This window comes from Chaetodon trifascialis, chromosome 13 (genome assembly GCF_039877785.1).
Source record: "Chaetodon trifascialis isolate fChaTrf1 chromosome 13, fChaTrf1.hap1, whole genome shotgun sequence".
In the NCBI taxonomy this organism is placed as follows: domain Eukaryota; kingdom Metazoa; phylum Chordata; class Actinopteri; order Chaetodontiformes; family Chaetodontidae; genus Chaetodon; species Chaetodon trifascialis.
The window spans coordinates 19,109,960-19,211,634 of record NC_092068.1 but is presented as its reverse complement, the minus strand read 5'-3'; the positions used below and the strand labels follow the sequence as shown (position 1 = coordinate 19,211,634).

At 42.0% G+C, this 101,675-nt stretch overlaps 1 protein-coding gene across 3 annotated transcripts; it reads left to right on the top strand.

Moving 5' to 3' along the window:
* The first annotated feature begins 24,413 nt into the window (after positions 1–24,413).
* chrm3a (cholinergic receptor, muscarinic 3a) lies at positions 24,414–101,429 on the top strand. Of its 3 annotated transcripts, none has more exons than XM_070978373.1 (3): positions 24,414–24,596; positions 49,895–50,009; positions 97,044–101,429. In XM_070978373.1, the coding sequence occupies exon 3, from the start codon at positions 97,063–97,065 to the stop codon at positions 99,016–99,018; it is 1,956 nt and encodes a 651-aa protein (XP_070834474.1). In that variant the 5' UTR covers positions 24,414–24,596; positions 49,895–50,009; positions 97,044–97,062; the 3' UTR covers positions 99,019–101,429. The 3 variants fall into 3 exon arrangements, with proteins under 3 accessions (XP_070834474.1, XP_070834473.1, XP_070834475.1); XM_070978374.1 differs by lacking the exon at positions 24,414–24,596 and adding an exon at positions 25,696–25,754 and having other exon boundaries at positions 97,044–101,422; XM_070978372.1 differs by lacking the exon at positions 49,895–50,009 and having other exon boundaries at positions 24,439–24,596; positions 97,044–101,422.
* The last annotated feature ends 246 nt before the right edge of the window (positions 101,430–101,675 follow it).

The window sequence follows — 101,675 nt, the reverse complement described above, 5'->3', positions numbered from 1 at the left end:
TGTTGTGGAGTCCTGTGGACGGGAAGTTTCTCATTTCACTCGTTTCTTGAGTCTGCAGCAAAAGTTTACTGTTTTGTGCATCATTATCTCAAGCAGTCAAAGCTGGCAATCCACATTCAGCTCCACGCCACTTTGCTGCCTGGATGTGTCTCTGTAGAGCTCATGTTTTGTCATTGAAGTGATTTGTCTTTCTAATCACAGCCTCCCATCCCTTCCCCCTGCGTGACATCCAGATAAACACTCTCCCTCTGGCATTTGTTCTTTTTACCCTCTTCCCTGTTTCTCCAGGCTCTCTCTTGTCTGTTGTGCTCATCTCTCCAGGATCCTTCTCCTCCTCCTGTCCTTGCATCTTATTTTCTTTCTCCCCCTCCTTCTGCTGTCCTCCCGTCCCTCGTCTTCACCTCTCTTCCCTTCTAATTGCCGGCCACCATGTCGCATGCCAGCAGGTGTCTCAGTGCTCGTGTCATAATATTGCCATGGAAGTGGATCACCAAGCTTAATAATACGATTGACCTCTGTCACCAATGGCCAAGAAAGTCTTTGGGGAATCCTCGGGTGTAACTCGCCGATTTAAGGAGGGTGCCGAAGTGTTAAAAACTCAGCCCTGAGTGTGCATGTGTGCACGGAGCTTAACAGCGGGATGACAGGAGAGGGAGGGACACCTACAGATATCGTTGTCATTATGCAAAGGTCAGACGCTGAAAAACAGTGCTGCTGATATATAGCCATGCTGCTTTGAGTTACGACTTGTCCAGTGGTTATAACTCAATGAAGGACCAGGAAAAAAAGACAAAAGAGGCAAAAGACAAGTTCTCTTTTCTGACAGATGTGCACAAGACAAAAAAATTTGATTATGTTTCTGTCATAAACACAAATCTTTGCCAGGTGGCCAAGGCGTTATTTAAAGTCAGGCTTTATAATTATGTAAAAGTGCTTCTGTCTGAATTAATAAAAATCAGGGTGCTCAGTTACTGCCCTTTAAAGAGCAATGGTGGTACAGATAAGGGCTTAACAATGTTTTAATTAAATCTTTAATCTACAGTATGTGACAGACATCACTAATGAGAACTGACTTTCTTTATTAGCTTCTTGTGATGACTGATGGGGTTCTATGTGAATGCACAGTTGTCTGCCAGATTTGGCGTTTTTGGGTTTGCGCCTTGTGGCTGGTTCTTGTAGGTGGCAGCTGATTTGGAAAAATACATTTCATCCATCCGCGTGATTATTAGTTCAATCTGGATGGAGGCCTGTTTTTACTGTCCTGTTGAAATCTGAGAGGAGTGTGACTGGACTGTTAGTGTTTGCTCCACATATTTTGACACATTTTCTGAGACACTGTATCCTTAAAAGGTGCAAATCGAAACATTTGATTAATCCTGTGATACATGTCATTTTTTTTATTTTAAGTTGGATTACTGTATTATTATTATTATTATTATTATTATTATTATTATTATTATTATTATTATTATTATAATAAGTCAGAATCACGTGTGAAATCACTTAGCCAATCGCTATATTTACATTTCCACACACTTAAGTCTGAAATGATCTCATATAGCCTCTTAGTTTCACTCTGTATGTTATATATGTTGTTTATAATATATGCTGAACAAATTAGGTCACTTGACCATATTGTCTTATTTTCCTTGGTTGAGTGTTGTGCCTATAAAAGAGATATCACCAATACAAATACATGTGAGGACGATTATATACAGCGACAGAAAAAAAAAATTGTTGCAGCATTCCATTTCACACCGGTATAATCTTTAGGACAACGACCTTGAAGCCCGTGAACCTGTTGAAGATTCATAAGGATTGTAGCTGTCAACTCTGGAGCTACCAGAGACTGAAAACTAGCTGATCAGTGGCCATGTCAGCCTTAGCCCCAAGGTCAGAGAAAAACCTCTCATCAAAAGCCCATTTCATTTGGAATTTTATCCCATTCCAGTGTGCAAAAAAATCAATCACACCGTCACAACATCAAGCCCACAGACATCCAACCCCACTCTGCAGTTCTCTCACACCACAGATCTGCAATAGATACGGAGTACAATTTCAGAAGAAGCCCTCCACCGGTTGATTTACTAACACACCATGTATTCGAGGCAGGACACTTCACTTCCCCTGAAACAACCCAAATTAAATATACGGACTGTGTGCATAATTGCGACATCCGCTCGATCAAAAGATGTAGTGGATAAGATGGATGTTCGCCTGTAGCTGCCAAGCTTCCCTCTCTACCCTTAATGATCTTTCCATCCTGTGGTTGAGTAATGCCGAGGCCAGAAGGTCTGGATGTAGTTTAAGCTTTTTCACACTGCTCAAAGTATGAATGGTAGTATAACAGAACGGTAGCGCTACGTGACAGATCAGATCCTGGACTTCTGAGAAGAAAACATTGTGCATGAAACTGGGTTTCCACTGTAAAGCGAGGGATGAAACTGATTTAGAACTGATGTGTGTGTCAGGCTGGACGCTCAGCTTGATGTCCTCTGAGGACAGTGCAGCCACCACATCACTGTGTCTATTCATGAAACAAACTGCAGCTTCCCTCAGTCACATCCTTCTCTCATAAACCCCCACCCAGACATACTGATATTTAACACTTACGCATGCTTTTCTGAGATTTATTTTTATTTTCACAATGGCAGGAGCTCACATGAATGTACAAACCAAAAAAGAAAGAAAACTATCCAGGCAGTGAGGAATCAAGGAATTAAGCATGGGCAGGTGGCTTTAGGTTGGCATGCAGCAGCTGGGTGTGCATAGAGGGCATTGTAAGTATGGATTATGGATAAGGTGCCATGTGGCTGGATCATTCAGAGCATTGCCTCACGCACTCATGGTTGTATGGAAGATATTGCCTCTGCACCGAAATATCATGGCAATGTAATCTGAGGTGTAAATCAATAAAAGATGACAGGAGGAAAGAAAGTCGGGGAGACTAGTGCAGCTGTGAGTTTACTCCTACCTGAGGCCAAGTGTCCTGAATTAAATATGACTCCTTTTTGTCACGGGCTCTGGTTTCAGTTCGGGAGCTCTTGTCTGCCTGAAACTGTGACTGTTTTGCAGGAAGGATTCTGTAATTGTCAGTTTAGATTTCATTTTAATACTGCTGGGCAGCCCTTTCTTGCTTGTTTGTTTGTGCGTTCTCATGAAAATTTAATAGTTTTGTCTATTTGCGGTGCTGGGACCAGACATGCTGCTTGTGTTTCACTGTAAAAGGACATATTTGGTGACATGAACAAATGACCAATTTCATCCTCTCCAGTACAGTATATGAGTACTGTGTGTGTGTGTGTTTTATGGACAATTGTCCTTTTGAGATTAAACTTTAGAAATGGTCAATTTTTTTTTTATCTATGATGTCATCCCCAGACACTCTTTGCAAAGCCATTTTCTTTGTTCAGTCTCTTTCTTCTCAGTTTCACGAACCTGTCAGGAAATCACTTGAAGCCTTCTGGCTGCTGTGTAGCTTATGAGGGCGTCTTAGGGAGGGACACAGGTTGTCTTGGTCACGCATTGGCAATAGGTTCTTGAAGTTCGAGAGCTCTTTTAGTTGATTAAATCCTTCCAGACATTTGAAGTCATCAGTACAGCTTCTAAATTGAAAAGTGCTGCACCATGACGCATGTCTATCCCCTCACATCACACTTGTTCAATAATGGCCAACCAACACCAGACTGCTAAACTATAACAAGACAAAATAGTTTGTTTTTTATTCCATCAAATTTGGCCACTGCTCTCAACCGTTGATGTGATCGATTGGATGTTTAAATGAACATGGGAGCCTGGAATCTGTTATCTTTGCCTGTAAAATGTATCTGTCTATACCATCTACAGTAGATAGTGATGTAACACAGAAGATCCATACAGTCTCCACAGTTTCAAGATGAGCACCCAGATTAGTGTCACCAATTCAGTATCTGACCGAATGTGTAATATGGTCGCAATCTGCCCCTCTGATCCCTAACCCAAACCAGTCATCACCCCCCAATCCTAAACCCTTCACCATTCGAATTCGTAATTTAGAGTTCTTGAGTTGCAGTATTGAATAATGACCACAATTAGGTCATTATTGGTCACAATTAGCATATTAATTCATGCTAAAATCCTGTGTTTTGGAGGTCAGACTGACCTTTGAACATCAAATTCTAATTCATTCTTGATTCCAGTGAACATTTGTGCCAAATTTGAACAAATTCACACATTTTCATGAGAATGGGCGACGGACTACCTGAAAATTAATGCATCTGCCCACAGCGGCCGCCAGCGCTGAGGCATAAAAAAAACACGCATAGGTGTTTTTACAAGGACTGTGGCGATGAAGTCCTGTTGTGATTAAGTATCAGGTGAAGACAGTGATGCACCAACCAGAACCCAAAGTCTGCAGGGAGATCGCCCTGCTCTCGTTATTTGTTCACCACATTGATTTATTGTCTTTCTTCACTCCATTAGTTCTATTTAAGTTTCTGGCTCTTATACCAAGATCTATTTGGGAGGAGGCACGGAAGCACCTCGGACATGTCGCATCCATCACAGCCAATACAGAGAGAATGAAAATGTGCACCCAAGAGATTCACCTTACCTTACACCTACCTCGCATGTGTGTTTCGAATGTGGGATGAAACCAGAGCGCATGGGGGGAAAACAGGCAACATGTACACACTCAGAAAGGTCTTCAATAATAGATTCAATTTGAAAAAAACAAACAAACAGCAGATACATCAGTGTAGGCTCTGCTTCATTTTTCTGGGATCACAACTGCCTTGCTTCATTCAACATGTTGATTACACGAAGTGCTCTAGACCATATTCTCCGTTTTGACATGTATTGTCTCGTGATGGTCAGGCGGACCCCTGCCTTCTCATTACAACTCTAATTTTCGTGTGGAGTAACTGCCTTCCAGCAAACAAGCATTACCACCATTGACGAGAGGAGGGCCTTCCAAATTACCATTTAGATTGGACAACTCATGCCAAGAGAAAGCCAATTACTCTGAGGGGCTACTAAGGAAAGGGACAGAGGAAGAGTGAGAAGATATGCCGGCAGATGAGGTGTGTTTGCATCATTCCACTTTGAATCCCGTATCACGCCAATATCTTCTTTTCATTTCGACGGCTGTTACTTTAAAACCAGCACACAGAGTGGATTTTGTCTCCGTACGGCTGTTCGCACAGCGATCTGAGCCACTGAAATTTGAAAGGAGACAGGTGCTGCCTTTTAATAATTGAAACTGGCAAATTGGCTCACTCAAAGGTAAGCTCCAGCAGTCGGGGAAATGACCCATTTTCCAGCCGAGGGGAATTATGTGCATTTCAAAGAATCCAGTTTGAGCAGCACTTGTTTATTGGCAGGAATTATTAGTAATTACACATCAGTTTGGTTTTTATTGTTGCACAGGAATGGGGAGACTAACCTGAAGCCCAGAGAGATGAATATCAATATTATTTTTAATCATCATTGTATTCAATTTCCAAAGACTTTAATCGGGACTCTCAAGCCTGGCTTCCTTTAAAAGAAAGAGTCGTCAAAACTGTTTTTGTATCCACAGCTGCCTGGACAGCTGCCTGCTCAGCTGTTATCCTTTGTGTGTGTGCGTGCGTGCGTGCGTGCGTGCGTGCGTGCGTGCGTGCGTGCGTGCGTGCGTGCGTGCGTGCGTGCGTGTGTGTGTGTGTGTGTGAGAGAGAGAGAGAGAGAGAGAGAGATAAGTAATGTCTGTTTTTTTACTTTAACCAATTAAACTGCTCAAAAAATGAACTCTTCATGAAAACGGCATAATATTGCACATCGTTCAAGTAAGATGCTCATCCACCAATAAACAATCCACAAACAACATATATGAACTGCAGATGATGTCATTCTGGCATGTATATTTGCACATCAGTCATGCTTCCTTCAAGGTTTTTCATTTAAACAATGTGGATATAATATAATTGAATATGGCCGTGCATTGTGCATTCAAGTTGGCATGCAGCCAGTGAGACTCATTAAGTCTCATTACTCATCACTTTAAGAGCAGCTGAAAAAAATAATTTTTCATATGCTGCCACGGCATGGTGTCAGTCTGTCTGCTGCCATGTATTATTCATGTTGTGGGGACATAAATCTTGTTACATAATAATGTCCCCACAAGTGATGAAAGCCTCACGTGTGTGTGTGTGTGTGTGTGTGTGTGTGTGTGTGTGTGTGTGTGTGTGTGTGTGTGTGTGTGTGTGTGTGTGTGTGTGTGTGTGTGTGTGTGTGTGTGTGTGTGTGTGTGTGTGTGTGTGTGTGTGTGTGTGTGTGTTGTAGTTTTTCCTCTTTGAGCAGCTATTGTTCATTCTCTGCTGTATGTCCATTTGTTCTTCTCTGCTGGTTTTAATTCACTTTCGAGCACAAACTCATCCAGGCCAAACGTCCTAGCAGAGCTAATCTCAGGCTGTGCTGTTGCCCTTTCACTGTTTGGAACAAAACAGAGTATTTGGGGTACTGGTTGAAATATAGTGTTTCAGCTTTTGGTACTGTGGTATTATGATGTTCTTATTAAAAAACCCTCAAACAATGCTAGAAACTACAGCTGCAGCTACAATTACTTTCACTTTCAGTTAACCTGGTGATTATTTTCTAGCTTACTGGACGAATTGTTTGGTCTTTATGAGAAAATACTTTGAAATGCATGCAATAATTTCCCCAAGTTGATGTCAGGCGTCTTGTTTTGTTCAGCCAACAGTCCAAAACCCACATGTATTCACTGACCTATGATAGAAGATGAAGAAAGCTGCTTTGACCACTGAGTTTCTGGCAGCTGATTAACTGACTTTTCGGCTAATTGATTTATCAACTAATCGGTTTATCTCTGCAATAAACACAAATGTCCAATTAAAAGCATAAAACGTAAATTTTCTTTACTCTCTGTGATTGGTGTTTGAGTGTAGATTTCCTTCTTCTGTGGTACTTTACCCCCAGTCCTGCCTCCCGAGGCGTGATCTCATAGCACATGCAGGATAATCTGACCCATGAACCAAGACCTCTGAAAATCTCACAGAAAATCTCTTTCGTTGATAGAAATTAAAATGATACAGATCTCAAAGCATCAAGGTTGATCAGGTTTGATTTGGATAATCTGAGATCTTCAGTGTTTTTCAAGTGGAAAAAGAGAACCGGAGAGAGACAGACGCTGCGGTTCTGTCAGCCAACGCTCTTGTTTGAAGTGTTTTAAATGCAACACAGAGGCTGCGCCTGATAAGAGACATGGATGCAGAAATCATCCTGTTCATTATGTCGTGAGGTTCAGTTTTGCATAGAAATGTGACGGCGCTCACATCCCAAACCGTCCCTGTACCGCTCCTCCACGAAACATGTCGCTTTTTGCCAGACTGTCATTGCAAAAATAAATAAATAAATATGTATATTTGACACACTGCACAAAAAGCTTGCAGAAATGGAAATTTTAAAACAAATGCTCCCTCATGGTCTGCGAATAAATGATAAGCCTGCACCAATTCTGCACTACCTGGCCGCTGCTCGGTGCAGGGTGGCAGATGGCTTCAGCTGGCTTTGATGGCAGCACAGTTGAATGAGGGCAAATGTGGTGTGAATGGCCTGACTTCTGGCAAACGGGCTTGTTTCTCGTGTCCTAAATTGACCCAGATATTGCCAAGGGGAACCCACATGTGCACACAGTCATAATTAAGCTTAGTGTTACAATGAACTACACACACACCAACAATTTTCTTTCCTGAGTGGACCAATTAAACCCTGTGAAGCAGAGATAGCCCACTAGAAACATGTCATTTTGACTCCAATAATGTCTTCTAATAGTTAAAAAAAAATACAAACAGCTTTTTAGAGTCTGTGTGCCTTAATTATGGCTCAAGGCAATGACAGACCTCACATAACCTGGTGTAATTCCCAGTAAACCCTCAAAATTCACTTCTGAAAATACCAAGTACTATTGACTTATACAAGCCAGCATAGTTTCTCAGTTTGAGTTTCTTTCATCATGTAGCCGTTGGCTCTGAATACCTGCCATGGCTGATTGCTGTAAATCAGAAAGGCAACAATGCTGCATGCAGTCACAGAGAGGAACCGAGGACTAAAAGATATCTGCTCCTCTGTCAAGGTCATGGAGAGACCCCGGTAGAAAGCCTGACTGGAGGTTATCATGGCGATATTATCACACGCCACACACAGACTTGACTCTGTTACTGACTGACGCTAATCTCCAATGATTTCCTCAGGGGTCAGAGTTCAGGCTGGCTGCCTTGAGATGTTGAAGCATGTTTGATTAGCAGTTCCCATTTAAAGCCTCTAATCCAGCAGCTCTTTTCTGTCATTCTTGTCGTTGTTTTTCGGTCGCTTCTAATCTGTGTGATCAATATCAATCTGTAGTACAATCACTCATCAATCGTTTGCTTGCATTTTCTTTATTTGTGTCGCTTTGCGCAGCGTGACCGGTTTGTGTCCGATGACCACGGATTAACCGGACTGCATCTGACTGACCTCAACAGAAGAAGTGACGCTTCATCAGTCACTCCGAACATTTGTGTCCACTTGTGTAACTACCGAACAAAAGTCTCATCACATCACTTCAACACACTGAGCGCGAGTCATCGTCACGCTCGATCTGAGCTCTGTGCAGACGTCCCTCTCTGAGTAGTCCTGCAATCAAAATCTGCCTCTTGATTAAGCTCTGTGAGCGAGCGAGCAAGTGTGTGTGTGTGTGTGTCTGGCCTACGGAGGTTTCTCAATATAAATACAGGCTCATTGTTTTGCCTTGTGATTTGGATGGATGACTGCTGCTGTCTGTCCCTCTTGCTTATCTTCGTCATTATTTTCAGATCATTACGCTACCTTCTTCTTATACAGTGCCAAATTGATTGATCTCAGTTATCACGGACAGCTTCGCACAGGTGCTTTGATGAGGTGGCAGTAGTCTTCAAAGTTATTTAACTTAGTTCCTTTGAGTTTGTCTCTCACTCACTGGCTAACGCTTAATGAATGAGAGGATGTGACAGTTGGAATAATGCCAGACTTCTGTCCATGCGTCCATGCCTTAGTTTAGTGATAATCCAGCACCATCATACTGTGTCAGACTTATCAGTCGCTATCAGAGGCAACCGTAACATTTCAGTCAGTCAGGCTGTTTAGAGGAAGAATGCTCGAAGTACAAAATGACTGGAGGGAAAGCAAGCTGCCGAGTGACGTCAAGAACAAATGATCGCTGCCAGGCAGGTGGTGAGGGGATGATTGAAGTCAGTACAGTCCACGTTAAGTCACTGATGATGCCAATCGACTGGAATGCTGCTCAGCAGTGCCGCAAGGTGCAGCAAGCAACAAACCAACTGCATGCATCAGTATTTTGAGCGCTGGCGAGGTATGACTTTAAACATCTCTACGATCTGCACATCAAAAAAAAGAAATCTCCTCGTGCTAAACTGCTAGCAGTCATGAAAATAAAGGGCTAGCGTGCAGCATTCAGGGGATCTACTGTCATTAGTGTATAATCACCTGCATATAAGAATTGTTTTTCATTACCTTAGAATGAGCTCTTTGTATCCAAGAGGGAGCCTCCTCCACAGAGTCCGCCATGTTGCACTGCCGTGATTCTACAGTAGCCCAGAGTAGACAAACCACAGATTGGCTCTAGCCCTTTGTAAAGGGTTAGGATATGCAGTTGTTTACAATCTGCAACCTCACCGCGAGATGTCACTAAATCCCACACACTGGACTGTTAAGAACAGCAATAAAATGACTTTGGAAAGAATTCACTGAAGCTGAAGTCTAAAAACAACTAATGCAGTAGAAAAAACTAAACTCTAGGAAATAAATAATAGAAAGATTGAATGGCCTTATGAAACACGTCTTATAAAATAAGCCACCACAGTTCATGAGTTTTCTCAAAAGAATGTAATTACCATAGCTTTATTATTTTAATTGATCCACACCTCTCAGTTCACTCCTGGTTTGCGTCAATATTGTAGTCACATAATGTGTTCCTTTAATTATTCCTGCACCCTGGCCTATGAAAAATGTTGGAATTTGTTTGTGATCTAATTCGATGCAGCCCCCTGTCTGACACATTGAAATTTTCCTGGAACAAAGTGAAATTAGATTCTCTTTTCCTCATCACCACCTTCCATTAAGTATGTGGGCACATCAGCACCTGCTTTCAGTGCAGGTAATTTTCCATACAAAACTGACCCTTGCAAATTGCATGGACCTTAATAAATCCAGCAGAATGTGCCATCAGCCACACTTCTACATCTCCCTTTTTTTTTTTTTGCACAATCCTTCCTTAAATGCTTGTGCAATAAGAAGGACTGGTGCACCTCACTGATTGCATGCAAAATGTGCAAACTGCTTCCAAGCGACTGCCCCTGTTTGATGAATAATCAACATATCTTTAAGCGTGAGGATCTGGAATAAAACGCAGAAAGCTGAACACCTGGAATCTCTCACCTTCACAACTGCAATTAATCAGAGATCCAAATGGCCTGTTGTACCATGCTGCACCAAAAGTTGTAAAAAGGACTGTTATGAGACACTGTGACAAAAACTGCAGCTGTAGTGTTTCTACCAAGCAGCCACTCAGACATTTCAGTTCTTAACCCAATTGCCCAAAGCTGTTCCTTTTTCAATATTTGTACTTCTGGAGGGATTTGTGGTTATGAAGAGTAAGACTCTGCAGCTCTACAATACTAATACGTTTGGGAAAGAGGCAGGGAAAAGTTTCAATATTTTTTGCCCACGGGTACTTTTCAGGGACGTTATGTGATGTACGACTCAGGGAACATTCTGTGGCTATGATAAGAATGTGTTGCCACCATTGGACTCACTGTTCCCAGACGACTGTAGCTGCTAGCCTCGTCTGTCAGTCCGTCCGTCCATCCCTCTTTGTCTGTCCGCCTGTCTCTGTCCACCACTGATGAGGAATGAGGCCTTGCCTACAGTCAGACAGAGGGGAGAGAGAGTGTCAGACAGTCAGACTGAGCGTAGCAGTCAGTGAATATGTCAGGTTAAAATGCTGGGACATTGCTCCCCTGTAATCCCTTTGGCTTCCATAGATTAGGACAGACATGGTGTAGTGCCAACTGCCAAATTTGTATTCCGTTCGTCTCCCTTTCTTTCTACAGGAGGTGACTTTTGGCCATATTTACTCCAGGAGGAAATATGCAGATTTTCCCCTTTGGTTTCACAGGAAAATCAAGCAAAAATACATAGTTTGCATTATCAAACGCTTGAACCTTGTCTTGAGTTTACAGTACTTTTGACCTCTAGAAATACAGCAGTTGTGTTCTGCTTGTTTTCATTACAAAGAGCCAGTGTAGTGTGACTTCTTCATTCATCAATGTCGGAATGAAAAACAGGAAATAGCTGTCAGGAAAAAGAGGAGGTCTCAAAGGCACAACATTTAGGACAGTGATGATGATTGGAGTGGAAGATATGGTTTCATGGGAGCTGCAGTAAAAAGTGGAGCAAGAAGAGTCCTCAGCCGTGCTGGCGGCTCTGCGAGGCCGAACCAGAGACGGTTCAGAGACGAGACAGCGCCCTTAAGAGTCATTTCCTGTGTGTGTGTCATGTGGATTTCGCCACTGTCCCGTCTCTTTAGAAGACTATGTCCTGAGTGTGTTCAGTCCAATGGGAGAAGTGCAAATGAACCAGGAAGTAGGAAGCAGGAAGTGTAACTAGTCACATCCTCAGAATGATTTTTCACACATTTTCTTACCATAGTCACCATATTATTTTAGCATGTTAGCATGTTTGTATATGCTGATGTGAATGTCATTAGAAAAACTGTTTAGTTTTTCATAAACCGAAGTGTTGGACGTTTTCTCCTGATGGTGGTGCTGGTTGGAAAGTCAGGCCAGGTGTGACGGTTCATCCTGAGGGGATCACGAACGCTCTGACCGACAGGAACTGCCTTTTGAAACCTTGAAGAAGCGGCTGAAGAGTCGGACTCACCTGGGCTGGTTAGCCGTCGCGTCCTTTCAGATAATGACACTTTTCTTCCTCTGATCTGATACAGACCAGCATTCAGACTTCTGTTGATCACTATTATCTGTCCTGGACACTTGCCTTTCATTTCAACTGTCCATCCAAATAGGATTACTGTTATCACTCTTACACACACACATCCACACACTTCACTATGTCTCTTATGTAGCCCCTTTGTGTGCTGTAAATAAGCTTCACGCTGGGCACACACACGCTTACTTTATTACTGAAATTGTTGAGCTACGCTGACCAGTGGCTGCTCATCTCCAAAGCATCCATTCTGGATCCAGTCGTGATTTCCTCAGCTGTGTCTGCCTCTCTCTTACTCCGTCTGCTCCTCTGTCTGTGTGAGCGGGTAGTACAAGGAGTCCTATCACAGAGTGTGACTCAGGTAGAGGTTTGTTCATTTGATATCTCCTCTCGAAAAGAGGGAAAAATACACACATACTGTTACTGAAGCCCCGAGGGTGGAAGAGGGGGGGGCCAAACCTAGTTTCTGATTTTAGTTACTTTAATTGTCTCAGTAAATTGGACTTAATTTGTCAGCTGAAACTGCATTATGATGATTGGCACAGGAGGGGATGAGGATTTTAACTGTTCTACGCAGCACTAATTGGTTCCTCACCCAGCCCAATTTAGAGTGAGCAGCCAGCACGTCACAACCCTTCGTCTTTCTAATAAGGAGCACAAACATATCACCCTGCTTGTTTATGGCATTTTGTTTATTTAAGGCACACACACACACAGGCACGCACACACACACAGCAGTGTTGAGAGTTGTTCAGTTTAGCAGCTTTATAATTCGATGGTTTTGAAACTTGGCTCAGTGTTGTTTACAGTTGTGGGGGTTATATTTTATTCTCATGCATGTGATGTTTGAGTAGGAGAGGGAGAGAAAAATGTAAATTTAATCATGGAGTTCAACTTTAAAATCAACGTAGGATTTTTGAACTAACCCCAGCTAAACTACTAAGTGATGTGGGTCAAAGCAATAATTGTTCTAGTGTGTTTCTGAACTGGGGGGGGGGGGTCACAATAATAATCAAGCATGAATGTTACAGCAGCTGGTTCAGTGGCGTGGTATTGGATGACATTATCTATATTAATAAAAAGATTAAATGCTATCCTTAAGAAATACCTTGTTTTAACATGTAGTTCATGAATGTACCTTGTACCAGAACACCTTAGATGTTCAGATGTAGAGAGGAGCTGTCAGAGCTGACAGACAGTCCAGGAAAAAACAAACATGCAGTGAGGGTCAGCTGGGAGCATCTGGCTTAAAAAGGCTCCAAAAAAGTTTTAAGGAGGGGGGTGGAGAGATGGACGTGAGCCATTCCCAAAATTCATGAGTTTGGTCAAAAAGGCCACTGCATAAGAATTAGCCTCTAAAATATGTTAACTATTAAATATTTAATGCAATAATTCAGATCCTGTTTCAAACAACAAAAGAATACATAATAAACATAGAAAATAAATAAAATCCATAACCCTAACAGATAACCTGCCTGCCTGCCTGCCTGCCTGCCTGCCTGCCTGCCTGCCTGCCTGTCTGTCTGTCTGTCTGTCTGTCTGTCTGTCTGTCTGTCTGTCTGTCTGTCTGTCTGTCTGTCTGTCTGTCCACACACAGACAGACAGACCAATGTCTCTGCGTATGTACGCTGAGCCGGGACTTGTCATTCTGAGCCAATGAGACATTACTTGTCAGGAGAGTAACAGAGCACTTTCAGACATTTCAGGCTCGGTTGGCCACGTCTGCCGCTGCTGATTCAGGGGACTCGAGCTCAACCATCTTCATGACATCTGAGCAGCTCCATCAGCTGAAAAATGCCACAACGTGCAGCCGGAAGTTTTGGAACGTCAGCTGCATCTGAAATCAATTCCTCACTCACTTTCTCTAGTCCCTGCGTAACACACAGTGGTTTTCAGTCGGAGCACTGAGAATTCACATTGCAGACACTTGATCATCATCTTCTTGCTGATGGCTGTGGAGTTGCACAACAGTAATTTTCACATCTGTAAAATGTGATGCGTTGCTTTTATTGTAAGCAGAAGTAAGCAGTGTTTCTGTTGTTAATGTTAGCATGAACATCTGCAGGGTGGAGCTGTCACTGTGGTCATTTTGATTTCAAAGCGAGTGCTTCATACTTCCTCCAGAATGGTGTTTTTATATAATTATCCTAAAATTTTAAGTCGATTTTTAACTTTCATCAGAAAGATGAGACATCTGCGCATCCATGCGTGAGCGTGTGGGTGTCGGAGTCTATTTCTGTCTTTCCGTCTGTCTCTTTTTGTCTCTGCCTTTCTTTGTCCTCTCCCTCGCAGATGTTATTTGCACCTGCGCTACATGCTGTGGCTCTCCTCCCAGTGGCGGCAGTATCTTGGAAGTTCTTGATAGAGAACCAATAACAGAGTGTCAGAGCGGTATTAATGCGCACACATGCATGCACAGACTCTTATTTTTATTGAGGCTATGTTGTGAGAGACAAAGACTTTAGTCCCCGTGCAGTGACTGCTTACATGCCACAGTCTCGAGCAAGTGATAGAAACAATTTAGAACATATTCCTTTTTTTTTTTTGGAGAATGTGTTGAGGGATGGGGCAGCCACAGCGGAGCTTTGTTAGAGAATTACCAGAGAGATGCGACCCGACTCAGATGATTTTCGTTCATGCATTTATTTATTTATGTTTAAATAATTGGGATCAAAAAAGTCTTACAATATTTCAGTTATTATAGTCCATTTGCTGTGGTTTTACATAATCTGCTTCCTTATTTGCTTATTACTGCTCTAACAAGAAGAAAGACGTTTGCTTTGTGAGCAAAGGGAACTTCCATGTTCCTTTTTGTTTACTTCGTTAACTGATATTTGTTCGGAGGAGATGCAGAGGATGGCAGTTTGTGTCATTCTCAGTGTGTTTCATTTTTATTTCCAAATTTAAAAATCAAATGTAAATTCAGCAGCAGATATTGCTCATCTTTAATAAGAGCTGTGGGCTTCGGTGCAAACATAAACTAGTTATTTGGAGTTTTTAAAATGCATCTCAGACTGTTTACATTGGTGGAGGCCATGCCAGGTGGGAGATAAGGGGATCATTTGGACTTTGCAGCAGGATGCAGGTCCAGCTGCAAAGCAGGTTAACAGAGGCATGTTTTTGGAAGTTGCTTTATCCATTGAGGAACTATTGGAGAGAAACTGTCTGGTAAGTGGAGTTGCACTGCATGTTGGCATAACACAGCAGTCATGGTGGCACAATCTAGGCTAATGAGGACCAAGATGAAAATGACAAAATAACCAGAATAACCTTCACCAAGGAACCAGCCTCCACATTCCAGCTAGTTCGGGGCTACTTCTAATATTCACTGATGGATGTAAAGTTTAGTTGGTTGTGACGCAGCCAGCTTGGGACTTTTAGATTTGTCTTTCTATTCCAGTCATTCCTGTCTCTCTTTATAGCATATACATGGGCCTGATTTAACTAAAAAACAAATGAAAATCTGCAAGTGTTTTAATTCCATATTTAAGAGTCAGAAGCAATTTGGCAGCAGATACATCTACTTGGCATATGTGTATCTAATCTACTTTCTTAATTAACTGAGGTTAGTGCTTTTTAATCTTTAATCAAATCTCTAAGTCTGCATCTAAAGGAGGGGTCCCGCTGGGGGAATCATCTGAGGAAGGACCACACAGTCTAATTTTCCACTGTTGAAACTTATTTTGAGATACTGAAGGAAAGAAGCTCCTTTCTAGTGGTAAAATGTGTAAACACTGAAGTTGACTTTGATTTACATCAAAATTACCAAGCACATGGGAGTCTTTTAAATGTGGGTAAACAAGGCAAAAATAGGTAACTGGCTCAGATGAGCTGAGCTTTTCTGTTTTTTGTTCACGTTCGACGTCACAAACACGCTGCAGCACATCATGAGATGATGATGATGAGATGGAAATTGAGAGCAATGTGTTGACAGTTCTGTCTGATATCAGGCAAAGTTTACGCGGCAACATCCAGAACTTCTGCGCACTTCAAATGGTGCCGGAAGAGGGACCAAAATTAGTGTGTCCACCCTCATGTTTGCATCACTTCCAGTCGCAGCTGGAGCAGATAAAAACCTGTGACTGCTGCAGAGTCATTTGACCCGGGAATAAAAGCTGATTGGACCTTTTCCCTCTGAAGACAAAAGCCAGATGTTAGTGGGCATTAGTGGATTTGTCCAGTGTGAAAGGGACTATAGTTAGTTTAATTGGTAGGAAATAAAGTGAAAGTGTCACTTGTGTCATCTGCTCTGGATTTAAAAGATTAGCTCTTGGTATACTGTATGTTGTCGGGAAAGTGAGAGGCTGAATATATTGTAGAGTGAGAATGACTTACAGTGCGTTCTCCGTTGTTTTCCTCCTCTTCCTCTTCGTTCTTTTCCACTCACCCCTCTCTCTGTTTATCATCCGCAGGGATATGATAAATAGTCTGTCAGTTTTCATAACCTGATATTATTGTATGTTTATTGTGTTATGTTGCCTGTCATGGGTAACTGAAATAGACCGCTCAGCTCAGCTCAGCTGTGAGACGTGTTTCTGTCGTTTTTATGGTGATACTGTAAATACATGAGACATTTTTCATTCTGGAACATGAGTGTGTAGTATTGAATCATTCATCAATGACCTGTCAACTGGGACACTGCTAGGTGTCACTAGGTCTAGCACAAAAGGGTATACATTGTTCGGTGCAGTGTACACACAGCGGATTTATCCCTGAAAAATAAAGACCTCTCCAGACATTATATTATATGTATTGGGCTATTTTTCACCAAGCTACTGGTGCAGCAAGAGATGGCCGTATAAGTCCAGCGTATCTCCACAACTTTTGGGTGGATTGCGATGGAGTTTGGTGTAGGTACTGGTGCTCGGAGGAGGACTCCTATTGACATTGGTGAGTCCCTTTCTAGCTTCACCATGAGGTTGACATTTGTGGTACTGAGTGAAACTACTTAACCTCTCCTCTTGCACCATCATCAGGTGAAAATTTTAATTTAGAAAACTGGACTTTAGCTTTGCAGGCATTTAGTCGAGCGTTGGTGGAGCTGAGGTCTGTGTTGGCTTGATTTTTCACCCACAGGTTGCTGCTTGGTCGTAAACCAGCGTCCCTCTCATAAACCTCAGCTGTAATTTATGATCAGTGCTACTTAATGACCTCATGCTAACATACCTAACTAGGACGGTGAACATTGTAAACCTTACTTGCCAAACATTAACGCGTTCCCAGTGTCACAGTGGGCATGTTAGCTTTCTGTGTAGCCTCACAGTGGTTAGCATGGCTGTCGCCTCTCAAGGCTTAATCCACAAACAAGGTCTCACAGAATAGATATGCTTTCACCAAATGCATCACTCGACCTTGAGCTTTTTTTTTTTATTTGCGTGCTGAGTGAAGTGTAATCTTCACAGACACAAACTTCCCACTGTTTATATGTGACTTTTTAACGCCGTCTGAAATCATTGATCCATGTTCTATGAGCTTTTCACTTCAGACAAATTTCCCACGCTTACTATTGTGGGCAGGGAAATAAAATCATTCAATCAATAAGTCAAGACGATGCCAAATTTTCCCTGTATAATTCCTCATGGATCCTATTTGAAAACTACTTTTATCCATTACATTTCTGTAGCCAGTCAGCCAGATGAAAACAGTTTGGCCTATGTGATAGTAAAGCTCCTGTTACACTAGTGCATTTGAGTCATAAGCGTCATATCTACCCTCCTGTTAGTGGTAGTGATGCTCGTGCAGACATCACAGGGTCTGTGGATGTCTCCTCATGAGGTAATGAGATTTGAACTGTTAGCGGAGCTCTGTCTTCCAGTCCATCAAAACAGTATGATCCAGAATTATCCTGTAAGACTGGCTGGGATGGCTCTGATTAGTCCTGCATGAAGAGCTAATATGAGTCTAACAACCAAGACCAGATGTGGTCTTTCTTCAGAGGGCCGGGGAAGAGGAGGATATTTATCAGCACTTAACCTGATTGTATAAGTGCAAAGAGATCAACAGAGTAAAATTGGGTGCTTAAAAGGTAGACATGCAGGCAGACTTGTGCTGCATGTGTGGGCAGGCAGCACACACGCACACACCCCGACTCGTTATTACATTGCATCCCTTTATTTGCCTTTGTTTATCCTGATGATTTCTCCCATGCCTTAGATGTCTTTGGGATTTTTAACATCTGGCCATTCAGAAAAAGGAACCAAGCCAAGAATCTGCTCGAGACCCAAAGATGAGCACCTTCATTTTGGCCATTTGGAGGTTCGGCTATTATCCAGGACATACAGTACAGAGGTTCAAAACGCTGTCAGTATCCATCCTTCCACTTGTTTTTCTATCACTTGTTTTCTCTCTGTCACACTCTCAGTCCTTATCACTGGCGCACACACTCGCCCCGTGAGTGCTGGCGTTTTAAACTGTACCCAGTAAAACCCCCTTTGGGTGTCTTTCTTCTATGAATACTGGGAGATCGGTATTTGACCAGCCAGGTGCGCGGTTGGTACATCATTAGGAAAGAAGCGGCGCTGGCACTCAGGGAGGAGAGACAAAGCGGCACATGGCGAGCAAGTGGTCGGTCCGTAGCATCCTGATACAACTAAGTGATTTATGCACTTTGGCATTGTGTTGTTGGATGTGGGGAAAGCCCTGTTTTTGTGGCTCGAGGAGGAATTAGTGCAACTGGGTTTGTCAAAGCTCTGAGCCGTGCTGGTAAGTTATCTCAAGCATGTTTGCGAGACAATGAATGCCAGCGAGCACGATTCATTGGCGGATTCTGCAGTGAAATTTAGCAGAATATTTATGTTTGACTTTCAAGTTCATGCGTGTCGTGTGTTGACTGTACACTTGCTGAGGAGCTTACTGAGGGGAGAGGGAGAGGTCAAAAGATAATTAGATTCGGTTTCTTTATCTAAAGGGATGTTCCATACCACTGATAGTGGTAATTAATTAGCTTATGCCTTTAGCGTAATTAAAAGGCTTGATAATCTGACTTTTGTTCTGACTGAATAGCTGCTGACTAGTGACAGATGGGACATGGAGAAACAGGGCGACACAGGAAAGTCTGGGGTGACTGATTGTGTTTGTCAACTTGTGTGTCTGTTCTGTATGTTGCTCAGTTCACTTTAGCAATCATTTTAATTTGATCTGATTGCACAGAGAAGAATTTGTGAGATTTTATGAAGGACACTGTGCAATTTGCGTCACCACCAAACGCCGGTGACCGGCTTCTTCACCTTGAGTCTGACAAAGGAAGCATGTGGTGATTAACAAGGCTTCAAATGATCTTGTGTCTGGGGGTGGAGGTGGATTTGTGTTAGGGTATGAGTCACACTGATGACAGGAAGTGGAAATTCAGCAAACAAACACAGAGTTGTTTGAATTTTAAAGGGATAATCCCGCGATTTCACACATGAAGGTAAGGAGCACCTGCGACCACAGGCCTGGAGGTGTAACACACCTTTAATGAAAGAGGATGTGTATGTCAGTGCAGGATGTGTGTGAGGTAGTGTGTTTGAGATATTGAAAACAGCTGTAAGTTAAGCAGCCAGACAGGTTATGATAGCATAGCATAGCATAGCATAGCAGCATATTGGCCTACAATTTTCCTCATAGAGTTATTTCATTGTTTATTACTCGCTCCACATTATGATGCGTCATCAACTGGTGAGGATGCTAACATTTTGCCCGCAGCTTTAGCTTCGGTCTTTTAGCTGCTGAATCATGTATGATCACTGGTATCATGTATGTGGCCATCATTCAAGACTCATTTTAAAGGATTTTTGCTTTGAAAGAAATCAGCTGGAAACACTGAAAAAGCAACTAACTCATTGAGCTAATATTAGCTTAACGAGCTAGCTAGTAAGTTAGCTTGCTGCTAGCTTAGTTGTTATTTCAGCCTGCAAATTCAACAGTTAGCAGCTTGAAATGATATAGTTTAGTCTGAAATCAAGGCCCCATTGTTTAAAAAATTAGCAAGACTGTCACATGGTAAACCTGCTACCATTATCGTCTAACACAAATGTAATTCTCTGTCTTAAGTTTCAATAAAAACCTAAACTAACCTGAATTAGAGCTGAGTGGCACGTTGATTGACTAGTCAGCGTGTCACCTCTCCTGTCTGAAGAAGCACTTTCTTTACACTTAACTCCATTTGATTGTGATTACTCTTCGTCACAACGTGGCACAATCTCTAACGACAGGCTGTTGACCTTTGAGCAATTACTGCCTGATTGCTGTCCCCATGGTGTCCCCGCAAATGAAACAAGCAGACTTGGACTCTTTTGACGTGCCACAATCGCTCGTTGCGTTTCCAGCGATTTCTGCTTGTCTGAGCTCACGTGAGGGGTTTCAAAGCATGCACGGAGTAGTAATGAGAAATAAAGCAGCCAGATATTTTGTGTAGCAATCTTCACTGTGAAGAGCTTTCACAGTAAAGGACTGAGGATCCTGTTGACAGGCAGAATGGCAAATAAGCTCTGCAGGGAGACGGCGAGAGACGGCCTGCTTGTATATTCTACTAACAACTTGCTAAATGATGGGGATGACAGTGGAGATGACAAGTCAGGCTGTGATCAAGGTCAGCGCTCAAATGTGTACGAATTCTTTGGACATCGTGAGAGGATTAGTTTTTTTTTTTATTCATGCGGAGGGAGGGATGAAGAGATGCCATAAAAGGGAAAATACTGGGCTGAATGTGTATGCTTGAGGTCAAAAAATGTTCGAATCAAAGTAGATGTTGGAGGATGGAGATAAGATGACAATGCAACGTAGAGCTAATTCAACACTTCATTGGTATTCAGATGCTAATATCTCATTGTACATGTCAGGGAAGGACATAGACACAGTCACATGCACACAGACCCTCCCACCAGCACACACACACATAGAGAAATCACCCTCAGGGCGTTAGCCTCTAATATTCTGGAAGAAAAAAAACATGCATCCTTAATTGAAAAGCCCTCCAGAAATTCAAAGACTGTTGGTATTCAACATGTCATCGGCACAACGCCCGACCACCAACAAAACATGAGGATGCATGGTCTTAATTTGTCTTTCTGTAAATACTGCTGGTGTACGTATTAACAGAAAGGTGATGTAAAAATGTGATAATTAGTTCTTGGTGGTAGTAATTTATTAATCAGCACTGATGTTTTTCCAGGAATATTTGCCAACATGATGTTTTAAAGCTTTATGACAGAATGTCTGAGCTGTAATCATTGGTGGACATTACTCATGCTGTGAAATCAGAAATGCAGGATCAGACAGGCAGTATTTCCTCTGAGTATAACCCTGAATGACCCCAACTGTGGTTCCTCGAAAATTTCACGGATTGAAGCGGATGTATGAGGATTTCATGCTGCGACTTTTCTTTTTTTTTTTTTTCATAATTACCACATCTAAGCCAAATTTTTTAAATGAAATTGAGCCGATCCAGTGCATTTTTCAGGCTTTGGGTTTTTGTCTGGGCAGACTGACGTCGTTTTTTTGTTGGCACCCATCAAATGCTGTTTCTCGTGCACAAATGAGAAAAGTTTGGAGGAGAATATTACATTACTGTCGTTCATGTGATTTTCCATGCAATTGATCACTTTATTGATCAGTCTTGTTATATCCTTTATGTGGAAGAAGCTGTGAGCATTTTCTAACTGAAGACTCAGCAAGGAAGAAATTAGACTTATTGTTATGCTGGCTTAACTTTAAAACTCTATGCATTATTTCAAAACTCTTTATTTGATGCAATTTTCCTGAAACAAATAAGAGCTAGTCTGCTCACATAGATAAAGCATGCAGTCAATTTGTATTTACAGACAACAGAGCAGCTGAATCTTATTGAATGTGTAACATTCAATATTTATTACTCTGCTAAATGCTTTCTTAATTAATCAATGTTTTATTTGTCTAAGTGTCAGAAAATAGTAACAAATGCTTATTAGAATTTCCCACAACCCAACGCGATGTCTTCAGATGTCTGACCAATACTCCAAAACCAGATATTCACTTTACTTATTTAAGAAGTTGGGACCATCAAAGATTTTTGGCATATTTGTTAACAGAAGCGACTTAAGTAATTATTTACCCATCAAAATAGTTGCAGATTAATTTTCTATCACTCCGCGAATCAGTTATTTGACTCATGGCTGCAGCTCTGGTCCAGTGTGAATCTTATGTAATAAAAAATAAACCTTAAGTCCTTTTGGTAGCGTCTGAGGTTGCTGATCATATATTTTTTATGTGCTGAGCGTGGTTCATTTTTTCTGACTACATGTTCATCTGGCAGTTCCCAGCACCTCTTGCCCTGCGGTACCCCTCATGGGCAAAGCTTTTTTCTCTATTTCGCTGAATTGTATATCCCGCAGAAAGTCAGAATAGCCGAAGCCCAAACTCTTTTTGTTGAACTCTTCACTCCAGCTCTGATTGTTTATGAAATGTTGAAGTTTCCAGCAGAAGGCAAAGATTTGGTAGAAGGTTAGTGTCAATGTTTCCACGTTGTTTCTTTGTAACTGGGTATTTTGTTGACAGTCTTGAGAGTGAGAGATGGATAGAAGAGGCTATTATGAAGTGAAAACTGTCTCTGTAGACCAGTTGGCGACAGTGACTTGGTTATCAGTGTGTTCATGCAGTTCTTGAGGAATCAGACAGTGTGAAATTGCAGGAAGGTGACTGTTGAGGCTCAGCTTAGAGTGTGTGTTTATCGAAGCCCACATAGCAGGTGTGCTGGACTAGAACCACTCTCTGGGTTCTCCTTAACATTTTATTATTTATGATTTGAAAAAATAAATCCTGTGTATCTCACTTGGAGATGTCTGACACTTCATTACATTTTTTTTTTCTATTCGCTGCTTACACTTCTGGCATTGTGTGTGTAATGCAGTGATCATTGCTGCAGGTTATACCCAGTGTCCCAGATGTCATTTGCAGCAGTTATTTGCAGTGTTTGCTCTACCGCCTGGGCGTAGGCAGCGTTGAAATAAAATAAACTGGCTTTTACGTCAATATTTGCCCTCGTTCTACCTTGATTTATTTATCTCTTGCTTCTCTGCTTTGCATCTCTGCAAAGATTCTTTCAATACCACCCAGATTAGCAATTATGTGTGACGCTATAGGAGAGTACACAGCACACCCAACATGAACGCCAGAACATTAACTAACCAGATCAGCAAGTGTCCAAGCCATCTTTCTCATCTACTTAGAGCAGGCAGAAGATTATGTAAGCCTACACATGTGTATACACACCAGCATCCAGATGGAAAGAGCTGGTTCCACACTCACAGGATGCAAACAAGCCGCTGTTGGGAATGTACACACAGACACAGTGTCGAGTAGCCTACAAGGCATTAGGCTGATGAGAGCGCTGCATGTTGGAGGAAGTCGGCACAGTATCCTATCCGTGCCTCGAACCGTTCTGTATTTTCATAGAAATATTGCACTGGGAACAGGAAATGTGGTCCGAGGGTCTGCAGTGAGACTGAGCAGGAAGCTCCGAGGCTCCATTCCACAAGTCCCCGCAGCCAGCCGTAATTGGCTTACGCATTCCTCCGAGGATTACCACTCGCCCCTTATTTGTGTTTATAAAAAAAATTATTAAAACATTTGCTTTGGCTGCCTGAATTAGACTCAAACAAGTGTCAAAACACACTCACTTTCCATTTGCCTTGTTTTTCCCACTTTGGGTGACATAAACAAGTGAAATGATTTTTTTCCAGCTCTGATTAAACACCGTCATAAGTTTTGTTTATTGTATTTATGTGCAACTGTCTGCAGTCGTCCTCAGAGTCAGACCACATCTTTGCTTGCATGCATGCTGCTTTTTTCTTGTTCTCCCTCTCCTACTCGTCCTCCTCCTTTCTTGGTGTTATTTGAGAGCTCCTCAGCCCCATCAGAAGGTAAGAAATGCTAAAAATCATTTAAAAAAAGCACTTTTTGTCTTCACTGTTGCATGTGTGAAATAAATCATTTCCTTGCAGAAAAGCAGAAGCACTCTTTGAGAGCTGACTGCAGCAGTCATGTCTGGAAACAGACTGCAATTAGAAAAAAAGAACATTCCTTGTGCCAAATGTAGCTCAGTGTTTTGTGCCAAATTAAGCAGCTTGAAGCTTTTGGTTGGTGTCACTGTCCCATTATTAAAACGGAAAAAATCGCACAGACTCAGCATGTAAAGAGACAAGATGAATTAAGGATCCTGACATTTGTGATCTTGTGCGGCTCCCACAGAGTTTTCTGTCGCTTTTATCTGCCAGTGTGTGTGTTGAGCTCCTATAGTTTCCCAGAGCTATCATCAATGAATGAATCTGGCCTTTTTTTTTTTTCTTTATTCGCCGGGTGTGCCACCTGCCGGTGCGTCACGGCTGCTCTGACCAATCCCGACACAATTGCGCCCTTGGAGATCCCGCGGTGCTCCTCGCATCGCCGTCCAATCTACGGCTCGGTGACGGTGGAAGGTGGCTGTGCGCCGTTAACGCTTCAGATGTGACTTAGATTGGACTGCCGTACCGCTGCCGTGCCAAGCATGGACCCGTGACAAGTTTGACTGGATTGCCATTTTCACATCCACTTGTACTGCTTCTGACCCGCGCACAATTACATGTGATGAGGTAGGTGAAAATAAGACAAAAAAAACGTAAAGTTTTGGAAATATTTAGTCACAGCAAAGTATTTGATCTGCTCTCAGAACCGATTCCCAGCTGCGGTGGTTTTGCCACGTTTTTCGCCGCGCCACGCTGCGCTTTGAAGTTGCAGACGCAGACAGCGGAATATTATTAATGACTTGCGCTTGACTCCAAAGCGGATTTACTACATTCAGGGTAATTTTTTTTTGTTTTTTTTTTGAGAGCTCGTGTTAAATGTGCTTTTGTTTAAATGCAAGTTTGGCAAAGAAGTGCTGCTGCTGCTGCTGCCGCCCGGCGCAGCATCTCTGCCCAACCCTGTGCGCTCTGCACTCCTCAGATGCTTCTCCTCCAAAAAGGCGACGGGGCTTCTCAAGCCAGTGAGCTCTCTTCAAGTTCATTAAAAACACAAGAAAATACTTGTTTTTCTATTTGGATCGGCCCAAAGTGAAAGTTAATCAGAGAGAAGAAAAGCGTTGTCACCAAATGGGGTAGTCTTAATGCGTATTCTCCCTCTTGTGGCACATCTGCTATAATTTTGGTGATCAGATATAACGCATTTGTTGCTGCATTGCTGTGGACAGAAGAGGAAATTAATTGTGTCCTTACATGGCAAGTGGAAGGCTTTCATGAATTGGGGTGACTGTTTATTTATGATGTCCATAGATGGCAATGTGAAGGAATGTTCCCTCTGAGTGACCTGGGGCTACTTTGACATTGTGCTGGATAATGAGTAAGAGCAGGGGGAATGGCATCTGTGCCATGGTGCAAATATTTTCCTTTTAGTCCACGGCTGCAGTTATTCATCACACAAGCCAGAGTGTGAGTTTGACAATACAGTAGCTGTATCTGAATCACAAACTCTTCCACCATGGCTGCAAACCTCGATAGTTTAACATTTTAATATGTTGCATATATCAACACAACCAGCATGTTTTCATATCAATATATCAACAAAGCCATTGTTAGGGAACACTGCAGTCAAGTTCTGTGTCACGGTTAATGCACGGTCTGTTACTAGTCCGTTAAAGGTGGAGCAGGAATGTGTTTGGATGATTACGACTTTCCATTGCCTGCTGTGTGGAGAGACGCAGCGGAGGGCATTCAGAGAAAAGAGACACATGAAGGAGAAGATGGGAGACAAAGGTGAACAGCAATAGAGCTTTCATGGCTTGATGTATTGTTGGAGCCCCGGTCAATATTGCTTGAGTAATATTTTTTCATGCTTTCCTCTCTTGATAGATGGTATTGTTGTGCACCGTGCCACTGCCGTATTGATCATTGTTATGACTTTCCCAAATGGGCTGTGGGTGGAGGATAGTACACTGACAGTACTGGCCGTGGTGACAGAAGAGTAGATGGCTCCAAATGTCTTTGCTTTTTGCCTTCTGCACTACCTGTGGTTCTGCGTGGGCGCTGGCATCAGCACAGATGCTGGTGCTTTTGGTTTATCAGTCACAAGGTAGTGAAAATGAAAAAAGACACTCTGTTGAGGAGTGTAAGGTTAAGCTCACTGCTGAGGGATGATATATGGGGTATTATTCTGCTGTAGTTTACCCGAACTTCTGAGAGTTAGATGCAAAGATCAACACCGCTCTCATGTGTGTCCAGTAAACATGAAGCCAGCAGCTGATTAGCTTAGCTTAGCGTCAAGAGTGGAAACTGGGGATAACAGCTAGCCATACTCAAAGGTCAAAAAACAATCTGACCATTGGCACCTCTAAACAATATGTTTCTTTAATCCATACAAAAACTGAAATACAGGTTTGAAAATGTACATCTTGCATTGACAAGAAGACTCCAGGAAGTCACTGCTTCCTGCCGTGACTCCGTGTAATTACCCCTCGTAAATCCACAACTTGTCGATTTTACACTGAGGCGTTTGCAAGGAAGAAACAAATGAGATAAAAATTGATTAGCGTGTGTTAGAGGTGCTTTTAGGGGGATTTTTTTACCTTTGCACAGAGCCTGGCTAGCTGTTAACCTGTTTATGCTAAGCTAGGCTAATTAGGGTTCTTATTGAACTCTTGGCAAAACAGCAAAAAGCCCAAAATGCTGAATGTTCCTTTAAATAATATGAATATGGTAAATATCAGGCCTCTCTCTTTGTAATGTGAGCGTGACAGACGTCTTAGGCAAAGATACTGACGCAGATACTTGAGTGTTATCATTTAAAAAAACAGCTAAAAAGGCAAGTTATGTGGAATAAGCATGCATGATTAAGTGAGAGAGGATTTCAGCTGCTGTTTGATCCACACAAAAGCGTCAAACAGTATAACCCTCAGGCCGCAGCGTACGCTGACTGGCACCACCGGGCTACTTTTAGAGCAGGCAACAGGAGACAGTGATGGGTATTTTACAGGAGTCAGCTGGCCAAACAGACTGGCTAACTCCCCCATTGGGTTTCATTAGAGCTCGTCTTGATGTTAAAGCCTGTTTAATCCACTTTCACAGCCACGCAGACCACAACAGAGCAAAGCAGAGCCTCTATCTTTAGACAGTGCACGGACAGAAACTTTTCCATCTCGCTTTCATGATTAAAACAATGGCACAGATTCGCTGTAGCTGGCCTTAAAACGTCTCATCTGATGAGTTTTGGGAAAGGTGATCTCAGCATCGGATAGAAAACTGTCAGTCAGTGTCCGCTCAATTAACTTGTCCGTAAACAGCCGAGTTTATGTCGCCTCGCTCTCGCTCGCCCATCTTCTCATGTTTCTCCGGTAAGTAGATAGGCTGCTTGAGGGTGCGATTACAGTAAAGCCTGGTGGGTTGAGTGTTTGGCCTCTTTGTCTGTCTGGGCTACTGTCATTGTTCCATGTTCACAGCACCTGCTTAGCGTCAGAGGCACAGTGCTGGGAAGTCAGCCTTTGACATGTTTTCAGCAGATATTTTATATGGGCTGTCATTTAGATGCAATACCTGAAAAAGGGTTTGATCATGATTATATTGGTGCCTCATGCAAAGAGCATGTCATCGACTTTCCAGTTTTTTTTGTTGTGCCGTGGTTATATTACTCGCAATAATGTCGTCCTGCGGATGCAATTGAGATTTTTATAGCCAACACAACATGTGTTAAACTGACACTCATCACTCCCTGACCTTTACAAGTGGTCATAAGCTTAGCTGGAGCTGCCCCTTATTGGTGGCAATAAGGTGCTCAGTTGAGGCCTGTGAACAACGCTGCTCCGTGTTTACTGTAGGATATTGTGTATGTTCAGCACACAGCAGTCCATGCACACACACAAATCAAGATAATGCAGGTGAGTTATAGTTCAGAGGTCATGTGTTGGGCAGGAAGGCACAGGTGATTTATAGAGGCAGAGTTGAGGTCAGCGATGTTATGGACAGAGGTTCGTGTAGGTCTTCAAGGTATATGTAAACTCTGCAGGGTGGTGCACATTTGAATCTGTCAGCCGTCACTGTAAATGTTGCACTAAGAAACAGCCCGCAGTGCTGCCGTCCATACCGGCGTTTCCATACAGTCTGGGAATATCTAGCAAGCCCTGGTACGCTCCGCTGCACTTTCAATCTTTGTTCTGAGTTATTTCTTCCTCTTTTAATGTGCTCTCTGTGCATCATTTTTCTTTCCGAATTTTGCATCGCTCTCTCTCTTTCACCCACTCCGTCTGTCACGTGTCGCCGCCTCTCGCTCTCGAACGGTCTCACTCTCTTTAGTTCGGCTCTCTTGACAAAGTAAACCTCACTTGAGGGAATTCCGTTTCATGTCTAATATATGACTGCTCCTTTATGTCTGCTCTTTGTTCGTAGTAAATAAATCAATAACAACTTGCTCCACATCATTTTCAGGGAGGTCCAGAGGGATGGATTCAAGGTAAAAAAAAAAGAGCGCTGTGCACACAGAGAGTGAGAAAGAGAACAAGACAACAGAGAGTGATAGAGCTCTAGTTAAATATGTATATTGTAAATAAAAAACAGCTCATGTATTGGACAGAAGTAGCTGCTGTAACACACAGAAAGGGAGAAATTATGACGATGATGGATGTTTGACTGAGCCTGGAACAGCCTCAGACTCTCAGTATTCAGCCTTATGTTTCTTTGTTCCGATTAATGTTGCTGTCATTGACGGCTTGTTTATTATTCTGAGTTAATGTGGTTTCACACAGTATTGATTGCAAAAAAGATTGCTTTGTAAATGAAACTAACATACAGCACAATTCATTTTCCTCACTCAAACACTCTGATCTATGAAAAAGTGGCTCTGGAACATTGAAGTTTATGTAAACTAAGACATATCTGACATGAATGTGCTCTTCCTAAACATTTTTATGTAATGTGAGCAGAATGTCTCCTTAATGAACTCCATGTCTGGTCCGCCACATTAATTTTTCTCAGCGTCTGGTCATTGCAAGTTAAGTGTTAATAATAGCAATTACCCTTTGTTGACGCATTTGTACCGGCTCCAGTGACACCTGTAAGTATGAGTGAACTGCTACTGTGGGTGAAGGGACCCTGAAATGAGGCAGGAGGAAAGAAGGAACAAACGTAAAATACTTCAGACACCAGGGAAAAGAGCGACAAAACAAAAACAGTCATGTTTTAAAGGATCTGTATTTACTGACAGCAGTTTCATGAAGTGTTCCTGAGCTCATGTAGTGATCTCCTTTATCCAATCATGTGTTCACAGAGAGGTGAACCTCGCTCCTTCCTCGCTTGTGACCGACTGAGCCTTTCCAGGACGCCTCTTTCATACCCAATCATGACACTATGACCTGTTACCAATGAGCCTGTTTACCTGTGGAATGATCCAAACAGGTGTTTTTGGAGCGTTCCACATCTTTCCAGTCTTAAGTTGCTCCTGTCTCAACTTGTTTGAAACATGTTGCTGCATCAAATTTAGAATATATATTAACCTTTATTTAGACTCAAGTCCATTAAGAAAGACAAACAAACATACAACCCATATTTAAAAAAGACAGTCATACCAGTGTTTCCACATAGCAGACTGGTATCTAACAGCACTGAAAGCAGGGTTAGTCAACATCATTAAAAATGGCATTACAGGAACTGTTAAGTCGACATATAAATTTGAACATCAACCGTCTCAAAAGAGCATGAAAAGTGACAACTTGTACTTTACAGAAGAGTTCACTTGCACTATACCATCTTGGTTTGCCAAGCAAGATACGCAGACAATCATTATATGCAACCTGAAGTTTGCGGATGCTGGCCTTTTTAAATTTAAACCATAAGGGTGCAGTATAAAAAGGGGTACAGTAAGACCTAAAAAGATCCACTTTAACCCTCTCTGAACACCAGGAAAATCTTCTGGTCAACAAATTTGCCTGCATATATAAAATACGACGCTGTCTATACATATCATCATCATCTGTCAAATCATCAGTAATGATGTGTCCCAGATATCTAGTTTTAGAGCAAACAGGAAGCACTTGCCCTGAGAGGTAAAAGGATGGAAAAGTAAGGCTCGTATCCCCTTTTACTCTGCAAATCATAACAGAACTCTGTTATGAGCAGAATGAGCAGATATTTACAAAAATCAATGAGGCTGATGAGGTCAAACTTTAAATATATTGTCTTTGTGCTGTTTTTAGTTGAGTGTAAGTCAGCAAGGATTACAGATTTAGAATCACGGTTGTATCGTAAGTGTGGAGCTCGCCATGTTTCACCGCCATCTTTTGGACAAGCCTCACACTGACTCTAGAGAGCCACGTTGAAGTGAAGGCCGCCGTAGGGTCTCCAACATGTTTGGCAACGGAGGGGTTCCAGTTTGACTGCTTGATGGCATTAAATCTGCATCCTGGTCCTTTAAAGTGTTTTAAAACATTTAAAACACAATGATGCCGTGTTTTCTTCAACTTTTCTTTGTCTCCAAAGAGTACGTCTGCTCTCTGCAGTCCCCGAACAATGCAGCCTTCATTGTCTTTTTTCATTTCCACAAAAAGATATGTTGTCTAGAGCCGACATGTTTATGTACAATGGGATGAATTCTCACAATCAGCTGCAGTGTTTCCACTTATCAAACGTATTGTCTGACACGCACAAGGAGGCTTTTTCCTCAACATCAAGGCAGCACTGTGGACCACGAAATTTGCAGTTATGGGTTATGATTCCAAAGCGAAGATGTCTGTCAGCGGGACGTTTTATTGAATTTTCCTAAATGAAGAAATCCAAAGTTTACCACAAGCTGCGACGTGTTCAGTGCATTGAATAATGGCATGGTGGGGTTAAAGCAGATGCTGTTCTGCACAGAGAGGAGTGGACAGATCCCTGCCCCTAATCAATGGTTAATGATGATGAATTCTTGTGACAGATGTTGGTGCAAACGCACATCTGTTGTTAGTTCAGAGCTTCTTTAACTCTCACATGAGTTCCAGTGAGCCTGATTACACGTCACTTAATGTGCTCAGGCACATATATTCCTGATTAGTGAGGATACCTTTTCATCATCGGCGTGAGATGATGGCTGATGAATCATGTTTCGCTAATGTCACAACAAGAACCACTTGATTTAAAACTAAATGAGAGCGTTTGAAGTCTAACCACTCCAACGTAAAGTTAGACGAGATGCTGCTGTGTGATTAGGCTCCTGTCAAAATGAATTTGTCAGACTTTATCAGCAAGTAAGCTTTTTAGGATTCTGCCGTGACACGTTCGGGCACATTACAACTGAAGAATACACCTGCTGAGCCTTTTTTTTCCTCCAGTTGTTTTTTTCGGTCTGACTCCGTCTCGCTTATCAAGTGAGTCAAATTGTGTGTCAAGCACAACACGCATCCTTAATAAATGACATTTTTTGGCTTTGTTTTGCTCCATCTCCAAATCATGTTTGGAGTGAGGAGAAGAACTTTCTAACGTCAGTGATTCACCTTTGATACTTTCTGCCTCCTTCATTTCACGTGATTTTTGTTTGTTGTTTTCCTCTGGAGGAAACCTAAGACCATGTGATGAGGAGGTGAACCGCATCAGTTTAGCCCAAAGCTTTTCCCCTCAGGGTTTAGACAAGTGACAGACAAGCAGACAGTATAGCCAGTGTGATACTCACCCCATAGATTTGGCCCTTGGATGCATTTAGGATATGTTTAAGAACATGGATCATCCCTCTGTTTCATCTACGTTCAGCAACATGTCTGCACTCTTTATTCATTGTAATTTAGAGTGAAGTATAGGCCTTTCTCTGCCACTCTTATTTAACACCTGTCACACAATAAAAAAAAAAAAAAAAACTGCTTGCAGAGCAGCATATGGCACAACAGAGACGGGATGGGCTGGCTATTATCTCTGCAGAGAGGATCACAGCTCTGGATGTAGATAAAGGACACTCTTACCGAGCTCATGGGGTGCAGTTGTAAAAAGGTGAGCGAGTGCTTTTACCAAAGGGATTTGGAGTCGCTGATTGGCTGCTGTGCCAACCTGTTAGAGCTAAGATCTGTGCTGAGTCGCTGCCAACTGTGTTTTTAAGAAGATTTGGGCAGAGCTGCTGTGCAAAACAGCAGCATTTCTATTAGCTAACCATACTGTGTGCGCTGTGGTCTAAAATCCTGCACCTGTGCTCAGCTCAGTGTCTAAACCCCAAAACCCGTCCGGTCAGTGTGTGCGTGACACAGATATGTCTTGAGGTGGAGGGCCCGTTCTACATTTCTCTCAAACCGCATTTTGAACTTATCATGAGCCATTTTGAAAACATCTGTCCTTCCTTTTCCCTGATTAGTATTATGATGTTAATGCAGTCATGCTTTGGGGATCAAATATTGATATTTAATGTTAGAGTCACAGAACTGGTTAGTTGTTCACACAGCGGGTTGTCATTATAAGAATTCAGCCAATTAATCTGTTACCATAGTTTCTTTGTTCTGCTTGCAGTCTAAGTGATGCTTAAAAGTTGCCTCTCGTGTAGCTTTATGCCTCTTTCAGCTTTATCACCTGACCAAGTTCCCACCAAAACCAAAGTTAGAATGACGTGTTCAAAGTAAAGTGAAGGAAACAACTCTGCTTGAAGTTTCAATTTCCTAGTTTTCCCCTGAAGCAGGTGTAAGAGTGACAATTTACCCCATTCTTTAAGGGAGTTCAAACCAGCACCTGTCTTTGACTTTCCTTCCTCCCTCAGTTTGATTGACAGTTCAGAAAGAGACGGGGAGTTGTAGAAGTTGTACCAGGCTAGGGCAAGATGTAGAGCGAGCCCTCTGGCTAAACTCTGTAGAGGAAAATTAATCCAAGCCAACAAGACCCATATCCCCCAGGCCAGCGAATCAAATCCTCAGCTGACATTTAGGTGAGTCTAAAGCAACAAGAGGGGATGAAAATAATTTGACTCCAATTTGCTATGTTGACAGTGTGTGTCTGAAGGAGGGCTTCGTTCAATACTCTATTGTCACTGTTTTACTGCACAGTGGGGAACTCCTATTGGACAGGTCGAAAGCTGAGACAGAATTAAGCAAGAGGGGCGCAGATGTACGGCGTTCCTGTGGGGATTTGAAGTGTTGCATAATAATAACAAGCAGACAACAGCCTGAATACAAGGAAGAGAAAGTGAAACCCTCTCAGTCCATCCAACAGCTTAATCCTTTACATTTAGCTCTGCTGGCCTGTGTATTAACAAACTGTATAAAGCAATATTCATCACAGCACTGTTACACTGATAAAATACATCTCTGGGATGATTTTACCAGTAAACACTTATTTTATTATCATATCTCTCTGGTCACAAGCTAAACATACAGCAAGTGTGGGTTTAATGTGTCATAGCAAATTGTGTTTTTTAAGTTTTTACGTAAAAGCTTAATGTCGTGGAATTTAAAGGAGCACAAAATAAAAATCATCAAGTAAAGAACAGGCAATTCAGAGCTGTACTTGAGGGCATTACTTGAGTAAATGTACTGTTACTTTCATCCTCTGTGAAGAATTGACTGTGGTGCACTGTGCACCTGCGTCTGAACACATGCTCGAATACATAAAGTCAAAATAAACTTTCTGCTTGAGAGCTGAAGCCAGGAAATGAGAATTAATCAGTGCCACAACCAATGAAGGTAATGCTAAACAACAATTCTGATGTAGTCTAGAGTCAACGCTCCCTGTCATGATCAGAGACTGCCAGCTTTCCCTCGCTGGTATTTTTCACTCCTCCATGTTCTGTGGATGGAGCAATGAAAATGTTTAACACCTCCCCAGGGATTACTTCCACTTAGCAAAGTGATAATAATCTGGAGCTCATCGCAGGGATGTGTGTAACTTGGCATGACATGAAAGCTTTGTGGGAGAAGTGCAATGACATGAATCAGTGGAGTAGGTGTTGGGATTGGTCATCTGTTTTTTGTTCGTCCTTATCAGCTGTGCAAACCCTCTGGCAATAAAGAACATCGGGTGCAAGTCTTATCGAGCAGCTTTGCGAAAGAAAAGTTTTGGAAGCATCTTTGCGGCCTTCGATCCAATTACAAATCATCAGATTCTGGGAGTATTACACAACTGGGTAGATTCGGTGGAGGGGAGGACGTTAACGTTAGTAGTGTCTTTTGGATGAAAAGCAGGCCAGAAGCAGGAGAGGATAGATGGAATTGCCTGGCATATCTCCATACAAAAGTTTTTGGCAGGGTAGAAAAAAGAAAACTGTTTATTGGCTTAGTACCCTCTGTGTTTCTTTGAAATGTAATCATAACCCAAGCTGGCATATTTATTGCATACACAGGCAACGTACTGGAGATGTGGGAGCTTATTATTTATCAATATTTATTCAGTTAAATATATGACGCAAACATGAAAATACAATGGTAAAGTCATTGTGATTTATAAAGTCTGGATTCCTGGCATAGAGGTCAGTTTAAATCTCTTCAAATGAAAGTGGCAAACAGGGAAGACAAAAGACACTGCGGGCTCTCGTTCTCGAGTAGCAAAGCTGGCCGAGGCACAAAGCAAGATGCCATTCTAGTTTTAGTTTGGGAAGCAAAGCCACTTGCACTGAGGAGGATGAATTAGCACAGTGACGTTGTGTTCATATAGATTAGGAGGTGCAATGCAGATCTGCGAGCCATTTTGGCGTGAAATTGTGTCTACAGTTCTGTCCACCGAGACCACCTCTTATCACAAGTGTGTGCCCACTGGGTGATGTTTTTTTGTGGTTTTTTTGTGCTTCGATACGAATGATTAATCTAGAACACATTTGAACACCAAATTGCATTTTTAATCAGATTATTGCAGAGGAATGTAGCAGGTTTGATTATATGTGTGATTCTTACCAAAGATGTAATCTACACCTGCTTGAAAGAAGTAAGAATTGCCTTAAATACTGTACCTATAGATAGCAAACAGCAGCAGGAATCATCTGTGTGATCCGTCCACTAACATTTACACCACACATGTCAAGCCCGAGCCAAGCTAGCAGCGCTGTGAGGCTGCATTTATGCACAGTGGTACATGGAGCTAAATGCTAACATCAGCATGCTAACATACTCGTAATAACAATGCAGGCTTTTTGATGTTCAGCAGGTATAACGTTTACCATGTTCACCATCTTTGTTTATCGTGTTAGCATGCTAATATTTGCTATTTAGGCCTAAACACAAGGCATTCATTTTGATTTTGATCATAACCAAATGTTGAAATGTTGAATTGATTGTGGTGGAAAAGTTAAGAAATCCTCAAAGTGATCACAAATCATCCTGACGTGGACGTCATACCTGGTCCACATTTAACGGCAAACCATCCAGAATCCTTTCTGTTGAATCCTTTCATGGAAAGCAGTCCAGTGGTTGTGGTGATATGTCAGCCTGGACCAAAATGGTAGAGCATCTGACCAACACATCCAAACAGCCGTGCCGCTAGCTAAAAACTCCAACTTCAGTGCCACATGGTGGAAAGTTTAAAAATGCACACTTCTGCAGAGGAAATCTCACCACTGAGATGAGCGCACTGAAAGCAACAAGTTACACACATGCTATAGTTACATAATAATTCTGCACATAGTGGCTTTAAATAGAGAAAACTTCCAACATGGCACTGCAAACTAGCAAATGCAGTAAGTACTGTAAATACCGGGGGTGTGATTACAGAAAGTGCCGCAGCTCTTCTCCACTCACACACTCGCTTCCTCAGTGGTATTTCATGAAAAAGGCTTCATGTTGTGGATGACCCTGAGTAAAGTGCTGAAGTCTTCTCCCAGACTGCGCCACCTCTTTGCTACTTCCTCTTTGCTGTTCATGTTTATTTAACCACTCGCCTTTTTTTTTTTCACCCAGATTAGTCTCACTAAAGCTCTTTAAATTAATCTCATTAAATCTCTTTTTCAGCGGAGACATGGAGGGGCAGTTAGTTTGTAGTCATCTGCGTCATTTTCCTTAAGCTCCTATCATTACATCCATCACATCCTGCTTAATCCTTTACTGCTCAGAGCCACCAGGGGAGCCGCATAACCTTGTGACCTCTTTGCCGCCTCTCTGTTTATTATTTGTTCGTTCCATATCAGGATCTGGGCTGATGTAATAAGTTAACAATGATCGTTGGTTCTTTGGAGAGTAAGTGAGTCTGAGTCATATCCCTGGTTTGGTAATGACCCCTTTTATTGTATCTCAGCTCTGGCAGCAGGTTTGAGTACCGCACTTTGCTGTCCATATATCATAATCAGGAGGTGACAGAGGTTATTTACATTGTTCACAATCCAGTGTTTGGGTTTCCTCTTAATTCCATGGTTAGTTTCCAAACACTATCTTTTGCTAATGTGGAGAAAGTTCATCATGTTCTTGCCAAATCTACTGTATGTCTTTTAATTGCTTGTGGCTTGGTGGAGCTGGGATTGAGGCCACTTGGCTCTGCTGTGAAATGCTTTGTCACTGAACAGTAACATTAACAAGGCAAGAATACTGATGAGAGCTCGAGACTCCAGACAGTCGAAATTCCTCCACTCATATATTTTGACTCTTTTCAGTCTTCGCAGTGCCAGGTGTCTCAACCAAAAATTATTTGTCTCCCTGCTGAATAAGATGCAGAAGTTTGAAATGAGAAATCTGTCGAAAATGCTTAAAAACATAGTAACCATGAAAATATTAAAAATAACTTTATTTATAAGGCATTTTTCAAGAACAAAGCGCCAGAATACTTTGTACTAAATGTAATAAAATTAAATACAATCCAGAGCTTATGATATAAACAAGACAAAAGTGCGTCTTAAGAGGAGATTTAAAGGAGGATATTGAGTTTGCCTGCCTGAGATCAAAAAGCAGCAGACCCACAGCAAAAGTCTGATCACCTCAGACATCTAGTTGTGTTCTAATCAGGTTATTTAATTAGAACAAACTGTGCACAAAAGTTTCAGGTGCAGCCGTTTACGGGACAGTTCTTTAAGTTCAGTATGACGTGCATCCCTGCAGCTTTGACAGGATGTGCTGATTTAAGCAGTGTTGTCCTTTAATGCTTCATGTAGAAACCCGTCAAACGGGCTCTGCAGCGTGCTGGTTTGTTAGTTTGCAGCATGTCTGACCATCACCTCAACATTCCTGCAGAACTGGCTTGGACAGGAACTACTGCTTCATGGTTTTCCTGCATCTGTGCTGGGTTATAATACAGGCACCTGCTTCCTAAGATGCAGATGCATTGTTTTTTCCATAGTTCCACTGGATCCCATTGCCACTGGGTGTGTCAGAGACTGGGAGCCTGAGTAAGATTTCATTTGTCTCTTTGTGAAATTGTTCAAAGAGCCATGAAAAAATGAAATGACAATTGGTGTTGCAGATGGCTGCATCCCAGACATCTCGGATGCAGCCGACATCTTTCAAGTGTGGAGCCGCAGTGACTTTTTTACAAAGCAGATTCAAAATCATCACTATTACCAAAGCATAAACATTTTCAGTTTAGTTATCTAAGTCTGCTGTAATTACAGCCCCCACCATAGCACCACTATGCTGTAAAGTATCCAGCAAGTATGAGAAAAACATGTTGGTGATGTCATATTGTCACTGAATCAACTTTGAAGTTGTGTTCCTATTTTGGAGATTTTTGGGGGGCTGTTTTTAATAAATCCCTCACCTCCTTATTTGATTTACTGCTGTGGTGACTTCTGCAGTCTTTGGAGGTCTGGATATCTGAAAGAAAATCAATTCCTTTGTAGTAACATAATTTTGAGGACTGCAGAGGAATGAAATGAGAAACCCCTCATCTCTTATGCACTGAATTTATTTCGTTGCAGAGTGCTGCTCTGGTCTGTAGTCTAGTACACAGACTCATAGCTCTACTTTTACTCTGCTACTACATACTGTAAAAATGTATGCACACTTCACATTGATTAGCCCCCCCACCTTAACAGACAAAATCCCTCGCTGCCATTATCGGAGCTCTGTCCCCGCGATTGTTCAGGCGTGTTCACGGTCATTGCAGCCATCAGTCAGTTGACGTGACAGAACGGGGCCCAACCTAACACCAGGCTTGTCTAAACAGCGAGGCCATTTGATCCCTGGTCCAGCCTCATCCATCAGAGTGACACATGCAGATGGTTCGCTGTACATCCAAGAGACCTGTACACGTCACTGGCTCCATATTTAACCTGCTCATAAGTCCTGACTGAATAAGGCCATCCATTTTGAAACTTCATGTCTCTGGAGTTTGAGAGATTGTAGCACCTGCCGATGTGTTATTTAATTCCTTCTACCTGTCACCACTGACATTAAGCTTTTTATTACAAAAGCAGAGTCGCAAAAAAATATGGCTGCGCTGGAGATTTACAAGCTCCCAGTGTCTTATATTGCCTTCGCTCGACTTAAATGTGAATTCAAATTTAATAATTCACACCTGCTGTTCCTTTGGGTGGTGACAAAGAAAGAGAGGAAAGGCGTGATGGGACGAGGTCGGAAGAATGGATGAAATGACATTTGTGAACTTGAACAACACTCTCCCTCAAATAGAAAGTGGAGAGGCGAGACTCTAATCTGTGATGCTCGGCTGAACCTGCAGCCTTGAGGTGATCCGTGGACACAGGAGATTAAGAGGTTTGTACACTCGCATGTGTGAACCTTAAAAGAGCTTTCGTATTATAGCTGCGCCACAGCTTCTGAACCAGAAAAAACAGCCTGATGTGTTCAACACAAACTGTCCCAAAGCACAACGTCAGTAAAACCATGAGGCTCTTGATGGAATATGCATGTACTACACGTTCTGCAAGTGTGCAGCTTTCTCTGTATTAATAATCCCAAACTGGAGAAATATTTTTGACATGAACTATCAAATTTTTATGATGTCCTTTACAGCATCAAGCGGCCTGCACTCAACAGAGGTCTGACTGAACATATGGTAAAGCTAGGATGCAGAGACTGAAGTGACTGGCCTGAATGAAAAGAAAATGGAAAATTTATTTAGAAGAAAGCCCCGGGCAGAGCACGCAATATAGCGCATTTATAATGAATGATTATGAACGTTGAAGTTTTTGGGTTTCAGATTTCTTAAGAAGTAGTTTTCAAAAAAATCTCGGTGGATCTGAGCAGCACATTCAGCACGTCGTGTCTTTTTTCTTTTATCCTGTGGTTTTACAAACCAGTGCTGCTTTTAAATTCTTGTGCATGGGTATCTGAATGTTGTTTTAAAAGCTGAAGAGATGTCATGCTTGGCGTTGCATGTGCGTAAATCCATTTTCCTCCATCACCGGCTCACTATTTGCTTACACTGGGCATAATGAATCATTAATTCACTGCTGTCACTTGCAGCCCGCAGTCACACTGAGCAGAATTAACTCTTGATCCAGCAGAGCAGAGAAGGAACAAAGGAGTGCAGGAGCATGAGCCTCTCTGTATTTGTTTCACTCCAAACTGCAAACTGTGGATCCGTTTATGTGTTGACAGGACGGGTGTTTTCTAATAAGGCCGTTACGCCACGCTCTCTGATGCATGTTGTTTTGATTGTGTTTTGCATTTTTATAATTTTATTGTCTCTCATTATTCCCCGACCTCCTGTTCGTCTGTGCTGCAGGTATTTTCAAGCTTTGAATAGATGATTTTCTGTTCTACAGTGGGTGATAGAGCATTACTGCAGCTGCTATTTTTTTCTTTTTAAATAAATGACCCTGTCAAACCCTAAATAGGCTATACGTTATAGAATAACAGCTCCCAACCAGGGCTGCAGTTGACAGCTCAAGTGCATGAAAAATGTATGAAAACACTCGCCTTTATAGGCCTCAAGTGTTAAATAACATCAAGTTTAAAATTAGTACAAATGAGCACATTTTGAATATGGTGCTGTCAGTAAAGGGTTAGGTCATCTGACAGCGCTGTGCGGGCACGTCGTCTAAGTGTCTCATGATGGCGAGCGTGTTTGCTATTCTAAAATCTTTCATTAACACACAGTTGAAATCGGAGCGTGGTAATTGTGGAGACATTAGTATGTACCTCAGCATCATCACCGGATAATAAATTGCACGTCACAGATAAGATCGTTGGCGTCCAACTGGACAATGAGACAGCTGCGAAATGAGTCTGAGAGACACGCTTTGTAATGTCGTTTTAGCGCCAAAAGATACCCTGAAATGAAGTTTCCTTCCAGTTCCCTGCTGATGTTTTGAAACTCTCTGAACTCTGTGGAGTGTATCTTTAACGGTGCAATGTGTAAAATAGGTAACAGTTCTGTATTGTGTTGCAGAGATATCTATATATAAAGTTAGCATGCTAACCAGCTAGCTGCAGCCTGTCCTGTCTCTTAATACCACTTTCTACCCCCAACAATGCATTGTTTTATCTGGGAGATGTATGCGAACAGCAAGTGTAGTAGATAATCAAAATACAGACACAAAATGTCAAGAAAGAAGAAAGAAATATTCTTAGACTTATTTTTCTCATGCAAATTCTACAGTACAGCTTCTGGAATCATGTGTCTCTCGTTTACTGAAATAAGATGAGTTCAATTGCTAAGTTAACTCATTGTAAAGCAAATCATCTCAGTACTACATCCCCTGTCATCAGCCTGGCCTCCATCACTCTTGGAGGTTGTGTTTGGTCCCAATCCGGTCTAAAATCAGCTTCTACAGCCCCTAGCTGCACGGCTAACTGAGCTAACTGGCTAAAAGTAGCTCGTAGCTACAGCCAAAGATAGCTGCCGCTTAGAGTTAGTGGATATGCCGCTCAGATTTGTTTGTAGTGGCCTTCGACAGGTGGCCGATTCTTCCACATTTTACCTTTAAAGTTAATGTGGCTTATGTTGTGGCCACCTGTTAGTGAAACAGAAAAGCTGACTGCTCCATTTAACACGAGTCAGCAGGTAGCCTGGTACAAGCTTATTCCCTGGTTTGATTTTTCACCTGCTGCAGGCCTCAGTTTTTAAACCTTTTTCTCGCTTCGGTCCCGTTTTTCTGTCAGTGGTCCTGAGGAGACAGTTTTTCCAATAAGACTGGGTGGCTGCTGCTGCTTGTTTGTCTGTGCAGCAGCATGGTTTAAATTTTTTATATTAATAACTTGTTTACTGTCTGCACAATTCTAAGCTTAGATGTCTTACTCGCTCTTTAAAAACGCTGCACGGATGCAGCTCAGATCTCATTTTTCAGCATGTCAGCGAGGAGCCAGGGCCTGCCCCTCGCTGTTTATGACTTGCTGTTTGTGCAGCATTAAAAGTTCAAACTGGACAAATAGCTTGTGAAAAAGCAAACAAATGGCCCAAAGATGTTGTTCCCATGATTTCTTGGTAAACGGAGGATTCCCCTCTGAAGCGTTTCCTTGAAAACACAAACACTTCTCAGCGTTATGCATGTCGAGTCATGGCCGCAACATATTAAAAATCACCCAGCGAGTGTCGCTGATGTGTGAGAAAAGACTTTTTATGTTTATCTGCATGATTATTTGTCAGGACACGCAGTTTGCTCTGATTAAAGAAACCAAAGGAGATCGATTTCACTCTCCTTATGTTGTTAACGTTGACCTTTCGCCTACATTTTTCGCTTCTTCTTCTTTTTTTTCAGCGTCCACAGGAAGTATTTCATGACTATTAGTGGTCTTGCAAGATGAAGGTTAGAAATAGTTTTCGCCTGATGGAAAGCCATCTTTATTTGAAAACCAAGAATATCCTTTTGTTGGTGCTGGCGCTGGGACAATGCAGTTAAATTCCTTTGTGCATGAATAATTCTTTTGCTCCTTTCCGGACATTGTAATATAGCCTTCTTTATTTTCTCATTCTTTCGTGTCTCAGTCGGTCCTGAGCTAAATGGAATTGGAACGAAGTGTTTGGGAGTCGGCGTTCTCCCATTTCTGATGACCGATGGCAGGAGAGAGATGAAAGGCCTAATGCAAAAAGCCATGCCTCTGCTTCTTTTCCTCCCCACTCCCCTCCTCTCCCATTTTCTCCCACACCTAAGCTGCAGTGCATCTTTTCGCAGTCATGAAAGATTGCGCGGGGGGGGGGTCTTGTGCCAGTCCCTGTCCTGTGCATACACACAACACACAGATGCAAAGACACATATTCCTCCTCTTCTTCCTGTCATCCCTTCCAACCTCCTACTTTTTCCCATCCTCCACCTTGTCTCTAAGGTACAATATACTTCGCGGGGGCGGAAAACAACCCACACAGTTTTGGCTGAATGAACACGCTAAGAGCTTTGAGCTTTTGGGATTCTGAATTCTTTTATGCTACTTTGTGGTATTTGTGGTGATGAAGCCCTGGATGACAGCTGGCTAAATGGGCTGAGGAATTTCACTCTGTGCAGCAAGGTTACACATCATTTGTCAAGCAAGCTGCCTTCAATTATCCATTAAACACAATACTATCCATTAACATGAACTTCAATGGAAAGCTTATTTGTACACCAGCTGGATGTCACACAGGCAGACCATCTCATAAACGGGAATTTGGCTGTTCTTGGGTCATCTTGCTACCAGGCGCAGGAGCTGGCACAATGGCTGGATTTTTCTTTTTCACAATTCGTCCCCTGCAGTTTAAGGGAGCAGATTTCATCTTAAAAATCTGCTGTTTTTGTTTACTTTGCTCAGTTTGTGGTCCTCCTTGTCGTAATAGTTACATTACCCCCCCCCTCCCCCGTGCCGTTCACACCTCACGCCTCCTCTTATGCTGTCAGCACACATTCAGAGTGGCTCTAATTGAGTTTTTGGACAGCCAGCTCGGTCTCGAGCGCTCCACGAGAGATAAAAGAAATTTTGCATTACAACATCAAAGGGGCGCCCCCGCACCCTCACCCCATTCCACTTCCACACTCGCCACAACACGATGAGATCAAATGAACATCTAAGGTCAGTGTAGCTCTGAAGGGTTAATGATGTGGAGACCGCGCTCAGATTTTTAATTCACACCCCGGGCAGATAACTACCCTCAACCATTCAAGTCCCATCCGAGCAATGATGACTCACAACCTGTTTATTTAAAGCACTTTATATGAATACACTTGACTTTAATTTGACGTGGCTTGGCTCAGATCTGTCCTTATCTGACAGTGTCTGCTTTGTCAGGATCAATAGCCTCTTGATGGTGGCAGACACAAGGTAGATGGCTCTAAACTCAGCGATGGCGTGAAGTATCCTGTAGTACAGAGGCTCGCTTGAAGATAGAGGTAATTCACAGTGAAGTGGCGCATTCCTGAGATCTTTTCAGCATTTCTGCAACAGCTCTCTTAATGTAAGTCCCTGTTTCTCTAAGTGTATATAAAAACAGCTATACCTCTTACTTGGACAGAGCAAACGGTGCAGCTATATTACACCCTGCCATCCTCCACATGCCTCCCTCTCTGCTGTGGAAGTGGAGAACTTGTGTTTTGAATATGCTGCTGTACAGCTCAGACAGTACGTAGAGATTTATATGAAGCTTTCATATCCGGCCCTACAAGATAGATTGTAATCCACTGACCTAGAATAAACACACACTTCCCTGTGTGTGTTTGTGTGTTTGTGTGTGTGTGTGTGTGTGTGTGTGTGTGTGTTTGCATGCCCCAGTTCAACGCAGGAGATTCATTAATATGGCCATGAGTCATTCGCTCTGATAACAAAAGGTTTTTGTCTGAGTTGCCATTCAGAGTAGATATTGTATCAACCCAGCAGGTATTCGGGGGCATTTCAAGAGCCAGTTATTGTGGACACAATCAGTCGTTTCGATGTGGGTATCTCTCGCACCGGGGAGGTCATTGTTGTCATAACCATCATATGTAACTCCGCTCAAAGGCCTGAGGTCTCTACTATGAAGCAGGATTTGGGGTAGGGGAGGTGACTTCAGGCGTAATCCTGCGTTTTCAGGGTTCCGACCATGCTTCGCTTCTTCCCGGCTGCTTCGCCACGGTAACTGACGCTGCACACCAAACGTGCGTTGGAGCAAGTTTGAGATAGCAGATCAATGAATATAAAAGCACTGACCCATCGGTTCTGTTGGAAAGTGGCATCACTATTCATAGAGGATCTGATGGAGCTCGGTGTGTGGATTGTGAGAGGGTCTCACAGAGGGTCTCACAGACAAAACCCATTGACTCTCCCTGGCAATTTTTCATATGAGAGATATAGCTTTTGTATACCAATGTCATCCTGCAACAGAGGCTGATTGACACGCTGAAGCCTTGTACTTGTTGTACTTTGTGTACTTGCCACTTTGAATTATGTTTTTCCTTTTATTCTTTGTTTGCGTTTGACACCACCGGGTTTGCAGCTGAATCTGTGAAGCTAATATTGGCAAACACACTGTAAGAATACATCCAAGCAATACATTAATTTAGTGGAATACACACATATAATTATAGTCAAATCTATTCATGCCCTCTGGATGGGTCAGTGATATTATAAACCTATTGATTTATGGATTCACACAGTTGCGATTTGTTGCTTTTAGTCTGGATTTTGTGTTTCACTTCTTCCTATTGTCTAATATTATAGTTTGCTCTTCTTTTATGCCACTCTCAATGATATTCACCAAAACTTAAAATCCTCGACGTCTCGTTTGTATCCTTGTAAGACGATTTTTGGAACATTTAAAATCATGCAGTGTTAACATGCGCTGTGCAGTTCTCTTCTTCTTCTGTGCTTTTGTTGGCACATGGCCATGTTTCTTTACCTGTTGACGCCACCAATCGGTGGAATAACGGGAAACTTACATGTGAGCATCTGCATCCTCATATACATACATAATACAGATAAAAAGTTTCATCTTTTCATCTAAAAACTCCACATTTTACCTTCTAATTTACTGATCATAGTCCTTAGGACAGTAAAGATGGCATACACACATTCAACTTGCTTATAGCATAATATAAATTATGTTCATAATCTAAACATGTAACATAAAACAGATTTGTCTTATGCTGATGATGTGCAGCTTCTGGTTAATCGATAACTTTGATTTAATTGCTGTCTAGAGTCAGTGGAGTGTGCAGCAGGTTCCTTTTGAGTCTCGGCGGTGGGGCGACCCGAGTGTTTATGTTTGGATCTTGGATTGGGCCTTTGAAGAGCTTGGCAACGGCAGCTTTTTTGCGAGGTCACAAAGACCTGTTCTGCCGTCAGCGCCGATATGTCTGAAAACAAAGACTCAATGAATCTCGCATGTGTCTCAAAATTGGCTGTGACGGTGGAGATATTGTCTCTGTGTGGAGCTCTTTAGAAAGATGCCTTTAAAGAAATGTGAGTGGGGGGGATGCTTTGCTTACTGGCAGATTTTCAAAGCATTTGTTTTTCTTTTGCTTCCTTTTTCAGATTAACAGCCTTACAGATCACTCGCTGTGTTTCCTTGAAGCAGGTGACTTCTGTTTAAATGCGATCTGAGTGGCACTGCAGCTAGTTGGACTGTCGGATAAGGAGATAAATATAGATCTCAGTTATAGCTTAATTGATTTTAAGGAGGAAATTGCTTTACACTCTTATAAGCTTTTAAAAGTCATGTCCCACAGTTCATTTTATTTGGCTTTCATTTCAAGCTGTCTGCTCTCGCTCTCTGTCTCACTTTCATCTTCACCCCTCATCTCTTTCCTTCCTTTACAGCCTCCTGGGTTTTTATAGTGGCTGCTTCTCTTCCATCTGTTTCCCAATCAATTTGGCCTCATTTCCTGCCAATTGGTCCACCTCCATGGGCTGAGGCTCATTTAAGGAAGCATCGCATGTTGAGCTCATCAGCTGCGGTTACGGTGATCAGTCCGCGAACCTCTCGGCGTCGCAGAAGCCCGCCTGGAGTTTGGCTGCTCATTTGAAGTTTTGTATGTAGCCCTGCAGAAGACCACAGGGGGAGGAGGATGTGTGTGTGCGTGTGTGGTGGCGTTTCAGCAGATGGCTCACTGATTTACTCAATTTACCAAAGTGAAAATGTAATGTAGAAAATGTGCTTGTGGTCAAATTGCTGTCAAAGATTCTGCAGTCTGTAAACCGACGTGTTTCTGCACAGTTTGTTTGACATGCAAGCTGAAAGTCACACACAGACATCTGATTGTGCGAGTTTGTAAAAAAACAAACCATCCTCCCAGTACAGCAAACACGACTCTTCATTTCTTTATTGCCACTTTCTTAAACGCTGTAATCTCCTATCATCGTCATGCATTTGGCACCAACATGTTGCCATAAACAGATGCCTCACCCATACAGTATTTATTATCACCCATCATCGAGACCTAGTTTTGAATTCCTGCTCTTCTCTGAGTGCAACAAAACAGACGGCTTACAGAAAAATCCACTGATCCACCGATGCTCTTGAATCATTTCTTTTTCTTTTCTCTCATAAATTTTGAAGGAAGCTTCGGCTCACTGGGTGGTGACTGAGTGTTGATCAGGGGAGAGCAGAGTCCACTTTCACCTGTTAACCTCTCCCATTTTACACAAGCTTCAGAAGACACTGAGGAAAAATATGTGGACTTCTGGCAGTCCGGTTAAGGTCTAATTTGGGTTAAGCTGTTTCAGGCCTCTTTGATATCCTGCAATTGAGTTTCCCGGCTGACATGCATAAACCAATCAACAGAATATCCTCGTCCGCCTTTGTGGTCGGAAAGGTCCAACAGAGAAATCATTCTCCGCTTTGCAGCTGGTGTGAATGCAGTCTGCTTCTTCTGCTTTATAGAAGCTGGCTGATTTTACCCCACTGCCTCATTTCATATTTAAACAAATGCATCTGCAAATATTAAAAATATGCACCAGAGAAGTCTTCATTTTAGTCCTGGTAGGTTTACTATAACATGACATCTGAACTAAATGTCTAAGCCCTCATTCAGATCTTTTGTTAGTCTTCTTCATTGTGATCCAAGAAACTCTTAATGTGGTTTTTATCACGCTATATCCACACAATGCATAGCCGTGGTGTCTGCCTGCTGCACATGAAGTAGCCCGTCTTATCAGTGGGAGCAGATGGAGAGCGTCCAAGTGAGAGGCTCAGTCAGTCCATGTATGTCATAAGTAAGAGGATGACCTTGGCTGAATCTCAGCTGCGATTCAGCCCTAAGAAACACACACTTTCTGTCCTTCTCTGTCTGTCTCCCTGTACGTCTCTGTCTTTTTGCCTCTCACGCACACAAACTGCCTTGCTCCTACACATTCCTGCATGTGGTGTTACAGCTGGAGACAATATACACTCCTCCACAGTATCACTTCATCAAAAAAAAAAAAAAAAAAGCACTGAGCCTCTTGCAATGCCCTTACAAGCAGGCGATTAGAAACTGAGTCATTTGAGCATTTACCGTGGTGGGATGAAGTATTTGCTTCAAGGTTAAGATGTTGCTTGATGGTTAATATCAGAAGCAGGTTCAGTCAACATCCTTCCCTTTTCTTGCCGAAGCATTCAATAAAGTTTTAGCTTCATTTTTATCATGCCCCAACAGAACTCGCAGCTCTTAAATCAACCCGACGCTGGGTATTTGACTCATGTAATATAAATCCCAAAAGACATTAATCAGGGGCAGTTTTTTAGGGTCTCTGTAGCTGTTCTAGCTTTGCTGCATCCACAGGGAACGATAAACACCCAGTGAAAGGTGATATCAGAGTATTTTCGGCCCATAAATTTGATGAGCTTTGCTAGTAGATTTATATTGGACCGTAGCTATGTGAGATAACGGGCTGCGTTAAGGATGAAGACAGAAGTGGGGCTGTGAATGACATGTCACAAGATTTTGCTGGATTTAATCAGCACAATCCAACCCATCATGCTTCAGTTCTTGCTGCTGTGGTTTCTGTGTACCACAGTGACCGTGAGCTGCAATGGTCAATAAGGAGCCTGTAGACTCCTGTGTGCCTCCTTTAATACACATGAAGTCACCAGGTGGTTCTTTTCACCAACAGGTTTTACTGTTGCATAATGCATGCAGAGGTTTACTTAGCCCAGTTTTAACAGAAGTGTGCAGGAAGTGGAGATTTATGCATCACTATATTAAAATGGGTTGCAGACTGATTGTTATGATGAGCTCGGTTGTTCTAAATATTTACACCCAGTCACTGTCAGGTGTAACTGTTACATAACTAGCTGACGAGCGAGCTGCAGCTTGCAGATTTATTATCTGAAGAGTAAAAGAGATGAGATAGATTACGGGCAACAGATCTGACCTGACACTTCATAAAATGTCGTGTACTTTAATGTTTTCATAGTTGCTAACATCATTAGCTCGGTTAGCATAATCAGATATTTCTCATTCGTTCTAAAATGCATGAACACGACTGAAATATTTCTCCATGTATGCATTAAGTAAAGAAACAAAGTAACATCTACATATTAGAATTGAGAACTTTTATAGCCCTTAAAACTGTAACTTTTGGAAGTTTTGCAACAAAATGTGATGCTACATTGAGTTCCTGCTCACATAATTGATTGTTTTTGATTGGACAGTGCTGCAGATGAACTTTACATGTAGAACTAAGTAATGAATTTACAAATGGCTGCTGTAAAACAATTGAAATCCCCACATTGTTGCAAATTTGAACGTGCATCCTGCTGTGGGAGCTGATTTTGTCTTCAGTGCGGGGAATTGTTGCAGTGTTTTGTGATTTGCTCCTGTGCCTTCCACATGTTGGTGTGTGAAAGGATATTCTCACATGTAACAAAAGCTTGCTGATGAAACATGAGTTTCTTCCATCTTCCTCATGTCTGCATTTTGAAGATGAGTTTCTTCTTCTCAGACTAAATCGCTGTGCAACTGAGAACTAAAGCTTGTATAATTACTGACCTTTCATCTGTTACTTTAAAGGAGTGGCCTTCACGTGTACTCTATGACACATTGCTGTAATGAGCTATTGTAAATTCACACTCACGCTCTATCTGGATAATTACCATTTCATATTGTTGTGAGTATTTGGGGCAAATTGAGAATCAGATTCAAAGTGGGAACTTGAAAACGGTAATTGTCACATTGAGTCCTCTTTATGGCTCACTTGAGAACGCCCTTGCAGTCTCAGCGAAACTGTTGAGCAGATAGGCCAAGTGAGGTCGTCAGTATTAGGATGAAACACTCCATCTTGCCAGAAAACAGTTGTGGATTTTTACTTAAATTGGTGTGTTTTTAGTTTAGTCTTCAGTGAAAATGTCAAAATGGGTTATTAACAAAAAATTGCCAATGCAAAGGGAATCTTCCTTGCCCAGAAATGTCACACAATTTCCCATTAGAGGAGAAATGTTTGACCTTTGGGGAGTAATTTGTACGCGCAGCAGAAAAAAGGAAAGAGGTGTGCTCATTTGTTTCACAACACTGGAGGTGTTTGAATATTAGTATCGGGCCTCTGCGTTGACTGTCCTTCACTCTGTCACCCCTCTGCATTTATCCATCCGCTTCCGTTTTTAGTAAATGCTTTTTCAGTCTTGGAACTTCTCCGTTACTTTTGATTATTTTCAATGGCAAACTCATTTATGTGTTAGTACATTCACATTTGTCTCTTAAGACTTGAAGACTGTTTTAATGAGCTCTCATAAGGTCTGCTTCCTTAGCCCCTGGCTAGATCCAGCTATGTGCAGCAGGCAACTCGACCAAGACTATATAAGGCATGAACACTTCCCTAGACATGAAGACATGCCATTCTTCCCTTTGACAGATATTATCCACTGGGGAATGGTAGCTCCACTCCTTGAGTACATCCTTGATTAAAACATATTGCAGAAGTGAAACATGAAAGATTTTGAGAGCAGTGTGAGTTATTTAGCAGTGACATACGTGAAAAGAGATAGAAATTTATTGCTGACTAAAGATCTTTGGCTCTACTTTGAGAGACAAAATGTATATTTTCTGTAGAGAAAGTGTCATTTAAACTCACAGTGTTATGGTCTTTCCCACCTGTTGAAGCTTGGCCTCTATTTCAAATGTTACATGAAGCCAGTGTGCTAAAGGTGTTCCACTGCCTAATTTGGACAAATCGTCTTAACTCTCTCCTGCCCTGTCCTTCTCCCTCTGCCCCCTTGCTCCCTTGTCTGCCTCCCAGACGCCATGATCCGGCCTGAGGAGGATAATCGCGCACCCCCGGTAGACAGCATGGACACCAAAAAGCTCTCGGCTGAAAGGTGACCTCCAGACTCTTCACCTCCCAAAAACATTTGGTGAGTCAGAGGATTCCTTGTATTCACAAGTGATCCCCCCCCACCCCCTGTCAGCTTTTGGCAGGGTGTGCGACTCCAAGCCATTTGCTAATGTTCATGTTAGACCTTTTAAATGAAGTCCTCTAAAACAGAACACATTATCTAATGTCTTTTTCTCAGCTTTTATCACCACTGCCTTCGGGGGAAAAAAAAAGTTCAGTGTGGATTTTTAAAAATTTTTTTCCACCCTGAAGCGCTGATTGACTCGTCCATGCTTAAGAATTGCCATTTTCCCCTTTGGCCTGAGTGGCTTTGTCCTTTCAAATGACAAAAAAAAAAACCCTTAATTAAGGGAGTGTCTTTTTCTTCATGATCAAAGTATATAATGGTATTTTATCGGAAATGGCCATCAATAGGATCAATATGCCTTTGTACAAAATGCACCTGCACCACTTTACACCAGCATGTGCGTGTTAAAGATATGAGGAATCAGTCATCAAACACTCACTTTCTCTCCATGCATGTTTGTGTTTCATAATCACACATTTAACGACTGCCGCTCAGGTATCCACGCTGAGGGAATGATCACATGACTGTGCTTTAACTGCATATACGACCTCGTTCACAAATGCTAGACTTCAAAATCCAGAAAAAAGCTCACAAATATGTAATTTCCTATTTGAATAAAACTACACTGAAGGGCTCAGTAATCTCCTAAATTAGTTGGGCACTGTAGCTTGAAGTAAACTTTAGTTAGTCAGACTTAATGCTGTTCTGGTGAGTATTTCTGGCAGCAGGACTGTTCATGTGGGACTGACTCAAAATAGACTACAGTGCCCACGTTAGTTGTTATTATAGAACATGTTATCCAGTGTACTGGTTTGGCTAAGGCAATGCATCTTGGTAGGATCACTACGTCGTTGGTTTTGGTGTTTTTATGGGCTTTGTTGACAATAAGAAAAATCTAGAATATCACCAGACTTATTCTTTAAATGTTAAATCAGAACAAGCGCCAAATATTAAAGGCTCTGTCTCATCCATGAAACCAGCGCATGCTAAGTTTTAACTACCCATGTGAAAATGTTGGTGAATCATGTTTGGTCGTAATTTGGATGCACATTCCAGGCAATTTATCAGCATAAGCAAAGGCCCATATAGGGCAGTAGCCCTTAGTGGCAGGTCCAGACCATCTGTAAGTTGTTACCTGTGGAAACTAAATATCAGCACGCACAAGGCCGGAAAAAATAAACAAACATAATGATGATAGCCTGACAACAACAACCTCAATACCGAGGCAGCAATACTACTACTACCACTACTTCTACTGCTGTTACTGATGCACGTGATGTGTGATCAGAGGAACAGAGAAATCAAGAGCGTGGTGCTGCTTGAACGCGGCACATGTGGGGTTTGATTTGAAGTATGAACCCTAGAAATGTCATTGAAGGCAAAGTGTTAGTGTGACAGCAGGGAACAGGCCATTCCTCAGTCCACATCGTCAACAGGCAGCCCGCTGGTCACATCCAGCCCGCCACAATCCCATCTGACCTCAGTGCCACTGAATGCACTAAATGTGTGCATCTAATGTTCCTCACCGGTGGAGGATGCCCAGTCTGTCCTGAGAGTGATGGTTGATTAGCTTAACAACAACTGGAAACGGGCCAAAAAGACCGTAATTCATAGTTCAGCTCTACAGATAGCCACAAAGAATCACAAAGCTCGTCCATTAGATGCAAGAGGTGTCACTTTGGTTTATTTGCGATGAGAGGTTGAGATGAATGTGATCTTAACGCAGCTTATTTCCCTATCATTGACATCACTGTCATGGCGACATTAACTGCTGGAAAGAGCGTTGTGAGTTAACACATTGATGTTACACTAGAGAATTCGCTATCAGCTCCCAAATCGCAGATACAGAACGTCACATTTTCTCTTGAACATGGTTTCTAGAACTAGTGTGAATGTAGCTGGAAGATGTCTGAGTCAGAAATAAACACGGACTGTCTGAACCTCGTCTGCCTTGATTCCGTGCTGACCCAGTCGCAAGAGCCGTGATGTTAATTAAATGATTAAGTTTTATTTTGTTATCTCCAATTGTTCCAGCCCTCCGACCTTGAATGAAAATCAGATGTGGACTTTTGAGTGACAGGTTGGTGCAGGTTATGTTTTATTTACGTCATGGTCAGAGGTCTGTCATTTTTAAAGCGCGTGGCTCACATCACACATAAAAAGCTTTCGCATTCACAATAGTTTGTTTTCTGAATGAGAACAAACGAAGAAACGAAAGGAAAAACAAAAAAACAAAAAACACAACCTTGCTTGTAATAAAATTCATCCCCTGAGCCAAACAGACACTGCATTGATTTTGTGTATTAGTACTATCTACATGGTGCATCACACTGCAAAGCTTGTTCTGTGATAAAATATTACCTTCAACCCCTCTGAAAAGTTTGTTTTGTATGAAGTGGCCTTTGGCGAGAGTGCCTCTTTATGGAAATCAGGTTTTGCACTGAAGTGATGATTGATAGCAGTGTAGAGAACCTCGGGCTACAATCAATAAAGCTCCTGTAAGTGAACGTAACACAAATAAACATTAAAATCAAGCCAACATAAAAAAAATAATCATTAACAAGCCAACAGTACGCCTCATTTTTCATGGGAGAAACGATGCTTATGCACAGCATACATGCTGTTGCTCCGCAGAGTTCAGCAGGCTGACACGCCCAGCACATCTGGGAGTGTGAGTACAACAGCATGAATGGTTAAAAGCACTCGGGCGTTGGATAGAATGCAGTCAGCACGCATTTAATTTCAGGTTTGCAGCAACAGGAGGCACAGACGTGGTTATACAAGAGATACGGACGAGCACATTCGGGCGTGTGAGAGCAGGAAGGCACAGATAAACCATTTGTGTCACCTCATTTCTTAGAATATGATTACCTGTCCGAAGTAATACGTTTGTCCAATGTTTGTTCCATCTTATTTTATTGTCCATTCAGGGTGTTTAGAGGCAGATTGTAATCATTGATTTATGGCTTGAAAAGCTTCGTGGAAAACCCACAACTGAGGAGGTCACTGGAGGAATCTGCAGTGATGTTCCAGAAACATGAGGACATGTTCTGAAGTGACGTGTAGTTTGAAATGACAGTAATTATGTTATTGATTCTAAGACAAGTCAAGTCAAGGATTGATGTTTCAAAATCAGTCATTTCAAATTGACCATAACTAGTGTGGACGTAGAATCGGCCAATCACTGATCAAAGATCCATCATCATTGTTACTATGCATATTTGCTTTCTGGCTGGCATGAGTCACTTGATATTGAAATATGATTTCATTAATTTAGTTCTCTGCTGGATTATTGTGTTGCGAAACGGCGTTCAATTAATGAAACAATGTTTGACAGTAAAACTGCTGTTTTAATATCAGTGAATAGAATTATGCACAACCAGCCGAGGAGCATGTGTAACTATGTATTTATCAGTCAGAGCTGTGTTGTAACTCGCTGTATCGCTGGTGCAACCGCTTTTCTTTCAGTAATGCATAAATCACAACTCAGTAATTATTAATGTTAGGGAGGTGAAGTTTGAGTTTGCACGCACACACACAGCTGCTGCAACAGGCTGCAGATGCGTGGCAGCCACTGTTAATCCCTGTATGGATGCAAGATGCATCAAAATCTTATCTCATGCAGAAATTCAGAATAACGTAATCTAATTATAACAGCAGTTTGTCCTGCACTTGATGAGCACAGTGTGACAGAGTGAGTGAATACACTTTATTTTTTTATTTCTGAAGGAAAGATTTAGTTTAGAAGTTGCAAATTCACCATAACTACATCATTTTTTTTTCCGTGCCCCCCCCCTTTTTTCTCTCTCTCTCTGTCTCTGTCATAATCTTTTGCTGTTTCTGGCTGGATATCCTACCACGTGTGTCAAAATCGAACTGAGTGTTTGTGAGAACAAAAGGTGAGTTACAGAGAGGAAAACCAGTCCAGTGGGACTTCATTAGGCAGCGGGGTTCTGCGATATAATACTTCAAACATTGTCAAAAATATTTGGTATTCAGCTGCAGTTCTCAGCAGCTCATACTTGCAATTACAGAATAATCCTTGACTAAGTTAGGAAATCTCTGATCTAACAAGTCCATTTATACACACACGACTGCACGCACACAAACACACACACGCGCACACTTAGCCTAAACTTACTCTGCTTCAGTCTGTTCACGCTGTTTTTAAAAAGATAAGGAATTTTTAAACACTGCTGTGTTTTTTTCTCCATGTCTCCTCAAAAACTCTTCAGCTGTGCCAAATGGGAATCTCAATCTCTCTCAAGACTTTTTCAATTACAGCGTAAAGTATGAAAGCAGCTGTCAATGATGTGTGTTTTCTAGGAATGCGCTAATCACGTCTTTTGGCCCAAAGTGTCTGTTGATTCCAGAGTTTCAGTCTGATAGTTTTAGATTTACATAAAGCAGCAGCACGCCGAATACTAAATGTGGTGTTTGTTAAAATTAGTAAAACAGTTTAGACATGTTTGATCGAACCATTTTAATTCCTTACACAGTGTAAACTTACTCAATACTTGTTCATTGTGCAGAGCGCTTGAATAACGGATGCCTGACAGGTATTTTGTGTAGTGCCTAAAGTTGCTGCATTGCCTTTCTTTGCATAAGATTTTAAATGCAGAGTGTGTGTTTTGCTGGGATCTGTCTGGACAGCATTTGGACAGCGGCTGTCCTCAATGCTGAAGTTCAGATATGTTTTTTAACCAACTGCAGCGCGTGAGAAGCCGGTACTTGTGCAGAATGTTGCTGAAAAAGATGCAAAGCGACTCGTTTTTTTAAACCTCGTCCCTCTCTGCTGCCAGTGTGAATGTATGTCTTCATTCAGACAGTTGGCTGCTGCGCTTCTCTTGCAGTATTTTTGCAGTAGTTTGAATGGAGCACAATGGGACATTTTTACAGCTGGTGCTGCAGCAGAATGGATTAGAATGGGGAAAGGATGTGAGTTGGATCAGCCTTTATACAGCTGTGAGTGATTATTTAAAATCTTGGATTATTTAATGATCCTGCTGAGCAGCTTCAGACATTTCTTCCTTGTGGAGAGTGTTTTCATGTGCTGCATAGTGTAAAGTGCATACTGTATATACAGGCTGAACATCACATGGATTTCCAGCAGTTGTGAAATTGATGAATTTATTGCAAGGACAAGAGCAAGAGTTGTAATGCAAAGTGCTCTGTTTAAACCTGAATTTGTTTTAGGTTATGTAAAACAAGATAACTTACAAGTGAATTATGTTCAACAGAAAACACACGTACACCTTGTCATGTATGTGTGTCACTGGTAGGCAGGGATCCTTTCGTCTTTTCCAGTCCACTCTTGACTGTGGAGCTGTTTATGCTTGTGTCATGTGCATTAGGTGCTGTGGGGGACAGTGGTGAACTTCACAGACACAGGGGTGCTGAGATGGAGCGGCCCTGTGGGTGTGAGGTGAAGCCTCTGGGGACAGAGTGAAGAAGGCATGGATGTTGAGGGGAGGAAAAGCAGCACAGCTGCAGCACTGCAGACCCACAGCTGTGACACTGTTTCGTTTTTATTCTGGAATCAGAGCGAAGAGGTGCTGTCATGTCAACACTGAGTGCTGTGTCCTTCCCACTTAAGTATAGATGCTCTATATGTGACACATTGTGATTCAAAATCTAGACAGTGTGTGATTGTTTTAATAGAAAGTAAAGGAAGACGTCAGTGATTGCTGGATAATTAGCACCGTTAAACGATTTCTAATAATAATTACATCGTGAGTTGCAATTTCACTATTTAGATGCAAATCTTGTTTTTAATGTTGAGTTATGATGCTTATTTTTTGCATTGCTACTCTCCAGTGTCGTCTCGTCTTTTCTCGCCCGCTGAGGTTTGATCGCAGGGTGATGGCACATATTATGTTGCATGTAATGAGTCTAATTTGGTTTCCTGCCATATTGCACAACCCTGTAGCCAAGTCCCTTTCCCGCACTTTACCAGCTCTCATTCACTGACTGCTTTGTCCAAAGGCAGCTTTGTCTCAAATTGCTGCCTCTTTCTGTCAATATGTTTGCTCCATAGCAATTAGTCTTTTGTGTGATCCAGTTTTCTTGCTGCAGAAAGCTTGCCCTATGCCCAGCACTAATCTTCTATACCTTTCTGTATACTTGTCCAATAATGCCTGGGCACTTATTATGCCTTTCAGGTGCTTCTTTCAGATTTCATTATCAGCCTGTTGGTACCATAAGCTCTATACTCTCACGGTCGTGCCTGTGCACCATATCGACTTGATATAGGCAGTTTCAAAGTGTTTCCCTGTACATAGACTCACTTCACGACCTCTCCAGCATCTTAAACTTGATTATTTTTTTCTCCTATGCTGCCTCTGACTGCATTAGCCACGGAAACAAACCAGCTTTATGTCCACAGCTCTTTAGGAATAGAGCTTCAGTACGTAAACTGTGTGCCCTTGGTACCCCTTTAATTGTCCTCTGTTTTATCTCCTAAATATGATCTGTGTGATTTACTGCAGCATGACACCTTTGTTAGCTGTTCCCAACGCTCTAATCATGTTAGAGTTCCTTTTGGTCTCTTACAGTTTCCACTTGCCAGGTCTTAACTGTGAATATGCTTTCAGCTCCCATCTGCAGGTTAAGTGTTCAAGTTTACATTTAAGAACATGAAGTGAGGCACAGCTGACCAAACAGCACACTTCTGATTGTTTTACACTAGTTCCTGAGCCCATGTAGTACTATCCTTCATAGAACCATGAGTTCACAAAGTGGTGAACCTCGCTCCATCCTCGCTTGTGAACGACTGAGCCTTTCCAGGACGCCCCTTTCATACCCAATCATGATACTATCACCTGTTACCAATGAACCTGTTTACCTGTGGAATGTTCCAAACAGGTGTTTTTGGAGCGTTCCACATCTTTCCCAGTCTTCAGCTGCTCCTGCTCCAACACGTTTGAAACATGTTGCTGCATAAAAATCAGAATAAGCAGATATTTACAAAAATCAATTATTTTTATGCGGTAGAACATAAAATATACTGTCTTTGTAGTGTTTTCAGTGGAGTATGTGTCACACATGTTCATTAAGTTAACACACCCGCTTTAGTTTTAGTTTTACACAGCGCCCCCTCTGGGTTGTACGCCCATTTCCCCCACAGTGAAAGCTAAAAGGAAAATTATGCATTTCGCTAATCTGCTCAAAATTCCACGAGCGACACAACTTTTATCATTTTTTCCCCTCACCTCCCTTCTCCTCCCTTTTCCCTTTGCCTCCATCCACAACATTCCCTTGTTTTATTATCCTTCCTACATCAGCTGCCAGAACACACAGTCCCCTACCTGCTGGAGACAGTGTCCAGATGTATCTCTCCAACTTTTCTCCTGTGGCATAAATATATTTTTATGTGGTGGCTTTCGATCCGTGCGCCTCCTCCGTCAACCAGCAGACATGTTATTCTGCAGATGTGGAATGCACGGGTGGAAACAGCGCTGTAGTCTAACCTCTGTGCATGTTTGCAATATTTAATGCATCCTTTGATCACTTCTCACTAGACACTCTGGGAATTTTAATGGACACCTGCTACACATTGCCTGCTGTTGGATGGCTATAACTTGGAAATGTAGTTTTTACGGGATATGTTTACACAACATGAAATATTTCTTAACTGGCAACAAAACTTCCTTACAGAACAACATGATTTAATTGTAGTGTAAATTACCCATTTCATAAGCTTTCTGTCTCGCTAGACCTCACACAATTCTTTTAATGTACAAGCAGGACAAATGATGAAATACTCCAGGTCACAGCACTCAAATGCGCACAGAAAAATGTTTTGAAACAGTCCATTTGAAGGCAAGAGCATAGTATAGTCAGAGCGCTTCATTAAATTTCATTAGCTCAGAATGACTCCATCACACTAAAAGTGTTGTTTAGCACTTAAAGTTATTGGCTGGAACGAGGCAGTTTTTTATTTGAGGGTGGAAAAAAATATATTTGCCTTTTAGTCAATGATTTTTATGCTTTAATTCTGCTTCTTTGCTAAATGAATTTGGAAATTCCTGCAGCCCAGTCTTGGGTTTAATCTCTAAGCTTCTTTCGCCTGCTGTGTGTGTGTGAGTGTGTTATGCAGCATTGTGTATGCTCTAACATTAGTGTCATAGCCATTTATGCTCCAGTCTCCTCCATACTGTGTTCACTGTACTTAATCAAGAATGACATTGCTGCTAATCGATGGCTAGTCAGTGGGGTGGTCCACCACTTTCATACAGGCTGAAAAGAGCTTGACAGCCATGAAATTATCTACAATCATTCGTGGTCTCCAGAGGATGAATCCCATTGACTTTGATGATGTCCTGACTTTTCCATGATGTTAACATTTTGAGAAAGATATCTCAACAATCTTTGGTTCAGACATCCAGGCTCCCTCAGGAGGACTTGGATGATCCCTTAACTCTTCATCTAGCGCCATCATCAGGTCAAAATTTGAATTTGTCCCATACCTGTGAAACTAATGACGTCCTCACCAGCCTCAGCAGTGCTGTCTGTTTAGCGCTAATCAACAATGCCATCATGCTGAGAAGCTAAACTAAGATGGTAAACATTACCTGCTACACATCATACCATTTTGAACAAGTTAGCATTTAGTATTTTAGCCCAAATCAGTGCAGGTAAAGCAGAGTCTCTCAGAGCTGCTAGCATGGCTGTGGAGTCTTAGTCTTGTTAATGGAAGTGTCACAATATTATCCTGAGGCAGTATACAGTCCACAGGAGTTCTTATCTGCAGTGTCCGGTGCAAAACCAAACTGTGTATGTCACAGATACACAAATGAACAAGGGCCTGCAACTTATATTTGATGTATTTGGGTTCATCAATTCAGTGGCAAACGACGAGATAAGAGGAAGATAAACACCTCTTAGGTATTTCAAGTATGACTTTCATTCCAGTGTCTCAGATTACTTAACAAGCCACTAGTCAGAACCTTGCAAAGGACCAAATAGACTTTCTTCCTTTTGTCTTTTGACCTTCTGTCATACCACTTTAGTTATTTGGTTTACACAACCCCTTAGGAATTTTTCCTATTCAACCTGAGTGATAGAAATCTAGGCATGCGTCATAATGGCGTGGAGATGAATGCGTAACCTGCCTCTGCTGAACACTGTGTCTTGGGTCAGTATCATTATGATGATGAATGATCACAGCCTCCGCCTTCACTAAGCCACAGATAGATGGTAAAGGACTGAGACTTCTGAGCAGAGCATCTTGAGTGCTTATTTGTCTCATTGGACAATTCTGTCAAACCGGCGCAGTTGAAGGAGTTTTATTCACAAAGGTTTTAAAGAGCAAACCAAACCAAACACAGGGAACGTCATCTCTTTGACATATAAGTCTGAGAGTCAAAGCCAGTAAAACATCTTCATTATTAGAGCTTTTGACTCATCCTTTCTAGAAATTGCTGTATTCATCCTGTGTGGGAAATCGCATACTATACCTTTCCAGCTCTCTCTTTGGTTGTTGCCCTCTGTCTCACACCCCACTCTTCTCCTTTACTTTCTAATGCACCCCTCGTTTCTCTTCCACCAGCCCATCCATTATAGGCGAGGTGTCGTTGATAAAGCCGGTCCGGGTGTAATGCATTGTGTGAGGTATAATTCACAAATGTGGCTTATGTGTGATAAAGACCGCTTATAGAACGAGGGGACATCTGTGCTGTGGACCTGGGCTGCTCTGAACTAAAATGAACCATGTGTTGAACACTCACAGTGGGAAAAGGGAAGACACCTTGCATCCCTTCTCCCAGTAACAGGATGGAAAATTCTATAGCATGTACTGCGTGTAAAGAGCAGATTTTGTCATATTTTACCGAGAATTTGAAGTATTCTTTATGTTTTCATACAAAGGAAGCATCCAGTTTCTTGTGTTTCTTTTATCCTCCATTCATCTACTCACCTTCTGATGCTAACGTCTGATTTCTTTCCAACTTTAGCTCCTCTTGGAACCAAACCTCTCTTCCTTTTTTAGGGGTCCAGGTGTCCGAAGATCTGAATTGATGATTCTGGCTTTAATTAGTATAGCCTGTTTTAGTGATGTCAGCAATTCTTTACAGGCTATGCTAATCTGTGCCAGAATCAGCAATGCAATTGGGACGGATGCGTTTCTCCATGACGTACGTTAAGGCTGTTTATTGCACTGTTGTCATTCCCTGAATTTCTCTTTTTATTTGTTGCTGGTTTTGAGGCAATGCTTTGAAATATAGCAGAGCAACAAAAAAATAGTTCATCGTAATGGATGGAAGTTGATAAAGGCCGGCTGTCAAGGTGCATGTGTGCAAACAAGATAGAGTTTGGAATTACCAGAATAAAACCTGCGAACGGTCAATCTATACGTACGTGTTATGAGCTGCAATCAAGTGTCCTTTTCTGAAACATCCACAGGGCGACAACTCGATGTGTGTAAATGTCAAAGATGGTGTGAGTATCTCATCCCCCCCCCCCTTGTTTTTTTGTTGCACCTTTTGATGTTGGATGAGGTGAATGATTGGTGTGAAAAAGTATACGGACAACGCAGGCTGCAGTAGCTGCTGCCATGTTCTGTTGGTGTGTTTTCCATTAACCTGCCGGGTTAGAGGTGTCTAACCTGTAGACACTTAATTTCATAGCATGCCAGTCCTTGAAAGCCATTGACCTCAGCTGTGATAAATGGATGATGCTGTGTCTTGTTCTTACTTTGTGTAATCCCTGTGGAAAAGGCTTGATCAGGGTTGATGTTATGTCTGGAAACTTGAAGATTTTCATCATATCGAACCCAGCTTTTGATTCTGTTTACATTTATTCTGCTGTAACCTCTAATTATTTACCCTCATTAGTTACTTCTCTATATACAGTAGCAGTCTGCATTGTCAGAGGCAGAGAGTGATTCTCTTGCTGGATTCAGATGGTGTGCACATGCACGAGGGATTCGCAGAAAGCAATGCATGCACGGACTGGACAGAATTTGGATGTCATCTGTCAGAGCAGAACATTTGGTCCCTGGCATATTGAAAATGAAATATATTTGTGTTGGTAAGTGTAGCTACACAAATGTTTAAAGGGGACAGTTTCATCATGGCTGCACAGAATAGCTGCTCTCATTCTGTTTTCTGCCCCCAGAGATCGATAAATCTGTCATATTCGAACTGAACTGAGCGATGCCCCCAAATGATCAGCAGTAAAATCCTGCGCACCGTTCGAAGTTGCCACCATGTGCCGCTCAAAGATCAAATAATTTCAACTTTGACCTCATTTGCCACTGACTTTTCAAAGCGCAACCAGTGAGATGACAGCTGTGTGTGACGTAGCCAGAAGCAACACATGCAAGCAGGTGTAGAGAGCGTATTCACACTGTAAAACACAGCATTAAAGGATCTAAATATCAGCAGCCAGATATGTACTGGGTTTCTGCAGAGGCATATAGTTTACAAACTTCAGCTAAATCCAGCGCTAAAGTTAGCTTGACTCTGCACCCTACCTGGCGGTGAGCAAAGAGAAAATTTCTTATGGTCTGAAAGCAGCTTTAGTTTTACCGCCAGTAATCACAGAACTGAAATCTGAAGGATTAAAACAAAGATTTTTAATCCTGGCGGTTTTGCTTCATGCTAATCAGATTATGCGTATTTAGTACTGAACAGAATTCACTTAAGAAGAATATTTCACACCTATTGCTCACAATTTATAAATGGAGCTTTTAGTGTGGGAAAATCTTCTCTTTGTGTGACTTTGCCGCTACAGGGCTGGAGCGCAGTGTGTATCCGAGTAATACTGACATACAGGTAAGCTGCCTGTAAACCAGGGCTCTGAGGGACTGGCATTCTGCGGTGGCCTTTGATTGGCAGGGGAGCAAATGGCACCAGCATCTGGAGGCACTTGGATCAGACCCTGATAAAAAATGCAGACGCGCACAGACACAGAGATGGACGGATAAACGCATGCACACAACACACACGCGTGTGCACACATGCATCGAGCGCAACTGGCCTCACACTAACCCTAAAGCCCTCTTTGCTTTGTCTGGCTCCGAGCAGGAATATCAATCCACCTGTGCAGGCTTCACTTTGAAACAGCCACGAGAGGAAATGTGCTCTCATTAACATAATCACCCATAGAGTTTTTCTCATGGACGACCTTTAAAGCTTAATGGTTTAAGTAATTTTCCATTAATCGTTATTAAGCTTTCATGATTAAGTTCTGCAGTTTCTCATCTCTCTCACACACACAGAAATTTTCAACATGCTTTAGACTCGGGGTGATTGATTTTGGTATTTGGTGTATTAGCTACTGCCCACCATGTCATGCTATCTACATCTATGTTGACAAATCATCTGTCTTTATGGCTAAGAGCAATTAACTTGCATGTTTAAGGTTCCATCCATCTCGTCTAGCTGTTTTTAAACCCCTAATGTGGCTGTTTAAATCAGACCCAGAGAGCATTTGACTTTACAGAAAGCCAATGATTGCATTACCCCGCCCCCACCCCCTGACTTCAACTAAAGCCCAGTGAAGTTAATGCTCTCAATTATCTATTCCCCAGTCTGGCTTTTATCACTGTCTTTTCTCTCCTCAGTCACCTCATCAATGGAAATAATATTTACATTTTTCTGGGTAATTATGTTAATGTACCTTTGGAATTAATTGGTATAGCTTTTTCCCCCACTGCTCACATATCAAGCAAAATATGGATATACAGAGGAAATTATAGATATCCCTCTATAATATTTTAATAGCTTGCAAATTTATGAGAGTAATGGCATCTTGGATTGACTTTCCTCTGCAGCCCCTTACCTGTTCTCCACCGCTCAGTGATCCTGTTTAACCTTCCTGATATCATCCTAGCTCAATCCTGCCCATCAGCAGAGAGAAAGAGACGCGAGTAAAGTGCAGGGCCTCCTGAGGTCACCCCTGCACAGTGTTATACTCCAGAGCACCAGACCCCTCCATTTAGCAAAGTAATTCAACTCATTACCTCCCTCCTCTGCAAACTGCATGCATGGAAAGTGTTATGCCTGAGCAGCTATAGGCTCTTAAGCTGGCTTACTTTATGAGGTACCCACTATGCGTGTGGGTGCATGAGCGATCGCACATGCTGAGCATCTCTCCCTCTGTCTCCAAACATTGATAAGGCACACGGAGGGAGAATTTTCTGTCTTTTGCATCATAGCCTGCAGCCGACAAACAGGGATAACGCGAGTTCAATTTTCGCTTGTCATTTGCAGTAAATCAAGACGAGAACATATGATAAGTAAAAGGAATCCCACCAATAATTTGCGAGTGCACTGAGGAAACATAATCTTGAGTTATTGCAGATATGCAACATGTTTTGCCCTCTGCTGTTTGCCAGCTAGTTGTTTGTGCACATGTATTTATATTATAATTTGTAAAAGCTGAGCAAAGATCTGGTGTGCTGATTCTCCCAGTGACAGTTGGGCGCGTTGTGTAAATGACGATATATAGTGTTTTATTTGAACTGTGGCATCTCTCTCTGGGTCATCGTGGGCAATGATGCACATCAGTGAGCAGAACAACCTTATGCCAATGTTGGATTTGTGTTTGCTTTTTGAATCAGTGTGATGATGTATGTTATTTGTCAAGTGTTTAATTCATGGGATTAATAATTTTATTCACCCGCCAACAGTAGATCTGAAACAATTAACTAATTATTCAGTTGACAGAGAGTTATTTTGATTGATAACTTTGGTCACTTTTCAAGCAAAAAGCAGGTTTGTCAGTTGTGAGAAATTGCTGATTTAATTGATAAACAGAAGATTGTTGTGTGTCGGTCAGACAAAACAATTTGAAGATGACCTTTTGTGCTTCAGGACATTTTAATGGGCATTTCTTTATAGACCAAATGATTAATCAGGACTGTAATCTGCAGATTAGTCAGTAATGAAAATAAGTATTAGCTGGGCTGCAACTACTGTAATGATTATTTTCCAAAGATATTCAGTTTACTATCCTATAAGGCAAAAGAAAAGCTGCTGAGGAGCTGAAAAACGACGATTCCTGTCAATGGACTAATTAAATAATCGAGAAGTTGTTCAAGCTCTAATTGTTATTTTTAGTTGGAAACAGTAGACTTAAATTAATTACCATATATATTGACATATCTTATATATATTGACAATTAAAATTCTGCACATTGTGATAGAGGATTTTATCCATACCGCCCACCCAGAGTGCGAAATTAATCATGTCTTTTCTCTTTACTGATGATGCCTGATATTTAGATTTAATACCTTCTGTGCTGTTCCTCTGGCAGCTTATGCCATCGCTCTGCCTTCATCCTTGCTTTTAGTCAGAACCTGAGATAGACAGAGGGATGGATATGGGGTGGGAAGTGCTCAGATTTTTGGCCAGATTCAGATAATGTGACTTTAATGGAGCTTCGGCTCTAATGTATAATTTCGTGTTCATTTTTCAGGAACATTCAAGCCCGGCTGCCCCTTGTCCATCAGCTTAGCTAACTGCCAGTGTGATTTGTGCGGTGGAATAATGCTCACAGCCATTTCCTCTGTGAATTATTGGAGCCAAGAATACCACCCTGTCCTGCAATTAATGACACTCCATTGATTCAGTCCATTCCCCTTTGGCAGGGTAAAAAAAGCTCTCTCGAGGGTTGTTCTTCCCTGGGGATGCTTATGTTACTCACAGATTTCTTTGGCTTAATGCACTTAGTTTAAATTTTCCTCTGGGGACGTAACAGGCGAGCTTCACCAAAACATTAACCTCAGTAGACCCTAAATGAAGAGTCCTCCCAGAACATTGTGTTAAAGTGGATTTTTATGCCCAGTCAAACATGTCTGCTTTTCAACATGACACCTCACCCGGTGACTGAGGTCAGTTCAAGTCGGCTGAGCTCTGAATATTCATGATCAGTTCAAAGTAATGTTCGGATTGTGTAAAAAATAAATAAATAAATACATTTTGCGAACGGAATTCAGCTCAATTAGAAGTAGTCTGATTTGATTTGAAAGCCAAGATTTAAATAGTGTGGTGGATTATTGCTCATCCCAGTGGATTTCAGCAGGAAGGCTGAAACCGCACTCTGACATCTCATGATATTCCTCCCCATTGTTACTTTGAGGAATGGCAGCGCTTAAGAAAAAAGATCATTATCCTCCTCCAGTTCTTCCTTTTTGTTTCCTCCTCTGTCTCTCTTCCCTTCCTTCCTCCGCACAGCATACTGTATTTGTCAGAAATAACTGTACAGCACTGGTTGGCAGATGGTATAGAAAGCCTTCCATCAGCATTACAGGGCAAAGGGACTGTGTTATTGGTCAGGATCCAATACTGAGGGACACAGAGCCCTGCAGTATGAGGCAGGGGTGAAGCCTATTGAGAGGGAAATAGGAGCTCTGGTATGTACTGAGAGGGGAAAACAGGCTGCAGAGAGTTTTGAGTAGCATGCAGTTCAGCTATAAAACTGCTAACTTTCCAAACTTACGTCATGGAGCATAAAAAATTTACCTTGAATGAACCCTTGATGGATTTTCTTCACTTCGTGATCTCGATGATTGGTCGATCTGTGCACACCGTTGGAGACTCTGACTGCAAAGGTCTCGTGCAGTGTATTTAATCTAAAGAAGACATGCTGTGATCGTAAATATCACATTTTAATTTTAAAGCCGTGGAGTCGCTTCACCTTTGATAACATTTCACAGTAGTGTGTGAACAGTGACAGATCATAACACTGACTGAAATGTATTACCTTTGTACAGAATTTTATACTACTACTATTTAGATTAGATTAGATTTATTAGATTTATTTATTGGATTTATCTTATTTTCTATACAAAACATATGATCAGTTCCTAGAATATGGATCATTGTCAATTGTGAATGACTCAATTGCACATCAGTTAAAAATTAGCTTGTTCTCAACCAGCTACAGCATGAAAATGCAGTGTACATGTTAATGCATCAATAATAGTCATCAATAAATTAGTGATATATCACTGATTGGGGTCATTCTGCTGCACAGTGAGTGCTTTCATTTCTAGAGTACATCTTACTGATTGTATTATTCTGTTCAGATAAGTCGTCCTGAATCTTTCTAGTAAACGTTTTGGAGAATTTCGGAGCTTTGAATGAAGGATGAAAATCTGATCGCGGTTGAGATGACCGATGACTCACTTTTCACAGCTGACAGACTTGCTGGGCATCCGTTCGTCTGCTGGTTTCTCAGTTCTTTAGGAAATGAATGCCTCGTTGATCACGTTGTGCTCTGTGTGAACAGAGGGTCAGAGTTTCCTTAAGCATCATTTACTGACTTGTGCGTTTTATCTGTAATGATGAGAAGTGCATTTCTGAAAGCTTTTTCGTTCTCGCTCTTGTAACAGGAATTGCTTATGGCTCAGGCGCAAGAAGAGTTCGCTTTATAAAGTCATGTTCACCTTTATAAAGCACACAACAGCAAAACACACTCACTGGCACAATGCGGCCGATCCACCTTGACATCAATAAAACAACCCCTACGTCTAACTCGCTAATGGATTTCTGTCTTGATTTCCTGTCTCACTCAGTTTCCATGTTGGTTTGTGTTTGCATTCGCCTCGCTTCCCCTGCACTGTCTCTCCACACATGTGGAGAGAGTGAAATTTTCTTGCAGCAGTGACTGTTGCCAAGCCGATTCTGCGGCTGCACCTGCCACTGATGGAGACGAAAGCATAGACAATGAGCTTTGATCTGATGAGAATCCTGATAGCCATGTCTGTGTGTAGCCATTGACAGAGAAGCACATCAGTGGCATCGTGTTAATGGCTTCAGCAGGACAACATTAAGCAAAATCCAATGCCCCAGCGCGCCGGCTGACCCATGCTTATGAATTTGTCCTTGTGAAGACGCAGCAGAGAGGAGCATGAATGACAAACGTTTCCCAGTACTTAACACTCGGCCCGTGACGATGTATGGAAGTGCAGATTTGTACCCAGCTGCTCTAATCAAAGCCACGGCATGAAGTTGCAGAGATCAGACTCACTTCAAAGTGTTCCCCCACAGCCAAAATCTGTCTGTGTTTTTAATTCATAATTTCAGCATGTCTGAAATCAAATGCCCCTATCTCATCATCTTCATAGGTATCTGGCTGAGGATGACGGTACCGCACTAAAGCTGTCATGGGCATCTATGGATGAGAACAACAAAAGTGGTCAAAGGCTGTGGCAGATTCACTAGCTTCTGCAAGGAAGGGAGAAAAATTAAAGACCAAGACGGGATGGGGATGTGGAAAAGCAGGGGCAGATCAAGAGAAAACCGAAGTTGAGAGAGAGAGATTGATGATGGTAAAAGAAGAGAACCTTGAAAGTGAAGAAGGGAGGATAGAGAGCAAGACAGCGTGGGTTCATCAGAAGAGAGATGGGAGCCGGAGAGCGAGCATGCAGTGCTGCTGGAAGAGATGCAGCTGTCCTTTGTCCAAGTGGCTGTTGCACAGTCAGACTAATGATAAGTGGGCATGGTTAATAAAATCTATAGCCATCTGTCTTGGAGTTATGGTCTTTCTGTGGCAAAAGCTCATGCACATGGTGGGTTAGAGGACAAATGACAGAAAATGGGATCACGTTAAGTGACTGCGCATCCACCGGAGTTAATTGGACTTGACCGGAGAGAAGATTGAATAGTCACGTTAGTTGCAGCATGAAATTGCTGCAGCATGACATTCCAGACAGGCCTGTTTTGCAGCTGACATGGTGATGTGTATCAGTTTGTTTGTGTGACACCCCCCCTCCTCATACTTGGAGGTCATATTTTTCGCCATCACTTCATCTTTGAAACTGTGCACGATCTGAGACACAGAGCATGACATTTTTACATAATGCAGAGAGAATTGAAATGAGATTAAAATGAGCTAATAGCTTGTTATTTAGGCTGTATGTTTAGCTGGTATCTCTGATTGTTTATGCGCTGAAAACAGCCGTGTGCATGTTTCTCTATGTTTGCAACCTACATTATCTAAGTTTTCCACAGTGATTGCAGATATTAATTCATTTTATTATTGTTTATTTTCTAATCTCATTCCAACACAAGCCGCAATCTTGTCCTCTGTTTGGGTGGCCAATACTTGGCATTACTCAGACAAGACTGAGCCAAGATGTGTTTCATAACAAACTGAGGTTTGCTTCGATGTGTAAGTGGCTCTGTGGTCGCAGGGTAAAGTCACCCCGTGCGCTAACACAATCACCGGTGGTGTAACTGACACCTGACCTAATAGCCAAAAATAGCCCGCCATTTGTTTGTTCACAAACTTAATACCGGTCACATGTGCAGTGTAATATCATTGAATTCAATTCCCAAGCGGGGCAGAGCAGGAGAAGGCCATAAAGTATGTCCTCAGCCACACAGGCCGGAAATCTGACTTCCAAATGGCTGCGTGGATAATTTAGGGTTCACAGCAATAAATGTCTCACATGGCAGTATTTCATTACTTACGAGGCGCTCAGGTTATAAAATGCTCACTTGATTCTGTTGTCTCACCTCCTACAGTTAGAACGCTATTTCATCCCTCACATGAAACATTATCTCTGCCTGTCCTCGACACCTTAAATGCATGTTCACCTCACACAGGTTTTATAATGAATCAGCAAAAAAAAAAAAGAAGAAGCTCTGCACTGCAGCCAGCTGAGGAACTGACTGATTGTCAGGGTTGTGAGCGAACCATAAAAGACATAATATGAAATGTATGGTGGTATTAAGAGGCGTTTTGTCTCTATACAGTGCACGTAGTCTGCTGATTCCCCGCAGCTCTGCCAGGGAGTGACTGATGTGTCCTCAGAGGAAGAGCCGAGCTCCCTTAATGGATTTCTTTTAGAGAAGCGTCTTTCAACCTAGTGCCTTGGAACACTCTGTCTGAATTTGAAGTGACACCATGTTGTTGGGGAAGTCCTCCCTCGTTCTCCTTGAGCAACTGGGATTGCTGAAACGTGGCGCAGAGAGTCGTGGTGTTCGGTGCTGAGCCGCCGAGATCACCTGTTTGTCCAGCTGTTGAAGACAGCTGAAAAGTGTCCTGTCACCAAAGTGTCTGCAGGTAGATGGGTGTTGACTCTCAGCTGTTAGTAATTCCGGCCCCTTATTGAACTGCTGCCTGTGCCTTCAAGAGGATGTTGTTAAACTTATTGGCATGTGTCTCCTCTGATAGACAGCGATGGCAGCTTCTGTACAGTTGGAAGGCTCCATGCTTGTCATTCCTCATTCACACCCTCCATCTGTTGTGCTGTATTTTCAGAGCACTACAAAGAGCAGTTTGCTTTATGCATCTATTTTATGCAGCAAATCATATCTGACAAAGCAATTTAGACACATTATTAAGTCACACAGCATAAAAGTTGTACAACGTACTTGTCTTGTTTAATTAGTGCTATTGCTTAATTTTGAAAGGCCGTCAGCTGTCACCTCTTTAATCGGTACACTCAGTGATAATTGTCAGGGTTTGTAATAAGTTGATTATTTATTTATTTAAAGGGTGATTGCCAAAGCCTCTGTGATGTCAAGCAAATGCTCACCGTGCATTCCGATGTGGACCACTTGTTATTCAGCTGAGGTGGCTGGGGTTTCATACACTAAAATGAATCCCTTCACTTGCTAATGAGACCACAAAAGACAGGGTGATTCTGAGTATCACCCCCCTGTTGCACAATTAGGCTTAAAGGCTGAAAATAATAAGCTATTGTAATGACTAATTATTTTCCACGGTGTTTGTCAGTACAAATATATGCCAGCATTTCTTGCGTGCTATGCGTCTGAATGACGGGGTCTCTGTATTCTTGCTCTGCTCAACCTCTCTGAATATGTTACCGCACTGAGCACTGACACCTGAAGGCAGCACTGGTGGATTTATGTTTCTGTTGGTCCCGTCTCTTCAAAGCCATCACCGTCATATTCCAATCTTAATTTAACCAAGACAACTTTTTTTCTTTGGTAATGATGAATTTTCTTTCAAAAGTAATTTCGAATTAGTCTGAATGACGGCTTTCGAATGAGTCCTGGGGATAATGATAACAGAAAGCAGGCAGTTGAAGGCAAGAATCTGTTGCTTGATGAAGTGAGTCTCCCTGCTCCATTATTCAGGTTCGGTCTCCATCATTATTTGGAAAGAAGAAGAAGAAAAGAACATTCCTCTCATTAAACAGTGAAGGCAGGGACTTTTCATTGTGATGCATCTTAGGAGCAGCTCTGTTAGATCTCAAGAAATGTTAAAGGGAGCTGCTGATGTTTGAGGAGGGGTCTGCATTGAGATGCCTCTGCTGCACACCAGCTCTGGGATAATGACAGGCTACCCAATGAAAAGAAATGACCAGATAAAGCACTAGCTACTGGACGCCGCTCGTTAAACCCAGCTGCACAGCATATACGCAGTTCAGTGATAACCTGAAATTCTTATTCTTTTTAACTCGCTGTAGCTCGCCCGCCGTTTAAGCTAATATGAGCTCCATGAATTTCAATACAAATATCTTGTTAAAAGAGTATTAAGTATGCACTTGCATGTCTCAGGCAAAAAGTCTGTGGCATTGCAGGAAACAGCATTGTTCTTGTATTGCAGCGTGAAGCTGGATAATACTTTTATTACAATAAGGAAAAATGTAAAACCATGGGATTGTGTGGCTGCTTTGCTTGCATACTTGGTTAAGCAAGAAGAAGGTAAGAGGTATGCTTGAGCGTGCAAAAGAAAAGGGTTTAGGACGAGGACTGACCTGCATGTTCGGCAAACGTAGCACAATCTTAGATAACAACGTTAGCAGGAGTTGCTGGAGTGTAAACTTCCCCAAATTGAATAAATGGGACAGAGCTGCTGACTCGAGCCCACAGAGGTAAAACGCTATCATGAACAGGCCTTATAGTAGTTTGTTAATGACATACTCCTTGGACTTGGAAGTATATATTTCTACTGTAGGCAGCAAGCTAGCCGGACATGCTGATGTTTGCAGCTTGCGTTAGAGCAGATAAAAACCAATAGTAGTTGCAAAAAACAATGAAAAGCCTCTTTCCAAACTATACTACAGAGTATCTCTCTCACTTCAGCCCCATGCACACCACTTCATCATGACGACAAACTGCTAAACAGACCTGCTAAACTGTGACTGGCCAGTCACTGTTGAGGCAGGTTGGCGTTTTGTCGTAATGATTCATGCCACAGAATTGAATATAAAAGCGTGCGTCTTGGAGATTTTGCAGAAATTGAAAAGCACAGCTGCTGACACAACTCATGATTTTTGTTGGATGCAGCCGGTCTGTGAGTCTGCGATGTAAAGAGGGAAAAAACAACTACATGGTGCCACATTCCTGCAGCAGTTTGTCCCAGCTTTAACTCCTGCTCCTAGAACCTCAGTGTGGTTGTACGTTACCATCACTGTGCACTGAGGAGGACAGAGCAGTGTAGCCAGGTGGAACCGGCTGTAATTAGACTGTGGAGAGAAATGATGGACACGCAAAGCAGTCACAGACAATTTACCCCAGAAGAGAAGATACATTCTGCCTCACCCCCCTGTCACCCCCCATCCCCCCAACACCCGCCTCTTGCGCTGCAGCCTCACACATCTCCACCAGCCCGGTTGGATGTTACAACCACTTCACTCCATTAAAGATCACAACTACTTTTTACCTTGACCTGCCTTTGTCATGCATCGTTGCCTACTTGTTTTCCCTGGCATCTCTCTTTCATAACATTTCTGTCTTCAGCTGCTGCAACCTCTCATTCGTCTTTCGCCTTGGCAGTCAGTTAAATAGATTGTGTTTGCTCATAGTTTGCCTTCTATGTGTTTAAGTCACAAATGACACACTCCAACATATTTTCAGTGATTTTTTTTTCCCCCTGTTGGTGCTATCACGGTCGTCACCCTGAGCAACATAGTTTTAAATCACCTTTTTCCCTAAAGATTATTTTTCATGATAATGGGTAGTTTCATATTGGCAAAATGCCTCTTGGCATAGGCTGTAGCATTGTATTGTCTCCATCACATTTTAACAGCTTGGCTATCCATCACACATGCTGTGTTTGTCTGTCTCCAGGGTAGAGGTGATTTATTATCCCACTGGAAATTACTGTGCTGATGCTGCCGTTCGGCTAAAAAGAAAAACACCCTAACTCTGAAATTCTGGCAAGAGAAATAGAGCCTAAGTTGTATTTTTTCCTCTTGATTGTCTATGCAAATTAAGGCAGTTATTTAATAAGGCTTACTTAAGTGAGATCTGTTGTTTGAACATATGACAAACACTCTCGCTCCAAAGACAATTTGGTGATTTTCCTCTCTGTCTCAATCTTACTCTCCAATTACTCCTGTGTAGTTTGCTAAAACCTTATTATGAATTGCATCCAAATTGCATCATCTCGCAATTGCATCATCAAATTAGTTTTTTACCAAAGTATCTTTTACTTCCACTTCCACATTAGCATCAACGTTTATTTGTGGGTGAATGCTGAAAAAGACAGGCCTCGCTGCTTTCACTCAATAAAGTGCCACCATGCATTCACCTCAGTTAAGAGATATGCAAAGTTTTCCAAGAGTTTCAGATGTTGCTGTGCGGCCCTCAGCAGCCCGGCAATAAAACTGCACTAACAGGAGAAACAAAAGTACAATTACAGGTTGAGTGACAATCGAATGTTGTTATCAGTTCCTGGCAATAGTAGAACAAACATTGTAACGTGCCAAAGGAAGCACACAGCCACCACATGTGGCAGGGGACAAAAAGTCAATATAGAGTTGACTGTAATGTCTTCTTGTATTGATAGAGTCTTCACCACCAGTAAATGTTAATGATGCATGCACACATTTAATGACAAACCTATTACAGTCATACTGTAAATGTGTAATGCGTGTCACCCTTTAAAGGTGACTGAATTTGTCTCCACTTTGTTCCCTCTCTGTTTAACTCGCTGTGTACGTAACCTGTGGTTCAGTTTGCCAAATTCCTGGAAAAATTCAGCGGACATGGCCACAGTGTTCTCAATGGAAGCTGCAGCTCAGGCAGGTTAGTTTCTTCTCTAATAGGCGCAATTACTGATACACATTTAAAGAGAAAATATCACTTTTTCCTAATAAAATCCCATTTTAAAATCTGGTCACCTGTTTTTCACCCAAATCTCCTTCAGCTGCAGTGTTACACATTGTTTTGGCACACAGTATGAAGTAATGTGGTGCTGGTTGAGGGCTAGGAGGGTGTCAATCTATTGTTTTGGGTCCTGCCTAAAATATGTCAACAACTATTAGATGCGTTACCATGAAATATGGTAAAGACAGTCCTCCAAAGACGAAGCTGACCTTAGTGCCACCATGTGTTTGACATTTGCAGTAGCACCATCGTCAGGTGCTAATTAAGCATATGAGCAAATACCTGCAAAACTGAAGTAAAATGCTACCATGCTTGTCGAGCTTACTCTTCTAAACTAGATCTTACTTGAATTGATTTTTGGCATTTAACGTTTGATGTTTCACCCGACTAAGTTTGGTGGCTAGCTGGGACCAGTTTGTGTGTCGGAGTGTGACAAATGCAGGAAGGAGACAAACACACAAACAGAGAATGGTTTTGACAAATCCTGGCAGGCGTTGTTCAATTTAGCATGTTGCATTCAGCTGTTTCAAATCTTTCAGAAGTGCCGTTTTTAAAAAGCAACTGACTTCAGCACCAAGTTTCTGCAGAAGCTGATTATAGCTGCGTATTAAGTGTGTCATTTAGTTACACTACACTGTACTGCAGTGAATGAACTATGCAAAGGGGGAAAATACATTTATTGTGTAAAAAATCCACAGCAAAATATTAGAAAATGTAAATTCATTATGTGCTTCCTTAAAATTTCTCCAGCAAATAGACAAAACATAGACTTTTGCTCATGTATGTGCCATTGTAAGAAAACAAATGTCTTATTAACTTCCCCAGAAGAAAACGGACGCTGTCATTTGCCTTTTGTTCTTTGGAAGAATTGAGTGAGCAACACATGAGACATGTCATTCAGGTTTTTCCACCACAGATAAAAGTGGACAAAAGATGTCTGAGATTGGATTCAGGGATAAAATCTTTCGCAGGGGTATCCAGGAGAGAGCTGCTGGGGTCTATTGACTTCTCCCTCACCCATTTGTGGATGATGAGGAGGTCAATCGGTTGGAAGTCTGTCATCCCTGACAAAACCCTGTGCAAGGAAACGCAGCAACATGGATTGATGGGCCGGATAGACGAGATGATGATGAGTGTGACTGAACGTTGAGCAAACATTGGAACTCTGCACCAGCGAGCATTTGTCTTACTTTGCTTTTCTCATTTAATTTTCTGGTCGGGTCAGTGGAAGTTAATTAATTTCCCTTCACACAATTTTATCGCTGCCACACAGATACCTTTAGGGTTAGGTTTTACAGATAGTACTTTTTATACTTGAAATAGCTTCCAGTAGAAGTTATCTAAACAGCAATGCAATGCATACTAAAGTAGCATCAACAGTAGAAATACCCTCTGGTGTAAGAGTGCGCCAAGAGACGTTCTAAAATAAATGTGACTTGAACTTGAACTTTTCTGTAGCAACAACTCTCATTGCTCGGGTAAAATGTATTGTGAGTGAGGCTAAAGTGACCTTCTGTGTGCTTTATATTCACTCACATAAAATCCCATCATTCAACCCGAAGACAGGAAGTATTATTTATACCAACCAAACAACCAGGAAGACTGACAGCGGGACACTGAGGTTGTCCTTCGGACTGTAAAACAAACACTAAACAAATACTCTGTAACATCCAACAAAATGATGAATTCTGCCGATGTTGAGCTATGTTTACTGTGTGCATAAACAACATTTAAGAGCACTTTTCGCCGACTGTGTCCCAACTTGTGACTTAAAACAAACTGTGCAGACGGCCTGTGGTAGCGGAGGAGGCGAGCTGCAGGGGAGAAGTTTCAGAAATGATGATGAGAAAGGCTGATCTTGCCCAGAGCTGAGGCACAGACATGATCAAAGCAATCCACTATAGTCAGTCGCGTCTGATCAATGAAATCACATCGTCCCTCCTCCATCTAAACCTCCTGTAAGAGCAGGGATATCACTGCACAAATCCCTCGACTGAAGGCGGCAGAGTGTCGGAGTCAGAGGAGCACAGAGAGACAGGAAGAGGCTGACTGAGGGATGGGAGGCAGAAAAGCCACAAAAAGGACTAAATAAACACTTTACAGTGCTTGTTTGAACGAGGTTTGACCTTTTTAATGAACGGCAGTGTTACTACTTACAATTAAAGCGATGTATTAATATCTTAAAGCCAACGTCCTTTACCAGGTTTTCATAAGATGCCAAAAAGGAGCTAAGAGGATGAGCAAAATGAAAAAACTGAACTTGGTAGGAGAAGATGATGAGAATTAAATAAAAAAAAAGAGATTGGTGGATTATTTTTGACATACTTTTCACAGTTCTTTTCAGGAACTGAGGTTTTACTGTTAGCTGTTATAATTTCAGACATTTTTAAGTTTTAGGCCCATGCTCGTGGCTGATTTTGTCTATTTTGTATAGTTTGCTTTGAAACTGTACCCGACTATCCCTTTTTGGGGTAGCGGGGGGGCTGGAGCCTATCCCAGCTGTCAACGGGCGAGAGGCGGGGTACACCCTGGGCCAGTTGCCAGTCGATTGCAGGGCAACACACAAGACAAACAACCATTCACGCTCACACTCACACCCAAGGACAATTTCACAGTCACCAATTAACCTAATGAGCATGTCTTTGGTCTGTGGGAGGAAGCCGGAGTGCCCGGAGAGAACCCACGTATGCACGGGAAGAACATGCAAGCTTCACACAGAAAGGCCCCGCCCGACCTTCTTGCTGTGAGGCAAGCGCACTACCTCCTGCTCCATCGTGCCGCCCTAAATGTAAATGTTTTAATTGAAATTACACAGATAAATTTGATAGTTCCCATGTAATTACTCGTTGAACTAATAGATGAACAGTTGCCTGAGTTTAACAGGATAACACGACAGAAATGTCATACAGCCCCCTTCCCCAGAGTCAGAGGGCCCATGTTGCATGGTGTCAGTCGACAGCTTTAAAGAAAACCTTGGGGGAGAAACACTCGCTGTGAAGCTGTCATGATGGCCTCTTTGTTGAAGGCTATTTTCAATTCTTCTTCAGACCACTATTTTTTTAGGTGATGGGTTCTTTGACTGGCAAAAACAGCGTCTCTGTAAGCCATCCATGCTGACTACTCTGATGAAATACATGTTCTCGTTACATTTGGGAGACATTGCTGCTTAAATTTGCATACCAATGAGGGAAAACTGATTTTGTTGATACTAATATAACTCTAAAGCTGAGCAAATACTCTAAATCTAATAAATATTAATACAGCACATTTTTTGGAGACGAGTGTGTTTGCAATGTTTGCTATTCATTTATTCTGATATAATGATGACGTTGAGTTTTTAAGTAGCTTCCTGCTTCATGTCTGGTCATTTAAATGTAGTTTTTTTTTTAGTTTGCTTTTGTATTTAGTGCTGTCATTCCTAAATTTTCCTCCTTGCAAACGCACCAAACAAGCTGGTGCCAAAATCTTTGAAAAAAAGTTTGCTTCCACCAAACGAGAAAATAAGATTAAAAACATGAAGAAGGGGTATTCAATGCATCCATTTGCTTGAAAATCTTTCCTAATTTTCTCTCCCTCCAGAAGAAAACAGCTAACCAGATGAAAACACTTCCACTGGCAGGGAAACAGACTCATCCTTAGCAAACAGAACATAAGCAGCTAATCTTAATTGAAGTTAACTGGCATCAAGTTCACTCATGAATTCCACAGGTTTTTATCGCTCCTGTGGGCCTGCAGGCATGGATGTCTGACATGGCGCGAGTTCACCTAAAGGCCTCAGCGGTTGTGTTGGTTGACCTCTACTTACATCACATCCTGTGAGCCTTTATACTGTGCTCATATTTCAGTGGTAACTTCCACATCAGCTGTAATGTACGCTGCCCACGGGCTAATTTAATGTCTATTTGATGGACGAGTCTTCATCCTCCGGAGACCAAAGATTCTGTTATAGCATTTCACATTATTCTTGGAACAATCCACCAAAAGCTAAGCTAAAATAATGCCTGCTGCCTGCGCTACAGTCCTCACACTTTAGAAAAAATATAGGCTGTGAATTGAAAAGCTGCATCATAAATGCAGCAATAGAACATTTAATGTAATGGATTTATGCTCGATGCATCAACTGAGCAGCGATGCTTCTTTCCAGAGGAGAAAATGTGGCGAAAACATCAACACATGCCAAAAACTGACAATTTAACATCAACACAGCTTCAAAGTTTGTTCTACTGAACCCTAACTTTCAAAGCATTGCACCTCTTTTCCACAGATATGTTATAAATACTGTAAATATACTGTTTCATGATTCATATAAAGGTGATCTGCGCGTACACCTGACAGTTTGTGTTATTCTTCTGACAGCAGTTAGCAAAAGGAATTCATATAAAAATGATTTGAGCGTAAAGATGGCGGCTCTTGTTGACTGCAATCAGTAACATGAAAGGCAGTTATCACCCGATGTTTTTCACTCAGGGGCAAATTTTAGAAATGTTTGCGAGGAACATAAACTGTTAACTGCAACAGTTTGCGAGTCGTGTCCTTGACAATCAGAGGAGGCTGTAAGCAGAGGTGACTCCCACATAGGCCTCCCACATAGAACAGAGAAACACCACCTGCAGACTGTCAGTGGTTAATTATATCTAGGAAGCGTTTGCCTCTCAGAGGGCAGCTTCTAAGCATCCAGGACTTCAGACAGGAAAACTCTTGTAGCGCTTTCTTGACTAACTCCTGACAAATAAAAAGGACGCAACACTGATATTTAGACTAATAATAATATGCATGCTCAAGAGAAGGAGAGAAGTGAGAAAGTGCAAATAACAGCATTATTGTCATTTCACACCAGCCTACGTTTCCCTTGTTGTCCACCAAAGCAGCCAGTCACCGTTCCCCTCTTCATTCCACGCAGTCAATACAACCTGTTCAGCTGCCTTAATGTCAGACAGCTGAATTAAGAATATGGTGGACATATCTCAGATCTTGAGGCTGCGCAACGAAGATCTTGTAAATACTCCAACCAAAAGGCAGCTTTGAAATCCTGCGTCTTTGCTCTCTTGCCCCTGGTTTCAGGTCCCTGTGGACACATCTCCACTCACACTGCTGAAACTTGAAAGCCAAAAATTGACTGTGCACTCGATAGCAAGAAGTGATCACTCTGTCAGTGAAAACAGAGACTCACTCATGATAAGACATTCGCCTGTTTGATGTATGATCTTAAAAAGCAAGGATGATATACTTCAGAAGAGCAACATCAAATCTAGTGCAGAATAATTGGATAGTTTATCAAACTAGGCTCATGCACTGAGCTGTATGACCTTACCGTCACTTATCATAGTTTGGTCTAAATAAAAATGTTTGCATATCTGCATGGACAGACTGTATGTAAAGGTGGACGATGTGTCTCCACTTCCTCCCGCTGTACAAAAACCAGGCCAAAATATCAAGGTGTGGAGGTCCCACCTTTACAGGAGCACACACGAGCTGTCAATCATGATGTCACACACCCTTTTTACAGCATCAAATCTAGCATCTAAAATCTAAAATGACAGAATCATCTTTGGGGAATATTTATTTGATGTGTACTTTGATTTCTATAGGAGCTGATCGAGATGTTTTGGCTTCACTTTTCGGGAGCTTTCATGACACCCGCATGCAGTAATGATGCTGTTCGGCAAGCAGCTACTCTCTGAGAGCCTCGTGGGATCATAGCATGCTGTATACATACAGGTGGCAAATCAGAGCGTTAGTTTGAATGCGGATCTGATGTGCGACACCAACAAGTAGACTGCATCTCCAAAATATCCTCATGCTGTCCACCCCCAGAGGGAGAGCTTCTTAGAAAGTATTCATTAAATGTCCGCAGCTCTGACAGACACGGGGAGCCTAATATGGTATTTTTGGTAAGTCTACATTAACAGGCTCTGAATTGAACACCACCATGACACTGCGAAATATTTCACTGTATCTAACTCTCTCTGTGGCCATCACACATAGATTCTCATTAGTACAAAGTCATGCATGCATACTATGAATCACTCTTACCAATACAACAAAAGCCACCCGAGCAGCTTGCTCACACTCTCATTGTATCATGACGACAGCTGTCGTTCTGTTGCAACAGAAACTTGATTCTTGCAAAGATTCTGTTTGGTTCCATTTACCATCAAAGAGACAAGTCTCTCAAAGCGTGTTGGAAGATAAAAGCAGAGACAATGCAACACAGAATAAAGGATATGTTTAGGTGAAAGCACCTGCGCTCTTTTAAGGGCAGAGATGTAAAGGTCTGCAAAAGAAGGCTCTTACAGTGACGGTGTGAGAATGTCAGTTTTAGGTTAAAGAATGGACCCAGGAACAAATTTCATGCTCAATTACAGAGGTCATAAGGTCAGTAATACGAGGGTGCACCTCTTTGAGCTTTACAGAACTAACTCTAGGATCTTAAATTCAAGTCTTAAATTAGGGGGAAGCTGCTGGAGGGAAGCGAGTGTTGTTCTGTGCGGTTTTGCCTCAGGGGCTGGCGGAGCTCGTGCTCAGACAGGAGAATAGAGAGCTGCAGTAATCCAAGCGTGATGAAGTAAAGGCACGGATTACTTTTCTTCCAGATCAAGAAAGGGGAGTTGTTTTTTAGCAGAAGAAAAAAAAAGGACTGTTTAGTATGCAGCAATTGTAATAATGAATGATTGGGAAAGGTGATTCTGATTGTGTTGGATGATTGATTTTAGCCATGTTTACAGAGAGGCTTGCCCTCCACACATGAGGCATGAAATGCAGAGCCGCATTGTTTCACTTAAATAAACAAGCATCCATTAATGTGACAGATCCCGGATGTGGATTCGCACTGAAATTCCAACTCAAACACCTTGAAAACCCAGTAATGAAGAGTCCTGTGTTTGCTAACACCTTAATCTTTTATTGATCTAGGTGTACAGTAATTCAGCTACCCAACAAGCAATCTAATGCTTATTGAGTTGTTTGGAGACTGAGTTTGAACTTTCTACAGGAACTTGAAAAGTGTCAATTGCACTTTCTCAGAAATCCTTTTTTTGTTGCCTCCTCTGACCTGATTTTCCTGCCCTTGATGACCAAGTGTCCAAAAATGGCACTTTCTCCTGCAGTGTTTTGTGTGAAACAGATGGAAGTGTTTGACAGTGGGCTTATTTGGGATTTGTGTTTGCACATGACAGTTTGCACATGATGGGAGTACCGTACTTCAGTGTGAGTTGTAATGTGAATGTTCTTCTGGCCATTTTGGGACTTGGAAGAAGAATAGATAAAAAGTTAATGAAGCATTGTGTTAGTTCAGGCAGGACGTGTACTGTAAGTCATGTGCACCCGGCAGCTGATCATCAGCTGATCCAACAAACATCAATCACGTTCAGTGATTCAAGCAAGGCGATTGTCTGCTCGAGCTGTCAGCCCTTCATTTCACATATTTCAGCTCTTACGGGTAATAGAAAACATGCTTTACTTAATAATTACAGCAGAATGCTCGGAGATATTGATTCTTCCTCCACACAAATTACAAATGCATCAGAGATATTGTGTTCACCTTTGCAGAATTATTGATAACATAGTTGCAGGTGTTGTTACCTGCTGGTTTTTGATGAGTTTCAAAATGGCACAAAATGTTCTGACATCACTTATTCAAAAGGTCGGACTCAACCCTTTTGATTTTGATATCAGAATAATGACGGCGATGTGTGCGGTGGACTCATTTCGCTTTCTGTGCGTCATCAAGTTGATCTTTAACGTAGGCGTTTGTTCAATATTTACAGAGCTCAATGACCTGCATTTTTCAATAAGGTAACCCTTTGTCATCACGGTCGGGTGCTTTCATATTGATTGCTAATACACTGCAGGTGTGGCAGCCAGTAGAAAATGTGTTCGCTGTGTATTTTGTGGAGCTTCACGTTTCCGCTTGGACGACATAAACAGCCAGAATAGCCATAAAGTTGCCAGAATAAGTTGTGCAAACCACAAATACGTTAAATCTGTACATTTCATATGTATCATATCAAGGACTTCCACAATAGATATCAAAGTGACGTAGAACAGATTAGCATTGCATGTATGTGAGCTTAGCTTCTCATTTGCAGGAGGAGAGGATGGTGCTCATGTGACCGCCGGGCTGCAGACCACTGCTCCAGCCGTGTTTGTGGCGACTGAACCCTGGTATTTTAAGCCAAAACATGACCTTTTCCTAATCCTAACCAAGAGGTTTTTGTGCCTAAACCTAACCAGACCGTAACTATAATGTTTTCACAACATATAACTGAAAAGCATGTTTGAACGTACAGAAATGCTAAGTTTCAGCTCAACCATGCTTTGCAGAAACATACAATGCCAACATCCGTTCTAGCGATTAGGTTGGAAATAACTGTGAGAGACTGTGGAATCAGAGTACAGGAGGTGCAGCTGCATATACAGCAGCTTCATGTCTTGTTCATGGATGACAAGCCAGTGCACTGTAATTTCAACATCGTTTAGGTTAAGGTCACCCGGGGAGAAAATCAGGCAGAGAGATAATGGAATACTATCAGCCACATCCAGGCAACTGGGGGATCGTCCTACCTGCTGTGTCTTTCTTAGCCTCCGCTGTCCTTTGTCTAACTGCTTCTCTTTATATCCTGTCTCTTTCTCTCACTCGAAACACTCATGAGTCCATTTAAATGCAGGAGATAAAGCCATTAGCCCACAGAAAGAAATTCTGTACAGGGGGAGAGATAAAGAGGGAGAACTGTATTCCAGTAGGCTTTTTTCTGATTGCTATGCTTATATATTATATTTAAGGCTAGGAAACGACTGCAACCTCTGGATCACAGTCCTCAGGAATGACTGAGACCCTCGGATGGTTATTGTGTTTATCTTCATCCACTGGCTTCAGCATTGAGTAATATACTCACTCTCAGCACTGTTTAAATAAGTTTAAGGGCCTCAGAGCCTCCTTGTTCGGTGCTGACATCTGAACAGAGAGACATGAGAGCCTGTAGGGTGAGAAAAATGGTCCAGTTGATTAAGAGAGAGGGTAGTTCAAAGCAGAAAACCCAGAAAACCTCATTCCTGGTATTGTAGGAGGAAAGAAGGGATAGAAATTTTCTGGCAGCGGGTACAAGTGGCTGAAGAGGAAAGAAAAAATGCAGGAATGATAGACTAATTTCATAGAAATTTAAGACCTGTAAGACTGTTCTGTGCTTCTTCTCACATAAAATCAACACAGTTACTGATGTTTTGCTGCTTTTAGCACAAATTATGATGAGAGTCCAGCGGTGAAGTATCAATAAACAGTGTGATTTACGCAGCAAGCGCTCTGGCGCAAAGTGTTTGGAGCGGCACGTGTAAAGTGATTATGACAAATGAAAGTTCTCAAGTTGTTCCTAATTTTTGACAAATAGCAGGAGGGTCACTGATAGGCATGTGAGAGATTTGTTGTGTTATTTCATGCTGTGCCTGTGTTACCCTTTGTAGTATACATGGCTTTGGACACGTTGTGCTCTCTGAGCCCTGAGAGGAGAAGGATTTGAAACCAGCACTGAAAAACTGATGACACCTGAAGAAGAAACTCAAGAGCAAGTAAACATTCATAGTCATTACAGCCAAAATGTAATTTGGTTGTATGATTCCTTTACAGCCTGAGGATGATTTTTATGGCTGAACCACCCACATAATATTATCAGAGCGTGTTCTGGTCTGTGTTGTTTCTAGCAGTGAGTGCTCCCACTCATATTAGCTGTGTTGTAAGTGCAATAGGAGTCAAAGCGAGTCTTTTTCCACTCAGCATGGCTCCGTACAGTATCAGAGGCTTATGAAGAGCTCATCACTCTCCATCCTCATAATGTTCCTGTCAGTGTGCCGGATGGGAACTATTACACGCCACAGATCATCATTCACTACATGCAGGGGCCCCCCATAAATACTGGCAGTTTTATTATGCAAGATATTAGTCCATTTGTGCATTAGCTCAGTGGTTTTCCTCGTTATGCTAATTTCAGAGTGTGTCTCGTGCACCTTGTAGTTAGCTGTAAGGACGGCAGAATACAAGACGCTCTCGTCAAACGGATTACACGTCTCCACTATTCAGATATACTTTACAATATGTCAGTTTCGGTCTTTGGCCTCTTCTTAGTTAAGCTCCGTTGTAATCCAGCTCATGTAGAGTCCTTAGCTATCAATGGACTCCGTTTCATGTCTCCCTCTTGTGTCGGATCTTTCCTGACAGACCAGTAACAACAGGCCTCTGCGGCAAAAGCCAATTGTCAGTGTGGCTGATCCATCACTCATCTGTCGCCATTAGCATTCAAGGTTCATTAGGCAGTAATCACCCAATATAAAATATAATTGTAGGCTTTTATTTCTTTTGGTCCCTCTATTCCCACTATGTGGACTCACTAAACCTTTTTTGTTTGGTTTCATCTAGTGTCTAACATCAACCAGGAACTGGAGGTGAAAATAAACCATCTGGGTCAATGTGGCACATTTTGTTATGTTAATTAATTTATACTGTCCTGAGATAGATGAAATAAAATAACTAAACTGTCCTAAGAGTCTAAAGAGAGAAGCACTTTCCCTACATTCAGACATTACTGTCGTTCACTCGATGCCGGTGGACTTTTTCTGTCTTCATCTGGCCCAAACAGCCAGTGTATCTGCTGTAGCTACAGCTCAAGCTCTGACTGCTGTCAAAACTTACCATTTTTCTGTTTCAGTCCTCCAGACCCTTACATTTCCTTTTCTCTGTGCGTTTGTTAATTGCTGTCTTAAAGCCTCTGGAACATTTTCAATTTCCGTGGATGCATCCACAACTCAGTTCTCACCACCAAGGGGACATTTTCATCCATTTATGTCCTATTTACATCTTAAGATTGACTATAACCCACCATTTGAAAACAGCAGTCTCTGTCTTCACCTCCCCTACATCATCACCAGCATCATTTCTGTTGTTTGTTTGAGCAACCAGCTTCAAAACCTCTGAGCCGACCATAACTTATGCATGGACCGTGTCATCACTCTGTATAATCACTACCCTATCCAACTTTGTTCTGAACTCAGTGAATTAAATATAATACAGTTATGCTGAACGGTCAGAACAGCTCCAATTAATAATACAAGGGAGGTAAACAGGAATAAATAGTTTGTATGGACAAGTAGTTTCTACAAGATGCTGCGTTGGCAAATGCATTAAATATTGATCGAAAAGAATGTGAGATGCAACCGTCAGGTAAACTCGGCCCAGCTCTGCGTGTACACAACTTTCTACTGTGAAATCTGTGGTATTGTGATGTTGTAGACTGTTGGGACAGCTCAGGCTGTTTTCTGGGCGTAATGGAGATTGTGCATGAAAAAAAACAAACAAACAAATGGTTTTTCTCAGCTGAGTGAGTTTGGAAATGTTTTTCTGAATATTCAGCCGAGGTAAAGTTCTGAATGTGCGTGCAGGTGTTAAAAAAAACATATGTACAAGCCCGCCCACTGATGCCTGTGTTGTTGTTTTTTTTAATCAGACCTGTCCGTCCAGATCGGCATGCCTGGGTCCGGTTCAGCTGGAGCTGACAGACCCTGGGCTTTTGATACGGAGAAAGACAGATGAGACCGCTATGACTTCCCCCGAGAATTTAGGGAATCAAATTTAAAACCTATTTTAGGCTCCAGTGCCAGGTACAGTCACGTCACCTGGGTTGAATTATTGGATGAAATAGGATACTCCCTCTGCCAAGTGTGTGTGCGTGTGTATTAGTGGGGAAAGAAGCAGCTTGAGAGAGCAGTAAAGGGTGGGATGGGGTGGCAATGTCTGAGTGAATGAGACAGAGGGGCAGCCAGAGATGTGAGATTATGTGTGTGTAAGTGTGTGTGTGATTGTGTTTCCTTGTCCCTGTGAGTGTTCATGCTTTTAATACAGTTAGCGCTTTGTTAACTGTCTTTGTAAGCCTGTCTACATCCGCCAGGAGAAGTGTTTGGACTGCATTATAACCAGTTCTGTCAGCGCTACCTCTCTCTGTGGCGATACGGTACTTGGATCATTGTCAAGACTTCCTTGTAATCACCTTGTTGACTCACTGCCCTCTCGAGTGTTTGAGCTTTGGCAGCTGACAGTGCGTCTGTTTGCATGGCTGTAAGTGTGTTCGGGAGACAGTGTGTGTGTGTGTTTGTGTGTGTGCAGCCTTATGTAAGCACATCTGGGCATCTGAGGAGTGCACATGCTTGTATGTTTTGTGGTGTCGACGCACACAGTGCAGTGGTAGGCATGGTCTCCATCACCTGACGGAGCTCTTTCCTGAGGTGGGATGTCCGTTTTGTTGCTCCTCTCTCACATAAACGCTCAATATCCCGCTGCTGGATAACTTACACTCCCCCAGCAGGGGGTGTGACGACTCGTGTCTCCTCGCGCATTCTTAGCCCCCCCGACATTATCGCTTCGCCTCCCTCTCCTGAGCCCCCTGCACAACCTGCCATCTCTGCCTGCAGCATTTAAAGACCCCTTCTCCTCCTGCCGAAGCATGTTTACAGAGGAGTGAGTGTTTTTTCTCCCTCTCCGTCTCCGTCGAGTGCCTGTTCAATAGACGGATGGTTGTACTTCCTTTTAAGGATTGATCCCAACAGCCTATCACTTACATGTGTATAGCATCTGTGTAGGGTTGTACTGAAGAGCAGGCACGAGGAGCAAGGCAAGGGGTCAGGCCTGGAATTAGCCTCACACGAAACAACATTGTTTCTGAAAGTGTGGTATTTCATAGTTTGGGTTGTGGGAATTGTTAGGAATGAGCTGTCACTGTGATAAATTTAATGCACAAGCGTATGTTTTTTTTTTTTTCCTCCCCGTGTTCCACTCTGACATCCACCACAAATTTAATTTCAGCGACAGTAATTTAGCTTTGTTTTAAAACACAGACAAGGTATGCATTGGACCTCATCCAGGTTTAGATTTACTGTGAGAATGAAAGAAAGACTTTCAGCGTTCTCCGTGCAGTCATCCTCAAGTGGCTGCAGCCTTTTAGTTTGACATATTCCCGAGTCATTCTTCCACTGTTTTCTGTTTTGCCTCTGTATTTTTCTTCCCGTCTCTCGCTTTCCCGTACACACATACTACACAGGCATGTCCAAGTGTCTAAGAGTGCCATGTCTAAAGAGTTCCAGCAGCTTGTTACTGAGGCTGTCAAAAAGCACCAAGACCCACCGCAGAGGTGAGGATGTGTGTGAAATCCCATGAGCCTCTAGCACTGGTCTGAAGCATAACAACATCCTTCTTCTCTTTCCACGTGTAGATTCTTCTCCTCACACCTAACTATTGTAATATAACAGCTGAAGCCTGAAACAATAAGAGTTACATTCGTACCATATTGAACTGTATAGACTACCCAGATTAGGGTTTCTTTAATCAACATATCAATAATAATCTGATGCCTCTTTTGGCAGCCGCCTTTAGAGACCATTGCAAATCTTTGTTGGAAAAAAAAAAAAAAAACTTTTCCTGTTCTGACGCAGCTTGGTTGAGGTTTGGTTAGGTTTAGGCACAAAAATGACTCGGCCAAACCAAGACAGATCATAGTTTGGGTAAAAATTATGATGTCATTAAGGTTTAGGAAAGGACTGTGGTCATGGAAAGAAACCAATGTTGACTTTCAGAAAAAAAATGGGAAACAAACGGCGGTTTCCTCTATTAAAGTCTGATGTTTTGTTCACCCATGCAACCACAGCAACCTCCTCGCTCTGCTTACTTTGTGGCTCTGTAACAACATCACACAATTATCTGCTTTGCTCCATATGAACAGGAGTCATAATTTCTGTGGCCACTAGAGGGCTCTGTCACTTGAACATAGGCATTTTTCATATATTGGGAATTTGATAAAACAGGTGATGCTGTTGTTTTCTTGAAAGGACACTCTCACTGTTTTAGTGAACATATGGGAAAAATATTCCCTGTAAATATTTTTGATTTGCTTTTCCAACAAGCTTGGTAGCCTCCCATGGCAGCTAAATCATATTCCAGGTATTTAGTGTTACCTTTGGGTGACTTAAAACCACTTAAGACAGATCATGTCGTAAACTCAAACCTTGCTTGAGACAGGACGTGAGCCCTGGACTCCTGTGGTGCAGCCAAGCTCTTTGTACAGCCGTCCATCCACCTCAGCCTCTTGTCTGAGCCTACGCAGCACTGCAAGAATGTTAAACTACTTCCTGCATTGGAACTAAATGTTCCAGTCAATATAAATCATCAGAGGGACAAAATGTAAATGTTCAGGTAATAAAACAAAAGAGACAAACCTTTTGAAGAGACATAGCTTACATTTACCAACCTGTAAATAGCTGCATTATCCCTCTACCTGCTCTTGGTACAGCAGAGATCTTTCCAAGTGTCTGCTTATGGCTGGATCCCATGCACAGCTACACTTGGCACCCTGCATAACCTCTCACACTGATTATTATTTCACTTCCTCACATTGTTATTTTATCAGACTAAGCTACTGTCAGACTGCTGTCTGTTTATGGCTGGTGGTGCCAGTGTAAGCAGGACTCAGACACTGTGCTGCAGTAATCTGGATTGCAGCAAAAAAGACACCTCAATAAAAGCAGATCTCTTGGCTGCCCACGGTCATAAAGGAGAATAAACAAGGTTAGGCAGAATAATTATGCTGAGCTGCTTCCTGGTATTAAGGGACTTACAGGACTTCTTCCATTGTACAGACAGTCCTGTTTTTCTGGCTCTCCAAGCAGAGGAGTTTACACTGATCACATTTATGTTTTCCACCTGAAGAGCAAGTTTCACACTTGATGACTTAAGTATTGATATTTCTGCCTGTATACATACGTGCCTACTCACTTATGCACTTCACTCTGGACGATTCCCTCTCTCCTTTACAGTAGATAAATGAAACATGTATCTTGACTACAATATCCAGAAGTGTGAAAATGTAGTGTTAGGTAAATTAAATTATTATGTCTTACACAACATTTACGTAAATAATGCTCATTTTTCTCTGGGCTGGCTTGGAAACTAAAGTGTGAACACATTTAAGAAACAAATAAATAACCAGACTCCACGGTGCGTTGTTCAACAAGGACTTGACTTTCTCTGGCACCAGATGTGTTTCTTTTTTAAGCACTACACTAGCAGCGTGGTTATCCTGGTCTGTCTGGTCTGTCACAACTTTGATCCAGACCGAATCATCTCAACTACTAGATGCATTGCCATAAAGTTTAATACAGATATTCTATAAAACACAAGACGTGTAAATGCCTGTAATTATTGGCAGTTGACTTAAAATGATCTTTTAATGATGCATTTAATTTATTACTGACTTTGCCTCAACACTGTGACCACTACATTGTTTGCCAGGGTTCTTGGAAAAATCAACCTAACTTTGACCTTAGCAACCTTTAACTCATTTTGAGACCATCTAGCATTAGAAACCTGTGATTGTCTATGAATTCCTGATGCAATAGAAAATTTGATATTAGAGTGAAATGGACTGCAGAGGAAAAGACATCAGAACCAGTTACAGGAATTTCGGTTTTGTAAGGGTTTAGGTGGAAGAAATTAAGAGATATCCATTCTTCGGTCACAACTTAGCAATCATGGAGGGAGGACAGTTGAATCAGGTTTTTGGATTTAAGAGAGAACTAGATCTGTGTATCATCGGTGTATGAGCAGCTGAACAAATGACCACATGTTCAGTGAAAAAAGGATTGGTCCAAGGACAGACCCCTGAGGGACACCACACAGCAGGAGAGCTGAGGAGGACACGTGATTGTTGATATAGCAATAAAAATTTCTGCTTAGAGCGCAAGCTTGGACTGAAGACAGAAAAGATGGATTTTAGGAATGTTATAGGAATTCTATGACATGGACTGGAGGAGGGACGCATATGAGCTACAGTGTTTTTAAGGGTCTGCAGGGAGACTGTAGCAAATTCAGACGGTAAAGTAGGACGACTGAATGTTGTGGATGGTAAAACAGACCAGACTCCATCTGTTTACAGGACAGCAGGAAAAATAATGAAATATGGACGCAAACTTTTAAAAGGGGTATAACCTCAATTAATATTTTAGGATGACCACATTTTATGTATCAACACATAATCAACAATTTAATAGTAAACTATTGCTCACTCTATGCAAAATAACATGTGGCATTAGGCACACTAGCCAGAGGAGACAGCTAATCAGTGACTTGGTGACATACATTACCTGAATGACGTTAGCTTTATACACTTCTGCTCCTTTATTTCATGTAAGGATGTCCTGATTTTGCCTCCCAGTCAAATCTGGCACATCCACCCTAAATATTGTTCACTGTGGCGAGGGTTTTGTCATCCAGTGCAATGAACTCGCCATTATTTTTCTGGCTTTTTAATTTTCCCTATCTGCTCAGCACATCCTCTAATGTTTACTACTTGCAGAGAACCTCTCACGCGCTGTTTGTGATAAGGGATGAATGGTTGGCTGCTTTTTGAGACATTTCTTGTCAGTTGGACTTGAATACCAAGACATATGTAAAGTAGAATGTGTCCTTATCTGACTCTGGGCTCCTGGGAAAAGGCACAGAGTAATTGCAATGTGCCTGACACGTCCTTGGTAAATCATGCAAATACTTAATATTAATACCACATGGACTGTATTTATACCAAAACCCAAATTTGAAGGTTATGCTTTAGAGACAGCTGTAAGGATTAACATGTCTGAAATTCAAGCACAATATTAGCAGATGGGGATGTTCTCCAGTCTAAATGCCATGTTAGTTTTGGGAACAAGGCAAATATGTTTAGACAAGCACTTTTGCTCCATATTTTTCCAGCATTATTGAGCATATGATGCATGTTGTCAAGGAGACAGGGTGATGCTTCATAGGCTTTTGTCATGTGACCCAGGAGTAGTTTGGGTCTGTCACACATATCACAAAGAGAGGGAAACAAGGACAAAACAAACTGAAAAAGACAGAGTTGCCATTTATGCTTTTTCTTTTGGTCAGGAGGAGTTTGATTATTTTTATGGTGAGATCCTGTTTAAATAGTCAATTCATAATAGTAACTTTTAAGTTATTTTAATTTAGAAATATAAGGTCACTTCGTTCCAAGTGTTCTTAATATTTGGGTTCATCTTGGTAAAAAAGTAGAAAGGGGCTGTAAGTTTTAGTTAAAAGCAAGGCTTAATAATTCCCAGAATTCTTTGTCCTTTGCAGACAGTCCTTGAGCAGCAACTCTGTCAGAAACACAACAGAGAGCAGCTCAACTGGTCTGTCGGTTTACAGTGCAGCCAAACAAACTCCATTGTTTTGATAAAGAAGTTGCCAAATAGTCCGCCTTTTTCCACCATGCCATGAGCAATTGCGATCTAATTTCATGCACTCAGTGGAGTAATTTTCAACCCAAACAGCAGGGAGCAGTAAGGAGTTGGTTGCTGAGCCCATATTCGAAATCTGTGCCTTTAAACAAGCCGTCATGTCATAACTATAAAGTCACCCCCCTCTGGCATGCCTCCAGCATGGCTATAGCTGTACAAACACCAGCACAACTGATTCAGAAATACAGCGGTACCTGCTCAGGCCTGTGAGAGCTGGCCAATCAGAGCAGGCTGGGCTTTTCTGGAGCGGGGCCTTAAAAAGACAGGCACTAACATCAGACAAGGGTGAATAGAGGTGCTGCAGCAATGGACAGCATGAGAAAAAAGGTGTTTTTTGGGCATTAAAGCAGGTAAACATTTTCTACTAGACACCAAGTAAAATTATGAACCTGAAAATGAGCATAATATGGGACCTTTAATGTTAAGCAGCAACAATAGAAATGTTTTGCTTTAGCAGGAACTTAACAGAGCTCTGATACGGCTGAACAGTAAACAGTGAGGCTGATATTAGTAACTGGATTATACACATGCATTGTGTCCTCTTGCATGTGAGGGCAATTTGAATCCAAGCCAGTAATGGTGGGCTCTGCAACTAACTATGAAAACGACAATGAGGTAATTTCTAAATTTAATTACATTCAATGCTATTGCAGAAAGAACAGAGCATAGATTGAATCAAAAATGGGATTTGATTTGAACTTAAAGCAGCTTCACTCAAAATGTACTCTGGAGGTCAAAACAGTTTTCTAAGTGACGTTGCTCACAGGGTAACCGTTTTAGAGCTACCCTCTGACAGGGCACAGTGTTTCTTTCTTCGCTGAAATCCTGTCGGAGGTTGAACTGGTGGCAGAGATGTGCCAGCTGAAAGCGCTAACAGTAGTGAAGCAAGTTGAATAGCCTCTAACTATTTGTACCTTGGCAGGTGAAGCTGCAGCAGCTGGCTCTATCTCCTCCTCCACAGCTTCTCCTCCAAATGCTTTTGAAGTTTATGGATCGTGGGCGCCCTGCGCCATCAGATAGCGCCCTCAGTTTGATGGCATCGTTTGTTACCCCTTTGTGTCTCGAAGCGCGGCTCCACCGACAATGACTTGTCCAGCAAGTCATCTTTTGCTTTGTCATATTTCTCACTGAGACAGACCATGGTGGTGGACATCCTTAGTGAGCTGTGTCATCATGTGCAGGTTTCACAGCCTTTGTTTGGAGGAGGTGCTGTAAAGGCTTCACATAATAACACACACTTAAGATTTGCCTGTCTGAAAATCTGTGAAGTTTAAGAGTCGACTAAGAGCATCACTCATGGACTCCAGCAAGCCCGTCTCCTGCCAAGTAGGCACTAAATACTTGTTCTTGTCAGCAGTGAGTACCTGACAGATGGCCTTGCGCTGTCTCACAACCCTTGCCACCATCCTCTGGCAGCATCCCTATCATCGCCAGCTTGTGTTAGATTTAGCTCATCCTGTGCAATGACAAAGTCCCCGTTTGTTTTATGAAGGACAAGGCCAACACCATTTCATTACATACTACACCCTCTCTCATTAGAAAATATAATGAAGTGGATCATTTTCATTTAATATTTAGATTTTATCTGTTGTAAGCATCTCACATTTTTCTGTCTAGGTACAATTATATAACAACATGGGAGAAAAGATCAGTCATTATTCTGGTGGCTGTGGGAAAAAAGGAACGTTTGAAGACGTCTGTCACAGTTTCTGTGATGTTTCACTGGACCACATGTCAGAGGTGGTGGGGAAAGAGCAGCAGACTGGAGGATGTATGGTGTACAAAAAAAAGCTTTCAAATATGGATCTTGCACTAGGGTTAAAAATTTCAATATGCTTCTTGAAGGGCTCATTCTTTACAGATATGAGTGTCATTATTATTATCATTTTACTCTGGCAGTCACTGTGTGTATGTGTCTGGATTAATGGAGATTTGGTCTCTACTTTGGCCCAAATTGTGTAAAAATATTAGTTTTATTCATCCAGAGTGTTTAGCTGTTGTGCGATGACTGCCTTTATGGATGGTCAATATGAAGTATCTTACAGATTCCATATACTTGTATAGTTTTAGCCCATGGGGCAGACCATACAGTGTATTATTCGAGAGATGTTTGTCTATCCTTAGCCAGTAACTATGCAGCTTACACCAGGTGGTGGTGTAGTATTTGCAAATATAGAATAAAACTTGTGGGTCTGAGTTGGTCTGCTCTGGGTTTTGCTCATCAACAAGACTTCGCTCTGTAGACAGAAATCAATAACTCCACAGAGCGGTCGGCATTGTGGCACCATTTTCCAGTTCACATTTCACCCTGAAACAAGCACCCTCACCACATTTTATCACTCAGTATGACCCGGATCAGGCATGGTATATCTTTGAGTGTTATCCCTTATCATGTAGCACCACATCATCCAGCTTTGAGGTAAAGTACAGGCTTTACAGAGATAGTTTGATGTCTAAATAACACATTCTAATTGGATCAAATCAAAGGCATCGTTGCTTTTATTACATGGTCAGTGATCACTGTTTGAAGTCCTGACGCAGCAATATGCACGCTATTTGACAATTCAGCATTGCCAAGCCTGTCATGGTAATCAAAAAGCCAGTGTTTATCATCTGCGGGGTCGACTAAATATGTACAGTATGCATTCTGTCTGTAGCTGCTGTCTTGGGATTGCCCGTTCCCGACAGCTCTAGCTTTGTCAGTCCTAGCACTCCAATTATTGATTAGTTTTTGTCAGCCTGTCCAGCAGCCAGTGTTTTGAGTTTATGGTTCTAGTTCTGCCCTGTTTGGCAGCGGCATTTTTGTGTTCAAGCTGCTTATGCCTGGGTTTTGTTTTTTTTTTTCTTACAACAGTGCCTTATTATAGTAAACTGCTAAAACCCCTATCTGCCTCCAGATGTATTTTTGCACTTGGCTCCAGCACTAAATTTTATATTACATAAAAAGCTCCATGAGCAATAGGAGACCAAACTATAAAGTTTTAGATAAAGCAGTGTAAAAAAGCAAGATGACAATCTTCACTATTTTATTTAACAACACAGTAACTGTTAATTAGACTTGATTGACTGTAAAGCTTTGTAAATAAAAACTGGAGAGCGACGTCCATTAAACTGAACATATGTTGTAGCGTTCAAGGGGAGGCCAAAGTGACCAAGATTCACATTACAGCAGCTTTAACCTTTCTTTAAAAAAGTACTCAACAAAATGACTCATCCTTGCTGGACATCATCTGCCTGTATCACTGCTCTGCCAGATTAGTTGCCTAAAATAGAAATCTGAAATGGCTGCGTATTAGTCACCCAATCATTTAGATGGATTCTTGGAACCAACTTGGATTGTGCTGTCCAACCCTGCTGGGACACATGCCTCAAAATGTCAGGGAAGACGTTGTGTTGCAACACAGTAAACGAGTATCGATCTTTCTGTGTACCTGAAATCACCCCACCTACGTGCCTGGGAGTCAAAGTTAAGATATAAGGCTTAACGTGGGCTTGGAGAGAGATCGAAACTGTAATGGCTTCATTGTAATTGCAGCGGGTTGTCAAAAGCCTAGCTAGCCCACCCAGGTTGGAAAAGGATGTTGTCATCTGCAGCACACAGGCTTGATTAGCTCAATTTTAGGAGAAAACAAACAATACAAAAACCACTCTCCCTCTGTTGTGCTGCCAGTTTCTGCTTCCAGGAGATGCAGATGTAAATTTAAGATAGTTAACCAGAGCAATCAACAGCAAGGTTTAACTGTTCGTTCTGTAAATATTTTTGCTGTGGTATAAGTCAATGTTGTGAGCGGAAAAGTACATGAATAAACAGTGTACACATACAGACACATACACTGTATGAACCGCATCATTTTCTCCAATCACTGTAACATTATTTCGTCTTTTTTTTTTGTCAGTGTGCTTTACACTCTAAATCCCTTCATCTGAGGGGCTTCTCAACTGACCATGCTGAATAATCCCGTGACTCTCAAAGGGAGTCCGACATTTGGCCTTTCCCATAGGATACGCTCTTTCCTCCCCTGTTCTACAAGCCTTATGCATTATGAGTTCTCCACGCAGGACATCAAGCACTTCACTGTGCCGTCGTTTGTTTTTCCATCCTCCGTGTTTGCAGCAAGTCAAGGTAGCAGATTAAAGACTGATTTCCCTGCTGTTAAAGTCTTTATCTTCACACGGGCACATTTTGCCCTCATAAACCAATTAAAAGATGTTTAACACTCATTAGCAACACATTGCTGTCTCAGTAGAATTTGTTTTGTGAGAAGTCAAAAGTAGACTTTGTTTTCTTAATAGACTTTTAGGTTGTCAAGCTGCCTGTCATAAATCTTGCATTTCTTTACATTTGTTCTCTCAGGCTTTGTTTTATCCTCAATTGGGGGTTATTTCATTTGTCTTTTGTATTGCATGGTTTTGTTTTTCACACACTGTACTTGGTGTGTGTCCCTGGATGCACTGTGTGTTTCCATGCAGATATGATGTACAGTAGAGGATGCATGTGCGTGTGTGTGCATGCTCATCTAACAGTATATGTGTGAAATATGAGAGCATACTCTCTCTGCTTGTGCATGGATGCACTGATACGTGTCACAGTGGGGAAAGCAAGCCTCCTGATAATAGTAGTAGCAGTGTGCGCTCAGTGTCACCAGCAGCTGTCAGTCGCTGTTGGCTACTGGGGTTCTTCAACAGCTCTGTAGGAAGTCTGAGATTCTGTCAAGGCACAGGTGTGGCACTCAGCTTCAAATACCTTTGCCTGTGGGATGAGTGTGTTTTCCAGCACATGAATTTGTCGCTATATTTGTTTAAATGCTGTGTGTGTTTGGGTGGGTTAGAGGTTAGATGTTCTTAATTGTGGTAACAGGTAGTGGTCTGTTACCTTAACGGAGACCTGCTTAGGCCAGCGTCAGGTTTAAAAGTGGAAGAACTAACTATAAAACAACCTAACAATAAAAAGAAAGCAATCACCCATTGTTGATTTAAAGTTAATGCAAATTAGAGAATTAGTGCTGCAGTTGTCAGATTTGAAAGTGCTACTTAACAGTTGACTAACAGAGGTGCAAAGTTTTCATAAGTACATCGTCATATTCATCCAAAGCAGATCTTAAGAAAGTAGTGCACCCTAACAAACACACATTTTGGTATGTGAATGTTATTATGTAAACGATATCCATGTCCACATAATTCAGAAAATATGTGGAATATTCCAAAGAATATACAGAATGAGATTAGTCACTTTTATACAACTTTGCTTTCTACGGGACAGTGTGCTGGAACTGTAGAGACATTTAGAGTCAGAGTCACTTTTGCACACTTCTTTCCACAGAAACATCCCTCGTTCCTCACTTTTCTGTATTTCTTGTCAAGAAATTAAACACACATACATGCACACATCTGAATGTAAAACACCACGGTAATTACAAATGATTGCACCGCAAAACCTGAATTGGATAGCGCATGCTGCTTTACAGAATGGCAGTTGCTCATCTTATTATCCAATTATGAAGAGCTGCTTCGACAACAACAGCAGGATCTTCTGTTTAGTGTTTATGTTTCCATCGTGAAGTGATCCCCAATCAAACAACAAACAGCGTTTCAGGATCATGCTGCTATTAGTTCTTGCGGTGCTATTTTCTCTATGTTTCAGCATTAGATTTTGTCTCTGCGTTGCTTTCTTTGCCTAAAATCTGCCTTCATTTTCTTAGATGGCTTCTGAAACATTAGATCACATCTGGTGACAAATTAACCAGCACCAGGAATTTTGTATTCAGCCAGGAGGAAATGCCAGAATACCTCCCAAGAGTACTTCCTCAATTAATGCATCTCCTCTTTGCCCTCTATTCTTTGCGCATTCTGCAAGTCCGTGCTTTGGAAGATGCCCGTATAATATTATTGCCTAGCTGGAGCCAGCAACGTTGTCAGTTACTTCTGTCTGTTGTTGATTTTGTACCAACAGGCACCTGCTGTTTTCTGTCATGTTCATATTTTAGAAAAATCAATCAACAGGGTTTGAGAGAATTAATGACAATCACTGGAAAAAGACAGATGCGTACATTTGACTGATGCACTGACAGACAGACTGCCACCAGAGCAACACCATAGCTAAATTTTGAATAGAGATCACCAGTGTGCTACCACCACACCTGATCGGACAGGAAAAAAAACATTCTTGTCCACCGCCAATCCCAACATTTATATATAAAAGTGATATGTCTTTCCAATTTGCCAGGTGTCATCAGAAACAGGTGTTGATTGCAGTCATGCCCCCTCAGTTAAAGTGTTGGCTGTCTAGCCTTGTTCATAGAGATGTCAAGTTGTAATTTAATATATGGCTTGCAATGCATTGACAGTGTCCGTACAGATCGTCTACAAATGAAGTTATGAGTGATTGTTTAACAGGACAGACAGATTAGACCCAAACATCTATATTTAGCTCGGTAGAATAGGTTTCTAGCCTCACCTACTGGATATGAATGGGAATGTCAGTCACTCATGTGTCCTTTTCTCCACTTCATTCTCTTTGTCATTCTACTTTATCCCTTTCTACTGCTCCCTCTCTGCCAAGTCCCCCTCCCCCTCACTCTGTCCCTTCTGACCTCCCTTTTCTGTCTCTCTTTTTGTCTCTCTGTTTAGAAAAAGCCAGGACATAACAATGAGCTCAAACAGCACGGACCTTGGCCTTTTCCTGACTGACAACACCTCAACCCCAGCAGCTGGAGCCCTCCCACAGTCCAATGCTTTCCACCAAGGAGGAACTGGAGGAGCCCCCTGGTTGGCTTTTCATGTGAATACCCTGGATGATAATTCCTCTTCCACCAGCAAACTCTTAAACCTAACCCCCGAATCCCAGAATGATAATGGTACCACAGTTCTTGATCCCTTGGGTGGCCATCCTGTGTGGCAGGTTGTTCTCATTGTCTTGCTGACAGGTATGCTGTCACTGGTCACCATCATCGGCAACATCCTGGTAGTGGTATCCTTCAAGGTTAATCGCCAGCTAAAGACGGTCAATAACTACTTTCTGCTGAGCTTGGCTGTGGCTGATCTCATCATAGGGGTCATCTCTATGAACCTCTACACAGCTTATCTTGTGATGGGCTACTGGGCCATGGGCAACTTAGCCTGTGACATGTGGCTGGCTATAGACTATGTAGCCAGCAATGCATCAGTTATGAACCTACTGGTCATCAGCTTTGACCGCTACTTTTCAATCACCAGACCTTTAACTTACCGGGCCAAACGGACCACAAAGCGAGCTGGGATCATGATCGGCTTAGCCTGGTTTGTTTCCCTTGTTCTGTGGGCCCCAGCCATCCTATTATGGCAGTATTTTGAGGGTAAAAGGACAGTACCCTCAGATGAATGCTATATTCAGTTCTTCTCACAGCCCACTATAACCTTCTGCACAGCCATAGCAGCTTTCTATCTGCCTGTGACGATAATGAGTGTTCTCTACTGGCGCATTTACAAGGAGACCCAGAACCGTTCGAAAGAGTTGGCTGGCTTGCAGGGTTCAGGAGGTCGTGGTGGAAGAGGAGGAAGAAGTGGGAATGTCGGAGGTGAGAGACCTCGTTTTGTCCATCAGACAGGAAGTTCTAGAAGTTGCAGCAGCTACGAGCTGACCAGGTTGTCCCAGAGAAAGAGCGCATGTCGGGAACTGGTTGGCCGGTTCCACTGCTGGCCAGGGGTTCGTTCTTGGAGACCTGGTAGTACCCGGCATGGAGAAGGCGATCCAGACCAGAGCAGCAGCGACAGCTGGAACAACAATGATGCTGCTGCCTCACTGGACCACTCTGGATCTTCAGAGGATGAGGACTGTGGCGGCCAAGAGATGATTTCCCAGAGTCATGCTATTTTCTCCATTGTTCTTAGCCTGCCTGGAATAAAGGCTGCTGTCAACTCCCAGCTCACCTCATGTGAGGATCTGGATGCAGCCACAGAGGAGGATCCCCTCAGGGGAGCAGAGTATAGCCGAGACAGCCTCTCAACACTCACCACTAACACCACTGCCACCACTACTCCTGATGGAGCAAACAGTTCAGAAAATAGCTACCACCAACACTTCTGCTCACGCAAGATTCAGTCAATGCCTACCATTCAGGCTGCCTCTGACCAAGGCTCTTCGGATGATCCCCCAACAGCTATTACCACTGCCACCGACAGTACCACCAGCACCACCACTAAATCTCCCTCTGTTCCAATGTCCTTCAAAGAGGCAGCTCTGGCAAAGCGATTTGCAGCCCGAGCTCGGACTCAGATCACCAAGAGGAAGCGCATGTCCTTAGTGAAGGAGAAGAAGGCAGCTCAAACTCTCAGCGCCATCCTGTTTGCATTCATCATCACATGGACACCTTATAACATCATGGTGCTGATCAATGCCTTCTGTAATGTTTGCATCCCGGGGACCCTGTGGGCAGTAGGGTACTGGCTGTGCTATGTCAACAGCACAGTCAACCCCATGTGCTACGCACTTTGCAACAAGACTTTCCGTACGACCTTCAAGATGATACTGCTGTGCCGCTGGGACCAGAGAAAAAGGAGGAAGCAGCAGTTCCAGCAGAGGCAGTCAGTGGTCTTCCACAGGAGGATTCCCAGGGAGTCCACGTAAAGGACAAGAATTTTGGATGGTTGAAACAGCGAATCAAAAGATTTGTCATAAGACAAGGAAAGGGAAGAAGCGTCCATATAGTTGTTTGTGTGGAGTTTCTTTGCTTCGAGATCCTTAATGTGTTTCTCTGCTGAGATGTCAAGCACAGCAACCCTATGTCGAGGTCTTGAGGTATGTGTTTGTGTTGGTGCATCCATTTAGCAAAGCTGTGTGTATGCGTAAAGGGTTGAATAGGGTGAGGTCCAGAGAAGACCGCTTTCCCTCTGTCCTTGAAGAACTGTTTACCATTTCACGCTAGTACAGCTGAGAGAAAATGAACTGAGTGGAAAATAATAGAAAAGGGCTTTAAAATGCATTGCAGGTGAATTATTGAAGTGCAATTGACACAAGGGGACAGGATATGTTTGTCACAGGGCTGGGGATTCACATTTCTTATCATTTCTCTCTGTGGGTAGCTAGATCTGTAACGTGCAGAGTGGTTTTGCATTTCAAACAAAACTATGTATCTGTAATACGCCACTGAAAGCCGGGACAAAAACTGTTTTTGCTTGCAGGCTTCTACATTGTACTGATTTGACCTGCCTGTCTTGACTGGCATGTGCTCTTATCAGAACATCTGTACATTGCCTTTCTACATGGATATAGCTCTCCTGTGTCTGATGGAATATAAAAACTTCTTAAATTGTGTCCTTACTTTCTGTCAACAGAGATCTGTTATTTTTGTGATATTCATCTTTGGTTTTCTAGATATTCCTGAGATTTTGAGCCAGTCTGAAAATGATCCTTCTGATGAACTGAGTTGTGAATATTCTGTGTGGCACCACAGTCAGTGAACTGCTGTTGTGTTTAATGTGATTGTTGTGGTTTTTATGGTGGAGACAATAAGTACATTGGTTGTGTTTTATGTACTTGAAGTTCTCTGTCAAGAGTAATGATTATACAATTATGGTATTCTGTTTGTGTACATTTGGATATTTCTGACTTGATACACAATGATTGATTGCAAACACAAAGATGTCCATTTATAAAGATGTGCATTTTGATTTTACACAATCTTTGAAATTTCTACAAAATGATTCAGCTGAGGAGCTCTTTGTATGGCCGCTCATCTTTGATATAGTAGAGAAATGGCAGCCTCTAGTGGTTTGAGAAAGACATGCCATCCAGGCTGAATCACTGTCAGTCCAACTTTCACAGTGCAGCATCAAAATCTCATTCTGCCAATACGAAGACAGAAATGGCCACAAATATTGAAGGTACAATATTTTAACTGTTGTCATAACCACATTTTTTGGCTTAATTTTATGTTATTTATGGGTGAAATTGTTCTTCTTTAAAGTTATTAATTAAACTGACTGACAGCACTTGATTTGTACAACCCCGATTCCAAAAAAGTTGGGTTGCTGTGTAAGGCATAAATCCTTGCTCACATGTACTCAAGTGTAAACAATTCAAAGACAATATATTTACCTCATCAGGTTCGTTGATCTTTGTAAATATCTGCTTATTCTGCATTTGATGCCAGCAACGCATTTCAAAAAAGTTGGGATAGGAGCAATTAAAGACTGGGAAAGTTGTGAAATGCTTCAAAAACACCTGCTTGGATCATTCCACAGGTAAACAGGTTGATTGATAACAGGTGATAGTATCATGATTGGGTATGAAATGGCTCAGTTGTTCACAATTAAGGATGGAGCGAGGTTCACCACTTTGTGAACACATGATTGTATGAAGGATAGTACTACATGGGCTCAGGAACACTTTGTAAAACTGTTATGAAACACCCTTCATTTGCTAATGATTGTAAGTTTTTTACAGAGCGTCCCAACCTTTTTTTGGAATCGGGATTGTAAATAGATTCAGTAGCTGTCTTGGTCAACAGTCATCAGGTTTTTCTGTACAGAAAGTGGTTTAACACCGCATATCAACAGTTATCATAAAGATGTCAACCAAGGCAAGAATTTATTTTCATTTTAATTTGTAATGCACATTATGTTATTCCTATCTTAAGGAGTTGTTTTTTAAATTGTTGCTGCACCCAAATCTTGAATATTGTGCAAAAAGAATTGAAGATAAAGGGTAAACTATATTACTGGCATACTGAAGAATGAGCAGATTGGATTATAAGATACAGTGTTGGATGCAATGGTCATATGTAATGATATGGCTTATGTGCTGTATGCAAAAGAGATGTTAAAAAACATCCCATGCCTGTCATCAGTGGATATTTTGTCTGCTTTTAACACAACGTGCTCTACTGTCATAACACATTCATCAAAATATGAGACTTTTGTACTTCAATATTGGGAATGTAAACTACCAAAATGGTAAACACAAACATTTTGTTACATTTGAAGTATGCTGATCATACTCATATTTTAAGTCAATAAACAAACAAAAAACTTTTTGACAAACTATGTTTTTTTGTCCGTGTGCAAGTCAGGATTGTGTTATTTTTCGTTATATTTTAATTTATTTGTACCTTTATGTAGCCAGAGTGGGTGAAAGCTTTTAATTCATGTTATCTGATGTCAGCATTTTTCCATTAATGCTGAAAATATCAGCTGTAAAAATGTCAGGGGGATATTAATGCTCACTGGTATGGTGTGCAAAAACAGAAAAACACAGACATCACATGCAAGTAATTTTATTTTTAT